We start from the raw sequence: 104,147 nt of genomic DNA, 5'->3' as shown, positions 1-104,147 counted from the left end.
CCCTTCCTCCCTTATCTCTTCCCTTCTCAAGCCGGCAAGCATTCTGATACAGGCTATACATGTACAGTCATTTTAAACATTTCCATGTTTGTCATGTTGTATAAGAAAGAAAAAGCTCACAAAGAAAAAGAGAGGTGAAAATACTGTTCTTTCATCAACATTCAGTCTCCATAGTTGTCTCTCTGGATGCGTTTGGCTACTAGGTAGATTTTTTTTAGGAAAAACCTATAGGGAAATGAGCTCTTGGCAGGCAGGAGAGAGAAAGACTTGGAATGTGAGACTGGAGCCATCTGAGTCTTAGCCATGTGAGGAAGTTGGCCCCAATAATGTTCCTGATCTTTTAGGCTGGAAATTCTAGAACGTGCTGAGAGAGGACTTTCCTTCCTAGGCAGCTCGGTAGTGCCGGCTAGCCCAGGGCTTCTCAAACTTTTTCCACTTATGACTCCTTTTTGCCCAAGAAATCTTTACATGATTCTAGGTAGACAGATATAGAAAATAGTGATACAAACTAAACATTTACTAATGATGAGTCATAATTTTGCAGTCCTCACATTAAGTTATGAGACCTCGTGTGGGCTCACGACCCACAGTTTTAAGAGGCTGGGGGCTAGAGTGATGGAGCTCTCCCATTGGGATCAAGGTAACTCAGTCCAACCAAGCCAGAAGATCCCGGATCCTGACCCAAGGGAATCTCCCTGCAGACTCTTGTGTAGCGAGCCGAGAATGAGGACATGATGGGGACCTCTCAAGCTTTCTCGGTCTTATTCTCCCTTCAGCAATTTAAAGGGGAGCCTGGGAGCTATAACCCCCCCAAAATCTGAAGACGCTCAGCATCTTGACGAAAGCTCACGGATGACTTGAAACTTGAACGGAACCGGAAGACTGAAGAGCTTGCCTCTCTCCTGCTTTCATCTGTATTTCCACCAGTAAGGAGAAAGTGTCAGTTCCACTGGAGTTTGAAGAGGAGGATGAAGATATGGATGAGGAGGAGGAAGAGGATGAAGATAGGGATGAATAAGAGGATAAGGAGGAGGAAGGTATGGATGAGGAGGAAGAAGAGGATAAGGATGGGGCTGAGAAGAAGAAAAAAGAGGAGGAGGTAGTGGAGGAGGGGGAGGAAGAGGAGGAGAGAGCACCAGGCTAAAGATAAGGAGTCTTGGGTTGAAGTTCTGCCCACAGTTCTGCGGCTGACTTGCTATGTGATTTTGTGACCTTTACCTTCTTCATCTGCAAAGAGAGGGTTGTCCTGGAGGATCCCTAATTGTGCACTTTTATTTTCTATCTCACATGTTCCATGCTAGCTTCGTTCTAGTTGATGTCTCTGAAATGTAAGAGCTGGGTTTATCTAAGGGCAGAGAGCATCATAATTCAAGAGCTTTTTTAAAAAAAACAGTAATGAGGGAAGCAAGTTTCCTTCTAAATCCAGACTTGTGCTTCCAGAGCAGAGATCTCGAGGTAGGGGATCACATGTACTTTTAGCCCAATAACTGAGATTCAGCAGTCCCTGCCTGCCCCTCCTCCCGTCAGCTAATGGGGGGCTGTATTTGATGGGGGGCCCAGAGCTGGTTTCCTAGCAGTCCATGCCGTTCTGAGCCACGTCTATCTGCTTAAACGTTTCTCTTTCTGCCTGTCTCACATAGAGCTGTAAATCTGACACGTGACTATACACTATTTTACATCGACAGTTTTCCAAACTGCTTTGTCATATCCCTGTGACTTCTTTGGGCAAAGATGAGCTAAAAGTGTCACGTGGCTAGGCCACCCCTGGCATCTGCCAAGCGGCCAGCCCCCTTCTCAGGTTCTCTAGGCTTCTGCTGGCTCTGGGCTGTACTTCAGGGGGCTGTTTGTGGGGCTAGAGACAAGTGACAAGGAAGAGTCCAAATCATTCTCTGAAGAACCCTGGGCTTCCCCAAGCAAGCCAGACTTTTGTTGAGGAGACATGATGATGACTGGCAGAGCCACTTGGCAGAGCTGTTTGTATCGTTGCCGTGTTCTGGCCGATGGGGACGCCCCGGCTTATCGGTCCATGCCATGGATAGGCTGGCTTCTTGTTGGTTTACAATTGGTCCCAGAACCCCCCGATGATGCAGGAGACACAGGCAGCTGAGTGTCGGTCTGCCTATGGTGCCCTTGCCTGTTCTGGATTGGATAAAACCAGGGACCCACAGAAAAGCAGGGCTCTCTTGATAAAGCAGTACAGTGGTGGTGCTGAGGGGCCAGCCTCAAAGACTGAGGTCTGGCATTAGCCACAGACTGTCCGCACGGAGCTAGGTGAGCCACAAGCTCAGGAACTTTCCTCACCCGGGAACTGTGTGTGCCAGTGAATTCCCTGTTCTGGTTCCTGTCCACAGGCCCTAGTTGAGCTGCCTTTCACAAGTGTAGAAGAAACCCCAAGGTCGCAGTAGCTATTGCTTCTAGTTATTCTCACACACAGTGTAGCTCAGGTCATGTTTTTTGTTTATTTTTGCTTTTGTTTTGTTTTGTTTTTTTTGCTAAGGCAATTGGGGTTAAGTGACTCACCTAGGGTCACACAGCTAGGGAGTGCTAAGCGTCTGAGACCAGATTTGAACTGGGGTCCTCCTGACTTCAGGGCCCATGCTCTATCCATTGCTCCACCTAGTTGCTCCAAGTCACTAAGTTTTTTAAGAGTCTTCTGGGTCCAGCCACATGAAGGCAGACAGTGGCAGGTTCATTGGCACATGCCCAGAAGCCAAAGGAGGCTATAGAATGACTCCTTTAGCTGCAGGCCAGGAGATAGAGCCTTTGGCAAGGTTATTGAGATCCAAAGGAGCTGTAGCAAGGAGCCCCTCCCTGACTCATGCAGGGCCAGTGAGACCCCCAGGTGAGGTAGGCCTTCTCTCCAAGGCTGCCTCGCCTTTTTCCGATCTGGATACGAGCTGAATGTCAGCCTGGGTTCCTTGTTCTTCAGTCTTGGGCTGTGGTTTTCACCGGCACCCCGTCCCATGCAGTGTTTTTTGCATCGGAAACAGCTGAGTTTTCAGGACACAGACACAAGTGGGATTGCGAGAACAGCCTGTCCCCGACCAGCGAGAGGACCCCATGGGGGAGTCACTAGACATTTGCTTTCAGAGTTGCTCACCACGGCCAAGCAAGCAAGATCCTGAACTAAGGTGAACAGAGAAGCTGGGGCTTGCTACACAAAGCCCAACTTCCTCTGGGGATGGCGGGGTGATGGGCGACGCCGAGTGCCCATGTGCCTGAAGCATTTCCTGGTCTCTGACCGAGCAACCGCATTAGTCTGGAGAAATGCTTGAAATAAGCACCAGGGAAACGGGGTGGGCTAAATTCCCGCTCAGCTCAATGTTGGCTTTCCTTTAAGGAAACATCTGCATTGCTGAGAAATCAAGAGACTGTGTTTATTGCATTGCTCGGCTCTAGGAACCTTATCAGACAAAGGAGATGAGGTTAGTCTGGCAAGGCGCTCTTAAAGAACCTTTTTTGGTTACCAGTGATTACATCTTCCTTTTCTAAGTTCTCCGAAGCCACCTATTTAATACGCTCTAACTTGGCTCTGGCTTGATGGTCAGCTTATGGGGCTAGACTTTCCAGTCTCCACCCTTTTCCCCTCTGAAAATTGGGATGTTTGAGGCCATTGATCAGAGGCTGTGGAGACAGGCCCTTGGTAGGGTGTTGGAGAACGGAATTCTCACAGTGGATGCCCCAAAACTTCTATGGGGTTAGGGGTTCCAGAAGCTTCCTGACAGCTCTTTCACAGTCCCGTGCCCCACGGTCTCTCTTGGTGCCCTGTAATGGCATGGATTTGAATAGGAAGATAGGACTTTATCAGAAGACACTGAGGGGCTTCTGATAGTTTCTCCTCTATCTTGGGCTTCTGAAGGTGTAGGAAGAAGGTGCTAGAAAGCCACTGTAGCTTGAGTGGGAGGGTGAGTTCTGCCGGTCTTCCATTTCAATTGCATGTCATCTTTCGGAGGGCAAGGATGATTTCCTTTTTGGTTTTGTGTCCCCGGTCCCTGGAACACAGTAGGAACGTAACAGACGTTTGTGAGCTTGAATTACATCTAAGAGGTGTCTGGTGCTTGAGAAATGTATTTCATTTTTCCCCTCATAATGTTGTGTGGATGGTGTTGGGGTGGGTGTGGGTGTGTGGGTGTTAGTGTGGGTATGTGTCGATGTGGGTGTTGGTTGGCGTGGAGTGGGGGGCGGTATGAGTGTCGCTATGGGTGTGGGTGTGGATGTTTATCGCTATGTGTGGTGGGGAGGTGTAGATGTGGGTGTTTTTATTGTTCTTTGCCAGGGTCCAGGGCTTTGCTTTAGGAGAGCTGGGCTGTATCTAGTGTTCTCCAACAGAACAGATACTCTTTCAGGCTCCCACTACTCTCTGGGTACTTAAAGGAAAGTTTCTGACGTGGAGAAGCTGGTGATTGGAAGTCAAGAATGAGTTCTGGCCTCTGGTGGGCCTTTCTCTAGGCCTCTGAGCTTCCTGGTGCTGAAGTGCCAGCTGTCTCGGCCGATTGAAAGAAGAGCTGGAGGGAGAAACAGAGCTTGCCAGATGCCCTCCGATGCTAGAGAATATTCAGTGCCAAGCATGGGTTCTGGCCCAGAGGGAGTGACAGAGACGTTACATAGGCATTGCGTCCGGAAGAAGCACGGCAGGGAATTTTACAGCCAGAGTAGCACTAAAGTTACTTTACGAGCACAGCAGCACTAAAGAGAGATTTAAAAGACAAAATTTAAAGGGATTATTAATTCCATTCTTGGTCTCAGTGTCAGTATGTAGAATGGGAAGCCAAATAGTCTGCTTTAAGAGTGCTCTTTGGGAGATCTGAAAAGAGGGAAAGGGACCTGGATGTGCACAAATGTTTGTGGCAGCCCTGTTTGTAGTGGCCAGAAACTGGAAACTGAGTGGATGCCCATCAGTGGGAGAATGGCTGAATAAATTGTGGTATAGGAATATTATGGAATATTATTGTTCTATAAAAAATGATCAGCAGGATGATTTCAGAAAGGCCTGGAGAGACTTACATGAACTAATGCTGAGGGAAATGAGCAGGACCAGGAGATCATTCTATACTCTGATGATCAATTCTGATGGACCTGGCCATCCTCAGCAATGAGATGAACCAAATCGGTTCCACTTGTTTAGTGACGAAGAGAGCCATCTACACCAGAGAGAGGCCTGTGGGAACCGAGGGTGGATCACAACATAGCATTCTCACTCCGTTGTTACTTGCTTGCATTTTGTTTTCTTTCTCAGTTTTTCTTTTCCTTCCTTCTTGATCTGATTTTTCTTGTGCAGCAAGATAACTGTATAAATATATATACATATATTGGATCTAACATGTATTTCAATATATTTAATATGTATTGGACTACCTGCCAGCTAGGGGAGGGGGTGGGGGAAGAAGGGAAAAATTTGCAACAAAAGGTTATGCAGGAGTCAGTGTTGGAAAAATTACCCATGCATATGCTCTGTAAATAAAAAGCTTTAATTTTTAAAAAGTGCTCTTTAGTCTTTCCAACAATGTGATGACTGCTGCCAGTTCCAATGATCTTGTGACGAAGAGCGCTATCTACACCCAGAGAGGAATTGCATGTGAACCACAACCTAACATTCTCACTTTTTGTTTTTGTTTGCTTGCATTTTGTTTTCTTACTCATTTACTTTCTTTTTTCGATCTGACTTTTTTTGTGCAGCAAGAGAATTGTATAAATATGTTTATACATGTTGGATTTAACATATACTTTAACACATTTAGCATATATTGGACTGCTTGCCATCTAGGGGAGGGGGTGGGGGGAAGGAGGAGAAAATCTGAAACACTAGGCTATGCAAGGATCAATGTTGTCAAATTATCTGTGCATGTGTTTTGAAAAGAAAAAAAAAAAGTGGCCTTTAGGGAGAAAAGACCAAATGGTCTTCAGACTTTCCTTCTAGGCTAAAGCTCCTTTAACCAAACTCAGGCTAAGAAGTTGGATTCTTTCCCAATGTAGATTCTGAATATTATGAAGATCATTCCTCAAGCACCTTAGCCCACAATGAGGGCATCTTGGGGGTGGCCAGTTGGGAGTGTTGACTTTAATTATAGAAGGGTGGTAGCAGATCCCCTTCCCCTTTAATCTTCACAAATTAGCTGGGCGAGAATCATCTCAAACCAGTCACTCAAAAGAACCCAGACTAAATGTGGTTTGAAAGCCATTGGATGAAATGAAATGCTATCTGATAACGAGCCTTTTCCGATAGGCTGAAGAAATGCGGGCACATCTTTGGGCGTCATCTGTAAATGATAAATTATCAAATGAGTCGAGAAGGAATTAGTTGAAGAGGCTGGGGCAAGAGCAGTGGGGAAGTGGGCTCGTTGTGTTGTGATTGAGAGCTGGACAGAGCTGGAGCTGCAGTCACGGCCTTCAGAGACTCCTTGGCCCAGATCTGCCGCCTCCTGACCATCCCGTCTCCTCTGACAGAGCAGCTGCAAAAGCTGCCCAACAACAAGAGGAGCCACCACCGACTGACTCTACGAGCCTCAACAATTCCCAGCTGGAACTCCGGCTGAAGTTCAGTGAAGGCAACGGGAATGGCAGACATGGGAATGGGAATGGGGGGAAATGGGGATCTGGAGCATGTTCCCTCCTCGTCCTCCATCCACATGGAGAAGATCCTTTTGGACGCCCAGCATGAATCAGGATAGAGTAACTCCAGAAGCAGTTTCCCCCCCACAAGAAGCCGGTCAGATAACGTTTGATGTGAACGTGCACACCAGCAGAGACCAGGGCTCTGTCTGAAGGAAAGCGGATACTGAGTATGGGACCGGTCCGGTCGGCCCGAGAACATCCTCCCCCAAGGAGTCGCACTGCCAGCGTGTCGAACATGACACTTCTCTAAGTATTCAGCAGACAGGGTGCTGCAGGCTCTGAAGAAAGGAAACCTGAGTTCAAATGTGGCCTCAGACTTTGTTAATGCTTATTAGCTGTGTGACTCTGAGTAGGTCACTGAACTTCAACTGCCTTGCCAAAAATTTAAAAAGAGAAGAAAGGGGGCATTCTCTGGACAGAATTTCATAGTGTTCCTTCCATTGCTCCATCTCTCACATGAGGGACACAAAAGCCCTGCACTTGTGTATGGGTGCCCTGGGAAGCACTATCCCTGTGTTGTTAGTGTTTGCATTTGAGCCCCTTCTCAGCACGCCTCAGTCCTGACCTTCTTTACAGCTCCTCTTGGGATTCAGTGTTTTATTCCAACTCTTGATGGGACAGCGGATAGAGCATTGGCCCTGGAGTCCAGACAATCTGAGTTCAAATGTGGCCTTAGACACTTAACACTCGCTAGCTGTGTGACTTTGGTCAAGTCATTTAACCCCAATTGATCTTTGCCATAAAAAGAAACAAACTCTTGGGAGGCATTTTCATGAGCTCATTCCCTTTCTGGCCTTGGAAGACACTCTTTTCTCATATTATCTAGAAGTTTGCAAAGTCTTTTTTTTAATTTTCTTTTTTTTTTTTAATTCAAAGTGTTATTTTCAACACAAATGCTGCCAGCAGTGATTTTATCCAGTGCCCTCTTTGTTGCCTCCTTTTTAATACCACCTGCGCCAAAGCCGTGGCATTCCCATGGAAATATTGACTGCTTTAGGACAATGACCATCACTCTTTTAAAAAAGAAAGCAGGTTAGCAAATATCCTGTCAAACCTTGAATTTTTCAAGACAAGCTCTCGTAATCTCACAACTTAGAGTTAGAACAAAAACAAGAAAAAAAAACACAAGAAAAGTAGTCTGGGGCAAAAGAACATGTATTGAAAACCAACTTTGGAGTCATTTTTTCGCTCTCAGCGTTGACTGGCACTCTGGATCTGTGCAGGAGGCGGGCGGCACAGAGAAATGATGGAGACGAAACAGGGGAAGCCCGGAAGTACATCTAGTGTGTTATCAGAATGCAGAACCCTTCCTTCTGAGAAGGTTGCAGACTAGACCCGAGAAGAAGCATGGAGCTGGGCACTTTGGATGGTGGCAGTTTTCCTTCTGGGTGTGAATTTTTTTCATTTTTCATCTCTTTCCTGAAAGGATTGTTTTCCTTCTGGCTCCTCCCTTTCAGCCCCCCCCCCCCCAAAAAAAGAGAAGCTTTTTAAAAAAGAAGCTCTTGAATGAGTTTTCATTTGTTGGGTGCATTTACAGACTTCTTGTTATTGGAAATTCCATTTCTTCTGGATCCTTTTTAAGACATCCTTGGGCCTCCAGAGCTATCCCAAGCATGTAGGCCGCTCTGCAGAACGTCCTGGGGTAGGGGAGCAATTGACCAAGTCCTGAAATGATGTTCCTTTTGATCTTCTTCCAGAGCTCTCACCTTTATTTTATTGTGTAGTCTTCCTCAGAGCAACGCCAGGGACCTCGAACAGGCTGGGGAACACAGCCTCTCCTTCAGTGGCACTTGCCTTTTTCAAAATATGAAGCTTTAGTACCAAATTGTTAGGGAGCATCGGGATTTCGATGTCCTCAAGAAGATTTTATTAGATTTCGGTACATGTAGCAGGACGTTTTAATATTGGTTAGAGAGCCATTGTTAATTTGAAAACTGGCAATTTGCTTATTTAATTAGTATATTAGGTGGATGTGAGTAAAATACTGGGATAACCAGCATGGCCGATTTGCAGGAACTCTTTCATCAAACGGTGTTTCTTTCCTGCATCACATTTTGTAAAGTGGATGTGTTGTGGCAGAAATGAACAAATGGTCTCTACATAGAATTCAGTTCTTAACTGACTTGTTTGTATTAGTAAACCCGGCTGTGACAAAGATGGAATAAGTCCTTGATTATGTTTAAATTTGTTTTCTCCTACCAAGTGAGGAAACATTGTAGGGTATAAGCCAGAGCCAAAATAAAAGCAACTGTTAATTCTAAGAGAAAAAAAGAGCTTGGGGCTAGTGTGGCTTTCCAGAGTACCTCTGAAGACCACTTAAGGGGAGCCTTGGCCAGATACCCTTGGCCAGCTCTCCTTTCTTCATCACCCCCACACCCCTTCTCTCTGTCTCTCCCCACTTTCTCCCTGCCTCTCTCCTCTCTCTCTGTCTCTCTGTCTCTGTCTCTGTCTCTGTCTCCCTGCCTCTCTTCTCTCCTTCTCTCTCTCTCTCTCTCTCTCTCTCTCTCTCTCTCTCTCTCTCCCCTCTCTCTCTCTCTCTCCCCTCCCTCCTTCTCTCTGTCTCTCTCTCTCTCTGTCTCTCTCTCTCCCCTCCCTCCTTCTCTCTCTCTCTCTCTCTCTCTCTCTCTCTCTCTCTCTCTCTCTCCCTCCTTCTCTCTCTCTCTCTCTCTCTCTCTCTCTCTCTCTCTCTCTCTCTCTCTCTCTCCCCCTCCCTCCTTCTTCTCTCTCTCTCTCTCTCTCTCTCTGTCTCTCTCTCTGTCTCTCTCCTCTCTCTCTGTCTCTCTGTCTCTGTCTCTGTCTCTGTCTCCCTGCCTCTCTTCTCTCCTTCTCTCTCTCTCTCTCTCTCTCTCTCTCTCTCTCTCTCTCTCTCTCTCTCTCTTTCTCCAGAGAAGTTTGCAAGCTTTGAAGGGTCTGTAGGATTTTGTGCCTCTTTATCTTATTTAGTTTCACATTGTTGTGTTCTTCCACATTTATGCCTTGGTCTTCCCTGCTATGGTAGTAGCTATTTATGGTCAAATTCCTTTTTGTTGGCTCATTTTTCCAGTCTAGTTTTTGACTTTGAACTTTATGTTAAGGTTGTGCTCTGCTTCCCTTGGCGAGTGGGAAGGCACATGCCAAGCTTCAGGATTGTTTGTGCTTGCTGTTTTTATCAGAGCTAGTTCTAGGGGTCTGCAAGTTTTTGGTGTTTCCAAAGTAGTATGATCCTGGAAGACGTATGGCTACTTCTCTCCTGATCTGCATTCTGGTTATTATGGAGGAGGGTCCCTGGTTCCTCTTGGTACTTCGGTACTGTGACCAGGGCTCCTGCTCCCTTGTGACTGGCCACCGGCATTCCTTTGTACCCTGGAGCTGTGATTCACAACTGCGTACGGGCAATAGAGTTGCCAACCAGCACCATTTATATTCAGTGCCAGCAAAGGGGCCCCTGTACTCTCTTTCTGAATAGTTGTCAAACCCCGTTTCCATTTCTGGGCTGAGAACTCCCCAAGTTGCTGCTACTGCTGCAGTTGCTATTGCAGGATCTGGATAGGCTTCTACTCTGGTGCCACAAATCTCTCTTGCTGACTTGCTAAGTTTTCTTAGGCCGGAAGATTGTTTCACACTGACTTTTTGTTGTCTCTACCACTCCAAAATTTGATTTGAAATGTTAAAGTTGTTTGGAAGGGAATGTTGAGAGTGTTCAGTTGAGTTGCTGCCTCTATCTTCCATCTTGGCTCCACTTTCCTAGAAATATAGCTTCTTAAAATGAAGAAAACTATGCATTTTCTCAATGATTTAAAATAAAATTATAAAATAAAACAGCTAAAAATAACTTAAAATTTATAAATTAAAAATTAAGGAACATTGTAGTCATACAGAGTTTAAGAGTTAAAAGTTTTTTTTTTTTTCATGAATAATCCTTAACTGGTATCAATTTAATCTTAATTAAAGCTTGCTCTTATTTCCAGATTTAGTTAATCAAGCTCCAATCTAGCTCACCTTATCTTGGGATCCAGTCTCTGAAGCACAAAGATAATATGTCTCTCTTCTTTTTCTCTCAGCGGCTAATGACAATCTCCCTAATAAATGACCTTTGACTGTCTTAAACAGAAGTTTCTTGGGACTTTTGTTGTCTTTCTGTCTGTATGTTCATCCTCTATCTCTATTCATCCATCTCACTCTCGTATCTAATTATCTATCATCTAGCTATCTAGTTGTCATCTATCCCTAAATTTATCTATCATCTATCTATCTTTTATCTATCATCTGTCTACCATCCATTCATCTCTTGTTCTCTCATGTATCTACCTATTATCTATCTGTCTACCTGCCTGTTTACCTACCTATCCTCTCCATCTTATCTCACTTTCTTCCTGTTAGCACAAGGGAAAAAATTAGCCAGAAAGAGAAAACTAGTGTCGAATCCTTTGAGAAATAATACATAAGAAAGGGACCCACATTTGCCAAAATGTTTGTGGCAGCCCTTTTTGTAGTGGCCAAAAACTGGAAACTGAGTGGATGCCCATCAATTGGAGAATGGTTGAATAAGTTATGGTATATGAATGTCATGGAATTGTTCTATGTGAAATGACCAGCAGAAGGATTTCAGAAAGGCCTGGAGAGACTTCCATGAACTGATGCTGAATGAAATGAGCAGAACCAGGAGATCATTATATACTTCAACAACAATACTAGATGATGATCATTTCTGATGGCTCTCTTCAGCAATGAGATGACCAGTTCTCATGGTCATGTGGTGAAGAGAGCCATCTGCACCCAGAGAGAGGACTGAGGGAACTGAGTATGGATCACAACATAGCATTCTCATTTTATTTGTTGTTGTTTGCTTGCATTTTGTTTTCTTACTCATTTTTTCCCTTTTTGAGCTGATTTTTTTTGCAGCAAGATTATTGTATAAATATGTCTTCATATATTGGATTTAACATCTGTTTTAACATGTTTAATATATATTGGATTACTTGGCATCTAAAGGAGGGGAATGGTGGGAAGAAGGGGAAAATTTGGACCACAAGGTTTTGTAAGGGTCAATGTTGAAAAATTATCTGTGCATATGGTTTGTAAATAAAGAGTTTTAATTTAAAAAAAAGAGAGAGAATTAACACACGAGTTTTCTTTGTCCATCCTGATCGGCAACTGCCCGGCAGTCAGGATTTTTTCACAACGACTAGCTCTTCCAGAATAACATATCTTAAAACAGAACTTTGAAACAGAAAACTTCATGACACCTTAATGACAGCTAAAGTGGTTTGTTGGCAAAGCCTCAAAGTATACAGGAATGTGAGCTGGCCCCGTATCCCTTTAGACTCCCTGACCTGCGGGCAGCAGTCCCGCAGACTTCGGCTTTGGGGTGGGGGTCTTTAGCCTTCCCTGCCAAACTTTGTGAGCCTTTTTTGTTCCCTCAAGTCTGCTGAGAAGTGTCTCTGTAGGTCAGTTCTAGTTCCAGATCCTTACCTCAGGGAGTTAGATCAGACTATATCCAGGGGATTTACTTTTTCTGGAGAGAGCTCCAAAACCAGTCTGTTCCTCAGCCAAGCAGAAAGCTGGGCACGGTGAGCTGTCGGTGCTCCCCGTGCACTCATCGCATCGAAGAACTGACCTCAACACTCCCAGTCTAATTTGTGCTGCACTCTCTCTCCAGGCTTGGCGGAAGCGCTGGTTTGTGTTGCGGCATGGCCGGATGAGCGGGAATCCTGATGTTCTGGAGTACTATCGCAGTGATCACTCCAAGAAGCCTATTCGCGTGATTGACCTGAGTGAGGGGGAGGTGCGCAAGTATGCAGGGCCAGACTTCATTCGAAGGGAGTTTCAGAATGACTTCGTATTTGTTGTCAAGACCATCTACCGCACTTTCTACCTGGTGGCCAAGACGGAAGAGGAAATGCATATTTGGGTGCACAATATCAGCCAGATTTGTAACTTTGGACACGGGACCAACAACACAGGTGGGCACGTGTTCGAGACCCGGCGTTATGGGCTGAGGTGAAAGGGAGAGCTGAGCGGGGGGAGGGAGCTCTTCCTCTGGCCTGTTACTCATCCTCAGGAGATGGTTTTCTAAGTCATCCGTGCATTGTCATCGAGGTCATGCCCTGGGAATGCTGGAGAGGGAGGTTTGTCAGGAGAGCAGGAAGTCACAGTGACCACATGGGTGTTCCCTAAGACCTCCTGCTGGGGGGGATGAAAAAGCAGGAGGGCAGAGGAGCCCTTGGCTAAGAGGGGAAGATGAGGGTGGAGGTGCTGCAGGAGGTGGAGGGTGGACAGTGGGGATAGAGGTCCCGCAGGAGTGCTTGCACAGCCTTTGTCAATGGGCAGACGTGCCATTTAAGAAGAGCCGAGAACCCTGGGGTGGAGGAGCACATTTCCATCTGGCTGACACTGATCTCGGGAGTATTCTCAAGGGATCTCCTCCACCAATGCACGTCTCTCCTCTTCCCTTCCCTATCCTCCAAGCTTCTTGTCCATGTCTCGTCTTGTACCCTAGCGGGAATTTCTAGCTTTCAGGGAATCCATGAACTTATTTGGTTTTGTTTAAAAGAAATTCTTCGATAACAATTTCAGTATAATTCATTTCCTTTGTCATCCTATGCATTTGATTGTGTACATTTATTTTTAGGGGCAGTTAGGTGGTGCAGTGAACAGAGTACCAGCCCTGAAATCAGGAGGACTGAAGTTCAAATATGGCCTCAGACACCTAACACTTCTTAGCTATGTGACCCTGGGCAAGTCACTTAACCCCAATTGCTTCAGCAAGAAAGAAAAGAAACTACACTTATTTTTAAATTTTAAATTTTCCTCAGTTATACGTAAAAACAATTTGGGGAGATTATACATGCACATTACTTTTTTACATATTTCCACATGAATCACATTGGGAGAGAAAAAATCAGAACAAAAGGGAAGAACCATGAGGAAAAAAAAAACAGAAGAAAACAAAAAGGTTGATCTGCATTCAGTCTCCGCGGTTCTTTCTCTGGGTGCAGATGGCATTTTCCATCCCCAGTCTATTGGAATTGCCTTGAATCACTACATTGTTGAGAAGAGCCAAGGCCATCACAGCTGATCATCGCACAGTCTTGCTGTTATTGTGTACATTGTTCTCTTGGTTCTGTTTCCTTTCCTCCACATCATTTTATGTAAGTCTTTCCAGGCCTTTCTAAAATTAGCCAGTTCATCATTTTTTATAGAACAGTACTATTCCATTACGTTCATCCACCATAACTTATTCAGCCATTCCCCAGTTGATGGGCATCTTCTCCTTTTCTAATTCCTTGTCCCATTTTCTACATTAAAAATATGATTCCGAAAGGGGTCCCCAGGCTTCAGACAACAGAAGACCCCTATCCCAACCCAAAAGTTAAGAAGCCCCGGCCCCAAGAACATCTAGATGCCCAGCAGAATGGTTCTTTGCTTTTTTGAATCTTTTCCCATTCGGGGCACTGGGTCAGCCTACGGACTGGGCACCCATTTCCCTGCATATGCCAGACTCATTCCCTTTTCCTGGTGGGCACATGTCCTTCTTCTGACGTATGTGCTACTTGGTTCAGATCGGCACTGGTAACATGCCGCCCCTTATTTTTACCTACCATCTCTTTCCGGGTCACTCCAGGGCTTAGCCCCATGTGCCAGGGCGCACGGAAGGCATTTTACAAATATTTGTTGACTGACTCCCAAATTAGCATCCAGCCCTGACCTCCAGTCTGATCGTTGGCTCAAAATTGGCACGTACAAAATGGAACTCAATATATTTCTGTCAAGGGCAGCACTCTCTTTCCAGGCCCCCGGATTCATAGTCATCATGGATTCCCTCCTCTTCCTCAGCCTTCACATCCAGTGGGCACTTATCCTTACTGAGAAGTACTCCTTCTCCATCTCTCACATCCATCCCCTTCTCTCACCCACACAGCATCCTGGTCAAGGCCTTACCTCCTTCCATCTGGATGTCACCCTAGCTTCCTAATTGCTTTCCCTGTCTGTCTGTCCCTTTTCCAACCCATCAGTTTCAAAGTCTTATTTTGAAAGCATAGATCTGACCAAATCACTCCTCTGATCAAGAATCCTCTGTGGCTCCCTATTGCTTTCTGAGTAAAATCTAAACTCTTTATTGGTGTTCAGAACCTGCTACCAGTCTGCCTCCCCCAGCTAAAGGGTTATTTCCCTCCATATCATTCCATCTGAACTGGCAGCACTCCATGTCCTTCCTTAGTGTATAGGCTCTGGGCGCTCCCGCCTTCCTCTGGCGTAGCATGCTAGAGCCATGTCCTACTGGCTGCAAAGAGCCAGTTTTTCAATTGTCAGCGTGAACACCCACCGTTTGGACAACACTACAAATCAAGCCTTTGGTGATTGCCCTTTGGATCTTCTAGTCTTAAGAAAGTGATGGAGAAAATGTCCATAATGTAGCTTCAACATCAAAGTGTGTCCTGTGAGGGTTTTTTGCAGAGCCAGTTGTGAAACCTTTCCCAGCGTGTCCTGTCTCCAGATTACCCAGATGTCACCTCCTAGAGAAAGGCTTTGCTGATTCATCTCCTACTCCTCCCCAGGTGTTAATGCTTTGTGTCTGGTTGAATTCTCTCCCTCCCTCCCACAATAGAATGTAGATTCCTTGAGGGCAAGGCCATTTCATTTTCATCTCTGTATCCCCTGTGCTTTGTAAGTGGCAATCCAGCCTTAAGGCTGAGAGGGTCCTTGGAGATCCTCGGATCTAACCCTTTATTTTACCAGCACAGAAACTAAGCGCCAGATAAGTCTAGGGACTTGCCTAAAGCCATACAGCTAAAAGGGGCAGAGTCAGGATTTGAAATGAGGACCTCGGATTCCAAATCCAGTGCTTTGCAACTAGGCTAAGGCACTCAAGAATATATTCACCTGAATCATGGATCTTTCTAATCCCCTTTGGATCATCTGGATTTTTGATTTGTGAATGAATCCCTATCAAGAGAATATTGAGGTTAAAGTGTTGTTCTTTGATTCTAAGGGTGATCTGTGGACCAATGAAGGCATATCATTTCCCAAATATCATCTAGCTAAGCTCCCATCCCTCTGTTCAACTCATCCTCCAGAAGCCAAGAAACAGCAAGTGATAAGACTGGTGAGATTAGATTCAGGGAAGCAACATGAGGAGATCGGGGTTCCTGGTGGTCAGGGAGTTAAATGATAAGGTTCGTGGCAGGTGTTAGTAAAGAGGTTTGGCTCCCCTAAACCCCCTTGGGATTCGGCGCAGGGCGGGGAGTTGTGGGAACCCCCTTCTGGAGGCTCAGAGGTCCTTTGCAAAGGAATTTATGAACCTGAAAAGCTAGACTGATAAAAAGTTTATTATTGGCATTGGGAAGTCAACTTTTGCTCTGCATGAATAGAAAGGCTGAATCCCTTAGTGGCAAGGTCCCGACAGGGAAGTAAAGTTTCTAGGAGAGAAATCTTGACAGAGAGGTATAAAGTCTCATTAGGGAAATAGGTGAGGATAAAGAGAGGGTAACGCTGAAAGAGAATATTCCAGCGGGCAGAGTTTGCTAATATGCCATGAGAGGTATAGGAGGTCCTCTGTGAGGATTGAGCCCCAAGTTGCTGTTTTTATAAGGAAATCTGAGCAGAAGTTTCAACTGAATGAGATTCCCTCATTGCTGTCACTACCCCCAGACCTAGATGAGATCACTTGTTGGGAATGGTTTTGAGCCAACAATAGGGGGAGAAAATCTTGGAATTGAATCCTTTAACTATTCCCACCAAGATAAACCACTTTATCTTGGTTCCTTAGAGGAGGCTTCAAGGAGAATTTCTCCTTGACGGAGTTTTCAGAGCATTTCGAGGTCCCTTCATCAAGACTAGCTTGATGAGATGCCAGTTTAGCTATATTCCATAATCTTGACAATATGCATTTTTCATCCACTTGATTTTTCCCATGTGGATTGTTAAGCCAATCTTTTGAGGGATTCCCCTAAAGACTCTATCCAGGTTGACATCAATCATTTAATATCCTTTTGAGGTCCAGTCCTTCAACCAAGTCCAAATCCATCTGAGTTTCCTGTCATCTAGCCACAGCTTGTCTGCAAAGTTATCGTGAGAGGCTGTGTCATTTGGTGGAATCCAACTGTTGAGCTTAATAAGAATTTGTTAAGTAGATATTATGTGTTGTTTACCTGCCAAATCAAGGGAAGGGGAAAGAAAAGGAAGGTGGGGAGCCGTGTCAGTGATTTCTAAGAGCATTGCTGGAAGACGAGTCTCGGAGCTAGGCTGGCGGGTTTGGACGATTGCTCTGTTAGCCAGAGTGAAATGCTGCTGGTTGGGGTTTTTTCTGCTAGACCCATGATGTAAGCCAACCTCAGGAATCCCCTGACTCCTGCCAACTCATCTCTAAAGAGGAAGGGGAGATAGGCTCTTCACAGGGGATTTCTGAGCTGGGGAACATGGCTGGAGCTTCCCATTTGTTCATGGGCCCGATTTGTGCCAGGACTTGACCGCTGGAAAGGTTTGGAGAATGGTTTTCTAACCTTCTGACAATCCACTGCAATCTCCTGTTTGGGAGTTCTGTGGTGCACCTGGGGGCCAGTCGCTGGCCTGGGAAGTTGGAGGTCAGCGACATGGTCGAATCTGGGCTTTTGGGCAGCTGAGAGGAAGATGGAGCGGAAAGGGGAGAGACTTGAGGCCCTGAGAGCGATGTGCAACCTCTTGCAGGAGTCCAGGCAGGGAGTGAAGTGGGACCTGGTGGGGAGGCCGGGGGAGGTGGGGACGGATGGGAGGGCTGTCTGTCGTTGGGGGGGGGGGACATGACAAGACCGTAACAGATTAGGCTGGGGAAGGAGGAGGGGGAGCGGCTGACACTGACTACTTGAAATCCATCAGGCTTTGCAAATGAACATTTTCTCCATCAGGCATTTCCCTTCTCGGAGCACGGCTCTGGTTTCTTCCTCCAGACGGTGCTGACTGCTTGGAGAAATGCGTTTCCTTCTCCGCGTCCGTTACTCGATGGGAATTCGGACTTGGCCGACGCTAGTTCTGCGGTAGTGGGCATGTGTCTTGGGAATGCTCTCGTATCCAGCCAGGTGTTTGTGTCTCCCCACAGATTCTGCAGAGAGCCTCGCCCATCTCACTTCGTCTCCTCAGCCTTCCCCAGCCAGCTCCTTTCGGGTGGCTCACGTGGCCAACTCTTCTTTTAATGTCGATGATTCTACCACAGCTGCCTTCCCCGCTAAGGAAGCCAGAACTGACTCGGAAGCCCTGTCCTTGCCCGACTATCTAGTTCTGGCCCACTGTGAGACCAAAAAACTCAATCCCAGCAGGTAAGTCCGCACTGGAACGAGGGTCATGCCGGGCAACTGTTTAACAACCTGCTCGGGGGGGGGGGGGGGGGGGGGGGGGGCATGCTTGGAAATGAACATTTTCTCCATCACCTGCATAAGTGTGGAGATGTACAAAACACTAAAGCGAGCCCTGATTTGGCCTTTGCTAATTTTTGAGGTATGAACGTGCATACTGGAAATTTAACGATCGGCTCTTGAGAGCCAGTTGGAGCTACAGTTGGAATCGTCCCCCTGTTTAGCTTCCGGGATTCTTAGGATGGACCTTACAATGTAGAAGTTCCCGGGGGAGCAGGGAACCAGGTGACCAACACGAGAGAAAGAACGTTAAGCACTTGGGTTCTTGAGAACCACGCGGTATCCATAAGAGTAGGTGCTATGCAAGCAACTGAACAGAGACCAACACCCCTCCCCCTACCTTTGATTCGCACTGTGCCAGAGCAGGGGCTTCCTGCCACCCTTCTTCCCACTTCCCCATTTTAGCATCCCACCATCCTGTCAGTCATCCAGGCCAAGATCCTCATTGCCATCTCCTTATTCCTTTCCCTCGCATATCAAATTGCTTGCCAGATTTGGGGACTTCTCCCTTCACAGAATGTATTTCTTCCTATTCATTCACCCAGCCCTCACCTCTTTCTGGCCCCAGTCCCCTTCTCCCTGGGCCGTTCCACTAGCCTTCTGGGTGGTCCCTGGGCTCTCTCCCTCCTCAATCCGTCTTCCATGTAGCTGACAAGATAAGCTTTCTAAGTACGAAGTCTACCCATGCCATCCCCTCCTCAAAAAGTAACAAATGTGACCTTGGCATCCTGCTGAAAAGTTTCATTGGTTCCCTATTGCCCCTATTGCCTAATGTGTATTTCTTGTTTATTTTGTGGACTCCAAATTGCTGTGTTGGGAAGATTTGCCTCTAAAAGCCCCCATCCCCAGTGTAGTTCCTGCCGACCATATTTCCTTATTTCCCATGAAGCCTTTCTTCCCCGTATTCTAACTGAGCTGGTCTACAGTTTGTGCCCAAATCCGGCTCTGCATTTTCTCCCTTCCCTGAAGGCACCCAGGCTGTCCCTTTTGCCTGTGTTGTATGACCTCTTCCCTTCTGTCTGCCCAACTTGTCTTTGCTGTCCGGGCTCAGCTGAAGTGTCCCCTCATTCCTCATGGGCTCCGTCCCATTCTACCTCAGGTTACCTTGGTCTGTGTCCTTAGGGGTCTGCCCTTTACTCTACCAGGCACTCAAAAGCTGGCTTAGGGTCCTCTCTAAATTTGCACCTAGAGTGCAAGGCCATGTTTAAAATGGGTACTAAAGAAACATTTATGGAAGGAGGAAAGGGACGAAGGAAGGAAGTGGGGGAGGGAAGGAAGGAAAGAAAGGGGAGAGAGGAAGAGGAAGAAAGGGAGGGCAGAAAAGAGGGGAGAGGGAGGAAGGAAGAAAGGAAAGAAAAGAAAGGGGAGGGAGGGAAAGGGAGGAAGGAATAAAGGAGCCGAGGAAAGGATGTGAACTTGAACTTAGGAGGGCTAGAGAACAGCACTAAGCCTCTGCTTTCCTTTATTAATCAACCCAGTGTCTACAAAGTACTTTATGCACCAGTGTGATCTCCCTGCAGCCCCCAGCAGCCACGGAAGGCTAGCACTCTGACCGTCCCCGAGGAACAGAGCCCGGGGAGGGGAGGAGATGGGCTCGCCTGGGTTCACACGGCACAGAAGTATCTGAGGAGAGATCGGCGTCTCGAGTTTTTCTCCTTCCAAGGCCAGCACTTGATTGGGGGCGTCCCGCAAGGCCAGGAGAGCTGAGAAGAGCCCACCTGCCGGCAGAGTGGAACTTATACTTTGGTGGGCAGTGGGGACCCCCTGTAGGTCCATGAGGAGAAGAGATTCCTAGTCAGAGCAGAGCATCCTGGGTTTTATTTGGCAGCTGAGTGATGGATGAATTGGGGGAGGGGGGGGAGTCTGGAGGGGCCGCCTATCCCAGAAGTCTTTGAGGAAAGGAATGAGGGCATATGGTGACTGCCGGGGGCCTCGAGTCAAGGGATGCCTGGAGGCCCAGGCCCCTGTGGAGGAAGGAACGCGTGGGCCTTGGCCTTTCACCGGCCTTGGTGAGGAGAGGGGGAGGCGGCAGCTGGGTAGGTAGCCTGGAAAGGTGCTTTGGGAATTATGGCGGATGCCGAAGCGGCTCTGGCCGCCTAACGATCCTAACAGCTTCAGGCAGAGGACCTGATGGCAGACAAAGCCCTTTCCCTCCCGGGCCCCTCCCCTCCCCCAGCCCAAGCCAAGATGTGGAGATCTCATTACCATTCTTGGTAGGGCTTTTATTTTTCAGACGGTTATCAATTGAAAAACTCAGATTTCTGGGTGCTTTTTGTTTTTCCATCCAGGCTTTTCCAACTCTGTCTCCCCCACCCCCGAGAATCCCCGGAGCACAGAAAGAAGCAGTTACACAAAGCAGCCGCTCTCCTCCCCCCAGCCTCCATGCCCAGGGGAAGGAGAAAGATTTCATTATTTTCCTTTTCATTACCTAGACCGAGATCGGTTATTGCACTCACTTAGCGGCTGGCTTCCTCTGGGTCTGCCTCATTTCTTTTTAACGAGTTCTGCGTTTGGGAACGCTGCGCTAATCCCCTCCTTTAGAACAAAAGAACAGATCAGAGCAGCAGAGCGATCAGCTGGGATGATGGAGCGTGTCACAGTCCACACCCAGAGCCCCCCACTCTGCAGTCGGTGTCTGATAGTTGCAGCCAGGTTTATCATCCTTCTGGAGTCATACGAAGCCCTGCCCCAGGCTCCCCCAGGCCAGCCTCCCAGAACCCGTAGCCCGTCCTGGCTCTGCCAGGGTCAATCGAGACCCAGAGGAAGATCAGAAACAGTCAAATGGCCGAGCTGTGATTCAGAGACGTGCCTTGAGAATGTCTCCTTGCCCAAGGGACCTTGCCATCAGTGCCTGAAGCCTCCCACAGGCTCTGGAAGGGACCAGTGATGATCCTGCTGCCCACTGCTCTGGCAAAGCCATCTGGAGGATTATGCTCAATCCAGGGTTTTCAGTTCAGGCTTTTGTGGGGTGTGCCCAGAGGAAGCCTCCAGTGTGAGGAGATAACATGATGGAGGCTGGCCACCTGACCAGGAGCATGGCAACGAACCGAGAGAGGGGATAGGTCCGTGGGGGGCTATTATCCCCCTTTCACAGATGAGCAAAGTGAGGCTGCTAGAGGATAAGGGATTGGTTAGCTCTGGATGGATCAGCTGCCCCCACTGTCTGTCACTGTCTCTCTAGCTCTGTTTTTCTGTCTTCCTTTCTCTATCTCTGCCTCTACCTCTGTCTCTCTATCTTTGTCATGTCTATGTCTGAGAGACAGAGAGAGAGAGAGAGACAGAGTCAGAGACAGAGAGACAGAGAGAATGCTTCCATCTGTATTCCTCCCCAATCAGTTCTTTCTGTGGGCATGGGTAGGATTTTTCAGCATGAGTCCTTCAGAGTCGTCATGGATGATTACGGATGAGAGGAGTAAAGTCTTTCATGATCAGCCACCCCAGAACATTGCTATGCTTTGTACCCACTACATTTCCCTTTGCTTGAGCTCGTGGAGGACTTTCCAGATCCTCTTTCTTAGTCTTGACAAATGGTCCTTTGGCCGGGCTCCCTGTAACTGGCACAATGAGAGTGACTCTGTCCCTTCCAGAGCAGCCCGTCACACTGTGGGGTAATTGGAACTGCTGCTTTCTCACGTTCCAGGTCCCCAGGCTTTGGAACCAAGGCCTGCGACTGGCCGAGCTAAGCTGGTAGCCGCGCCAAGGGCCGGTTGGGACCTGACCCCTTTTCCTCATTCTCAGATATTGATCTAATGTCCTCTCCACGTTAGGGCTGGAGCTGCTGGCCTCTTTGGGTCCCTGTCCTCTTGGGATATATCTTGGAAACTGCTCCTACTTGCAAAGCAGAAACAACCGGCACACGCTCCAGGGGTGGCTAGATCTGAGGAGAGATCGGCGTCTCGAGTTTTTCTCCTTCCAAGGAGAGCCACCCGGAGGTGGAGAACCCGGTTCTGCTCCAACAGTTAGCGGTTGTGTGCTAGGGAATCTCCTCTGTGAGCTCCAGCTCCCTGAGCCTTCAGATGAAACTAACCCTCCTTGACCTCCCCCTCCCCCCCATACCCCACACAAAGCAGCATAAACAGAAATCATGATGATATTGAAACAAGGGTGGGGCCTTTCTTTATACAGAAGGTTCAATAAACATCTGGCACCTTGAGCCAAGTGAAATGGGGTTGCAAAGCCATGGTGACCACCTCACTGGCCAGGTCACGGGGTCTCCTAGGTGAGCAGGGCCTTTCGGAGCCATCGGGGGCTGGTTACTGTGCACGGGGACTTCTCTCCAACACCACCCAAACCAAGAGACTTCTGGTGTTCTTCACGTTGCTCATGCTCTTTGCCTTTCCTGTTGCCCTCAGCAGATGTGACGCCTGGTCCAATTCAGACCGATCCCTGGAACAAACTTCATCCGACGAGGTCTTTGTCGACTCCTTTCAGTCACAGGCCTCCAATCACATGTTGCCGTCTTTGTGCGGCGGGAACGGACTGCAGGAAGTGGTGCCCCCCGGGGGTCACGCCGCTCTGGCGGGTGGTGTCAGTTTCAGTGGACCACCCGGTGACTACTCATCGCCTTTGCCTTTGCTGGGGACTCCCTCGGCACCGACCTATCAGGTGGCCAAGGGCCCAGCCACGTTCTCCTGTAGAATAACAGGAGAAAACCTACCAAACACTCCACCCCCTCGTCCTCCCAAACCCAGCCACTTCACGGAGCAGCGCCAGGAGGCGAGGCCCCTGTGGGACGGCCATAGCGGCGGCATCAATAACAGTGGCAAGAGGACTCAGTGGGTCGGTGTGCCAAGAAGAATCTCCCTATCAAGTTTAGACGCTGTCAGAAGTGGGAGAAGTAAGTATACCCTTCCCTCCATATGCCCCCCAACTATCTTAGTGAGAAAGGAAGACTGGAGGACTCAGGGAAATCAGTCAGTAAACGCTCGGGCAAAAAGCATTTATTAAGCACTGGGCACTGTCTATGCCAGGTACTGTGCTGAATGCTCAGGATCGTTCTCCCTTGTGGAAAAGGTGCAGAAGGGAAGATAAAACCCTCTGTGCTGTCAGGGACTGATGAGATCAGGGAAACCTGCCTGGGAAAAGTGAGCTCTCAGTTGCACTCTGAAAGAAGAATGTAGTGGGTTAGAGAGGGGAAAGCAGCCAAAATGGTCCAAGCTGGATCTTTCTCCTTCTCCACCTTCCTCAGAACTTTCTTCTCCAACTTCCCAGTATGGGATGCTTCTAAAGCCGTACTCCCAATCTTCCCCCCTCTCTCAGCAGTCTGATTCACGACGGGGCCTTAGCCATCACTCCAATGAAGGTGACTCCGTTTTTTCCCAAATCCTGACCTCTCTTCTGTGCCCTGGACGCACATCTTCCCTTTCCTCCAAGACATCTTTTCCTAAATATCCTGCTGCCATCTCCAGCTCACTATGCCAAAACTTAATCATCTTTTTCTTGAAGCCCTTCTCCCTGATGATTAGCATCAGTGGCACTGCCACCCAGCCCCATCATCTCAGCAACTTGGGATGTTCTGGATTCCTCCCTCAAGGTGCCAGTGATAGAAGTTAGAGATCTAGATTTTAGGGACATCCATATAGAAGTGAGCGTTGGAGCCTTGAGACTGGGGGAGATTGCCAGGGCACAGAGTACACTGAAGAAGAGCATCTTGGGAAATCCCTATTTTAAAGGACTAAAAGGACTCAGAGAAGGAGTTCAAAGGAATGATCAGAGGTAGGCAGAGAAGCAAGAGAGAGCAATGCACAAAAGCAAAGGGAGAAGGGTATCCAGGAAGAGGCGGTGGCATAGAATGGGATGTCACATGCTTCAGAGGAAAGTGAGGAGGACAAGAGCTGAGGACAATCCATTGAAAGAAGGGTTCACCTCTTTATGCTCGGTCCCAAAGAACAGACTTTGCGAATGTATCATCCCGGGAGCCTCAAGAAAAGCACCCTAGGTGTAAGGTTCTCTACGGGCCAGCATGCTGTCACTACGATAGTTCCTGAGCCTCACTGGTGTAGCCACAGTGCTGGTGTTTTTTCACTAGGCTGGTCCAAGCCGTGACCTCTTAGCTATCCCAATGTGGAAAGGGATGCTTTGCAGGGTGGGAAGTTTCCTCTCACTTCAGGTCTTCAAGCAGAGCTTGGCTGTATATTGGTTAGGTTGGCTGGAGAAGGAGGGTCCAGGTTGGACTCACTGCCCTCTGATAAATTTCTAATTCTGAATCTGTATGAACCTTATTTGGTGAGAAGGAAGCTATTAGTATAATCTTCCTGATGAACAGTTCATATTGTGTCACTCAGCTGCTCAAAAACCTCCCTTGGCTCCCTCTTAAAGAGAGTTCTCCCTCCATATAAATTTACAGAAAATCACACTATGCAAATTTTACTCCAGCTGGGCCAATGCTGCCCAGTTGTTATGGCCCTGGAACCCTGGAGGGAGTGGAGCCATAGAGTTGCTCACCTTCTCTCCCCCTTGAGACCTGGCTGTACCTGCAGAATAAAATCCAGTCGACTCCTGGGTGATTACTATTTTCTAGAATGTTTCACCTCTCCATCTGCCTTATTTGGAATCACAACTGTAGTCTCACTGCCCCAGGAAGCCCCAGTGACCTCTCCCTTTGCATGTTTACAGACCCGAGACTCAGTGGGCCCTTAACTTGTGCTGCCTTGCATTCTACCCGTCCCGCATTCCTGTCCTCAGAGGGCAGGGATTGGCTGCTAGCGAGATCCCAGGCAAGCCCCCTCCCACGACGGGATCCTCCAGGACAGGGATTGGTGATGATGCCCGCTATGCTTTGCTTTGCAGCTGACAGAGAAGGCAGTTCCCTGCGCTGCCACCGGGACAAGAGGCTGAGTTTGAATTTGGTAAGTGGAACATTTGCTTTCCTTAAACTTCTTTAAATTCCAGATTAGTTGGAGAGGTGATTGGTGTGTTGTTGTTTGACTTTATCTTATTTTTATTTTATCTTATTTTCTTTTGGTAACTTCCCATCCTTCCATTTCTTAAAACTGACTGGCTCACTTAGTTCTTCATTCAAAAACTGAAGTGAGCTGGGCCCTCCCAAGCTCCTGGGCAGGGGAATCCAGGCCTCTCTAGCCAGAGATCTCGTCACATGAATGAAGTCTGAAGCCACGCTGTGATTTCTTCCTGAGGAAACCCAAGAGGACTTTCTTGGGATTGTCACTCAAGCTTTTTGCCCCTCCTTGCTCCCTTAGTCCAGAGGGTTTCCCACTGGCAGGTGCTACTTACTCCATGGGTGGAAAGAACTAGCCACCGCTGTGCTTTGAGCTAGGAGACACTTCCGGTTGAAATCTGCTTCTGTTTCTTGCCAGCTGTTTGCCTATGGGTGGGCCTCGAGACCCTTCCCGTCCCGGGCTTGGGAGCATGCTTGGGAGGCCCATTGGCTGAGATCCTTGCCCTGTGACCAATGCTCAGCAGTCCCCCAACTCAATAGACACTTGAAGAACACATCCTGGCCAGTATGAGAAGAGCCGTGGAGAAAGTCCCCCAGTTGTTGCTTGTTTTCCCAGCGTTGCTGATGTACTTGGGTGCCTGTCGTCCCCCGGGCTGTCCGCAGTCAGGCCCCAGCCGGACACAGGCTCCGAGGTGCTGAGTTCTGGTTTTTCTTGCAGCCTTGTCGCTTCACCTTGCCACCGTCCTCCCTGCCGGGCAGCTCGGAAGACAGTTATGTCCCCATGCACCCCAGCATCTTCTCTGCCGGCTCGGGACCGGAAAGCAACGCCGATGGCTACATTGCAATGAGCAGTCCCGAGCGTCTCTCCAGCCCCCTGCCCGAGCTGCCCACGGACCTGGAGCCACCCCCAGTGAACCGAGACCTGAAGCCCCGAAGGAGATGTAAGTGGCTTCTCCATTGTACGGAAGCCGAGGGCAGGGCAGGGCAGCACCTGAACAGATGAGATGCTGAGAGGAGCTGGAGCTGTCAGGAGCATTATTTGCTCCCGTTTCAGAGCTGACAGTACTTTTCTCCCGACAACCCTGGGAGGTAGCGGTTGTGACCATTGGTTTTCCCCATTTTACACCTGAGGAAACCGAGGATTAGGCAGGTAAATGACTTCTCTATGTTGTCCCTGGTCCAGGTTGCAAACCCAGGTGTATTCTACTGTCATGCCCACTCTTATTTTAGAAACATAGAGGTATCAAGTTGGGTGCTGGGGAGGCCGGGAGACTCTGCTGCTTCCAACCCTAGGAATAGAACTCAGCAGTTCCCTGAGGTACAGAATGCTTTCCCCCATTCCCTTAGTCATATAAGGGTACAAAAAACTAGGTTTCACATATGAGGAGGAAAACTAAGCCGAAAACACTTCTTTTTTTCTTTTCTTTTCTTTTGCTGAGGCAACTGGGGTTAAGTGACTTGCCCAGGCTCACACAGCTAGGAAGTGTCAAGTGTCTGAGGCCAAATTTGAACTCAGTTCTTCCTGACTTCAGGTGCTCTATCCACTGCACCACCCAGCTGTCCCTATTTTTTTCTTTATATAAGCCATCCAGCTTCGATCTGATTGTTGGCAAAAGCTCATTTTGCCACCACTTTAGAGACAGGAATTGCTTGTACTGGTATAGAGAATGTGCACAGGAGGATGTCTGCTCCTGATCTGAAAGCACGCAGGAGGGGCCTTAGTAACTTTCCCATTTCCCGATCTGCTCCTCCTCTAAGATTCAACCAGCTGGAGTTCAGAACCTTCAATACCCCACGGGAATAACCAGAAGTTGATTTATCATATTTATTGCGTAACTCTCCATTTAAAGATAATTTTCTTTTAAAGGTTGGGGGATGGGTAAGAGAACCTGATGATCTTTCTAACCTTTAGAATTAACATGAGCCTAGGACTCATCCACAGGGCAAGCAGGATACCTCAGTCCTATTGCCAAAGTCCCGTTTCCCATTCCCAACATGGCGATCAAGAAGCCTTGATCACGAGAGCCCAGCCTGTTTGTTATGGCTTTCCATTCTCTGGGTGCTGAGTAGTGAGACAAGAAGTCGATCTCAGTCACAAAGAAGGAAAAGGGAACTCCATATTTCTGTGCTTCTAGACAGGTCTCACCATCTTCCTGTCTCTTTTCATGGCATTTTTGCCCACCACGAGTCCAAATTCCCTCAGTCCCAATAGGAGAGAAAGGGCTTTGCCACCATCGGAAATGCTCTTTTCTTTCTCTGAGCAATCATCACAATCATGTGTCCGGGGAACAGCCATAATCGATAAATAAGATAGCAACGTATGGGCAGAGGCTACAAAAGAATGGATTAATTGGGGAAAATTACAGTGAAGATATTTTAGCTCAGGAATAAGGAAAATTTTCCCAACTATTATATGTTATTATTAACTATTATATTCTTAACTCTCTCTATATTATATATGAGAGCCGGCATACCTCATCAAGTATTGGATTCACAATTAGTGGAGTTTGGATCCCCTTTACCTGGGAATTTAGAGAGCGTTTTAAGTATCAGATGACTTTGGATCTCAGTTTCTTCCGTCAAATGAGGGGACTGAACAAGATAATTCCTAGGCTTCCCTTCAGCTATGGTCCTATGGTCCTAAGAGATAACTGCATGAGTCTCATCCCTGAAATTCCTTCAGAGTTCTCTTACTACTGCAATCACCTACAGTGATTAGAATGTTTTAAGCCGAGGGGCAATATGCTACCCCCTTGGAACCGTGGGATTCCCTTCTCTGCTGCTTTAAGGAATTTATTGTAGTACAGTCACAATATCTCGGAGCCCCCAGTTAGGAAAATTTCAAATACTTTTGAAAATTAAACTTTTTCCCCACTCAGCAAAAATCTGCCTTATTTCCTTCCCACCTTACTCTACCCACAATTAAGAATGAAAGAAAAAAGAAGACAAGGAAGGTAATCAGCATGTCTATAGTACCTGCTGTATGCGTTACAAATATCTTGATTTTCACAACGACCCCGAGAGGAAGGTACTGTTGTTATCCCTATTTTACAGTCGAAGAAACTGAGACAGAGAGAGGTTGGGTGACTTGCCCGAAGTCACAAAGCTAAGAAATGTCTGAGGTCAGATTTGAACTCAGATCTTCTGGACCTCATGTCTAGTACTCTGTGCGTTGTGGCGCTTTCTAGTGCCCACAAAAGAGAAAACAAAACCCCTGTTACTTGAGTGGGGGATCAAGTAACAATGGGGGGGAGAAATCAATATGGACCGTTGTGCCCTGCTTTCCGGAGCCTCCAAGTTGGGGTGACAAAACATACTGTGCTTTCCAGAGCCCCCATGCCGGGTTGGTTAAAACATGCTGTCTTAGTGGAGGAATGATGAGGCAGGAATCCCAAGGATGTTGGAAAAATGGGAATCCAGTTATTCAAACTCTCTCACCTTTATATACCCTTATAGTTTGCCACCTGGTATCACTTCCACCTGCTATCCCTCTGCCTCAATCTCAATACAGGTTGTCACCGCCCCCTGACTTCTCAGGAAGATTGAGAGCCCTTAAGGAAGATGGGGAACCAAACCAGACATTGTTAGCAGGTTCCCTCTGGGCTGAAGGGTCTTAGACCTCACCAAGTTTCCCACTGACTGTGACCCTCTACAATGGACAATGCCCCAAAGAAATATGTGTGTATGTGTATGCAGGTAGCATGTTTCATCGTTAGTCCTCTGCAATCATGATTGGTCATTATAATGCTTAGAGTTCCTAAGTCCTTCAGATTTTTTTGTCTGTTATGAATTAAAAATTTCGAATGGATCTACAAGCATTTAAGAATTAACCTGTACCTCTTTCCAACCCCCCCCCCCCGACCCTCACTGAGCAAAACTTTAAAAATAGACCTGAAAAAAAATGCCATTAATACATACAGTGTCTACATAATCCGGTAAAACAAAATCCCACATTAGTCATGTCCAGAAATGATGCTTTTGCTTGCTTTTTAAATTCATCACTTCTCTCTCAGGAGGCAAGAGTCATATTTCATTTTTCTTCCTTTGGACTTACACTTTAGCATTGCCTTAATCAGAATTCTAATGTCTTTCAAAGTTGTTTTTCTCTAGCCTATCGTTATTTAAATTGTCCTCCTACTTCTACTAACTCCACTATGCATCAGTTCATAAGTCTTCCCAGTTTCTTCTGAAACTGTCCATTTCCTTACTATGATACAGTAATATTCCAGTATATTTATCTACCAAAGTTTAGCCATTTCCCAACCGGAGAAGAGTCCCTTAGTTTTCAATTGGGGGCTACCATAAAAAGAGTTACTATAAATATTTTGTATATCTGGAGCCTTTTCCTCTTTCTTTGATTTCTTTGAAATGTAGGCCTACGATAGCTGTGTCAAAGGGCATGGACAGTTTGGTAATATTTGGGGCATAGTTGCAAATTGCTTTCCAGATTGGCTGGACCAGATTTCAACTCTGCCAAGAATTCCTTAGCATAACTTGTTTTCCCACGACCCCGCCAACATTTGTCATCTTTGTCAGTCTTGTAGCTATGAAGTGGGACCTCAAAATTGCTTTAATTTGCATTTTTCCAATTATTAAATTGATTTGGAATTTTTATATGATTGCAGAGAGCTTGGATTTCATCCTTTGAAAACTTCATATCCTTTGACCATTTTTTCATTGGAAAATGTCTCTTAGTAGTCTTAAAATTTTGAATCAGCTCCATATATTTTGGAAGTAGATGTATATCAAAAAAAGTTGTTGCAAAGACTTTTTTCAAACAGTTATGTTATCCAAATTGTCCATTTTACAGCCTGTGAGCCTACCTCGTGTTTGATCATGAACTTTCCTCCAACTGTAACTCTTATTATTATCCAAAGTTAATTTCTTCCTTGCTTCTCTGTTTTTGATATCATTTTTTATGTTTAGGTCATGTATCCCTTTGGATCTTATCTTGTTGAATGGTGTGACATGTTGATCTAAATCTAATTTCTGCCAGAGCAGTGTACAGTCTTCCAAGCAGTTTTCATCAAATAGTTAATCGTTCCCCCCAGGAACTGGAATCGTTGGGTTTATCAGCTACACTACTACTGTGTTTGTTTCTGTGTGTTTTATACACGATTTATACATCATCTGTTCCACTGATCAACTTCTTTCACTTTTTTAAAACCAGTGTCAAATTGTTTTAATGATGATGCTCCAATTATTTAGGTCTGTCTTTGTCTACAAAGAGTCTTTTATAATTAAATGTATATAATCCCTGAGTGAATCTTGATAGATATATTTCCAAATATTTTCAAGCTTCTGCAATGACTTTTAATTAAATTTCTTTTTCTAATTTTTCCTGTTTGATTTTTGTTGATAAGATCATCTACAAAAGCAATCATTTTGTTTCCTCTTTATCTATAGTGAGTATTCCCTCAGTCTTCCTTTTTAGTATTATTGTTTTAATTAGCATTTCTAGCCCTGTGCTAAACAGTAGTAGAGATAACAGGTATTCTTATTTTATCCCTAATATTATTGGAAAGGTCTCCAATCTTTCTCCATTATACATGTTTGCTCTTGGGTTTAGCTAGCTATTATTCACTATATAAGTAAAGTTCCATTTATTCCTATGATTTCTAGAATTTTAATGAGAGTGGGTGTTGGATTTTGTCAAAAGCCTTTTTAGCATCTATAAATGTAATCATATCTTTTTATTTTTATTATTAGTATGATTTGTTATATTCATAGCTAGGTTGAACCAACCCTGGATTGCTGGTATAAACCTAGCCTTCAGTCTTACTCAACAACAGGATTTTTTCCCAGTAAGTACCATCTTCTTCTTCATTTTTTTTTTTTTTGCTGAGGCAATTGGGGTTCAGTGACTTGCCCAGAGTCACACAGCTAGGAAGTGTTAAGTGTCTGAGGCCAGATCTGAACTTGGGTCCTCCTGACTTTAGGGCCGGCACTCTATCCGTTGCACCACCCAGCTGCCCCCCATCTTCTTAATTATGTCACCAAAGTATTCAAGGTTCACCTTCAGTATATGACCTTCCAGTGAATAATCAGAATTGATTTCAAGTATGATTTGATCTCCTTGTCCAAGGGACTTTCAAAAGTCTTCTGTGGCTCCACAGTTTGGTATTCTATGACATTCAGCTTTCCTTACAGTCCAATTTGCACAGTCATACATTGCTACAAAAAAAAAAAAAAGAAAAAAGAAATTACTCCACCTCCATAAACTGTGCAGCCTTTTGTTCACAAGGCGATGTCTCTGCTTTTTATTATGCCATCCAGATTTACCATAGCTTTCCTTTCAAGGAGCAAGCATCTTTTAATTTCCTGGCTGCAGCCATTATCTGCAGTGATCTTTGAGCCCAAGTATATAAAATCTGATCCTGCTTCTGTTTTTTTCTCTGTTTTCCAGGAAGTAATGGGATTAGTTGAGATCTTATGATTTTTAAAAAACTATCATGTTAACCTTCAAACCAGCTTTTACATTCTCTTTTTTCACCCTCATCAGGAGGCTTCTTAATTCCTCTTCACTTTCTGCCATCAGGGTGGTGTCATCTATATATCTGAGACCGTTGACAGCAGCCTTAATTCCAATTTTTGATTCATTCAGTCTGACATTTTGCATGATATGACTGCTTATAAGTTAAAGAAATAAAACGACAATACACAGCTTTGCCATACTCTTTTTCCAGTCTTAAACCAATCCATTGTTTCATGTTCAGTTCTAACTGCTGCTTCTTGGCCTGCATATAAGTCAGAGGATCTGGTACTCCCCTCTCTTTGAGGACTTGCCATTATTTTGTTGTGATCCACACAGTCAAAGGCTTTAGTGTAGTCAATGAAGCAAATGTAGATGTTTGTCTGGAACTCTCTCGTTTTCTCCATAATCCGGAGAACGTTGTCAATTTGGTTTCTAGTTCCTCAGTCTCTTCACAAAGCAGCCTGCTCTTCTGATAATTCTCGGTTCACATATTGTCGTAACTTAGTTTGCAGAATTATAAGCATAACCTAGCTGGCCTGTGAAATTAGTGCAATTGTTCCTTGGCATTTCTTTGGGATTGGAACATAAACTGATTTTTTTCCCTAATCCAGTGGCCCCTGTTGTTTTCCAAATTTGCCGGCATATCGAGTGCAGGCCTTTAGGCTTTTAAATAGCTCCGTTGGAATTCTTCCACTTCCATTAGCATCATTGTTAGCGATGCTTCCTAAGGTTTGCTTGGCTTTATTACCCAGGATGTCTGACTCTAGATCTGTAACCTCACCATTGTGATTCTCAATGATGTTAACCTCTTTCTTGTATAGTTATTTTGTGTTTTCTTGCTGCCTCTTCCTAATGTCTTCTGCTTTGGTTAGATCTACCACTTTTGTCTTTTATCATTTGCTTTTTTGAGTTCAGATAACACATAATATAGTTTTCTTCAGGCCTTTATTTTAACTTTATGTGAATCTTTGACTTTCAGGTGTGTTTCTTATAAGCAACATATCACATTCTGCCTGCTGATTCATTTTGCTCTCCCTTTCCATTTAATGTGTTAGTTCATTGTCTTCACATTCATAGTAACTATTGTTAATTGTGTCTATCTAGCCTGTCCTCTTAGGATTTTTTTCCTGGCACTTGTAATCTTATAAGTGAAATAGCTTGTTTCTTCTGTGAAGTAGTTCTACTTTTCTCCTTATGATTTTTCCTGACACTTGTAATCTTATAAGTGAAATAGCTTGTTTCTTCCGTGAAGTAGTTCTACTCTTCTCCTGACTACCCTCGATCCCAGAATCTTTACTCTTTTTTCCTTCTTTTTAAAAATTTCCCCTTTGTTGATCTATCTACTCTACCTTTCAAATCCCTCTCTATTCTTCCCTTATTGCTTTCTCTCTGTTTCCCTTTTGAGTTTAATCTTTGTGTGTATAATTGTGTTCAATCTTTATCTGATTTGGATAATGAGAAACCTTCATGAGAAACCTGTTTTCCCTCCACCTTCCTCCAAATCTACATTCTCTTCATCTTATACATTTCTGTTATTCAGTTATGGTCTTTTGCCATTTTTTCTTCCTTTATTCCCTAGGATTTTCCCCCAACTCTCTCATTTTTGTCTACTCCTAAGGCGAGTGAACAAAAATACCCAAATATGCTCCTTGATCCTTAAAGAGATCAGGATTCTGAAAGACATTTATTTCTTACCCCTCTATTAACATGTTAATAGTTAAGACAGGTAGAACAAAAATATGGAAAGATCCTCTTTGATTCTTAAAGAGAATAGGATTCTGAGAATTTCGTATCCCTCTATTAACATGTAGACAGTTCTCTTTGAATTAAATGAATATACGAGTATCTTTTTGTTTCTCTTGGCCACTTGTATATCCATTTCCAAATGTCTATGCAGTTTTGGCCTTTTCCTTAGGAATGTTTGGAAATTCTCTATTCAATCAATTTATCAATAAATATTTATTAAGTTCCCAGTATGTGTTGGGCACCTTTGCTAAGCACTGGGGATATAAAAAAAGAGATGAAAACCAGTCCCTTTTCTCGAGCCACCATGTAAAAAAACTTATCCAAAGCTCTATGCAGGAAGAATAGGAAATAATAGAGGGAGCTCATTGGAATTAAGAGGGGTTGGGAAAGGTTGCCTGTAAAACGGGGGTGAGGAGCAAATATAAGGCCCATAAAATTATTTGTCTAATCAACTGCAGGCAATGATGAGCTAAAAGCTAACTAGAACAACTCCCCTGCTGCTTGAGTTCTAGAAGACAATTTTGTGTGTCCTGAGAATGATGTTTTATATATCCAAATGGCCGTCTGCGAAAAAAGATTCTTCATTCCCCAAGTATTCTCTATGCCAATATTTTAGGGTGTTTGGAATTCCACTGCTGTGTAGTCATTCCTTAATTTAAACGCTGAATCTACAGGAATTCCTTCTAGCTCTTTGCCTCTTGGAATCCTTGACTTTCTTAAAGAGTTATTGAACTGAGGGTTCATGTCCCCAGAGAAGAAGCAGATTAGCTCAGAATCAGATAGATATATCTCAGTACTAGTTGGTCTTCATCATATCTCACCTAGACACCATCTATACAAATAGCAACCAGTCACTTCTGGTTAGACTCAGAAGGATGATAATGTTAACCAATGATTTATTTTCTCTGGTGAAATAGAATCTCCTTGAGGGCAGGATCTGGTTTTGGAGGAAAGGGCTGTTGTTATGCTTTCAATGCCCAAGTGCTTAATCAATACATGCTTGTGTCAATTGATTGAATGGTTGACTTACTAGGGATTGACTTTCAAGAAAAGCTCCAGGAAAGCTGCATGTTTTTCCCTAAGTACTATCACTGTTACTCTCCTAGCGGCCACCTGGAAAACAACTATACATGGTACATAGCCTTAGAATGTAAATAGTCCTTATTTTAAATAACCAGCAGTGGTGAGATGGAGCCCATTGACCAATCATTTAAAACAAAACCTATCTTTGATTTGATTTGATGCTTTGAGAAATCATGATACCTCTACTAAGAATTTACTTGGGAGATTGGCACCCAGCAGCATCTTCTTATCTTTTATGGTTCTCATCTATATCTTTAGATTAATCCTCCATAGAGGATACATCTAGCTCATTAAAGGCTTTTGTCTGCCAGTGACATACTGAAGTAGGAAATGGACAGAGGAAAAGATATCGACATGGATTATAATGTTTTCTCTATAAATTTTACAAATATAAAGCAAGCACCACAAAGTGGAGACCAAAAGCCTCAAAGATCACCTCAATGAAATTCAATTAAACATTTAGTAAGCACACATAATGTTCTTTGGATTGTGCTAAGAGTTGGTATTATGGGCCAGAACTCTGAACTTGAAACAATGGATGCTTACAAGGTACTAAGTCAGTGGAATTGATAGAGACAATAGTTATCTCATTTAGCATAGTTCAGTATGATCGATTTAACCCTACAAGGAGATGTTATGGGCCAGAACCTGAAACAAGGCACTAAGTGGAATTGAAGAGACAGTGGTTGAATCTAGTTTAACACTGATTTAATCCTACAACAAATAATGGTTTCCTAGTGATAGAATGATTGGTGTAAACTCAGTGTGCTATATATAAGGGAGAAGCCTCAGCCAGGGAGATTCAGAGACATTCGGAGAGATTCAGAGGGCAGAGAAGGAGGCAGGAGCTCAAGCCCTCGGAACCAAGGGGAGAAATTCAATTCGATCTTCGATCTTCCTGGTGGCTGGCCTGGACCCCTGCACTTCCCCCAATAAGACTAAGGCCAGACTGAAAGGCTCTCCAGAAAGCTGCCCAGCCCCAGGAAGGAGATAATAAAAGATCTGGACTGTAAGAAAGCTAACCGGGCCGCAGGAAAGGAGACAAGACTTGGAAAGAGACAAGAAAGGATTTGGACTTTACCTGGCTGCACTTGTGGTGATTATTGAACTGAAATGAAGGCTGCCTCCAGAAACCCCAAGACAACCTCAACAGAGAATATTATATTTTAGAGAGAATATTGCCAGTTGGCTTTACAAAGACAAAATGAAATAGTCCCTCAAGGAGCTTACATTCTCCTAAGGGGAACTGACATGTACATAAGTAAACATTGCAGCTAGGCGGCACAATGGATAAAGTGCCAGGCCTTAGTCAGTCAGGAAGACACATCTTCCTGAGTTCAAATCTGGTCTCAGATACTTATTAGCTATGTGCCCCTGGGCAAGTCACTAAACCCTGCTTGCCTCAGTTTCCATATCTGTCAAATGAGCTGGAGAAAGAAATGGCAAACTACTGTTGTTGCCAAATAAGGTCATGAAGAATTGGACGCAACTTAAACGATTGAACAACAGCAACAACAAGCAACTAAAGCTAATTAATTTCAGACTGAAGAGAATTGTGAGAACTTTAGGTAGAAGGGAAAGAGACATTATGAGAGGCCTCATGGGAGAAGTGGCATCTGAATTTTGCTTTAAAGAAAGCAAGAGACACAAGTAAAGGATGGAGGGCGTTCCAAGCACAGGAAAGTACCTGTATGTGCGGCTTTCATATATGTAGGACACTGGGGCCAGGTCTGGTCCTGTATATGTGGCCTGGAAAAGGGAAATGAGAAGAGAGAACATCTTGGGTACTGGGGACAGTCAGGGAAAATGCCCAGGGTCTAGAGGAGTGTCTTGTTTCAGAAACAGCCAGGAGGCTGATGTTTCTGGATTAAAGAGTGTGTGGGTGGATGTTTAAGGTGTAAGAAGACTGAATGAGTGAGGGTCAGGTCGGGGCGGGTTCAGATAATTTTGTTTTTGCTCCTGGAGGTGATAGGAAGCCATCGGAGTTGATTGAGTTGACCCTGAGCTTTAGGAAAATCACTTTGGCGGCTGAATGAAGGATGGGCTGGAGTGAGGGGAGACTTGTGGTGAGCAGATCATTTCATGTGGTCCAACTCATCTGGACTTCGTCACTGTCTTTAGAAGCTCATCTTTCTACAGGAAACTCTGAAACTCACAGTTCCTCAGGGCCCTGATCCTGAGTCCCTTCTGATTGGAGAGGGGGCCAGGGAAAGAAGGGGTCATCCCAGAGCTCCTCCTAGAGCCTCTCTTTGATGAGGGGGCACAGGGCCAACACTTCATCATTAGCCACCAGGTGGTAGCGTTTCATCAGGCCCCCCCATGCCACCATTCCCTCTAACCCATGTCCTTTTCGGCTTTTTTTATTTAATGTGTTCTTTTCTTCCATTAGACGGCGGGTTCCTTGAGGGCCTAGTGCCTGGCACAATAGTAAGTGTTGCCCAACAGGCTGACTGGCCAAGCAGCCGCCTATTGCCACAGTAACATGAAGTGATGAGGTCTGGGGCAGAATGGCGGCAGTGTCAAAAGAGAGAGGAACATGTTCAGGAGCTGAAGAGATGAGGTGAACTGGCCTTGGTTAGATTAGATGGGGTGAGAGATAGTGAGGAGCTGGAGCTGGCACCCAGATTGTAAACTGGGAAGACTGAAAAGTTGGTGGTCCCCTCAACAGTAATGGGAATGAAGGAAAAGGAGGAACGTTGGAATTTAAGATGTCAAAGGGACATCCAGTTCTAGCTCATTGTCCATCTGTACTTTTTGTCTCTCAAGAGTGTCCATCCTGGGGCAGCTGGGTGGTGCGGTGGTTAGAGCACCAGCCTTGAAGTCAGGAGGACCCGAGTTCAAATCTGGCCTCAGACACTTAACACTTCCTAGCTGTGTGACCCTGGGCAAGGCACTGAACCCCAATTGCCTCAGCAAAAAAAAAGTTTCCATCCAAATACGTGGTGAAATCTGGGCAATAGGCATTCTTCACCCACTGCATAGTAGCTGTGGAATCCCAAGTAAGAACTTGCTGAGTGATTGAAGATGTTTTCCAGGAGGTCCTACAATGTCCTGGGGCTCTATGCAATCAGCACACCATACATGAGCATCTGGGGATTTTACTCTTCTCAGTTTGGACAATGTGCTGGTCTCCTCTGACACGGTGGCAGATACTTTGGGGAATCTGCATCTCCTTATTCTATGCCTCCCATAGTGCTTAGTAATTAAAGTCACTGCAAATATTGGGCATTTCCCATGAAAAAGACTGGAAAGCAAAGAATGGCCAAGTCTTGCTGGGACGCCATGAATGAAACGTTTTCGGAGCTGAATAGGAAGGTACTCCACTTAACCCAGTGCTAGGACTTATGGAAAAACTGCTGTAATTTGAGGAGGAGGAGGAGGAGGAAAAGGGAGGAAGAGGCAGGCGGAGACTGCATCACACGGGACTGCTGGGGCTCGTGGAGGTCGATGGCCCTGCTTCTTTATTTTTGTCTAATTGCCCTTCAGATGAATGACTTTCCTTTCCCCTGCTCCAGACGTGTGTATCGCTAACATTCGCAATGCTCTTCGGCCATGATTAGCTAGCAAATGAGTTAGCCACCTGGAGCAGAGAGAATAGGAAATGGGAGGTTTTCCTGTGGTAACTGGGCGAGAGCTGGAAGAGAGAGAGACAGAGAAGGGACTACAGATGCAGATGGGAAAAAGAAAATACCTGAGACATAATTAACTGAGCTGGGAGTCCCAGGAGGCCGAGGAAAAGGGAGGAGCAGGGAGCGTGCCCTCCCCCCACTCCAGGGGGAGGTAAAATAGGAATGGTGGGTCATGTCCCTCACATAGCCCAGAGTAAGACTGGATTGTAGGTGAAAGGGAGAGTGGAGTGAGAAAGAGGAAGCATTTGGTAAAAGCTTTAAATACCAGTAACTGTGCTGGGGATGTAAAGAAAGGCAGGAAGGTATATGCGCATCGAAGCTATCCATAGTGTTCATGGAGCTAAGCTCTGAAGCACCACAGTGGGGTCAGGAGGTGACAGAGAAAGCTGAGATATGAACTGAAGCCTGACGGAGTTGAGGAGGGAGAGCTAGAGAAGACACTCATTAGTGACAAAATGGAAGTGTCTTGTGCCAGGAATTCCAAGCGTGGTAGTGGAGCTCTTTTGGAGAAAGGTGGGAAGGGACCAGACTTTGAAAGGATTTTCGGTTCGATTCTGGAAGTGTACCTAGAGTTTGTTGAATAGGAGAGTGATGGAGTCAGCCCTGTGCCTGAGGATGATGACTCTGGCAACAGATGGGAGAAGGGAAGGGACTTGAGCCAGAGGAACTAGCACGAGTCTGGGCACAAGGGGATGACCTTGTATCAAGGTGTTGGCTGTATGTGTGTGAAGAGAAGGGGACACATTCGGGAGCTATTATCATGTTCTGTTTTGCATACATAGAGTTTGCGATGTCGAAGGGAGCTGCTGAAATGTACAGGACGCTCCGAAGAGGGGAGTGCCCCATTTTGGGGAGAGCCCCTGTTAACATAGCATTCGTAGGCTACGTAACATAGCGGATGATTGGAAGAAATACAAGCACAGCGTATTAACAAGGGAAAACATTTCGGAACGTGAGGTGGTCATTTATGTGGCCCCACCTCGTGGGGCCCCAATGTCGTGACTCAAGAATATCGTTACCGGTTTGACATAACTGGCCAACTCTTTGCTCCAGAGGTCAGAGACCCTGCAATGTGCATACATACATACATATATGTATATGTTTGTATACAGATATGCATTTTTACATGGATAGGATTTTCTGGGGGGAAGGTAGAAAGAGCTCTTTGTTGCTTCACATGGTCATCACTACCACTAAACCAAGAAGAACACTGCCTCTTGATTCTCAGGGATAGTGTTTTCAGTACTCCAGTGAGAACCCCAGCCTGGGTGAACAGTGCCATTTTGAACATGCTTGTCAACACAACACAGAAAGCATCTAGATACAATTCTCACTTGGGATTTAGAAAGATCGAGGATGCGGTTCTCCCAGCAGTCCAGAGCCTCCACACACATGCACATGCGGTCACTTTAAGCAGAGCATCAGCCAGTGATTCTGACCCTGGCCCTGGCCGCCTCCCTCCCTGGGTGTCGGGGTTTATTTTGGCCCCAATAGGTGTCAATAGTGTGTCTTTGCCAACTTCTTCTCCCATGGGCAACTCTGTGGCCAAATCAGCTCGGTTCTTTTATTAGTGAAAACATAAGTTATTGGCAGTGATGGAGAACCACCACGATAGGCTGACATTTGGAGTAGTCTGTCGAAAGCGATCAATTATTTTGTGCCGAATTGAACAGGAGCTTTAATTTAGGTGCTCAGATGGCCAACTAGAATGAGATTAGACCCTTTTCACCATTGAGAAGAGGCCTAAGCTTCAGTCAGCCCACTGATGGCTGGTCTTTGAATCTCTCCACTTGCCTGCTCCTCTCATCAGCTCCAACAAAAACACAATTGAACTGTAAAACATGCCTGTCTCCTCCATCCTTCTGATTCCCAAGGCTTTACTGTCTCCCAAGGGAAAGATGGAGAGGAGATTGGAGAGATTTCTGCCAAAACGGCCTGAAATAAAGCTCTCGGGGCTGTCTCGGAAGCTGGCAGGCAGACTGGTTGCCTGACAACCATATATTCTTATGATCAACACAGATACACCTGGATATCTCATTTTGAAGAGGTGATGTGCATTTTCTCCACAATCTCTGCCAGCTCCTTTTCTGGCCCCCCGCTTTTTGGGTTTTGGTTGTTTGGGGGTTTTTTGGTGGTTCTGAACTTAAGCACCAGAGGAAGAGAGACCACTTCCATGCATACTGCAGAACACACACAAAAATAGAATTCTATATGAAAGCATGAATTACCATTTTATATCACTTGATTTTAAAAAATTACATAAGAAATTCTATGCATGACTTGAAAATCTGTCCTGATTTTTAAAACATACTTCAAGAGGTCTCTTTTTTTTGGTATTACTATTGTTTCTCCTTCTCCTCTTTTCCAGTTAATCAAGAAAAAGAAAAAGGGGAAAAAACAAGCATCTTTTCAATAGATAGGCACAGTCAAGCAAAAAGCATCCACCCAGTGGCCATGTCCAAGGATGTGACTCTTTCTTTGTGCACCTTGAGTGCAGCCCTTCTCTCTTAGGATGTGGAAGATTCATCACGGATCCTCTGGAGACCTGGGTGATCCCTGCATTGATCAGAGAACTTAAGTCTCCAAGGGTGCCTTTCTTTAGTGTTGTTGGTCTTAAATAACTCGTTCTCCTGGTTTCTCTCACTTCCCTCTGCCCCAGTTCACAATACCCAGGATTCTCTGAAAGATTCTCTCGTCATTTCGTGGAGTGCTTTAATGTTTCATTGCATTCGTATACCACAGCTTGTTCATTGCCCAGTTGTTTAAGATGAAATGGAGAAAACAAGAATTTTATGAAACACCTACTACATGCCAGGCATTGTGCTAAGCACATTATGAAGCTTATCTCATTGGATCCTCACAACATTGGGAGATGGGTGCTGTTACTGGCCCCATTTTATAGTGAAGGAAAAGGAAACAGAGGTGAAATGGCTTGCCCAGGGTCACCTAGCTAATAAGTGTCTGAAGCTAAATTTTGAACTCGGGTCTTCCCGACTCCATGCCCAGTACTCTATCCACAGTGCCACCTAGCTGTCTCTAGGAAGCAGTTGAAGACATCTCTGAATTTTCTAGTTTTGTTTTTTAATTTCTCTTCTTCTTTTAGCCTCCTTTCCCTTTGGGAACCTTTTGGGGTTTGTTTTGCTTATGAATTTCTTCCCTGTTACTACCTTTCCTCTTAAATAGCCTCTCCCTGCCTCGTGGTTGGTTTCCTTGTTAACTCCAGTATATGTTTTTGCCAAATTTTGTGTGTACACATTTATTCATGTTTACATTCAACCCTCTTTTGTCAATTTCACATAATAGTCTACCCCCTCCCCTCTTCCTCCATATTTCTAAATTCTTCTCTTATTACCCCAGTGACGAGAAATAGCACGTTCTATCCCCTTTTCTTTCTTTCTTTTTGTACTAATGTTTTCCTACTTTACTGGCTCTTCTCTTCTCCTTCTTCAAATCCTCAGAATAGAACCCCGAGGTCCTCTGTTTTTCTTTCCCTCAAAACCTTTAAAAAACATTAAGTCTGAAATGTGAATATTCTCCCTGCAACCCCTTCACGTTAAATCAGACAGATCCTTCCGATCGCTCAAATTACCTTTCTAAGTTTTTCTCTGTTTTTCAAAGTTCCTACCCATGAGACTCTGATCTTTGCATCATAAATACTTGAAAGCTCTCTATTCCCCTACAAATCCTTTCCCCACTCTCCTCCTGGCACGGATAGGAATATACTCAGCTTTGCAAGGTATGTTATTCTTGGTTGTAATCCCATATCTTTTGTCTTTTGGACATTCCAAGATCTCCTCTGATTTTTAGTAAAAGCTGCCGGATCTTGTGTGAACCTGACTGTGATTCCCTGATGCTTGAACTGCTTCTTTCGATATGTGTGTAATAGTTTTTATTTGGCATGGGAACTCTGGATTTTGCCCTTGACGTTCCTAGCACTCTTCTTTTTGGGGGTTCATTTCAAGCAGCAATTAGTGAATTCTTTGTTTCTATCTTCACTTTGCCTTTCAATTCTACTAGATCTAGACAGCATTCATTTGTGATTTTTTAAAATACAGTGTCCAGACTTCTTGTTATCATAGTGCGTAGGAAGCCCAATGCTCCTTTAGTTATTTCTCCTTGACCCACATTTCAGGTCAGTTTTAAAAAAATAGATTTCTTACATTTTCTTCTATTTCAGGGGTTCCTAACCTGGGTCCTGTGAACTAGTTCTTTAAAAAACATTGTGATAACTGTATATCAAGGGTATTGGTTTTATTTATAACCCTCTGTATTTTATTGTATGTATTTAAAAGTATTCTGAGAAAGAGTCCATAGGCTTTATTGGGCTTCCAAGGGGGTCCATGATACAGAAAAAGCAGCCTACTTTTTCTAATCCTTTGTTTTTGTTCTCATTTTTCTATCTGATGGAGTCAATAATTTCTGTTTTTCATTAATCTAGTTTCCAGGGATTCAATTTCTTGGGGAAAATTGTCCACTTTCTTTTCTATTCTTCTTTTAATTCTTTCCTCCAAGGCTTTTATTAAATTGCTTTTCTTTCCTGCTTCATTTTCCCTAGGTATTCACGTATGGGAGTGCATTTTCTGGATTTATGGAAAATCCCTTTTTTCTTTTGAGTCACTGTTTGCAGTTGTTATGGAATCAGATATTTATTGGTTGGGATCGTTTTCTATTTATTCATCTCTCCAGCTTTCATTCTTGAGTTGGGTGGGAGTTTTGTTCCAGGGTTAGGCTCTGCCATTTGCTGCCTTTTTTGATTAGATGGTCAGTTTTGCTTTTTCTTTTGCTTCCTTCCCTGGGTTCCTGAGCTGACCTTCACTTTCTAAAAATTCCTCGGGGTTTTGAAGGAGTTTTAGGACTCTTTCTTGCTGTCTCAAAGTGAAGTTAGAGATCTCAGAGTCCTTGTGCCTCAGTTGTCCCGGTCTGAGTATTTTGGTCAGCATGCTGTTGGGCTCAGTTGCTGTCGCTCCCTAAGCCTCCAAGGTGTGGGCTCTGCTCTTGCCACTTCTGAACACAGCTTTTCGTGTTGATTGTTATCCTATCTTTAGTTATGCTGGGGGCTTGTTTGCCTTTGTTTGTGTTGGTGTTGACTGCTGAAAACCCCCGCCTTCCAGCTGCTGACTCATCTCTTAGTCTCTAGAGTAGAAATAACTTCCTATGGTTTTAGCCATTGGTCTGGTGCAAGCTTCAGGGTCGAGAGCTGGGATTGAGGTTCTGCCTCCTGTTGAGGCGTCCATTTTGGCCACTTCTGGTGGCCATATCTTCCCACTCAGGGGTCAAAGCTCAGCATCCTTCTTCATTCTTCCCTTTCCCTCTCCCTCACAGCTGACAGTTTTGTAGGTCTTATTGTTTCATCTCTGTTGATAGCTGGCCCCTTCATCCTCTATTACCAGCCCAAGTCAGACACGTCATAACTATTGTGCTCCTATTTCCCCACTTCACAATAATCCATGATTCTGGAATCGGGAAACTCTAACACATACCGTGTGACTCTAGGTAAGTCATTTAAGTTCTCAGGGTGCTGGGCTACTTTCTAAGATGATAGACTGCCAGCCAGTGTCCATTTGCATCCATAGGAGCTTCTTAATCAGGAACTCCTTAAACCAATGAAATCACAGGAGTCATCCCTCCCCAACCCCCAGTATACGGGATTTCAGTGATTCCAGCCAAAAACAAGAAAAAGGATTTGGCCACACCCTGCTGGCCAACTTTCTGTTCTGAGTGAGTTTCTCAGACATAAATCACTGAAGTCCTCAGTTGACAGGCCTGGTGTCAGCTCACCCTTTGTAATGTTTTACAGGCCCAGAGAATTTCCTGCACCTTCTCATAGTTGAGCCTTACAACCCTGTGCACAAGTATCATTACCCTCTGTTAGAGAGTAGGATCATGGGATGCTAGTTCAGTAGCTCTTTTCCCTTTAATATATAAACTCCTCACAAAGGGAGTCTCCTGTTATTTTACCTTCTCACTACATTCAGGCTTCTGACTTTGACATCCCATCAAAGCTGCTCTCTTCATGGCCAAATCCAGTGGCTTTTCCTCCATCCCCATTCTCCCTGATCTCTCCGCAGATTTGGGCACTGGATTGCTCTCTCCTTCTGGACACTCTCTTCTCCAGGTTTTTAGGATACTGGTTTCTCCTAATTCTCTTCCTATCTCTTGGATCGGAACTTATCCAAGTGTTTTGCTGAACCTTTCTCCGGCTTACATCTGCTAACTACAAGTGTCTGCTCTGTTCTGGGCCCTCTTCTCCCTCTAGACTTCTCCACTTGGGGGGATCTCAGTAGCTGCTGTGGAGTTAATGACCATCTCTGTAGATCAATTTTTGTAATCTCAAAATCTTTCCTAACTCGCATCTTTAACTGCCTATTGGACGCTTCAAATTGGATGCCCCGTGAGCATATTAAACTCAACATATCTCCAATGGAAGTTATCATCTTTCTCCCCCAAACCCTCCTGTCTTTGTAACTCCCTTATTCCCAGTGAATCCAGTCACTGGCCTTCACCTTCGACTCCTCACTTTCTATCAGCACGTCCTACCCTCCCCGTCCGATCTGCTGTTGAGGCCAAAATTTGTTGAGTTTACTTGTAACACTTCCTTTTTTTCCTGTGTCATTGTTACTTGCCTTCATACAGGTCCTGATCAACTTCCACCTGGACTATTGAAGAAACCTTCTTGGTCAATCTTCCTGCCTCAAATTTTTTCCCACTCAAATCCATCTTCAACTCAGCTTCCAAATGAACTTTTCTAAAAGGCAGCCGGGACCATGGCCACAGCCTATTCCATAAACTACAGTGATTTCCTATCACCTCTAGCATCAAATAGAAAACCCTCTGCTTGGCTTTTCAAGCCCCTGGCATTCTACGCCCCACCCCCCGTAGTAAGCCTAATGCACACACATTTTGATCCAGTAGCAGCGGCCCCTTTGCTCTTCCTCATACACAGTTCTTCATACACAATACTCCATCGCCTAAGTCTGAGCGATTTTCCTGCCTGTCCCTCATCCCTTCTCATCTTCACTTCTAGGCTTCACTAGCTCCTGTCAAGTCCCAGCTAAACCTCATTATGTACAGGAAACCTTTCCCCATCCCTTTCGATGCAAGTGTCTGCTCTCTGCTGATTATTTCCAGTCTATCCTGTATAGATCCTGCTTTTTGTGGCTGTTTACCTGTGGTCTACCTGGTTAGACTATGACTTTTTCCAGGGTGGGGACGGTTTTTCTCACTTTCTTTGTATTCCAGCGCCTGACACATAGTAAATGTTGACTGGCTGACTGGGGAGAGATTTTGTATGAAAGAAGGGGAATTGGATCACTCAGGGTCACCCACAGAGTAACGGGCACATCTGGGATCCAAGCTCTGGTCTTCTGCCTCTCAGTGTAGCCTCAAGCTTCTTATCCTTTAAAGCCTTAGATGGCCTTGATTCTAACCCTGACACTTGACTAGCTGTATGATCTTCTACTCCCTCACTGAGCCTCTGGTTCCTCCTCTGAAAGATTTTCAGATTCCTCTCTCTATTGTTGTTCAGTTGTTCCTTTGTCAATGATGAAGACAAATAGGTGGAGTCACTTGGGGAGGGGTCACATGGCCAAGTGCTGAGGCTAAATTTGAGCCAGATTTTCCTTGACTCCATCCACTGCAGCGTTCCCAGTTGCCTTTCTTTCCCAACTGTCTCTTATTGTCCTCCCAGCCACCCAGCCAGTCTTTCTTTGGCACTGTCTCATTTTGCTCCTCTGACTGAAAACTCTCCATGGCTCCCTCTACCCCTGGAACATCAAATCCTAACTTTTCTGTTATCTCTACTACCTCTGGAGAAAAAGAAAACTTGCAGAAAATATGCACGTATTACTCCCTGGGGGCTCATTTTCCCAACTCCCTATTGTCTCTGGTCCTATCAAATGTTGTTCTTTCTTTCTTTCTTTCTTCTTCCTCTCTCTTTTCTTCCTTCCTTTCCTTCCTTCCTTCCTTCCTTCCTTCCTTCCCTCCCTCCCTTCTTCCTTCCTTCCTTCCTTTCTTCCTATAATATTAGCTTTTCATAAATAATATTAGTATTTCCTTCCTTCTTTTTAATATTAGCTTTTCAAAAATAATATTAGTATTTTCAAAATAGATGCAAAGATAACTGCTCACATTCATCCTTGCAATACCTTGTCTCCAAATTTTTTTCCCTTCCTCCCCTCTTCCCCCCTTCCCTGAACACCAAGTAATCCAGTATAGCTTAAACATCTGCAATTCTTCTAAACATCTTTTCACATTTATCATGATGCAAAAGAAAAATCAGCTCAAAAGGAGAAAAGAGAAAACAAAAACCAAGCAAACAAACAACAACCACAAAAGGTGAAAATAACTATGCTTTGATCCACATTCAATCTCCATAGTTCTCTCTCTGGATGCAGATGGCTTTTTCCCTCCCGAGTCTATTGGAATTGCCTTAAATCACCTCATTGTTGAAAAGAGTTGTTGATATTTCTCGTAACCTTATGGGGATCCAGCCTTCTAAACACTAGCTCACAAGCCCCCACTGGTGTGTTTGTCCCCTCCCAACACAAATTCAGTAAACTCCATTATTTAGCAAGTGCACTTACTCAGATAGCTTAGCAAGGACATGAGGGACACACACTCAAAAATATACCTAGAACCCAGGCTGGGGTGAGTACAAACTTGATGCACAGTAGTAGTAAGGCTCACCTTCTGTCAAGGCGACCTTTCCAGGACTGCAGGATCTTTCTGTCTATAGAGTACAATGTTCATCACAAGGTATCATGTGTTAGTGATTGAGGCATCCATCTTCACTGTTGAGTCGGGTTGGTTCTTTGCTTCCCCTATTCAACAAATCCTTCTGGGCTCAAAATCAAGCCTCCAATCAGCCACTCCACCTAAAGTAATTAGTTTCAATTGGGTCTTTCAGTAGCTTTCTCAGGGAATGTTACTGTAGATGTGCAGCTGGGGCCAAGAAGAGGAATTGAGTCACCCAGGAGAAGCAAATTCACTGACTTACATATTTACCTCTTCACAGACTTGTACAATTCTGATCATTCCAGCAAATGGGCGAAGGCTTCTTGATAACTGCAGGCTTCTGGCTTTTTGTTTAATGGCTCTGCTTTTTAGCTTTTTATTTGTTTTTGAAGCTTTTGCAAGCTTTGCTAGGCCCCCATTTTCATGTATAATTAATCACAACAATTTCCCTGAAACGGCCGGGTCCAAAAATGTGTGTGTCGTTCTGAGTCTGTCTCCTCTCTGTTAGGAGGTGGGTGCCACTACCTCATCAACAATTCTCTGGAGTCCTGGATTAGCTTTCTTAACTCTAAGTGTACATTAACAGGGTTTCAAGACAGAGGCAGTCTTGAATCTGATAGTTTCCCAACAAAATTGAAATCATTTAAGCATTTGGATTCATCAGGCACTATCAAGTTGAGTTTCCAACTGTAAATGATTTTTCTGTGCAGGTGAAGGCAGACTTTTTATCCGATTCATTATAAAGTAAGGAATAATGTGGTAACTACATGATGCAATATAGCGTTGAACTGCTTGGAATAATTTATTTAATTTTGGTTTCAAATCCCATTGGCAAAGGGAAAGGAAGAGAGATCCATGTAGGTATCATTAATGTGCCTGACCTCACCAATGCAGAATTGGGCAGGTACATGAAGCAGGAGGAAAGGGGCACAATTGATTGGAAAAGCAGATGAGCATTGCCTTCAAGTGTGGGATGACAGACGGCCAGTCCCATGGCTCTCTGAATACTCACTGGATTGCAGATTTAGATCGCTTCTTTTCATTGTAAAGATGCATAAATTGAAGGTCACATGAATTATCTACCAAACCGGTACTTGAATCCAGAACCTCGAACTCCAGACATTCTATCGGATTTCCTGGACTTCCTGTGGAAGACCTTTTGCAGGGTTTCCAGGAGGACCCATGCAGGAATTCCATAGAGCAAAAAGGGGTAGCTGGTGGAACCCAAGCCCAAAGGGCCAGTACCCCCAAGGTTCCCAAGTTCAGGCTGATAAATAATAGTCCTAAGGAGTTATAGTGAAGACGTGAAACTTCATTCATTCATTCACTTGCTAAAAACTCCCGTGAGCTAGCTGAGCTGTGTGGCAACTGCCCCCGGTACCCGGGAGAGAAGGGGATTTGTAGAGTCTGGCTCTGAAGTCCGTACCAGCTAACCCTTATTTAGGCAGAGCCTTGAAGAGGAGGGGTTCCAGGGAATGTCATTTCAGGGAATTCAGTTCTAACCAGAAGGTGAGGCTGGAGGTGGAGATGAACACCCCGAAGAGTAGCAGTTTTGAAATAAAGTGGAAGGGTGATCTCAAGGTGTCAAGGGCAGCCTTTCAGGGCTGGCTCCAGGATGTAGACCTGCCAGGATGGAGGTAGGCTCATCTATCATAGCTCAGGAGGAAGGAGAACTTGACCCTCCTGACTCAGGAAGGAGGAAGGCTGCCTTCTTGTCCCTCGGTAGGAAGGGAGGGCAGTGCACAGGCAGTCCCCTCTTCCCTCAGGAAGGCCCCATCCCAGGAGATAGATCTGTCAAGAGGGAGGAATGAAGGCCTCCATCAAGACATAGATCTATCACTGCCCATATTTAATGTATAACATATTACTTGCTGTCTTGGGGAGGGGGTGGTAATGGAGGGAAGGAGGAAAAAATTTTAACTACAAAGTCTTACAGAAATGAATGTTGAAAACTATCTTGTATGTATTTAAGAAATAAAATACTGTGGGTGAAAAGGCCTGTCAGGAGCCAGGAAAAGCCAACCCTTTATCCATGCATCCATCCATCATTGTCAGAAGACCCGCATTCAAACCCCTCTTCTTGTGTCCTGTAGAACAAATTATTTCATTGCTCTGGGTCCTAGCTTCCTCATCTGTAAAATGGGAAGGGTAGGTCAGACTGAGAAACCTCTACAATCCCTTCAAGCTTTCAGTCTGTAATCTTAAGCGACCCTGGGCAAATAACTTTCCTTCTCTGAGACTCAGTTTCTTCCTCTGTTAAATGAGGATGTTGGACTCCAATGTCCTAATTGCTATTAAGGAGGAGTTTCCCCATTTGATAGTTCCCATATATTTATAGATTGAGCCCCACCCCCCCTTTTTGAAATCTAGTTCTTATACTTCCAAGGTTCATAGGTTCAGAGCTGGAGATCGGCTTAGAGCCTATACTCTCATCACAGAGATGAAGGGATACTGAAGCCCGAAAAGGTCGGGACTTGCTCAGGGTCATTCAGCTAGTAAGTGTTGGAGGTGGCATTTGAAAGTCTTCCTACCTTTTGAGTAGGTTATCCTACCTCTTTGCTCATCTCTTCCATTTACTGTGGCCCTAAAATCCATTCATCCTCTGGTTAGCAATGAGTTAGCCTGGGGATTCCAGGCTTCCCACTCCTCTCCTCCGGGATGCCTTGTCTCCACACCCTGCTCTCTGATGCCCACTGCAGAGTGGACAAGAAGGCAAAGGAAGAAAGGAAAACTCTAGTTTTTTGGCTGCTTGGCTGCGAAAAGTGGTGACTTTGACCCGTGGATGCTATGTGCGTCCATTTTATCTGGGCCGTAGTCTCCTCGTTTTAGTATGGATGATTGCAATCTAACTGTCAGCTTTTATTTTTTGGTAGCACGCCCACCCCCTCTGGACTTGGGGAACCTTTCTACTATCCGGGAGCATTCAGCTTTGACCAGGACTTGGACTGTGCCTTAGTAAGTCATGAAAAACTGTTGTCTGTCTCGTCTGCTGCCTTCCTCTCTTTCCTTCTCCCCCTCCCCCACTCTAGCACGGAATGGTGATTGATAGAAGGCCAGAGAACGGGGCTTTTGTCAACTATCTCCGTGTAGATAACGCAGGCGCGCCCTAGAATTATCTGGGAATCCTTCCAGCCAGCACGGAACCTTTGGGATCTCGGCTTTGCCAATGCAGTTAGCTCCCATAACACCAAAGACCACTTAGAAGCTAAACCTTCTCCGATGAGAGTAGGATTTGGCCCACCCCAAAAATGAAAGTTAGCTGAATGGAGCCTGGTACGGTGAGACCATCTCCTTTCTTTGGTTCTATTTCCCATTCATTGTAAGCAGTGACTGTTCCATTTTTCATCTCTGTCTCCTTGGTGTTTGGGATAGGGCATCACACACAGTAGGTACTTAAGAGGTGCTTGCCGGATTGCCTCAGTTGCCCTGGATCATAAAGTCGGCGTAATCTCCAGTCAGTACATTAGAGTGTAGGAATCATTTTGTACAGGAAGCCTTCCCCAAGCCCTCTTCATTCCGCCGGTTTCCCTCTGTTAATTATTTCCTCTTTATACTGTATCTAGCTTGCTTTGTTTGCATGGCTCCCTCAGTGATTGTGAGCTTTTTGTGGGCAGGGACTGCCTTTTAGCTCTATTTTTTGTATCCAGCACTTAGCACATACTAGGTATTTAATAGATGTTTATTAGTTAATTGAGTGACAGAGCTATGAATGAGTATCGAGTTTGTTCTAGACTCTAAAGGACTTGGCTCCATCCTTGGACCATTAGGTGCAATGCAGTACTGTGCTCCATCATTGATGGGGTGAGTTTCCAGCCTGCTGAATATATCACCAGCTGACTTACGGGGATCATCTTCCTGCCTTTGCCCCTTGATTTAGAACCATAAAAGTGTGAGAGAAGGAACTTTTAAAGAGAAATCAAAAGGAAGAGCTGTTCACCTAGTTAGTAACAAACTCCACAAGTTCCACTTGTTCCACAAGTTAAAAAGAGAAATCATTTCCCCAAAAGTTCACATGAATTCCCATAATGGTCTATTGAGAACATTTCCCCTTCAGTACCATAAGCACTTATCATGCTCCTGCTGTATACCAGGTACTGTGCTAGGCTCTAGGGATGCAAATAGGAAAACAGTTCCTGCCTTCAAGGACCTTACTTTCTCTTTAGGGTAAACACATGTACAGCAATAAATATAACAAAAAGAGAAGAAGAATGACTCAAAAAATCCAGTTGATGTTATGATCGTCTTTGAAGATTTGCCGAATGTTTGTAGGGATTCTTTTCTTGAGCTTCCCAGTAACCTGGTAAGGGAGGATAGCCCCATTTTACAGATGTATAGAGAGGCTCAGGTCACGGACTAGTATGTGTCAGAGAAAGTTTTTGTCTTCTGGATTCCACGTTCAGGTCTTTTTCCATGGTGGATGTTGTTTGTTTTCCAAAAAGGGGAACAAAATGGAGTCTGTCACGAATAAGTCAGTGAGCTTGACGGATTTGTGGTCAGATTCTAGAAGGTGCTTTTTGTAGCTCTAACAGTGTGGGATCTTGGGGTCTAACTTCTTTCTCTTGTCTAAGTTCACGCTGTGGGTTTCGTTACACCCCTCCGCTTGAGTCAGCTCCCGACGCTGCCACAAGCCAATGTCCAAAGGCAGGCAACGAATGATGTGACCCAGGATCATTAGCAGAGTTAAGTAGGTCAAGCCCAGAGTGAAATTCTTCGGGGCTGATTTCCGGAGGCACAGGAAGGCGGTCTGTGTCATGCCTTGGGGTGATTAGGAACTTGGAACAGCAGGGAGAAAGTAGAAGGCCGCTCCAGGGAAGGTAAAGCTATTTTCCTTGCAAGGACAGAGGGAATTAGCCCCTTGGGTAAGGGAATGGCAAGCACATTGTCTTGGAAAGTTTGAGGATGATGGAGAAGGGAAGTTGATGACCTTGAATGCTAGATGGCAGCAGCTTCTCTTTATGAAGTAAATCCAAGCTAGTTTCCAGGGCAGGAAGAGAACGCAGCAGCACCTGGGGGGTGGGGAATCAGTTAGGCCTCGGGAAGGAGGTGATGCTGGAGCTGAGCCTTGGAGGCCACTCGAGATTCCCCGAGGTGCAAGGGAGGAGGGAGAACCGTGCAGGCGAAGGCATGAAGGGATGGAATGTGTGCTCGTGGGCCAGTTCAGCTGGAATGGAGGTTGTGTGAGGGGGAGTGATGGGAAATCAGGCTGGAGCCGAGTGGGGAAGAGCCCTGGGGAACGACTGAAATTTAGCTTTTTCAGGAAGAACAGTCCTGCTTTTTCACAAGCCACACCTTGGTCCTGGTCAAAACCAGGAGGTTCTGACCCAACTCCTGGTTCTGACCCAACATGGCAAATCTTTCTTAGTAGAAAAGTCGCAGTTCAGCACATGGGGCACAAGCATGGGTAGCCGAAGCCTTCTACTTGCCCCAACTTCTTAAAAAGATCATCTCCCTACCATAGAGTTCTTCATGGAAGGCCGGGCTCCTCTGTTCTCGGGGCCATCGGGTGCCACTCCCCTCGATAGGGCTCTGCCCAGCTGAAGGCTTCAAGACCATGCAAGACCATCTGTCGGCCGAAGGCTGGAGCCGTGAGCGGAGATATTGCCGTCTCAGCTACTTAGCAAAAAGGCCCAACTTGGGCAAAGAATGACCATTTGCTAGGGAATCGTTTGTGGTCCTGGGAATAACTTCCTTGTAAGGAAAGGAAATTGTTCTATCGATTCATCCCATGGTAGTGCTTCATCTACTCAGTTCACGTAACTACTACAGTCAATGCAACAAACATTTATTCTGTCGGCGCTTTGCTAGAATCTGGGATCCAGAGAACTGATCAATCTACGCGCATTTACAAGGTAGCCTCACTCACACAACAGGAGGAGAAAACAACAAAAAGGAAACCGATCCCGTCCTCACAGGACTTAAAGTCTCCACCTCATTCTTTTGCATCTGCTTTCTGTTTCTCTTGTACGTGGTGGTTTGTGTGTGTTGCCTCCCTCATTAGATGACCTCCTCTGTTCTCCCCCTTTCTCCCTTAGCACCGCCTGGCACACAATAAACACCTAAAATGTTTTTTGACTGATTGATTGATGAGTTAGCAAAATAATTAGCCAAGGGTCACACAAGTAGTGTTGGGTGGGATTAAAGCTCAAACTCAGTCTTTTCTGAACTACAGTCAACAAATATCAGCACCTATCTTGGAACTGGGCAGTCGTGCTATGTAGCTAGAGGAGCCAATGAGTTCATTTCGGTACTAAATACCAATTGCGGTGCAAGATCATTTCTCCAGATGTGTGCCATGTGTCTCTTTGGAACTATTTGACAAAGCTGTCACTCCTAAGTCCTAGCTAAAATTCTTAGTGAGACTTTGGAGGTCAAGCCCCAGGAATGGAGGTAATGATCTCTGGGAACCTGTTGGTGGGGGAGTCTATTGCTAAAAAACCAGAGCTGAAAAGGGATCTCCTCTACATATGGGCCTCCATGTCAGATGTTGGCTCGTTTTCAAAGCATCTGTAAGACATTTCCTTAATATCCTCTATGTTTTTCTTCCTAGCAACCGAACCAACTTTCTCTCTTCAGAAAGAGATGGGATTAATTCTGCAAGATCATTTGCCAATTCAGTTTCCGGAGAAGAGGAAGAAAGTTACATTCAAATGGTAACGTATTTTGCATGTGGATGGAATATTGACAAATTCTTTTTTCTAAGAAATGTGTGTGTATATGTGTGTGTGTGTGTGTGTGTGTGTGTGTGCATGCGCTCTTAAAAAAAATTAGGACACTGACTCTTTATCGTCTGAAACTTAAGGTTAATAAGTCAATAACAGAAACTATTGTGGTCTCCATTTCTCCCTCGCTCCCTACTAGCACACAAATCACACCAAGGTATTTCAAGAAAACTTAGGAAGTATTTCATTGACAAACTCTAGGAAGAAACTTCCGATACCTTCATAGCAAGACTGGTAATGTCTTTGGGGAAATGAAATCCCAACGATACTTGGAGCTTTTCTGTAATTTAGCAGCATCACATTGATGCAGTCTCATCACCCTCAATACTAATTCCTCTCTATACCCGACCTCTGCTTGCCTCCATGACTCTCCTTGGCTCCAGTGGGCAGTAGAAATGATTATGGTTCAGAATGGCTAGGTAGGTAAGGTCATAATGGTCCACTGGGGTCTCAAGGGCTTGTAGGTTCTACCTACAATTTTCTACCAATGCTCCAACATTTGCCTATGCTGGGTGGGCCCTTCAATGAGAAATTAGCTTGGACAGAGTCTACAAGGAGATTACCGGGGAGACAGTTTGGGGGTTAGTTCTTCACGATCGTTAGCTATATCAAAGGGAGGTTATAGAACTATTGCTCTAAACTTTGGCCCTCACTAACCATATCTTTTTCCCAATTCATTGAACTTGGGGGATCTAGGCCAACGATAGTGAGTAGGGGACAAAAAATAAAGAGAAAAATCTAGGAATAATAATCTCCAAGGAAGTAATTATCGGAGCTTTCAATTGCAAATCTATTTAATCTTATGGAGAATATATGGTAATCATTCAAAATTCCATGAAGATCTTCCTAACGTTTCCCAGACCTCAAAATGGCTGTTGGGAGCCATGCTTCTCTTGTGGTAGCCGTACCTTCCACTGACAATAAGTTCCAACTTTTTGGTGATGTTGTTGATGGTCTTAAAGAGATGCCGGGGCTCAGATTTATCCTCATTTATCCCCAATGAGATGATGAGCCTGCCTGAATTTAATTGGACACTAGGGGGAAGCATCAGAACAGGACTTTTGCTCTGTTCTGCTAATAATTAGGTAAATAGTAATTAGAAAATTTGGCCTCCTCAAGCAGGGAGAGCAGTAACTATAGACGTTCTGAAGTACATGGTGGCTTCAGTGAGGCTGTAGCCAAGAAGAAAAGGGGGCAATTCTGGCAAAGAAAATCTGAGTGAAGCTAAGCAATGACCAATAGATAACATTTGCCTTTTAGCAAAGTACTTACTTTGTACCCAGGTGCTTGTATTTTCTATATTTTATCTCTTTATTAAAGTTGAATTCATAATACTTGTATTTTCATCAAGTTCTATTTTTTACTGACAAGTCTTACACAGATACATTCATTTCAGTCATTCAGGCTTGACTGAAGGCTGGAGCCCAGGGCAAATGAAGGTAGATAATTTTCAGGAAAGCAGTGCTTGGGAGGAAGTGACTATCCTCTTGAAGGCTATTTTCCCAAATCCAGTCCTGTACCAAGACCACCGCTGTCCCTACACTTAAAGCTTCCTCCGCTCCTTTTGCGAAGCCTGATGTTAGGTCATATTGTGCTCAGTTCTCGAATGTCTTCTTTTTTCTGGCAGGAACACAGACGTGGACACTCCCCTTGTGAGGGCGCTTTTTCTTGGCCAAAGAAATTCAGTCTTGATTACTTAGCCTTGGATTTTAATCCAGCTTCTCCATCTCCGGTGCTCAAGGTAGGAATCTGCGTTCAAGCCCTGGGTCTGGTCCATTGCAGGAACCTTTAACTTGGACGTTCCACTATCTCCTTATGTTTCCTTATTGGACTTAATTATTTCTTTGCTTCTGGGAACTTGCTCCAAGATGTTCGCATGGGTCTTGGAGATTTAGTTTTGCTCAGATACTAGTGAGTGTTTAAGAGTGGGAACGGGGCTTATTTTGGAGAGGAAGGAGTTCTATCCCTTGGTATCCTATATCAGATAAAGTGAAAGTGCCATTTTCATGCCCTAGATGTGGTCAACAGTAGGGAACCTCCAGCAGGCTAGTGGCTGCCAGATCTCCATATGTACTTCTCCCTCCCTCCCTCCCCAACAAGCCTTCCCTTGTGACAAAAAAATTTTTATTCTTATGTATTTGTATTAACTTCTTGTATATCTTGGTGTTTGGGGTTGGGCCTGACTCAGACTGGACTCCACCTAGTTTATGTTCGATATTGGAACCCAGTGAGACGCTCATGCACCATTTGACACTTAACAAAAGGAGATTTACTTGACCATAGCAGTGAAAGATATTCAACAAGGACATGCATTGAGGATATCTGATTTGTTTCATTTAAATGAAACTCTCTTGCCTCTCAACTGCCCATTACGGTCTGCCTGCCAGACATCAGGGAGAACCTGGAGCTCCTTGTGATTCTTTTGTACTCAAGTGACCAGTTATGTCAATAGCCTGAACCTTTCATTCCTTGAGCCAAACAAATTTCAAATATATTTTCAATACATTTTAAAGGAAAATCAGCCAAACTTGCATGGTGGGGTGGAAAAATTAGGATATTTCTCATAACCACACTGGGATATCAAACATTTGTCAGAGAAGTTGACTTTCAAGTATTTCCAAGGTAAATGTTTCCTTTCTAATTTAAAATTTTAAGTTATCTAAAATTATATGCCAAAAAGAAATGCTTCCATATACACAGAATAAAAACCAATTTATATATAAACCCATAGAGCTCCATTTCACACTTTGCTTTTTTTAATACAATAAATGCCGTGTGTTATTTTCAAAACTTTGTGCTTCCTTCTGCATTTTCTTCCATTTTATTTGCATTTTTAAAAAGTTACAATCCCTCCCTTTCCTCTCCTTCCCCTTTCCTTCCGTTTTTCTCTTCCCTTTTCCCTTCCCTTCCCTCCCTTCTCCCTCCCCTCTCCTTTCCTCTCCTCCTCCTTGTTCCTCTCTCTTTCTCTCTTGATATCATTGTTTCTATCTCTATTAAACTTATTATTATTATTCGTTTTTAAACAAGATATACCTCATTATTTATTTTTCAAATACCTATTTTTATCACATTCTTTTAAAAAGCTTCAGTTTCTCTGCATTTTCCCAGTAGTTTTTTGCCCAAATACACTTCTTTGGGAATCTTACCTGACATGAAAGGAGGTAACAGAATCAAAGGGAAAGGTCTGAGCAGGAGGAGTCACAAGGGAATCTCTGAAGTGGGATGGGAAGGACTTTTCAAGGTCAAAGGATTAATAAGAAGCAGCTCCTTAAGTTTCAGATAAATTTAAAAATGCAAACCATATACTTCCCCCCCCCCCCCCCCCCGTGGTTTTCAAATTAGCTGTCTTTCTTTATTACACTAAAACAATAAGTTTATCCATTGGGGGAGGAGGGGCAGGGGTTGATCTAAGTGCTATTTATTTTTAAAACTTTTTGTTTGTTTGTTTTTGAGAGGCAATTGTGGTTAAGTGACTAGCCCAGAGTCCTCCAGCTAGGAAGTGTTAAAAAGTGTCTGAGATCCTGCTGACTTCAGGGCTGTTGCTCTGTCCACTCACTGCACCATCTAGCTGCCCCCACCCTTAAAACTTTTATAGAATTAAATGCTTTTTTTCCCTTAAATTCTAGAGAGCGGTATCCCAAAATTCACTAAGAAATTTCATCATAAGTTGCTAAGTGAAAATGATTCATCTCCAAGCTTCTTAATCTTCAAACTACTAAAATGTACTAAGATGTTTTAGCAGTTCTACAAACTTATTATCTGGCCTTATTTCTGTAATTCCAATGTGACTAAGGCTGATATGGCAGGGAGAAAAAGATCTTAGAAAGCTTTTTTTCTTTTCTTACAATTTAATTTCCCAACTGAAAGCTAACATGGGAGTTAGTCCTGTTACTGGGACAATTGCTTCAAGTATGAAACTTTATTAATCTCCTTCCATATTCTAACCTCTTTGGCTACAGCCTTTTAGCGGTTTTCTTTTAAATTGTTCTTTAAACATCCTACATTTTATAAAGACATAAAAACAGAAAGAAGATGATAAGATGGAATATGAGGAAAAAGTTCCTTTTGAGGGGAGTTGGGCAAAAAGCATCACTTAAAGTTGCCCAGCAAAACCAAAAGTTTATCTGATCAGAAGAAGATTTTTCTATAACTGATTTTAATTTCTTTAATTTGTAACAATGATAAAGGCCCAAATTATCTGCTGAATCGATTGCAGGTTCATGCCAGATGCCACATAATTCAATTGCATGCTGTTTAGTCATTCCCATAACTATTGGGAGCATCCCCTAGTCCCATGCTATAAAAAATGTCTATCTAAGAGGGAACCCACAGTCTGCTGGAACCCATCTTCTGTGGCAACTTCTGAAAACCCAAAACTGAACTCCACTTCTCCAATCCCAGGGGTGGGCCCAAAGTAATCCTCGAAATCCAAATAAGCAAAAACCAAATCCTAAACCTTACCTGAGCTCAGAAAAAAAAAAAAAAAAAAAAAAAAAAAAAGGATGGAGAGTAGAGAGTAGGAGTCTTACCTCCAGAGGCAGTCTTTTCTGAGAGAAACCCTCAGGGAAAAACTAATGGGAGATCTCTAAGGAGTTTTGTTGGAAGACTATCAGCTGGAGTCTAAGTCCTGACCTGACTCAGAATGGCCACCAAAAACCTGGTAGGTAAAAGATGAAATGACGAGAAAAACAAAAACTTGATCTTCTGAGCATATTGATTTATTAAGCAAGGTATGCCAGTTGCCTAACAAAACAAGACCAGACCCTGTCAACTTAGGCCTGAAGGTAGAATGCAGAGGGAGAAAAACTTTTGTACATTAAAAATGATTAATTAATTAATTAAGGCCAATTAATAAAAAGAAACAATGAAATCTGTAACAACAATGAAACAAGGTAATCTGAATTTTAATTGGATTAGAGTCTTTTCAACTCGGGAGGGGAAGAAAGAACAAATACAATTCTCTGGATTTAAAAAAGGAGTATCTGTAAACAAAGGAACAAGGATACAATAACTGATTAACCATTATGGAGCCAGTTTTCAGATAAGACAGATTGGTTGCTTAGGATGTACAATTGTGAAAACTCCTTGCATCCATCTTAGGATCTGACTAAGTCTCTGGTCAGCATAACTTAGATTTCTAGGGTCTCTAAGTAGGTAGGGTGGCCCAGTTTCGCAGCCCGAAGGGCTAGCTTCAAACAATGCAGTAAAGTTTTCTCCCAGTTCCTACAATTGAGTAAAGTTTTCTAATAAGACAGAAGTTGGACTAGACCCATAATTGAATAGAGAAAGGGAACTGAGCTAGCTCTAGAACTGAGTTACAACAGTGTGATTCACTCAATTCCCACTACCACTGTCCTAGCTCCCTCAATTCTCTCTATTCTTCCCTCTCCCATTAACTAAAAGTAAGAATAGTGGGGGGGGGGACGACTTGTAAAAGTTAAGTGAAGTCAAGCAAAAGCAGTCCACACAGGGTCCGAGAATGGCTGTCTCCCTCCGCTCCCCGAGTCCATCCCTTCATTGGCAACAGGTAGGCACCATCCTTCTTCACCATTGGTTTTCAGGAGAGAGGTGGGGCAGTGTCCCTGCCAGGGTTCTTTAGCCTTTAAAAAAAACCGTTGTTGCTTTGTATATATTATTCTTCTGATTCAACTCCCTTCACTTTGCCTCATTTTGTGCTAGCCAGGATTCCCTGAAATTGTCTTTTTTTTTTTTTTTTGGTTGCTTCTTACGACACAAAGACATTCCATTATATTAATATGCCACAATTTCTTAGCTATTCCTCAAATGCCTAAGAGACAATCTAAGTCACCTCCTTAGATTCTTCTTTTCTTTTATTCCTCTCCTCCCTTCCCCTAACCACCGTTTAATCCCCCCTTCAGGATCAGGAAGTTTGTTTTACTTGTGACTTTTTCCCCTTTGGTGTTATCTTTCCCTTTCCATCCCCTCCCCTACTGGTTTCCTGTTAAGTTTGAGGCGGATTTTCGCTAAACGGTGTGTGTTGTATGTTCAGTTCTCTTTTGTTTATTCCACATAAGAAGTAAGATTCAGCAGGCGTCCATTCCTCCCACTCTTTCCTCCATAATTATATGTTATTCTACTATATTCCAGTGATGGAAAATAGTAAATCCATCCCCGTCTTCATTTCTACAATATATCCAGGGGTGTGCTGGAACCAGCTCAGCCTGGCTCTTCAGAGCCAATTTAACAATCGCTAAATATCGAAGGTGAACATTTATGTGGAAATTGGCAACTGCTACGAATCAGGACTTGGTTTATTATTCTGTCGATTGTCTGGGGGTCAGCAAAACTATGGTTCACCACCTGTTTTTGGACAACCCAAGAGCTGTGAATTGTTTTTACATTTTAAAATAAAGTTTGATTGTATTTAAAAATGTAAAAACTAGTCTTATCTAGCTGCCACCAGAAGTCAAATATGGCCTGGGGACCCATAATGTATTAACCTTTAAACTAGACTTAAGAAAGTGATGAAGAAAATGTTAATAGTACAGTTAAACTTCAAAGTGTATAGTGTGTGTGTGTGTTTTTCCAGAGAGCTAGTTGTTAAAACATTTACCTGCACACCCGAGTAGACTTCTCCTTTTAGCTTCCCTTCTCTTTCCCCAATACAGACTCTCAAAACCCCCAGAACTTCCTTTTTTACTTCTTTAGTTTTCAGTACCTTTTGAAGGCATCAAGATTCTGCTGAGACACTAGTTTCTTTTCCACCTAGTAGCATGCACTCTCATATCCATCCCCTAACAAATTGGCCTCTCTAGTTTCTCTGGACTCTTGTGTTGTTTTTCAAAATTCCTATCCATAAGGCTTTGGCATTTTTTTAAAAATTGGAAATGCTTGAAAATCCTCTGTTTCATTAAAGGCCCATTTCCCTTCCCATACTCCTTCCTCTACTCAACTTTGCAGAGCAAGTTATTCTCGATAGTAAGCCTTGTGTTTTGCTTTTTGGACTATTATATTCCAAGCTCTCCTTTGGTTTTTAGTAAACACTACCAGGTCTTGTGTGAACCTGACCGATTCTTTGCTATCTGAACTGCTTCTTTCTGGATGTAGTTTTTTTCTCCTTTGATGTGGCAGCTCTGGATTTTGGCTATGACATTTTTCCTGGGACTTTTCCTTTTGGGGTCTCTTTTTCAGGAGGAGAATAGTGAAGTCTTCCCATCTTCACTTTGCCCTCTGGTTCTAATAGATTTGGGTAGTTTTATTTAATTTAGGATTTTTTGAAAGAGTTTCTCCTCTAAACTATTCTTCAGAGCTTTTGTTTCATTTTTAGACTTCTTGCTTTATTTCTCCCAGGTACTCATATAACTCTTGTGGAGAATTCATTTTTTCCCTGGAGTCTTTGCCTACAGTTGTTATGGAGTTAGTCTTAGTGTGCTCAGCACTCCTAAACCTGGGCCATCTAAAACACGTGCACTGAGGTGCCATGTAATTTGGGTTGGCGTGGCACTGATTGGTGCGACTACTCCCTGGGGTTTTCAAGGTTCTGCACCCTGAAGCTTTCTCAAATGAGTTCTCTTTTCCTAGTGCCTCTGGGTATAGATTATTGCATGCTACAGATGTCTCTGGCAGTTTCGGATGGTACTGGGAGGCTATGCTATGCCTTACTGGCTTTTCTCCGTGGGAGAAACTGGCTGACTTTTTCTGCAGCTCTAAAGCGAATGAAGTCATTTGCTATAGTTTCTCATTGAATTTGTTGATTCGTTATTTCTTAGTTTTATTTTTTCCCACTTAATAGTATTTTACTTTTCCTAATTACATGTAAAGATAGTTTACAATATTTACTTTTGTTAGATTTTGAATTCTACAGTGTTTTTTCTCCCTCCCCAAGACGGCAACCAATGTGTGCAATCTTATTAAATATATTCTACATTAGATGTGTTGTGCAAGAAGTTTGACTCATTATTTCTTATGGCACACTAATCCTCCGTTGCAGTCTGTCAGGCTGCTTTCTAGCTTCCTATAGAATCCTTCTTCTTCAGTTAGTGAATGCTGGGGTTTTGAGTTTGATTGTTTCTGAATCTTATTTATCTAAACTGAATATTCCAGTGATCTATTTTCTCATTTTTAACCAGCACCAAATAGTTTTGATAATTCTATGATTTCAATACAATTAGAGGCTGGAATGTTAGCATAGCCTTGTGGCTATGACACTAATTCTTTTTATTTTGTTTCTGCTTATTGTGAATTTCCTTTGAGTATTTAATAAAATTTGCTCCGGCTTTCATGAGAAGTAGAATTTCAGGGTTGTCATATTTGAACTCTCTTCTCTATTTCACTTTAATGTTAATGGACATACAAATCTTATCCCATTTTCTTTTTCTATTGAGAATTCATTTATTCGTTTGTTGGCCGGTTGCTTCCTTATTTTTTTGGACCTTTTGCTATGACTTATTTAGAAATAACATTTCTTTAAGGAAGCTATCTCATTTGATGGGAGGTTTTTGTGTAACAATCGGGAAACCCAGACAACCTCTCTGCCTTCCCCATGATTTCTTACCACTTGGCCAGGGCATTCTATCTCTGGGTCTGGGACCCTTGTTACTGCCACCTTGGGTGCTGGTTGCCTTTGATAACCCATGTGTCCCTTCTCTTGGAGTAAGATACAGTTCTGGGTAGCACAAGCTTGGTTTGGAGGCAATTGTCTTCTATTATTCCTACTTACCCCAGACAACACCCATTATAATGCCCCTGTCTTTTGCCACTGCATAGAATTCCCTCCTCTCCACTCCCATAGGAATCCACTGTTTCATTTCTTTTTGGGGGGTGAGACTCTCCTAATACCCCCATTCTAGTCCCTCCCCATTCATTGCTTTTATTCTATGACCCCATAGCTGCCCATTCTTATTGATGAATTAGGAAAATAGCTATTTCTCTGTTTATATCTGGGATATATGTAAGTGTAGGTGCTTCTTTAGCTCCTCTTTACACACTAGAGCAACTTGTCATTGTCTTATTTTTTTCCCACATACGATATTGTTTTACTTATAGGAGATCATGGGATGTGGCCAACAGAATGCTAATTTAGCTTTACCCTCTTTTCTTTCTTGAAGATTCCCTTAATTCTTCAGTTGATTAGGGTTTTTTTGTCTCTTGAATGATCCTTTGTTCTGGATTTTACCTATTAGTCCAAGTTACTTTAAAAAGAGCAAATGATAACAACATGAAAGAATTGGTTCTATTACTTAATCCTTTCTTGATAATTATATTTATTTTCCCTTTTTGTGTTTCTCTTGTTTTGAAGGTTTATAAATTGGATATTCTGTTAACTTATAGGAGTTTTTAATTTTTCTTTTTTGTAAGAATTTCTCAAATGCTTGGGTTTTTTTTATTGTTGTTCATGGTCTTTCATTGATGATCGGGTTCAATTTTGCAAGACGTTTTGAGTTGCAACTTGTTCCTTTATTTTTTTGAAATATCTTATGCTATTCTCTTCTGCAATTTTGTAAGGCTGCAGAGTAATCCTGAATTACTATAATTGACTTTACTTTCATCACTTGGCTTGTGTCTTCTTTTCAAATGATTGCTTTTTGTAGCTCTTTTGCCACGTTTTCTTCCGTTTCTATATGTTTCAGTTACAAATCTGTCCTTCTTTCATAGTAACTAATTCTTTGGCGAGACTCTCTATCATGCGTTCTCATTTTTCTACTTTGTTGTTTGTCTTCTTTAATTCTGTATTAAAAACTTTCATTTCTGACCCAATCCCCCCTCCAATATCTTACTGTACAAGTTTATTTTCTCTTCTGAACCATTCTGGTGGTGCTCTGGAATCCATGATATCTGGGAAATTCACAGATAGGAATTTCTGGTTCATTTTTTTCATAGCATAGTAATTATTCAAAAAGCTATGGCCTTTACATTTGTCCCAGTCATTTTTTCCTTCTGTCTTGAGGAATCTCACTCTATGGGTGTATACACTTGCAAGTCTGGCTTATATCAAGCCATGCTCTCTCCTCACGCCTCCTAAATAGCTGACAGCTTCTTTTCTCTCTCTTTTGTTGGGTCTTCTTCTATCTTTAGCCTAGTAATTATGGGTGTTCCCTAAGGCTCTGTCCTGGGATTTCTTTTTTTTTTCTTCACACCATCTCATTCATTGATGTCATCAACTCCCATGAGCTCAATTATTGTCCCTATGCTGATGAATCCCAAATTTAGATTCCAGTTTCTAGGCTCTCTCTTTGGGTGTCAGGCCTGCATCACCAACCACCACCTGATGGCAATCTCTGTGTGTCCTCAACACACTGTTGCCTTGCCCCCCAAAACTCTCCTCTTGGGAATTTTCCTATTATTGCTGAGAGCTCTCCACCATCTCAGTCATCCAGGCTTGTGACCTCAGTATCATCTTTGACTTTTGACTTTCTTTCGATCTCTGTATCCAATCAGTCGTCAGTGTTCTTGATTTTCCCTCCTCAGTATGTTTTGGATTTGTTCTTTTTTTTGCACTTGCATGGCCACTGTTCCCTTCAATCGTTCATCACTTTTTACCTGGACTCCTGGAATAGCCTCCTGGTTCTAATCCATCCTCCTCATAGCTGCTGAAGTTCACTTCTGACCATGTCACCCTCTATTCAACAAACTCTACCGGTCGCTCATGCCTCCAAGCTCAGATAAACCCCTTGATTTGATACTTCAAGCTCTTTACGACCTGGCCAGCCTTCTTATACATTATTCTCTTATTATACGTGCTGCACTGTGTGGGACAGCCAAAATGGCCTTCTTCCCATTTCTGCCAACCTCATGCTTTTGCATAACATCTTTCCCATGCCTATAATGACCTCCTTCCTCAATATGACCTCTCTGAATCCCTGGTTTCCTTTAAGACTTCACTCTAGCTCCATCTTCTGCCTTTCTCAATCCTTCGGTTGCTATGAAGACCTTTCTTCTTTCCTTTCTCCCTCCCTACCACCGTTTTGCATGTTTTGACATGTTGTCTCTCCAGTTCAGATCAAGGCTCCTGGAGACCAGGAGGCTCTCCCTCTTGTCTCTAGGTCCCCAGGACTCCAGGACCTGACACACAGTAGGTACTTAACAATAAAACTTCAACCATAAAAATAATATGTAGTCGTATCATGTTACCTTCTGAGACTAAGGGGAGTGTGAAGAGCACCGGTGTCCAGGATGAGAGGAGAGCGGAAGGCTCTGAACGCTTTGATCTTAGCTGATGCAAACTGGTCTGTTCTTCCCTTACAGAAACCTCTGATTTCAGAAGAGCATCGAGTTGACTACGTCCAAGTAGATGAACAGAAAACTCAAGCCCTGCAGAACACTAAGCAGGAATGGACTGATGAGAGGCAGGCCAAAGTGTGAACAAAGCAGGCCTGGGGCATGCTTGAAGGTGCACCTTTGTTGTGTGCCCCGCTGAGCATGGGATGCCAAGAACCTAGGGACGAGGGAGAAATGGTTTACTGGCCGATAATTGGCCCTTCAGTCAGAGAGAAGCGGGGGATGTGTCGGCTGGGATCAGAAATATTGGGTTTGAATCCTGCCTCAGACACTTCTTACCTGTGTGACTTGAGTAAGCCACACTTATCTTCTCTAGACTTCACTAAAATGAAGAGGTTGAACCTTATGACCTTGAGGATCCTTTCCTCCAACTCGGTCTAGGATCCTGTGCTACCTAGAACAAGACTCTAGAGTTGGTTGTCTATTTTATATTAACTGTCATCCTGGATGGCTGTCAATAGCGTGGAGCTCACACCCTGGCCAGCCTTCAGGAGATGACAGCAGTGAAATGAGGGAGGAGTCTGGATCCTGAGTCCAGTGGGCATTCTGATCACCCTGAGTGGTCCTTGGACTATCTAGTGAAGGTGCCCCTCTCATGGGATGGGAGCGTGGTCAGAGCCCGGGATAGACCAAGCAAACTTGAGCTGGGGGAGGGAAGAAGCAACCCACTGCAGCCTACTGCAGAGAACCCTGCTGGTAGTCCTCCCACCCCAGCCTCTGGAGCCGCCCTTTGGGCCTCCTGGACACAAGCTATGGGGAGTCAGACCAGAGACTTTGCTGCGATGGCTCTCTCTGCCAATACCCACTGGTGCACCAACCCAGGTGCAACGCATCCACTTGCCCTGGGCAAATATGGCCAGTGTGATACAGATGTTGAAGCCTGAGCATCTAGAAGGGGCAAGGCCAAGAGAATGGCAACCTCAGAGTAGGGAGAGCTGGAGGACCTACAGGCAAGCCCAGCTCTGTTGCTCACAGTTAGGTGAAATTGGGCAAAGATACTTTTCTCTTCTTGGGCCCCATTTGCTCATCTGTAAACTGAAGGATCAAACTAGATTATCTGGAAGGTCTATACTAGCTTTAAATGCACAGGTACATGTGAATGTAAATCAGTGTGTGTGTGTGTGTGTATGTGTGTGTGTGTGTGTGTGTGTGTGCGCGCGTGTGCATGTGTATGACACAGCATGGTGTCAAAGAGAGAGAGCTGGCCTTGAAGTCTGGAAGACCTGTCTCTGAGCCACCCTGACTGTGGGTATCCCTAGACATGTCATTTATTTGTAATTGTCATTGACACTTTCTAAGACTATAAATCTGTATTGACCGAGGGATTTTCTATGCTAGGAGTTTCCCCCACACCACTGAAATTACAAATATGAACTGGAACATGCACACTCACACACACACACACACACACACACAGAGAGAGAGAGAGAAAGAAAAGAAAACCTCAGAAAGTCAAAGCTCAAATTTTCTCCAGGTTAGCTTAGGGATACATGTGGAAGGTTGGGAGAAGGGAGAGAACTGGGGTAGTGTTTCTAAGCAAATGAATGAGATTTTTTTTTCATCTCTTAGGATTGGAGTATTACTCCAACTAGGACTAGAACTTTCAAGACCATGTAGCCCACCCCTCTCATTTTATAGAGAAGGAACTGGCCTTGCCCAGTGTCACCAATTTTGCCCCTGACCTATTTTCATCCCCTCCTCTAGCCAAGGCCGTGAGGCTTCCATAACTCAGGTTCCATGCTGAGGTCTTGACTTCTTTTGGCTTTTTGCCCTCCCTAGGATATTCTCCAAAGTAGTTTGTAGAGAAGTTTCCCCAGATATGTGGTAATGGGAACCATCAACTCTCAAGCAAGTACTCAGTGTACAATATGGTTGTCAACAATACTGGTTGTGAGAGAGCCTTGATTCACCCCCTATAGAAAAACCAGGAGCCTGTTGCCAAATGCAGGACTATTAAACATTCAAAGAACCTCTCAGCTTGCCCTATACCCCCATTCACAAAGGGAACTGAACTTGGCTTTGGTGTCATGGCAATGAAACTCTTGCTTGATAAGTCTTACCTTTACTGTAGCGCCATTCTGGATTCAACTCCCTGAAAAGGCACTATGCTTTGGAACTTGCTGAACAAACAAATCCCTACTCTCTGAACTTGGATTATCCAATTCACAGTCTGTCTTTGCTCTCCAAGTTGGATGCTAAGCAGGAACCATGTGGACTTCTTCTTTAAAGGGTATACTGCATCTGGAAATCTCTCTCTAGGTGAAGGACCTCCATTCTTGAACTCAGGAACTCTCAAACGTGGAGTTAGCCACAAGGTAACTCTCAAAGCTGGTGCTACACAGAAAGTCTCTTTCTCTGCTAGAAGACAGGATGCTGCTGCCTAAGAAATTCAAATCCACACCCCCCCCCCCCCCCCCCCCCGCGGCCCACCAAAAATCCCACCCCCCCCCCCCCCCCCCCCCCCCGCCACAGCCTTCCCCTTTACACAAGGGCTGGGATTTAAGAAGCCTGTCCTTGAATTTGCCTTTCAAGCTATGGGCAAGCATGTCTCCCCCAATTGTGTGCTTCTGCTGTAAGTTGCCATTGCTCTTCCTGGTGCTGATGAGGTTGGGGTGGGGGTAGAAAGAGAGAAATCCCTTCCCCCTTCCCATTGCTATATTTTGTCAGAAGATTCAAGGGAAAATGTAAACCCTAAAGAACTGAAAGCCCCAAAGAATCAGGTCACTTTGCTTTTATAGGCCATGATGAGATACGGTTGTTCTTCATTTAGGGAACAGTTGTTCTCTGTTCATTAGTTGCCTTCATATCATCATGGCTAATGTTCTGTAATCTCATTGGTTTCACTGGGAATTCCACTGTGATCAGTGACTTAATAGTGACTTTCTGTAGCCCGTCTCAGCAGTTTGACCAAGTTAACCAATAGCTTATTTTATGGGGGGGTGGTTCATAAAATCAGCTCCTAGTTTTATTTATTAGTTCAATGATTTTCTTCCTTTCAATTTTATTAATCCCTCGATTTTCAAGATTTCCAATTTGGTGTAAATTGGGGATTTAAAATTTTTCTTTTTCTAGTTTTTTTAGTTGCATGCCCAATTCATCGATCTGTTCTTTCATTCTTTTATTAATATACACATTTAGAGATAGAAATTTTTGCTTTTTATTGATGCAAACATTTATTGCTATAAATTTTCCCCTAAGAAGTGCTTTTTTTGCATCCCATAAATTTTGGTATATTGACTTATTATTGTTAATTCTCTTTAATGAAAATATTTATTGTCTCTGTGGTTTGTTCTTTGATCCACTTATTCTTTGGGATTAGAATATTTAGTTTCCAGTTGATTTTTAAACTGTTTCCATGGCTCTTTATTGAATGTAAATTTTATAGCACTATGACAAAAAGGATGCGATCATATTTAATTTTTCTAAAATTATGTTCATCTCTTTAAATTCTTTCTTGTTTATTGTATGGTTAGATTTATCTAGTTTGAAAGGGAAAAGTTGAGGTCTTACAGTACTACAGTTTTACTATTTTTTCCTGTAACTCATTTAATATATCCTTGAAGTATTTGGAGGCTGTGCCATTTAGTGCATATTTATTTAGTATTGCTAAGTAATATTGTCTATGGTACCTTTTAGCACAGTGTAGATTCCCTGCTTATCTCTTTTAATTGTCTATATTTGCTTTTGCTTTGTCTGAGATCCTGATTGCTACCTCTGCTTTTTTTTTTAACCTCAGCTGAAGCATAATGGGTTCTGCTCCAGCCCTTTATTTTTATTCTGTGCATGTTTCTGTGTTTCAAGTGTGTTTCTTATAAATAACATGTTGTATTCTGTTTTTTAATCCATTCTGCTATTTCAGTTTTATAGGTGAGTTTATCCCATTCACATTCATATTTATAATTACTAACTATATATTTCCCCCATCCTATTTCCTCTCTTTATCCTTTTTTCTGTTCCTCCTCAAAAGTTTGTTTTACTTCTGACTACTTCCTCCCTTATGTTGCCTTTCTCTCCTCTTCTTTCCTCTCCTCTCTTCTCTTGTCTTTTCTTCTCTTCACACCATTCTACATCTTCTTTCCCACTTCTCCCAGTACATCCCTTTTCCTCACCACTGACTATTATTTTTTAAAATCATCCCATCATAGTCAACTCATACTATGCCCTCTGTCTATATAGTCCCAACTCTGCTAGTAATGATAAAGTTCTTAAGAGTTACAAGTATCATCTTCCCATATGGAAATATAAACAGTTTCACCCTGTTGAATACTTATGATTTTTCTTTCCTGTTTACTTGTTTATACTTCTCTTGAGTCTTGTATTTGAAAGTGACCCAAATAGCATATGGGAAATGTCACACAGTCATTTATCCAGCGCTAGCAAAGGGTCCCCTGTAATCTCCTACTGGCCAGTTGTCTGACTTTACCATTACCACCCCGTAACAGACCTTACCTGCTAACCTCCTATGTTGTCTGGGTGTGGAAAATTGTTTCATTCCACCTTTTTTGGTTCTGCTGCTTCAGAATTCAACACACACACACACACACACACACACACACACACACAGCTGAGAAGGCCCCTTTCCCCACTACCCCATGCTTTCCTTTGAATTTTATCCATGTTTTCAATATAGTATTACAGAATTTCAGGGTTACAGATGTTAGATGCCATAAACTATATACACAAAGGTTCTTGGATATGGTTTAGTGAGTCTTGGTTCAAATCCTGGCTCTGCCATTTACCAATGGTGTGACAAGTCACATCCTCCCTCTGGGCCTCAGTTTTCTTTTCTGTTAAAATAAGAGATTGTATTAAGTAACCTCTAAGAGCTTTTCTAATTCTAAATCTATTGTACCTTTAATTTTATAGAGGAAGCCAAAGAAAGAATTGAGTTGCCCCCAGTCACCTGAATTGCAATCCAGGTATCTTTCATCCTCATGATACATACAATTGACATGACAAGTCAGGTATCTGATACTACCTCCTAAGAGTATGGCATTGCATAGAATTTGCTTGATTCATGAGAAAAAAAATTCTACCAGCCAGGAACTTGAGCAGATTCTTGCCAGGTACCATGTCCCAAACTTGGAAGGGCAGGGGAGAATATTCCCGAGAATAACAGATGGATTATGCTTTTACCTACCTACTTTGATATGAATGACAAAGAAAACCTAGATCCTCCGAAGCAGGGCCCTATCCCCAATAAAACTGTGAAAAATGAGTAGTTGGGTTTGATGCTACCCACCTCTCAGTCCTCACTTCCCCCCTCCAAAAAACCAACCCCACAAACATACACATACATATTGTATTCTATTGTTTCTATAAGGCCTTGATGAAACAGGTTTCTCCCTCTTAGACCTTTTTATTTTCTTAGTGAATTCCTGAAGACCCAAATCTTTCAAGGGCCAATGGAAAAAAAATTAAGGAAGAATGGTGGAATTTCAGAACCCAGGCCAGTGGGGACAATACTTTGAATCTATTCTTTTGCCACTAAGAATAACCCTGCTAGGGATGGTGTCACAGCCAGGGTTCCTGGTTCCATGGGACAGAGTTGGACTGTTTAGCTACTGAGATCCCTTCCACCTCTGTCACACTGATTCTATGATTTGACAAAGAAGTCTTATGACTGGAGACTTAAAATGGCATTTAATTTTTTACCCAGGATATCACTCATTTATTTTATTAGATTGTTTAATCCATTCATATTTAAAGTTAAGAGATTTAGATTTATACATACTTTCTTGTCTCTAATAGTGACTTTTAAAAATTCAGATTTTGTTTTTCTCTGACATATTTTGTCTATTCAATTATTTTTTCTTAATTGAAGCCAGCTCTAGTCCCACAGGCTCTCTTCTCACCCATAAGTCCTTCCCCACACTCTGTCACGTCTTTTCCTGGATTTGGAGTTTTACTTAATTCCTTTTTCTTCCTTGTATCTAGTTATCTAATTCTTCCTCTCTCTATCTCTCTTGCTTAATCAGTCAGGTATCATCCCCTTCCTTTTCTCTCCAACTTTTTTTATCAGTATTTTGTTAATAGATTTCAATTTCTGATTGAATTACTTCCAAAAATTTTCCAAAAAAAGTTTCTTTACCTCATTTGCTGCATTCATTTTCATCCCTCTCTCTGTATTGCTACGGTTTATTTCTCCTTTAGTTGCTGTACTCCTCAGGGAATTAAAATTCCCAGGGTACCTCTTTTGAATCCTTTCTTATAAACAGTCTCAATGTTGTTCACTTATATGTTTCCCTTATCCCTTGTTTCTTCTGTGCTTCACTCTTAGAAGTATCAATTCCTGGAGAACATAGAGAAGAAAGAAGAGTTACCTAATGATAGAAATTTTCCTATGTCCCTGATTGTGCAGCTCATTATACCCACTGACTTCTTTTGTGATCATTTTCTTTGTCATTTACCATGAGTTCATTCTGGGTCCATGTCCTCCCAACTTTCTGGGTGCCAGCTGTCCCCAGAAGGTGTGATTCACCTCCTCCTAAGGCAGGATGCCGGCTGTGGAGGTACAACACTTTCTCCAAGGTCGTAGTCTCTCTGAGCACCAAATCCCTGCAGATTCACCCATGGCAAAATTCGTGTCTTCCATTTATAGAATATCTGTCTTCACTCCACTCCCATGGCAATGTTCTTTAGTGCTACCTCCCTCCAAGGCATCACTGAATTGAGATTTCTCCCTTTCTTTCCCCTCGTTTCAATCCCTCTTTTGTCATCTCTCCCATTGCTCTTCATCCCGAGAGATTAGAGGAGCTATTTTCCCTTCTTTGTTTACTGTTGACTTGTTTTGGGTCCATAACACACTAACATAGTCCCAACTATCTTCTTCCTTTATTCTCTTTTTATGCACCCTCTAATTCTGCAATTTAGTCCTACAAAAAATCTCGATACGTCTGTAGTTGGAGTGTTATGTGGTTTAGACCATGGCATGTCAGGCTTAAAAAAGCATTTTTATAAAATATTAAGATGAAGAGCCTTACAAGTGCCCAGTGAATGAATGGGATATATTCTAAAGAAATGAGCAGCTCTCTTCCCTCTGGCACCCTTAACTTCTGACTGCTTCAGCTAAGGGCTTTGAGGTACCACCGAGACTAGGGCTCTCTCGGATATTAACAAGTTCAATTTACCCAAAAACCCCCAAAACATTGAGCACCCTTTATGTTCCAGGCCAATCCCTGCCTTTAAGGAGATTGCAGATTAGTGAGGGGGATGTAATAGTATAGCTGGAGGAAATTTAAGGCAGGATCGAGTAATAATTGGGTGGATCGGGGAGAAGGTGGCAGTCATGAAAGGCTTCACATAGGAGGTAGCAACTGAGCTGACTCTTGGAGAAAGAAAAGGATGCCGGGAGCCAGAGCTGACGAGGGAGGACAGACAGTACAAGGGCGATGGAAAAGGAAGTAGGTTGCTGAGTTTGAGGAATATCCAGGAGGCCAACTGGGCTGGGACATAGCTATGGGAAGTAAAGTCCCATAAAATCAGTCGGAAAAGATAGATGGGAGCCAGAGTTGGGAGGACCTTCAAGACTTGGCTGAGAAATCTAACATTCAGTGGGAGATAGTGACCAGAACTGTGGGGTTGCCAGTCTGATGCAGTCTGCCTGTGAAACCCTTCTGACATTAATTAAGCCTCCCCATCAATGGCCTAAATAACTAAAACTAGAAGTTACAGAACGAGCCTAGATGGCCGTGGTGGACATAACCCACTCACGGAGAGTTTCAGGCACCAGTTAAATCACAAGCTGGGAGTTTATGCCAGTCACTAGGGAGACAACAAAGGTTTTTTGAACTGGAGAACAGTGTGGTCAAATCTGGGTCTTACACAGATGATTTTTGACAGGATGGATGGGGGCCGGGGGCGGAGAGAGAGAGAACTCAAAGAAATCCCCGTTTTCTGAGTCCCTACCAGGGGCGAGCATCTGTGCGAGGAGATGGAATCACAGACAACTTCGGGACGCTCAGGAAACCAGCTTGGGAAGTGAGAAGTCCACTGACGACAGTCACCGACAACCCCCGGTAGCCTCAGCTCTGGCCAGTACAGAGTAGAGATAAAGGATCTACCCGCATTGGTCCCTTTTGACTGAAGTAATTCAGACCCTGTTAAGCTTTGGGGGAAGTATCAGATCCTTGATTTTAACATGGAAATGGCAGCTTTTAGGTTATACTTGAGATTGCCCCCAAGGATCCTTGATTTAGAGTGGAAGGGACCTTGGAGGTCTAGTCCAATCCCCTCAATTTCCCGAGTAGGAAACTGAGGCCCAGGAAGGGGAAGGGATGAAGAGGTGCGGCTGGCACTTGAAGGATCACAGGCCTCTCCCAAATCAGCCCTTTTTCCATTATGTAAATGGTTCCTTATTTCCGGAAAGTCTTTCCTTTGGGCCACTCATCTTGCTCCTCCTGTGTCTCCTGATTTTCTTCTCCTCACACTGAGTCCATGAATCATCCCAGCGGGCCCGAGCTTGGAAATAGGGACAATTTCCCAAGGGCCTTCTAAACCAGAACCTGCTTCTCCGGGGTGCTTGTTTACTCATTTGATCTTCTGCTTCTTACATCACTTATCCCCCAAAGACTCCCTTCCTCTTATCCTCCTTTTATTCCCTGAAGGGAAATTAGTGGCTCCCAGGGAGCTGTAGGGAAGGATTGGGAGGTTGCATTTCTCCCCCCACCTCCCCATGCACTTCTTAAATTTCTCCCCATTAAGTAGCCACTTCCTGACGAGTGCCAGGGTGGCAAGGGTGGGAGAGGGGATTTCTGAGACCTCACTGGTGAGTGGCTATGGGTAGAACCTCTGTGGGTTATGGGGCGTCTGTTCTGGGGTGACCTGGTTGGGAGCAGGGGGGAATCTGTCTTGTTGACTGTGAGACCTTGTGTTTATGTCCCTATCCAGTTAAATGCTGGTCCCTGGACTTGGCTGCCAGCAGGCAAGAATGGGGGTTCCTTCCAGGGACCCCTCATTGGGATCTGGCCCATCCATACCCCTTCTTTAGAGTCAGTCATCTGAAAGCTCTTTTATTGGAGGGATTGGGGAGGGATCGGGCCGTGGCTCCAATCTGCCCTGGTGGCACAATACAAAGTTCCGCTTAGTCAGCTGAGAGCTAGAACCCTTCATCCATCCGGGCTCCATCTGAGCAGAGTGGGTTCTTGGGTTCCCCCCCTTCCTGATGTGAGCTAGCCCAGAGCTCTGCCGGTCCTGAAGCAGCAGGTTCTCCTGCTGGCTCTCAGTTTATCTGGACACCTGCACTTGGAGGCGTGGTTCTGCCAAGCCTCTGAGCCCCAGTGGTTCTCATTGTGAGAGAAGTATCTCGCCTTGGACCTCCTCCTTTGTCTAGCCATTTTTATCCACCGTTCTCTGGCTCTCATGGTGACGTTTAGAGCCCTTTGTCCACAGCTTGGGTGAGCTCTGCCACCCTTATTTAAACTTCATTTCTTGCCCTGTGTCACACCAGAAATTGGGTGGCGGCCACTCCAGCAGGGACCAGCATCAGCGCCAAGAGGGCAAGGCAGTGTTCCTGGCCGGAGCAGGGCAGATATTGAGAGGTAAGGATTGGCCAGTGATCCATAACGTAGGGAGTGAAGGTTGGTGCTAGGAGGGCTAGTTACTAGTCGACAGTTACCAGTGATTAGGGACAAATGGAGATGTTCTAGCTATAGCAGTGAAAGCAAGATAGGGCAAAGAGGTCTTGAGGGTTAAAGACAGCAGGAGTCAGAAATCCTGATGGGGAGTCTGAGGTAACAGCAGTACCACCGAGTATAGAAAAACTCTAGAGAGGCTAATCTCCAACGGGGACCACTTGGCATTAAACCTCCTCTCCACATGTTGGCCTTGGACAATCCGGAGCAATGACCACCAGGGGGAGTGACCAGACGGGGTGATCTGGGTTTGAGCAGAGACAGGAGTTGCAAGTCCAGGGACTGGCAAAATTGGCCCAGCAGCTTCCAATGTGGAGAGAGGCACCTCCACAGATTAGATTCAAACAGTTCTAGATTTGAACAGGCCTTTCATACAGAGGGCAGACTTGTAGGCCATTAGTTTGAAGCTGGGTACGGCTGGGTGGGATATTAGAGAGCGGGAGCAGAATAAGGCGGGCCTTTGGCCTGACGTGAGCTCGGAGCCCATGGTGCCTGGGTGGCCGGAATGATGTGGCTGCATAGCTTTCCTTCCTGTCCTGCACGTTGCTCTTGATGCCATGTCAGGATTCCTGACTCTTGTAGAGAGCCAGACCATTGGAGTCCAGACCACTGGGGTCACCAACTTAGCCTTGTAGAGGCCCCCGGTCCCCCTTCAGTGTGTGACCTCCATCCCATATACTGGGCACAAGTACGCCATCACTGCTACAACGGCCACCTTCCCGTGTTGTCTGGCTCCCATTCTCCCTTCGCCACGGGCCTGAGGATGAGAAATGGAGGCAGTGGTGAGCCAGACTTGGAAGGAGGCAAGTGTCACCACTCTAGGAGTTCAGATAGGGCAGGGCGGTTCTGGCCATCTCCTGTCCCTGGGGAATGTGTTGAGGAGGAGGAGGAGGAGGAGGAGGAGGAGGAGGAAGGCATTACCCAGTCACGGCCTAAATCTGACACCCCTTCCACTTCCCTTCCTTCGTCCTCCATTCCCAAATGTGTTCCATCTGTGAGCCCAATGTCCAGGCCCTCATGCTCTTAACCCATCTCCCCACAGGCTCAGTTGTTCATGGGGGCGGTGACCCCAGTCCCCCTGCCCAGGGCAAATGGGACTCCGGTTTCTGAGTTCCTTTTGGAGGGTCTGACAGATGAAAAGGATCTGAAGCTAGTGCTCTTCACCATCTTTCTGCTGGTCTATATCGTGGCCCTGGCCGGAAACCTGGGTATCACCAGCCTCATTATTGCGGACCAAAGGCTCCACACACCCATGTATTTCTTTCTGGCCAACCTCTCACTTCTTGACGCCGCCTATGTCTCCAACAGCGTCCCTCAGGTTCTGGCCCACCTGTTGGCCGCCGAGAGACTCATGTCCTATGGTGCCTGCCTCACCCAGATGTTTTTTCTCCACTTTCTGGCGCCCTGGGAGTGCTTCCTACTCACAGCCATGGCCTATGACCGCTATGCCGCCATATGCCGGCCACTTCACTACCTGGTCCTCATGGGCCCCCGGACTCGGGCAACACTTGCCTCAATTTCCTGCCTGCTTGCACTAACCAATGCACTCACCCACACGCTCCTGGCAACCAAGCTTGACTTCTGTGGGCCACGCCTGGTTACCCACTTCTTCTGCGACCTGCCCCCACTCCTGAAGCTCGCCTGTTCTAGCACACGGCTCAATGAACTGGGCCTCTTCGTCTTTAGCTTTGTGGTGGCCCTCATCCCCTGCGCTCTGGTTGTGGTCTCGTACGTCAACGTGGTAGCCGCCATCCTTCGGATCCGCTCGGCTGAGGGCCGCCAGAAAGCTTTCTCCACATGTGCCGCCCACCTGACCATGGTCTGCATCTTCTACATCACCTCCGTGCTCTGCTACATCCTCCCCAGCTCCTCGTACTCGAGGACGCGGAGCCGGGTCTTCGCGGTGCTTTATACCATCATCACACCCATGCTCAACCCCATTATCTACAGCATGCGCAACAAGGAAGTCAAGAGGGCAGTGTACAAGGTGCTGGGAAGAGAAGGGCCTGCTTGAAGAGGGTAGCGACCCAGAAAGGCAGAGCCAGCGGGGAGAACGGCCCGAACCCGGGATGTAGCAATAGCCGTGTGCCATTCTAGATTCCCTTCTGCTCGACAAAGTCCAATCCTCCCAGCTCCCCATCAGTACTATTCCTATTGGGCAGGCTCTCAAACAGGGTCACTTTAGGATGAGCCAGTTCTTCTCGTTGTAAGCCCCAAGCTCTTACCAGTACATAATGCTGCCTCTCTGAGAGGATCTTTTATACTTCTCTGAGATAGGCACACCTTTTAAGTTCTACAGCTTTTTTTTTTTCCCTGAGGCCATTGGGGTTAAGTGACTTGCCCAGGGTCACACATCCAGGGAGTGTTAAGTGTCTGAGGCCAGATTTGGACTGGGGTCCTCCTGACTTCAGGGCTGATGCCCTATCCACTGCGCCACCTGGCTGCCCCCAAGTGCTATTTCTTTTAGTTGAGATTTTGAGTCAGACTTAGGGAACTCTGGGCAAGAATCTCCCTCCACTCTAGCAGGTCTGCAGCTTCTGGCTTGACAGTGAGAGAGTAAGTGACTTGCCTGATGTTACCGGTCTCCCTGTGTCGGCAGCAGGATTTGAATGGGTTCTTTGACTCCCAGCCTGCCCTCTATCCACTCACTGAGCTGTGCTGCATCTCACTGCACGTCTTTAGCATCCTGGTCTCAGGTGCCCCGGGTGGAAATTTGTCTGAGTAAATGTCCTCCCACCGGTCGAGTCTGTTGAGCTTAGGGTTTTCCGGGTCAAGTTTCTTTCTTAAAGTGGGGAAAGGTCATGACAACAGTTCTAGTTCTTGCTCTAGTGTCTTCCCCAAGCCCTTTGGACCAGTTTACCATGTAGCCCCTGATGTGTCTGAGGGGACTCGGGTGGACAAAGACAAGGTTGAAGGGGAGAACTCTCACTCCTTAGGACACAGAGCTGTGAGTGATTTGAAGGCCTGCGGTGAGCCGGGCTGTTAGCCTCCTGATAACCAGCGGGGTACCTACCTCAGAAGCCAGGGACTGGCACTGTGAAAGGCACTCAGGTAACTGGTCTCCCCAGCGTCTGCTACTTAGAAATCCCCCTGGCTGGCCTGCTCTCCCGTTTGCCAACCTGGCCTGAGCCAAAGTTGATTTTACATCCCCGGCTAGACATTTGGGGGAGCTCCTTTGGCAACCGGCAGTTTGCAAGTGGGGGAGAAAGGCTGGCATCCTCAGCAGGGTTCCATGGATAGCAAGAGCTTCTTCCTTCCTGCTCCACAAGACCAGTTGTCTGACCGGGAGAAACTTTGTTTTATTCTCCTAGTAACTCTGAAGTAGGCAGGCATCCACGTGTTCCATTTGACAGATGGGAAAACTAAGGTCTGGAACAGTGAACTGCCCAGGAGTACACAGCAGTTCAGTGTTGGGGGAGGGGGGAGAGAAGAAAGCATTTCTATAGTGTCGACTGTGTGACAGGCACTATGCCAAGTTCTTTCTACAAATATTATCTTATTTGAAGGAGATGAGAGCAGCGGGAGGGGGGCTAGACGGCGACTTGATTTCCTGGGGGTGGGGAGAGGTTTAAGACATTGGCTCATGTGTTTTTGAGGGCAGGAACACTTTCAGAATCATGGAAGCAATGCCATGAAATGGGCCTTGATAAAAGAGCCCTGACTGGGAAACGAGAGACTTGGGCTGTAGACCTGGTTCCGGCACTCGCCAGCTGGGTGGCCGGGGCGAGGCATTTGGCATCTGGGAACCTCGGCTCCCGCGGGTTCATACTGGAGATAATGATACAAGACTTCCTTGTCAGGGTGATGGTAAAGAAAGTGCTTGGCGCACATTAGAGCAGCACAGAGATGTGAGCTATTAATTTTTCAATGAACATTGTAAATGGAATGGGCGACGAGCAGGGGAGGTTCAAGCCCTGGGGGGGGCCTGGGAATCGAGAGGCTCGACTTTCCATTTCTGACATTGTGAAACCGTTTCCTGCCAGCCTGCCCCAAGGGGAAGGCAATCCCTTTGGCTGGGCTGCTGAGCCAGAACTGGGCTGGGTTTCTGCAAAGCGGGTGCCTCCAGGTGAGGAGAGCGCCGAGGCCCTACTCTCCTGCCCAGGTCTCCATGGCTCCCAGAACCACTTGGCCCTGCTGCTGTTTCATCCCTGTTGTGTCTACTCTTTATCGACTTAAAGGAAGAAGGATTGGAGACCAGACTCGCTGGGCTGCAACTTCAAAAGCGCGCGTGATCTAAAGAACTGAGCACAAGAGTCCACGACAAAGTTGGCAGGTAGTGGGCCCAGTGAAGCCGGAAGCCCTGAGCAACCCAACTGACCTGGCCCGGCAGACTGGGAATTGTCACTGAGATGCTGGCTTCTGCGAGCAAGGAGGACGCTTCCTCCTTTCGCTCTGCCACGTCGGAAAGTGAACTTGGTGGGGAGAAAGCTTTGTAGCAACTATTTTAAACTTGAACCCACTTGCTCCAGGGGCCACATATGGTGCTATAGGGAAGAGTGTGCCCCTGGCCAGGAGGATGTGTTTATATTTTTATTTTTTCTTTATGTTTTTCAGTAAATATATCTGTTGTAAAAGCTAATTGATGTTAAATGATATTGGATTGCTAATCACTAGCTCAATCAATGACAATTGACTAACTGGCGGTTGCTATTGGGAAGAACACGGCTGAGTGGGGACCTGGGTCGATAGCATTAGAAAGACCCCTAGAATCCCGAGAGAGAGATGTGAACAGAAGCCTTGCCAGGGGGCCCTGACTCATTAATTCAAGTGGGAGTCGGGATACATATACATGTATATATAAGGTTACATATACAAAATGGGGGGGGGGTAGACTAGGTGACAGCTAAAGCCCATTTCAGTTCCATCACTCCTTAGATTTAAATCTACCACCCATGACTGAGGTGGAGAATGGCCATAGAAAGGGGTTTTATTCTCAAACTTACTTGGAAACCTGAATTTGGATTACAAGAGGGTCTGACTCCAAACTAAAGGGCTAGAGTGACCTCAGAAGTTGGCTTCTTTCAAATCGTCTGAGACTAAGACCAGTGTTAGGTCAAGTAGTGATTGACAATAATTAAACATTGATGATAAAGGTACAAAAGTGTGCCTAAACTTTTCTTTCTTTAAGTTGTATTTCATATAGATTTCTCGCTTTAAAAATGGTTTTTAGTACTATTGATTGTTATACTATACTGTATTAATAAACAGCTCATTTCCCTTAAAAAAAAAAGTGAACAAGCATGGTAGTCTCTCTCAATGAATGGCAAAAGTCTGGTTACTTGAACTGCAATAGCATCCATAATCAAGGCCCCACCTCTCGATTCCATGCAACATTTATCAAGTCCACACTCGGCGTCTGCCGATGTTCAAGACACTGCCACACAGAGCCTCAAAAGAGACAGTCGCCGCCTTAAAAATAACAGGTACCTGGACTGAATTGATCCAAAGTAACTTGGTCTAAAGGGGGTATTAATAACTGGGGGATTAAGAAAGGGCCCCTGTAAAAGGTGTGAGTCTGAGGCAGGACTTGAACCCAAGTTCTTGGCTCTCTAGCCATTAAGCAGCACTACTCCTCACTGGCAAAATACCCAAGTGGAAATAGTGATGGTTGGCCTTTCACAGCTAAAAATATAAATCCAATTAAAAAGCCTTTACAGAATGCTGTGTGCAGCACAGAAGTATACAAAGCTAGGGCTTTAAATACTGAGGTGGGGAGGAGGGAGAGGGACAGAAAAGTGGATGAGAAATAGAAAAGTGAATGAGAAATAGTGCCCCTAGTAGACAAAACTAGAATGCAAAAAAAAAAAAAGGATTTGTGTTGAAAAAGATGAAGAGTGGAGACCTAGTAGGACCTGAGGAGGGAGGAGCCTCTTTTGACTGCGAGGCCTAAGATGGCCATTGGTGGGAAATAGCCTTAGTGAGAGGTAGCATTTGCATTAGACCTCAAAAGGCAGACGGGATTTTCAACAGGTGGATATAAGCTAGGGTAGAGAGAGCATTTCGGGAATGGAAAGTAGTGAGTAAAGTTATGCAAGGGAAACAAGTTCACAAAGCTCTGAGAAGTCCTGTTTGTGAATGAGATAGGCAGTGGGTAGCCATGGATGACTTGAGCCATACATTAATTTGGTCAGAAGTATTCATTGGGAGATTGTTCCAATAATTCAGCCAAAGAGGGTTGAAGACAAATGCAAATGGTAAAAGAATAATGAATGAAAGAAAAAGTGTTAAGTACCATATGCTAAACACTGCTAAGTGCTGGGGATACGATTAGGAAAAAATCTATACTCTCCTTGGCTCTCAAGGAGCTAGCACTCTAAACCGGGGAGACAATGCATGAGAGTTCAGCTTTGGGGCTTTTGGACGGGTTTGTAAGTCCGAAGGGTGCAGCAGTGGGGCAATGGCAAGGGCCAGAGGCCTTTCCTCTCTATAGACAGATGCGCAGAGAGTTCTGGAAGACTTCAGGGGATGGTAAAGCCTGGAAGATGTAAGGAGGCTATGGTGAGTCCTGATTCTTCACCTCATCAGAAATGAGGCAGTTACTAACCCATAACGAAGACCTGTGAGTAGAGAAAGAGCTTGGGTGCAAGGGGATTCCCAGGCAATTGGGGCTGGTGGAGTGAGGAGGAGAGAGGGCGGAATACAAATGCAAAGTGATGTCCAAATTGGCATTTACTGAAGCCGTTAGATGATGTACTTCCCCACTCTAATGTGTCTGTGATCCCACTCATGGGGCCACTTCCTTTACCAGTACAGAGTATGATATGTCCACACCTTCTCATCTAGTGCAACTCTCATCCATATCCTTATCTGAGTCCTCAACAGATCTGCCCAGTGGCCTTGCTCTAAGTCTTAAATATTTGGCGGCCACCAGGGTGATGCTTGGGCTGGTTGATGGGTAGCTTTTAGCTTCTGTTCTGATTGTATGATCCTTCCACCTTGCCGGGTTGTACAAATCTTTATTAAAGTCTTTTTCACTAGTTCTCATGTACAAGTGGGAAGACCCTATTACCAAGTGATAACACTTGATACCCATCATCCATGTCATGATTGTAATTCTTAGATCATGGTGCTTTCTAGCCAGCAGAAAAACTGGCATCACTGGGAGAATATCAAAGGCCTCAGGGCAGGGAAACACTTGGCATTGCCGAAAGGGCTGCAGTGCCTCACTTTTACTTCAGAAGGCTCTCCCCTCCCCTCCCCAGCCCCTTCTCCCCTACTTTTCTCCCCTCCTCCCCTCCTCTCCCTATCTATCTTCAGGGTCTGTCCATCCAACTGAATCTCTTTACCCAAGCGGTAGGCATTCTTCAGCCACTTGGCTGCAGTGGGATAATGGAAAGATTCCAGAACAACAACACAGACTTCTGGGAAGATGACGGAGTGAAAGATCACAAGAAATTTGCCTCCTCATTAGCCCTCTCAAAAACAGTAACAGAAATATCCCAAAGAAACAACATTACCCGAAATCCTCAAAAGAAAATGTAAAAGTCCCTCAAAGTAAAACCACAGCCTCTGGAGTACGATTGATCTATGTTCTAAACGGAAATAAGTAGAAGAAAAAAGTACTGAAGAGCACTGTTGCTAGAATGTTCTAAAGGCACAAATAACAGTCTGCATGAGTTGGATTAAAGGGCTTCTAGAATCCTTTCCAACTCTTAATTTCTGTGATTGTAGATTTTAAACACTGAAAGAATTAAAAGAATAAATAGATTTGGGGTGGGGGAGGGGAACCATAAAAAGGACCTGGCCAGACCTAGAACAATCCACATCATAAGGACCTACCATCAATCCCTAAGCATGTGTGAAGCACCAACAATGTGCCGGGTACTGCCCGAGGTCTTGGTGATACAAAGGCAAAAACTAAGTAATCCACACCCTCAAGGAGTTTATAGAAGATACTATGTACTTAGGGAAGATACTATGTACTTGTATAGGAGAGACAAAATCAATACGAGGTCATTTTGAAGGCAAGGGACTAGTAGCTGGGGTGGGGTGGATCAGGAAAGGCTTCCTGTAGTAGATGGTGCTTGAATTGAATTTTGTAGAAAACTAAGGATTTAAAAAGACAGGAGGGAGGAGGGAGTGTTTCAGACTTGGGTGACAGTTGATAGGAGACATGGAGATGGGAGTACTTACTGGACACTAAGTCCAGTTTGACTGGATCAGTGTCAAAGAAGATAATGATGTGTAATAAATAAGGCTAGAAAGGTAGTTTGCGGGTGAAACCGAGTTTATATTTGCTAGATCTAAGAGGACTTTATTGAGCAAGGAAAAACCTGGGTTTCAGGGAAATCACTTTGGTGGCCTCTGGGGGAATGATTAGAGTGGAGAGAGACTTGGGGCAAGTAGACTAGTTAGGAGGTAAGTACAATAATCTAGGGGAGAGGTGATTAGGATCTAAACTAAGGAATGGAGAGAATGTTGTAGAGGTAAAATGTTAAGGGGGACAGGTCAATTCCCCCAGAGCCTCCACAGCTGTGAATCATAACATCTGAAGGAGTCACAGCCTTTGCTTTGTCAGCCTTTGCTGACACAGGTGTTGCAGACTGGGAATGAGATAAATTGGAGGCAGAGGGAAGAGGAGGGAGGTCAGACAATGACACGGCCTCTCAGTCAGAGAGGTCAGAGAACAGCAGCTGCCTCTCAGTCTCCTTGTGTCATCTTCTCACACCAGGAGATCCATTCTGCAGGTCCGGGTTGGATCTCCAGCAGCCACTGTCAGGTGGCTCCCATGTATTCCAACAGTTCCCGGTAGCGCAACAGTAGAAATGGCAAGATTTGACCACTGATTGGACAGAGAGAGTGAAATAGAGTGAGAAATCAAGGGTTATACCAAAGTTAGGAAACTGGCTGACGAGAAGAATGATGGACTATGTCATCTCTGTGGTTTCTCCCAAATAAAAATGCATGTAGTTATCACAGGGCAAGGTGATGACACTTAGATTTAGGAATGTATATGGAAAATATCAGTGCATGAATAAAATAAAAGAAATTAGAAAATAGAAGTGAGAGAAAGGTATGATGAAAAAAGCAAGTGATTTGGAGTCAAAGTACCTAGATTCAAATGTCATCACTGCCACTTACTAATTGCATAAACATTAAGTCACTTAAATCTTTCTAGGCCTCGGTTTCCTCATCTGTAAATACGAAGGGCTTGGACTGGATAGCCCCAGTTCTTCTCTAGCTCTAAGTCTATGATCTTATGAATTATTTTATTAAAGGACACAATGATAGATGATAGGACAATCTATATCCCTGCAAATTGTAGTTTTGGAGAGTTGCCTAGAGCAGAGATGTCAATTATATGGTCTACTCCCAAGTGTAACCTGAACCAGATTAAAATCTAATTGTGCTATATCTAACAAAACACATAAAAATAAATAGATAACATATAGTTTATTACATGGCTTATAGAAATCCTTATGTATGTTATTTTTGTTCATGTTTTTCAGTCATGTTTGACTTTTCATGAAACTATCTGGGATTTTCTGGGCAAAGATACTGCAATGGTTCCAGTTCATTTTACAGAGGAGGAAACAGAGGCAAATAGGACTTGCCCAGTGTCACGAAGCTAGTAAAGCGAGGGTGTTCCCGATTCCTGTCTCGGTGCTCTCTGCACTATGGTGCCACCTAGCTGCCCCCAGTGTATGGTTTAGTGACCCACATTTCTATTTGATTTTGATACTTTTGGCTTAGAGCACTAAGAGTTTCATTTACTTACTCAGTATCATATAGGTAATCTATTTCCGAGGCAATTAGAATCCATTAAAGCATATTCTTTTTTTAAAATATATATATGTTTTATTGTATTTTTATTTATTTTGCTAATATTTCCCAATTTTATGTGGGAGGGGCCAAGGCAATTGGGGTTAAATGACATCCCTAGGGGTCATAAGCTATAAAGTGTCAAGTGTATGAGGCCGAACTCAGATCTTCCTGACTCCAGGGCCAGTACCCCATCCATTATGCCACCTAGCTGCCTTCCCAATGGTATTTTAATAGCTTTTTTTTTTTAAATACATGCAAAGATAGTTTTCAACATTCATCTCTGCAAACCTTGTGTTCCAAATTTTTCTTCTTCCCTCTTCTCCCCCTCCCTAGACAGCAAGCAATCCAATATAAATTAAAAATGTGCAGTTCTTCTAAATATATTTCCATATTCATCATGCTGTGCAAGAAAAATCAGATCAAAAGGAGAAAAAACACAAAAAAGAAAAAAAACCATGTAAGCAAGCAATAACAACGAAAAAAGGTGAAAATACCATGCCTACTCTTTATCCATTATATAACATTGCCCTTCATAATAGATTTATCATGACTAAAAATTTTTTTAAAAAGTGGGAAAAAAGATTTGGAAGAAATTAAATGAAATCAAAGGGTCTGAAGAATACATCAAACAGGGGAAAGCTAAGAATTGTTGGCCTTTCTGCTACCTGTAAAAAATATTCAGGAACCATAAGAACAAAATTTTCCAGAAAAACAGGGAATAGATATTTTGTAAATTGAACTCGCCAAACACTACTGGGGAGAGGAGACTAAAATCAAAGTCACCCAGACATATCATCCATAAGCTTCAAAATTATTACAAAAATGAGATAATCCTGTAGGAAACCAGGAAGGAAAACATTATGCATCCATTATTTGTCACGTTTCCAAACTGAATAATATGCTCACCTGTGTTCTTTTTTTTCAGAAATGTTTCAAACACCTCTTCATCAAATATCCATATTTTTGCATGAATAATTATGGTTAATTTTGTACGATATGTAGGATAAGTTGAGCTTGAGCTCCTTTGCTTATTGGAATGTACCATGCCATTCTTTCTTGTGATTTCTTTTAAATGTGAAATAATATATTATTTAAATTATGTTTCATTTTTGAAAGGTCTTTCTCCTAAGCCCTTGCAAAATTTGTTACTATTAAAATTATAGCATGTCACCACTACAAGGTAAAAACTTCTATAACGGAAATCATGGTGATGCTCTCAACAAACAGGGAAGTTTAGAAAAAGGGTTGGTTTGGAGAGAAAGACAATATCTGAAATGTAGATCACGGCACATACATGCCTGTTTATTCTGTGCAATTTATTCAGTCCTACCAAAAGTGAAAGGAAGGAAAACTGTTGCTCTTATTCAATAGACATTGGCCTAGATTGCAGAGAAAGGCAAGAGACACAAAGTCACAGACAAAAGGTGATCTGGGGCCAGAGTATAGATTTACAAGGGAGGAAGGGGATTTTTTTTATTAAAGCTTTTTGTTTTGCAAAACGTATATATGGATAATTCTTCAACATTAATCCTTGCAAAACCTTGTGTTCCAATTTTTCTCCCTCTTCCCCCATCCCCTCCTCTAGATGGCAAGAAGTTCAATATATGTTAAACATGGTAGGAATATATGTTAAGTCCAATATATGATGCATACATATTTATGCAATTATCTTGTTGCACAAGAATCAAATCAAACTGGAAAAATGAGAAAGAAAATAAAAAGCAAACAACAACAAAAAGAGTGAAAATGCTATGTTGTGATCCACACTCAGTTCCCACGGTCCTCTCTCTGGGTACAGATGGCTCTCATCATCACAAGACCATTGGAACTGGCCTCAGTCATCTCATTATTCAAGAGAGCCACGTCTATCAGAATTAATCATCGTATAATCTTGTTGTTACCGTATGCAATGATTTTCTGGTTCTGCTCATTTCACTCAGCGTCAGTTCATGTAAGTCTCTCCAGGCCTTTCTAAAATTATCCTCCTGATCGTTTCCTACAGAACAACAATATTCCATCACATTCGTATACCGTAATTTATTCAGCCATTCTCCAACTGATGGGCATCCACTCAGTTTCCAGTTTCTTGCCACTACAAAAAGGGCTGCCACAAACATTTTTGCACATGTGGGTCCCTTTCAATCCTTTAAGATCTCTTTGGGCATTTCTCTCATCAAAAGTGATTTAGAACATCTTTTCATATGACTAGAAATGGTTTCAGTTTCTTCATCTGAAAATTGTCTGTTCATATCCTTTGACCATTTATCAATTGGAGAATGGCTTGAGTTCTTATAAATTTGAGTCAGTTCACTATATATTTTAGAAATGAGGCCTTTATCAGAACACTTAAATGTAAAAATGTTTTCCCAGTTTATTGCTTCCCTTCTAATCTTGTCTGCATTAGTTTTGTTTGTACAAAACCATTTAAACTTAATATAATTAAAATCATCTACTTTGTGATCAATAATGAACTTCACTTCTTTGGTCACAAATTCCTTCGGGAGGAAGAGGATTTTCAAATGATGCTCACGCAATTATGAATGTCTTGAGCCCATAGGTCCAAGTTAGGTAACAGTTGCCCTAAGAAAGTGATATCTAACACAGAATAGGAGAAGTTGGGAGCTTGCATAAGGATGGGATTGGAATCAGGGAATGCTGGGTCATAATTAGTAAATGGAATGGTGAAGATGTGTTGGAAACACACCCAACAACTAGTTGTCACATGGATGGTAGGATGTGAGCCCTCATCCTGCTATTTTATTGGTTTCTCATGAATCAGTCCATGACCCTTTGATGGTACAGGAGCATCACTTTGGAGAACATTGACCTGGAAGATCCAGTTCCTGGATCTCTTAAACTTAAGAACTCCTGGAGTTAGAATTAATCGCAAAGTAGCTTCCAAAATCAACGCTTCCCTGCAAATTTTCTTCCTTGGGCAGAATTCTAGGACCGTGCCATCTATACAATTCAGAATCCCTCTTCCTCTGCATAGGACATTCAAGTTCAGGAAGCACTGTTCATGAATTCTCCTCTCGGGCTTCATTCAAGCATGTATCCTCCAATCATGTTTCTTCAAGACACTATTACTGATGGGTGGAAGAAGGAAAAACAATATTGTCTCTTCTTTGCTGCACTTCAGAAGGGGTATGAGTGAAAGGGTGAAGAACAAGTCCTCAGAGCTTAGTCCTTAGTTTTTCTCATGACTGACTAATCAAGCTGACTCTCTCAGAGTAAGGCCATCTTGCATTTTAAAGACCACTGGGAACATAGCTAATCCTCAGTGAGTCAATCATTAATTTGCCTTCATCTAGTGGTGAACAGGCAGCTAGGTGGCACAGTGAATAGAGTGCTCAGCCAGTCACTTAACCCTGTTTGCCTCAGTTCCTCATCTGTAAAATGGGCTGGAGAAGGAAATGGCAATCCAATTAACTATATTTACCCTGAAAACCCCAAATGGGTTATGAAGAACTCCAGCCATGACTGAAAAACTATTGAAATGATTAACAACTCATAATAATATAGGGAAGGCACTAGCATGATGGGGAACCAAGAAAGGCTTCTTTGCAGAAGTTAGGATTTTAGCTAAGACTTGAAGGAAGCCACAAATATCAGGAAGTAGAAGTGAGGAGGGAGAGAGCATTCCAAGCATGGGGGACAGTTAATGAAAATACAGGAAGTCAGGAGAAGGAATACCTTGTTCGTTGAACATTTAAGAAGCCATTGTCACTGGATTGAAGAGGGTAGAGACATAGTCAGACCTGTGCTTTAGGAAAATCACCTGGGTAGCTGAATGGAGGATGGATTGGAGTGCAGAAAGACTTGCGTCAAAGAGACCAACCAGACAGCTTTTGCATTCGTTCAAATGAAATAATGAGGGCTTCACCAGAGTGATGGCAATATCACAGGTATTTACAAGATTTGCTAAGAGGTTAAAAACAACAAGAATTTGCAAGAATTTTCAGGGGCGTAAGAAAGGTTGAGGCGTCAAGGATGTTGCTATAAGTATTGTGAACCTGAGTGACCAGGAGGTTGCTCATGCCCTTAATAATAGCAATATTGGGTAGAGGGAAGGGTTTGGATAGAAAGGTAATAAGTTCAGGTTTGTGCATTCTGAGTTTAAGATGTCCATGGGAGTGTCCAAGAGTCAGCTGAAGATGTGATAGAGGAGGTCAAGAGAAATGGAAAGTTAGGGCTGGATAATTACCTCTGAAATCCATCTGCAGAAGAGATGATAATTTATTCCATGGGAACTGATTAGATCATTAAAGGTAGTATAGGAGAAGAGGGCTCAGAACAGAGTAGAAAACTGAGCAAGGGAGCAAAGTTGAGGAGGAAGTCTTTGCAGCCAGTTTCTCTAAAAGAGGTCTCATTTCTAAGATACATAGAGAACTTAGTCAAATTCCCCAATTGGTAAACTGGCAAATAGTCAAAGGATATCAACAGTTTTCAAAAGAAGAAACCTAAGGTAGGAATGGCCATATGAAAAATGCTCTAAATTGGTAATGATTGGAGAAATACAAACGAAAATAACTCTGAAGTACCACCTCATACCTTGACTAAGATGACAAATGGAAAATGACAAATGCATGAAGGGATGTTGGGAAAGCTCTATTCACATCTGTGAACTAGTCAGAAAGTAATTTGGGCCTGTGTCCAAAGGGCTATTAAATTGTGCATCTCTTAACCCCGTGATACTGTTATTGGGTATGTGCTTCCAAGGAGATCAAGAAAAAAGGAAGAGAACCCAGATATACAAAAAAATTTTACAGTGGTTTTTTTTTGTGATAGCAAAGATCTGGAAACTGAAGGAGTGCCCATCAATTGGGGAATGGTTGAACAAATTATGGTATATGAAGGTGACGTTGTGCTGTTCAATAACGGTGGTTGAGAATGGTTTGTCTTTTTCAGGAAACTTTCTGTGTGGCTTCTAAGCTCAAAAATTGTAACAAAACTAGTTTTCTCCTCTATTCTTTTCTTGTTTTGACATGATAGGTATGCACTGGTAATCACAAAAATAAAATGTCATGGTACGGCAACACATATGGCCCTGGAAATACTGCCAAGTCATAACTGCCTATCTGTGATTTGTACTGCCCTGAGCAGCAGTGCAAAGAAATGAAAGCATCACAGATTATCTCTGTTGCAACTACTCAAGTCTCCTGCGATAGCATGAATTCGGACAGTCGATACATAAATGAAAAAGCCTGGCTGGGTTCCAGAAAAATTTATTTCAAAATGTAAAACCAAAACCCCATTCTTATCTGGAAGACTATACAAAAACAAGCAGCCAGCTGGATCCGGTTAGAAGAACAGAACATTCAATGTCACAAGAAACCAGGACCAGAACCAGCCAAGACCATCCCTATAGAAGTGACCAGAGCCAGGGCCTAACATCAATCCCAAAGTTGGAAAGTAGGCTGGAGGAATGATTAAGGGGGAAAAAGTTTACCATGAAAAGTTATTGTGCTGTCAGGGATGCATATGATATAGATTTAGAGGTAAAGAATGACTCCAAAATATCTACAATCAAAATTTCAAATAAAAACACAGCTCACGCACAAATTCAACTAGAATTCCTGGAAGAGATGAAGCAAGAGTTGAAAAACAAGTTTAAAACTATTTTTGTCAATGAAATGAGAATGCTAATGGAAAAAACTGGAAAAGAAATGTGAACTGTGGAAAAAATAACTGGAAATTGAAAAAGCAGCTTAGTTTGAGAGGTCAAAACCTTGTCAAAGCAACAAACTTCCTGAAAATTAGAATAAAAATCAAAGCAAATGTCTCTACAATCCAAGACATATTTTTCAAAAGTCGGAAGACTGAATACGTGGAATATAATATGGCAAAAAAGAAACTGACTTAGAAAACATATTGAAGAGGGGAAAAAATTAAGAATTTTTGTACTACCTTCAGATATGTCATGACCCAAATAAATACCTAGACATTATATTTAAGGAAACCTTACAGAAAACTGCAGAGATCTCCTAGAATTAGAGGCTAGGTATAAAAAGAAGCTACAGGTCATTTCCTCGAGGAAATCTTAGTTAAAACTCCCAGGAATCTTATCCTAAAATCCAAAGTCAAAGAAAACATATGATATGCAGCTATAAAGAAAAAACTCAAATACCAAGGAGCCACAATCAGAAGCGCTTGGAATACAATGTTCCAGAAGGCAAAGGCTATAGATTTATAATTTACCCAGCAAAACTGAATATACTCTATAGGGAAATCCTTTAATGAAATCAGTTTTCCAACATTCTTGATTTAAAAGACTAGAGTTGTATAGAGAGAAACATAAAAAGATAAACACAAATGAACAGTACTAAAGGATTAAAACAATCCAATAAACATTTATTTAGTGATTACTAGGTGCCAGGAATTGTGCTAAGTGCTAGGTAAACAAATTGGTGGTTGTCCCTCGTTTTCAAAGAGGACCAAAATGACATCACTATGTTAGAATCGAGTTATAGTGTGTCCGATTGTGGCTAATCAGACCAATAAGAGCTCGGAATTCTCTGCCACAGGTCAGACACAAATAGCCCATATGAACATTTGGGGTAACTTCTCTGATTTTTCTTATTTAGTGTTTCCTTTGGGCTAATTCAATTCTGCCTTGCTTATAGAGCACAGCACCTTCTCTGATGGGAGCACGCCATGCTGGGTGATCCTATGCCAATGTCTTCCATGTCATAAAATTAATTCTAAAGTTCTTGAGAGAACTTGAGAGTGTCCTGGTATCACTTTTTCTGACTACCTTGTGAGCGCTGGCCCTGTGTCTCCAAAAAACAATTTTTTTTTTTTTTGGCAATTGTACATTTGGCATTCAAACAATGTGGCCAGTCCAACAGAGTTGGGCTCTCTGTAGCAGAATTGGAATGGTCGGCAATTTAGTTCAAGAAAGGACCTCCGTGTCTGCTGTCTTATCCTGCCAGGTGATCTTCAGATTCTTCCTAAGACAATTCAAATGGAAGTGATTCAGTTTCCTGGCATGGCGCTGGTATACCGTCCAGGTTTGACGGACATACAACAATGAGGTCGGCACAATAAAATAAAAAGAAAGCTAGTCCCTGTCTTAAAAGTGTTTATAATCTACTGGGGAAGGTGGAAAGAAGAAGAGAAAAGAAGGAGATAACTTGTACCACGGAGTTGAAAACAGGCAGAGGAACAGAGACAGAGTAGAGTGGGTCCCAAAGTCCAATTTCTATTCTTTATAAAGGAGAGCATCGGGAGGAATTTCCTACTTTCCCTTCAAGTCCTCCAATCCAAAGGGAGAGGAGACTGAGATTAGAGAGGATGAGCTTAACCTGGGAGGAGCATCTTGTTCAATGAAGTTGAACCCTGACAGAGGAACAGATGCTGAGTGGAGATAAATTGCTTTCATTCTAAATATGGAGAGGTGATACATCTGTCCCCTCTGAATTTTGTCATCATCAGGGTTCATAGAGGGAGTCCAATGAGACAAAGCCTGGGAGTAGTTCTGTTATCATTTTATGATCTTTTTTAAAAAAATTATTATAGCTTTTTATTGACAAAACATATGCGTGGGTAATTTTTCAGTATTGACCCTTGCAAAAACTTCAGTTCCAACTTCTCCCCTCCTTCCCCCCACCCCCTCCCCTAGATGGCGGGCAGTCCCATACATGTGAAATATGTTAAAGTATATGTTAAATACAATATATGTATACATATTTATACAGTTGTCTTGCTACACAAAAAAATCGGATTTAGAAAGAAAGTAAAAATAACCTGGAAAGAAAAACAAAAATGCAGGCAAACAATAACAGAAAGAGAGTAAACGCTATGTTGTGTCCACACTCATTTCCCAGTGTTATTTTGCCAAATGTAGCTGGTTCTGTTCATCACTGATCAACTGGAACTGATTTGGATCCTCTCATTGTTAAAGAGAGCCACTTCTATCAGAATTGATCTTGATAGAGTATTGTGGTTGAAGTGTATTAATTTTATGATCTTAAGAGGAAAATACCATGAGAAAGACAGTGGGGGGAAAAGGGGAAGAAAAAGGTTTGTTGTCGTTCAGTCATTTGACTGTGCCTGACCCTTTATGACCCCCATGGACCATAACAGACCAGGCCTGTTATCCTTCACTATCTTTCCTTTTTTTTCCTTTTTTAAAATAGTATTTTTATTTTTTCAAATACACGCAAAGATAGCTTTCAACATTCACCTTTGCAAAAGGTTCCAAAAAAATTTCCCTCCTTTCTCCTTCTCCAAGACACCAAGCAATATAGGTTAAACATCTTCACTGTCTTTCAGAGTCTAAGTTCATGTCCATCGTTTCTGTGATGCTATCTATGCATCTCATACCATCTCCTTATCCTTTTGCCTTCAATATTTTCCAACATCAGGATTGTTTGCAATGAGTCCCATCTTCTCATTATTTAAGCTTCAGCTTCAGCATCTGACCTGCCAGGGAATAATCTAAATTAATTTCTTTAATTATTAACTGATTTGATCAGTTGCTATCCAAAGGACTCTCAAAAGACTTCTCCAGCACCACAATTCAATAGCATCAGTTCTGCAGCACTCAGCTTCCCTACTAGGAAAAACCATTAGCTTTGACTATGTGGACCTTTGTCAGCAAGGTGATTGATATTTCAGTTTTTTCGTCTGCTATCCATATTTGCCATAGCTTTCCTTCCAAGGAGCAAGTGTCTTTTAATTTCCTGACTACAGCCCAAGGATATACAATCTGACACTGCTTCCATTTCTTCTTGCCAGGAAGGAGTGGAACCAGTTGACAAGATTTTTTTGTGTTAAGTTTCAAAGCCAGTATTTCTATTTTCCTTTTTCACCTTCATCAAGAAGCTTCTTAATTCTTCCTTATTTTCTGCCACTAGAGTAGTATTATCTCCATATCTGAGACTGATATTTTTTCCTGGCAACCTTAATACCAGCTTTTGATTGATCCGGCTTGACGTTGCACACGATGTACTCTGCATATAAGTTAAATAAATAAGGTGACAACATACAGCTTGGATGCAGTCTGGCAAGGAACGATCATTTAAAGGACAAGGGGACAAGGGATTCGATTTTAGAGACCGGTATAAAGTTGAACTGCTTCACCGAGGAATTGAAATAAGGAAGGAAGAAGAGTGCAGTTTGTACCCTGGAAAAGAACTAATGGAAGGAGGGATTGGAAGTCATGGTGAGGACAAAGAACAGAATTAATGGTTGTAAGGAATAGGGAAAGTTAGAACAGTAAAAGACGATAAAATAAAGATTTATGAACATGGAAGTAGAACACATTGATATGACCATCTCTGAGTGTACGTGAGGTGGAATGGAGGAGCAGGTCATGGAAATTAATTATGCAACTGGGAAGTTAGGGTAGTAGAGGGACTGTCAATGTGTATGTTGGGGTCTCAAATTCTGAGGTAAGCAGTTGGGGAGAAGAGAGAGACTATTAGAACTCATTGAGGAAAGGAAAGGAATGACCTGGAAATTGATAGATAACATCTGCTAGGATTTCGATTTGATGATAAATTTGGATTGAATTGATCTCAAAGGAGGAGAGGTTGCTGATGGAGAGTTGGGCTGGGACACTGGGGAAGAAACGGTGTTCCAACTTCCCCAAGATTCCTGGAAAGGGTGGCCAGGAATGCAATGTCATCAATAGGGACCCTGGTCTCAGTGAGATCTGGACGATGGAGGGAGTGAGAAAAGAAAAGGTTTAAGATGAAATGGAGTTTGGAATTATGGAGCAGGAATTAGAGAGTACATACAATGGAAGGGGCTGGTAGATTGGGATCGGGACATTTGGAGGTAGCATTGAGAAGAGAATGGGGTTTATACAATGCCCGCCAAAGACGTAGAAACACTGAGATGGGGCGGGGGGAGTATGTTGATCTTGAGGAATGAACTTAGGCAGAAAATCAATGAGGGTGAGGAGGGGAACCCTGAAACTGTCCTCTGACTTTGAGGAGCAGGAAGAAACTCTCCTTGAACTCTTGAGAAGTCTCTTCTGGGAGAGGCCTGACTCAGGGAATCAAGATAAAATAGTTTCATTCTATTATCTTGGTGGGACTAGCTGCACCCTCTATTGCAGTGGTTCTCAAAGTCTGGTCCAGAGCATCCTGGGAATCTCTGAAATCCTTTCAGAGAGTCTACAAATTCATAATTGGTTTTTATTTTTAATGTGATCAATAGCTATAACTATAACCCACATAAACAAAAACTCTTTGGTCAGATCCTCAGTCATTTTTAATAAGATAAAGATATTGAGAACAAAAGTTTGAGGACCACTGCTCTATTGAGTTGAGTCCAGGATCACTCCTACTTAGCTCAAACTTAAGTGGTCTCATTCAATTGAAAATCTAGGCCTGGAGGCAGTGACAACATTGAAATAATTTCATTCAATTGAAACGTCAATCTCAGATGTCTTATTAAAGGGCAAGTTGGGGCTCATTTCTTTTCAGAAGGCCTGAAGTAGGAATCATGCCATACCAAGGAACCTCTCTCTCTCTTTGGCACAGCTGCCTCCCAGACCCCTGCCTGCTGTGAAGAGACATTCTCTTCTCAGTGATAAACCTTCTGTTATCTCTGCCAGGATTTCTCTGCTAGGACCTTTCTCTCTCTGCCGGGACTTCTCTGCTAGGACCTTTCTCTCTCTGCCAGGACTTTGTCACTTGGAAGTCAGTCTTCCTAGCAAAAGCTGGTTTCTGCAGTGCCAACAATAAACTTCCTTTTGAAGTGGGTTGGGGTCCCTTTAAGAAACTATATTTCCCATGGATCTGTGATTCCTTCCAGATTCCCAGCCTGTCCTGGCTGAGGCATATCCTCCCCAGACAAGTTGTCTTTCCTGGAGGCCAGAGCCTTTGATTCCATCAACTAAAATCTTTGCAGATGGACATCGGCAGCTCCCTTTGCTGCCAGGACCTTCTGTCCACGGAGAACAGCATGCTCCGTGCAAAACTCCATCTTCCATAGATCTGCCACTACAGAAGTCAGTCTCTGGGTAAACTAGAAAAAAAATTTCTAACAATAAACTTTCATTTGGCAACTAATAATTCGGGAATTCTTTCACTCCTAGAACCTGCGGCCAATTTAAAGGGGATTCTTGATAACTTTCTTATAGCCACTAACCTCTAGGCCAACAGGAATCTAGACCACTCTAAACCTCATCACTTTTTGTCAGTCTAATATTTCAGGTTCGTTCGGGAGTTCTTTCACATTTAACCTGCATCAAAGAGGGCTTCCCACAACTCTCTGCAGTGCCACTAACCGCATCATTTGGTTCCCTGACTGGGATCGGCATCATTTGGTTCCCTAATTCATCAAGGGGAAAGAAGCCCAATAAGAGAAGTAAGCAGCAGCAGCATCCCATATGGTACCTAGTATGTCTAAATGCTTTACAATTGTTATCTCATCTAATGCTCACAACAATCCTTTTACTATTATGCTATTATCCCCTTTTACAGACGGGGTAATTGAGACCAAAAAAAGGGGAATTACCCACAGTCACACAGTTAGTGAGGGTCTGAAGCCCAATTGGAATTCAGGTCTTTCTATCTCCAGTCTAGCATTCTCTGCCCTGTGGCCCACCCTAGCTGCTGCTTGACCTGTTCAACATGAAGCAGAAGAGACAACAAAGAATTCCATGTGTCCAATTTCAAGTCATCAAAGGCAAGAATTTGTTCTTATTGTCATGTGCTGATAGGAAGAGCCAGAAATCCACCTCCCCCCATCTCCAAGGGTGAGCTGGCAGAATCACAAAGAAATGCATTCAAAAGAGAGGATGAAGTCCCTGGAAAGATCTTCCGATAAACTCCTGGGGAAATTTCCTCCACTAGAGTCTTTTTCCCAATGACACTCGGGGACCATTAGTCTCTGACCCAACCCTCAATCCCCGGCAATAAGGAGTTGCTGATCCTCCCTCCAAAGACACAGCAGGACTCCTTAATCAAGCCCAAAGTTGATTGCGATCCAGGTGGCCACAGTCTATTCTCCACCCAGTCTTTAGACTGTCTCACTGCGGTGCTTTGAATTAAAAAAGGATTGTCTTGGGGTCACTAAGATTTGTCAAAAATACTTTCCTGAGCTCAAAGTGCCTGCAGGGTGCTTCCTTCAGTTCCTGATTATGGAAAGAGAATTGTGTCTTATATCCTTTTAAATGTATTTTACGTGTTTTAAAATGTCAATTATTAAAGAAATTTTAATTGGTTTTTTAGTGGCTCATGGAGACCTATTATGAACAAACAAGCAAAAAAGCCCCACAAAAAATCCCTTTGAACCTGATAGACTCGGCCAGATTTAGGTTTAAACTACAATAGAAGTGTTCCAACCCATTTCCTAAACAGTAGCACATCGCACCAATTAGTATACCAATGGAACTATACCAATACTTTGTGGAATTCGGTAAAGTGACTACAAAATGGAAATGGAAGAGACAGTAATCTCAAAAGAAATGGGGTGGGTGAGGGGGAGAAAGGAAGGAAGACTTGCCAGAGTTCAATAGTAACCAAAAGGTAAAGACAGTCAAATCAAATCAACAAGCATTTAATAAGTACTATGTTCCACACATTATGCTAAATCAGCCGATCAGTAAAGATTTACCAAGTACCTACTTAGTCTGAAGGTAAGCACTGGAAATAACAACAAGTCAAAGAGAAAATTCCTGACATCATAGAGTTTACAATCTAATGAAGAAAATACACAAAAGGAAGCTGAAAAGGCGGGCCAAAGGTAATCAGCACTTGGGGTCATGCTGTTGAAGTCCAGAGGAGTGGAAAATGAAGAGATGGCTGACCCTAAATGGAGGTTCTGAGAGGAGTGCCGGGTATGGAGAGAGAGAAAAAGGCAGAGTTCTTTCTAGGGAAGGACTCATTATGTGACAAAAGCTGCTGGGAAAACTGGGCGTCTTTGTTGCTGTTGTCATTTCAGTAACGTCCACCTCTTCGTGACCTCTTTGGGGGTTTTCTGGGCAAAGATACTGGAGTGGCTTGCCCTTTCCTTCTCCAGCTCATTTTACAGATGAGGAAAGTGAGGCAAGCAGGGTTTTATCTGAGGCCACCTTTGAACTCGGGAAGATGAGTCTTCCTGACTCCATATACACTGCAGCATCACCTATCTGCCCTAAAGTGGGCAGCACACACCTGACAGAAATGAGGGCTAGCCCAACACCTCAGACGACATCAAGATAAGCCCCAAATGGATAAATGATCTAGATATAAAAGGTCACATTTTAAACAAATTAGAAAAATTCTCTTTAAGATTGATGAAGAACAGAAGATTTCATTACTAAACAAGGGACAGGATAACACAAAATCAAATGGACAACATTTTAAAATAAAATTAAGAAGTTTTTGCACAAGCAAATCTAATGCCATTAAAACTAGAAGAGAAAAATGGAGAAAAAAGCAAATCTTTGTAACAAGGTTCTCTCATAGAGGTGTCATTTCCAAGATGTACAAGGAGCTGATTTGAATTTAAGATTAAGAATCACTCATCAAGAGAAGAATGACCAAAAGATATAGACAGTTTCTGAAAAAAAAGAATCCCAGTTATCCATCTACATCTTCCAGAAAACTCATCATCCTTTGAGAATGCATCAACTTTGCATCTCATACTGTTGAGGTTCTGAAAGAGACCCCAAAAGGTTGGCAGTTGCAGACCAGTGTCCGGAGGTGTCTCAAAAGAATTTGCAGGCTTGAACCCCTATCCAAGTCAGGGGACAACGTGGACTGTAATTATAACGCCAATCGAAGAATTTAGCAAGGAACCAAGAGAAAGGAGATAGATTTATAGGACCAAGCTGGATCAGAGCTTCATGTTACTTGTTAATTTTATGGCTCACAAGTAGGTTTGAGGGGTGGTCTATTTACTATTGTCTCAGGAACTTGGTTATCTCTGACCAACAGATTATGTGTCTGTCAATAATGGTTGTAGGACTATTTTAAGGCTAGAAGGCTTTCGAATCATTGACAATCTGACAGATTGTCAGAACAATAGCACTCTAAGGTCAGAAGACCTCAAGATCACTAATGTATCTTTCCTCAAGTCTAAGGGAAGAAATATTATTCTATTCCTAGGCCAGAAGACTTTTACAATCATTGATGGGTAGATTGTCAGAACAATAGCACTCTAAGGTCGGAGGAACCCCAGGGTCACTGATTCTACAGCCAAAAGACTTCAGAATCATCGACAGATTGTTAGAACAGCAGCACTGCAAGGTCAAGGGACCTTAAAAATATTGCTGATTTCCCCTAGAAGCTGTTCCCTAACAATACTTCTTCAGTACCCTCAGTACCTCCTGTCTCTGATTGGAGAGCTAGAGGGTAGAGCAAAAGACTCCTCTAAAGCCTCCATAAAGAGGGCTCACAGACCAGCCAGCTCTTCATTTTCCATCAGCTGCATTTCTCTCATTGCACTCCACCGTATTGGTTAGCTACCTTCCTCCCCTTTCCCCCATCCCCATTTTTCTGCTTCCTTTTGCATGTTGTCTTCCCCCATTACACTGGAATCTCCTTGAGGGTAGGGACTATCCTCTTCCCAGCACTTAGCACAGTCCTTGGCACATTGTAAGTGTTTAATAAAAAAGTATTGGCTGACTGACCTTGGAAGAAGATATCCTTGGTGAGGTTGTGATTTCAAAGTACAGAAAATCAGCAGCGGGGCTGAGGGGAATGAAGATTCACTGGCTTGAGTCCCTCCACAAAATAGGCTCCAGGGGGAAGAAGGGGACTGGCCTGGTAGAATGAGATTACAGGGTGAGAAGGCCACAGGGATGGTTGAATATTGTAGGGTGCAGGGGTTCAGAGTCTGAGGGAAGTTCCAGCAGCTGAGGCCTGGTTTTGAAGCACTTAACTATATTGAAGTACCTGCTATGTGCCAATCGCTCTACTAAGCACTAGATATGAATGAAAGCCATTCCAAAGGCCATTAGTATGGGGATCCTCGCCTTATTGGTGGAAATGAAAGTCAGACAGAGTTAGTGAAAGGCTAGAAGTTCTGTTCTTTAGCCAGTCCCCCTTTTGGGGACTCTTCAAGCAGGAGTTACCAGGTACTAATGGCAAGGGCTGGAAACAGCTTCCAACCTATCCATGATGACAAGAAGGCAGCATTCAGTGTATCGTGTGTTATACTGAATGAATGAGTATGATAACTATTTGGATAAGTAGCCTCTTAGGAAATGATAGGAAAATCTGGAAGGCAGCTTCTTAGGGGAAGAAGTACAGTGCTGCTTGAACAAATTGCTGAGGAAACACATATATGGGAGCGTGAAGCTGAGGACTGGCAGTGACTACAGAAAATTGCATCATTGTATGACAGGCCTTTTGCCAATTCTGGGGTGTTTTGTGTGCTACTGTGGAGAAGTCCCCGAAGTGATGGAGAGAACCCTGACTTCCCTATGAGGAAGACCCCGAAGTGATGGAGAGAACCCCGACTTCCCTATGAGGAAGATCCCAAAGTGATGGAGAGAATCCCAACTTCTCTATGAGGAAGACTCCTAAGTGGTGGAGAGAATCCTGACACAATGCTGTGTGTCTATTTGGGAGGTGGAATTGGAGCTTCTGGGAGAGACATATCTGGTTGTAGACTTTTTGGACCCCAACTTCAGGAAAAGGAGGACAAAAACATTTGGAAGTTATGGGCCCTGTAGGGGGAGCCAACTCCTCAACATATCCCTGATTTACTCGTTAAGCTGAGTTCTCCTCCCATCAGACAAGGCTATTCATTGTTGTGTATTTTACTGATTTATTCTATTCCATAAAACTTCTTCACTTCTTATTTGCTACTTGCTTGGATAAATGTGTTTACTCACTATTCACTTTTTATGATGCTTGATGGGAAGAGGTCAAGCTGACCAGTGAAAGCTTGGGACAACTATCCTTACTTAAGAGGATCCAGTTCTTTAGAGCCCTTAAATTGGCAATGTTTGGGGTGGCAAAAATCCCTCTACCCACTCTGGTTGGTGAGCACAGTGATGAGCTTCTCCCCAACTTCCATTTAAAAAGGCTACCCAAGACAGTGGAACCTCTGAGCCAAGTACCTTCCTCCTTTTCAGCTTCCTTTTGTGTGTTGTCTTCTCCCACTAGATTGTAAGCTTGCTGAAGGTAAAAGTTGTCTTTTTCATATTTGTCTCCCCAACTCTCAGCACACTGCTTGTCATGTAGCAGGGGCTTAACAAATGTTGACTGACTGGCAAATAGTACGCCCTTTCAGAGTCTGAAGACTGATGGTTCCCTATCAGAGCCACAGACAATGGTCAGAACCTTTATCTTGCCACCATCCACAAATTCACCACCCCCATGTTTGAGAATTTGAAAAATCCCTTCTCTCACCATGACCTGTGGCTTTCTACTCCTCTTTTGGCTTTTTTCTTACCAAACCCCACTCTTCCTCAACACTGTGACCTCCAGTCCTTTGACTGCTAGGCTTTCTCTCAGGTGTTCACTCCTGCACTAGTTACTCTCCTTTTTCTCCATCTTGCCCCCTTGGTGACATAGTTCAACTCTACACTGCCCTCTTCTGAATCTCTGTCCCCCTTATATCACCATTGGGCTCTGTCGAGCCTTGAATCACTACCACCATCTACTGCCTTCACTCCTCCATACATGCTACTAATAAAGGTGAAGAAAATCACACAATCTGGATGGGTCCACTACAGACTTAGGTTACAAAGTTCTAACTAGGCCCTCACTTCTGCTCGACAACCCCCTACCTTTCCCTTACTGATTCACTATCCTATTCCCCAGAGAAGCTCTTCTAAATCTTTTCTTTTATTAAAAAAAAATCTTAATAGCTTTTCAGTTTTTCAAATACACACAAAGACAGTTTTCACTCTTGCAAAACCTTGTATTCCAAATTTTTCTCCCTCTTTCCTCCTCCTCCCTCCCCCTCCCATAAACAGTAAGCAATCCAATATAGATTAAATAAACATGTACAGTTCTTCTAAACATATTTTCATATTTGTCATGCTGTGCAAGAAATATCAGATCAAAAGATCAAAGAAAAAAAAAAAAACCAAGCAAACAACAAAACGACAAAAAGGTAAAAATACTATGCTGTGATCCATATTCAGTCTCCATAGTTCTCTCTGCAAATGAATCTTTTCATCCCAAGCCTATTGGAATTGCCTTGAATCACCTCATTGTTGAAAAGAGCCCAGTCCATCCCAGTTAATCTTTTTTTCTTTTTCTGAGGCAATTGGAGTTAAGTGACCTGTCCAGAGTCACAGAGATAAGGAAATGTGTCGAGTATCTGAGGTCAAGATTTGAACTTAGGTCCTCCTGACTTCAGGGGTGGTGCTCTAGCCATTGCGCCATCTAGCTGGTCCTGATCTTCTTGTTGCTGATCTTCTTGTTGCTGAGTACAATGTTCTCTTGGTTCTACTTAATTCACTCAGCATCACTTCGTGTAAGTCTCTCCAGGTTTTTCTGAAATCATCCTGCTCATCATTTCTTACAGAACAATAATATTCCTTAACCTTCATATACAATAACTTATTTAGCCATTCTCTGACTGATGGGCATCTCCTCAGTTACAGTTCCTTGCCACTACAAAAGGACTGCCACAAACATTTTTGCACATGTGGGTCCTTTTCCCTGCTGGATCAAAGGGTATGCACAGTTTTATGGCCCTTTCAGTATTTCCCTATTGCTCTCTAGATTGGTTGGATCAGTTCACTACTCCAACAATGCATCAGTGTCCCAGTTTTCCCACATCCCCTCCAACATTCCTCATTATCTTTTCCTGTCATCTTAGCCAATCTGACAGGTGTGTAGTGGTATCTCAGAGTTGCCTTAATTTGCATTTCTCTGATCAATAGTGATTTGGAAAAGTTATCAAACTATGCACACCCTTTGACCCAGTAGTGCTACTACTGGGCTTCTACCCCAAGGAGATACTAAAGAAGGGAAAGGGCCCTTTATGTGCCAAAATGTTTGTGGCAGCCCTGTTTGTAGTGGCCAGAAACTGGAAACTGAATGGATGCCCATCAATTGGAGAATGGTTGGGTAAATTGTGGTATATAAATGTTATGGAATATTATTGTTCAGTAAGAAATGACCAGCAGGAGGAATACAGAGAGGCTTGGAGAGACTTACATGAACTGATGCTGAATGAAATGAGCAGAACCAGGAGATCATTAAATACCTCAACACAGAATCGAGAAAGAGCTATCAATCTGTCAATCCGTTCTGTGTCCGATCCGGGTGAGGTTTCCCGTGTATAAGGATGTATTCTGACAGAAGTGGATTCCTTCGACAAAGAGAAGATCTAACTCAGTTTCAATTAATCAATGATGGACAGAAGCAGCTACACCCAAAGAAAGAACACTGGGAAATGAATGTAAACTGTTTGCATTTTTGTTTTTCTTCCCGGGTTATTTTTACCTTCTGAATCCAATTCTCCCTGAGCAATAACAGCACTGTTCGGTTCTGCACACAGATATTATATCTAGGATATACTGAGATATATTTAACATGTATAAAAAATTACCTTGGCATGGGTTCTGTCAATAAAAAGTTATTTTAAAAAAATAGTGACTTGGAGCATTTTTCATGTGACTAGAAATGGCTTTAATTTCTTCATCTTAAAAATATCTATTCATATCGTTTGACCATTTATTATTGGATTTTTATAAATTGGAGTAAATTCTCTCTATATTTTAGAAATGAGGCCTTTCTTCCAAACCTTTGCATCCTTCCTCAAACTCCTATGACTTGCTCTTTCTCCCTATCTTCTCAGTGGAGAATCTTGCCTCATGTTTTTCTGAAAAAATTGAGGACATTCACCATGAGTTCCTTCTTCTCCCCTCTTCATCTCCCATCACTCAATGGCCTTCTGCCACTCTTTCCTCTTATACTCCTGTGTATATGAGGGGATGATCCTCCTCCTTACCAAGGCCACTTTTTACTTGTACTTTTTTTTGTACAAGTGAGTCCATTCCATCTAGTCTCGTCCAACAGATTGTCCGCTCTATCATCCCTACTCTCTCACTCATCTTCAATCTCTCCTTGTCCACTGGATCTTTCCCTACTGCCTACATATATGTCCATGTTGACCCAATCCCGAAAAAAGTCCTCTCTCTTCACCCTTCCAACTCTACAAACTATTGTTCTATATTGTTAGAGGCCAGAACTCTGAACCTGAAACAAAGGATTCTTACAAGGTGCTGAGTCAGTGGGATTGATGGAGACAATAGTGATCTCATTTAGCCTGGTTCAGCATGATTGATCTAACCCTACAAGAAGATGTTATGGGCCAGAACCTGAAACGAGGCACTAAGTGGGATTGAGGAGACAGTGGTTAAGTCTAATTTAGCATTGATTTAATCCTACAACAAATAATGGTTTCCTAGTGATATAATGATTGGTTTGTACTCAGTGTGGGGCATAGAAGCCAAGAGCCTCAGCTTCTACCTAGTTGGGGACATTCAGAGGCCAGAGAAGGCAGGCAGGAGCAGAAACTCTCAGAACCAAGGAGAGAGCTGGGCCTTCAGAAAAACTAGCCAGGACCCAAGTGAAGGGACAAGACTTTGAAGGAGACAATAAAGGATTTGGACTTTAACCCCTGACTACTCATGTGGTGACTCCTGGATTGAAAGGAAGGCTGCTCCCAGAGACCCCAAGGAAACCTCAACAGAGAACATTCCATTTTAAAGAGAATATTACACTATGTCTCTTTTTCCCTTTGTGGCTAAACTCAGGAAGACCATCTACAACAGGTGTCTCCATTTTTCTCTCTTGTCATTCTCTTCTTAACTCCTTATAAACTGGCTTCAGACCTTATCATTCCACCAAAATTACTCTCTCCAAAGTTACTAATGATCTCTTAGTTGCAAAATCCCATGGCCTTTTCCCAACCCTTATTCTCCTTGACCCCACTTCCTCCTTTTACATCGTTAAGCACCCTTTCCTGCTTGAGGTTCATTTCTTTCTAGTTTTTCTGGTGAGTTCGGCTCTCATCGGGTTCTTCTGTAATGCTGGAGAAACCGAGGCAAGATAGAGATTAGAGTTTTTTTAATAATTTATTTGGATTTCTGAGAGGGAGAGATTGTGCTGGGGGCATGATGCCCCCAGAGCTGATGTCCATAGCATCCAGCAGCAAATGTGAGTTCTCAATGACATATATGCAGGTGGCTCAGCTACAGGGGTAGACCGAGGCAGGAGTAGAGTCAGAGCATAGAGAGCAGGAACAGACTATCAATCCGGTTCTGACAGGGTGTGGGGAAGCACCAGACATTCTGGTAAGTTGGGATAAAGAAGAACAATGACAAAGGGGGGTAGAG

The 104,147-nt window shown here is 43.7% G+C and overlaps 2 protein-coding genes across 2 annotated transcripts; both read left to right on the top strand.

Moving 5' to 3' along the window:
• Window positions 1-12,168: 12,168 nt before the first annotated feature.
• On the top strand, window positions 12,169-66,908 carry GAB3 (GRB2 associated binding protein 3). Its single transcript, XM_031944372.1, has 9 exons — window positions 12,169-12,554; window positions 17,666-17,882; window positions 22,334-22,815; window positions 24,768-24,826; window positions 25,595-25,817; window positions 49,416-49,497; window positions 53,090-53,192; window positions 54,889-55,002; window positions 64,467-66,908. Exons 1-9 carry the CDS (start codon window positions 12,290-12,292, stop codon window positions 64,581-64,583), a joined length of 1,662 nt encoding a protein of 553 aa, XP_031800232.1. The 5' UTR covers window positions 12,169-12,289; the 3' UTR covers window positions 64,584-66,908.
• Window positions 66,909-70,466: 3,558 nt separating this feature from the next.
• Window positions 70,467-76,472, top strand: LOC100927722 (olfactory receptor 3A1-like). Its single transcript, XM_031944528.1, has one exon. The coding sequence runs from the start codon at window positions 75,186-75,188 to the stop codon at window positions 76,143-76,145; it is 960 nt and encodes a 319-aa protein (XP_031800388.1). The 5' UTR covers window positions 70,467-75,185; the 3' UTR covers window positions 76,146-76,472.
• Window positions 76,473-104,147: the final 27,675 nt, after the last annotated feature.

This window comes from Sarcophilus harrisii, chromosome X (genome assembly GCF_902635505.1).
Source record: "Sarcophilus harrisii chromosome X, mSarHar1.11, whole genome shotgun sequence".
NCBI lineage: Eukaryota > Metazoa > Chordata > Mammalia > Dasyuromorphia > Dasyuridae > Sarcophilus > Sarcophilus harrisii.
Note: the sequence above shows the minus strand (reverse complement) of the source record. Positions and strands in the feature narration are given on the sequence as shown.

Bases quoted from the DNA above. Each gene is read 5' to 3' on its own strand.
- LOC100927722 (XM_031944528.1), top strand. From the start codon at position 75,186: ATGGGGGCGGTGACCCCAGTCCCCCTGCCCAGGGCAAATGGGACTCCG.
- GAB3 (XM_031944372.1), top strand. From the start codon at position 12,290: ATGAGCGGGAATCCTGATGTTCTGGAGTACTATCGCAGTGATCACTCC. The intron at 22,816-24,767 runs GTAAGTATACCC...TTTGCTTTGCAG, and splicing joins CGCTGTCAGAAGTGGGAGAA to CTGACAGAGAAGGCAGTTCC. The intron at 25,818-49,415 runs GTAAGTGGCTTC...ATTTTTTGGTAG, and splicing joins CCTGAAGCCCCGAAGGAGAT to CACGCCCACCCCCTCTGGAC.